This window comes from Schistocerca cancellata, chromosome 3 (genome assembly GCF_023864275.1).
Source record: "Schistocerca cancellata isolate TAMUIC-IGC-003103 chromosome 3, iqSchCanc2.1, whole genome shotgun sequence".
In the NCBI taxonomy this organism is placed as follows: Eukaryota; Metazoa; Arthropoda; class Insecta; order Orthoptera; family Acrididae; genus Schistocerca; species Schistocerca cancellata.
In genome coordinates this window covers 5,758,246-5,902,424 of record NC_064628.1, presented here as the reverse complement: position 1 = coordinate 5,902,424, position 144,179 = coordinate 5,758,246, and the positions used below count along the sequence as shown (strand labels likewise).

Below are 144,179 nucleotides of genomic sequence, written 5' to 3'. Positions count from 1 at the left end.
CTACATCTACATCTACATTTATACTCCGCAAGCCACCCAACGGTGTGTGGCGGAGGGCACTTTACGTGCCACTGTCATTATCTCCCTTTCCTGTTCCAGTCGCGTATGGTTCGCGGGAAGAACGACTGTCTGAAAGCCTCTGTGCGCGCTCTAATCTCTCTAATTTTACATTCGTGATCTCCTCGGGAGGTATAAGTAGGGGGAAGCAATATATTCGATACCTCATCCAGAAACGCACCCTCTCGAAACCTGGCGAGCAAGCTACACCGCGATGCAGAGCGCCTCTCTTGCAGGGTCTGCCACTTGAGTGTGTTAAACATCTCCGTAACGCTATCACGGTTACCAAATAACCCTGTGACGAAACGCGCCGCTCTTCTTTGGATCTTCTCTATCTCCTCCGCCAACCCGATCTGGTACGGATCCCACACTGATGAGCAATACTCAAGTATAGGTCGAACGAGTGTTTTGTAAGCCACCTCCTTTGTTGATGGACTACATTTTCTAAGGACTCTCCCAATGAATCTCAACCTGGTACCCGCCTTACCAACAATTAATTTTATATGATCATTCCACTTCAAATCGTTCCGCACGCATACTCCCTGATATTTTACAGAAGTAACTGCTACCAGTGTTTGTTCCGCTATCATATAATCATACAATAAAGGATCCTTCTTTCTATGTATTCGCAATACATTACATTTGTCTATGTTAAGGGTCAGTTGCCACTCCCTGCACCAAGTGCCTATCCGCTGCAGATCTTCCTGCATTTCGCTACAATTTTCTAATGCTGCAACTTCTCTGTATACTACAGCATCATCCGCGAAAAGCCGCATGGAACTTCCGACACTATCTACTAGGTCATTTATATATATTGTGAAAAGCAATGGTCCCATAACACTCCCCTGTGGCACGCCAGAGGTTACTTTAACGTCTGTAGATGTCTCTCCATTGAGAACAACATGCTGTGTTCTGTTTGCTAAAAACTCTTCAATCCAGCCACACAGCTGGTCTGATATTCCGTAGGCTCTTACTTTGTTTATCAGGCGACAGTGCGGAACTGTATCGAACGCCTTCCGGAAGTCAAGGAAAATGGCATCTACCTGGGAGCCTGTATCTAATATTTTCTGGGTCTCATGAACAAATAAAGCGAGTTGGGTTTCACACGATCGCTGTTTCCGGAATCCATGTTGATTCCTACATAGTAGATTCTGAGTTTCCAAAAACGACATGATACTCGAGCAAAAGACATGTTCTAAAATTCTACAGCAGATCGACGTCAGAGAGATTGGTCTATAGTTTTGCGCATCTGCTCGACGAACCTTCTGCTCGACGACCCTGCAGGTGAGATGACCTCTTCGGGGCTCCCGGCTGCACCAGCCACCAATCATCACAAAAACTCGCACTCGGCAAATGACAGACAGCAGGTTGTCATAGCAGAGTTAAAGCGACCATACGCCACCACCCATATTGTACGAGGGATATTCGGAATGTAAGTTCCGATCGGTCAAGAAATGGAAACCACTGTGAAAATCTAATAAAGATTTGCGCCTATGTGTTCGACAGTGCCTCAAATATGCCTTTCGGTTACATCACTTCGCTCTTTCCAGTTCTGAGCGCATGGTGGGCACATAAAGATGCGTAGGAAATAGCGTCTCCCGCCAAGTATGAGGTTCTGGTGAGAGATTTCGCCTGATGTTATGCAGCCCACATTACAGAACTGTCATAGGGTTCCTGCTTCGTGACAATTCTCGGTCGCAATCTGCAGGGGCAATGGAAATTCTCCTGCAGCGTTTTCGATGGTAAGTGTTTGATCACAGCCCGTAATTGGCTCCCTCTGTGTTTCATCTCTGCTCACATTGGCTACTGGCCATGAAGACAACATTTTCACACAGACAACGAGCTATAGACGAGCGTAGAGAATTGGCGGGAAGCACAGGCGGCTGCCTTGTATGACGAGAGGACAACGCTACGACAGATGTCCTAGCTGGAGCGGCGACTATGTAGGGAAGTAGCTGGAAGGTGGAGCCGACTGTCGCAAATAAAACATTTCTGATATTCATTGTAGTTGCCATTTCGCGATCAATCGTAACTTACTTTCCGGATAGCGCTATTATAATACGGATCCAGCAGCGACAAGAACTGCAACTTGAGGACACAAGATGCACCATGTGTTAAAACAGTCTTATTTTTTTTATTAAATGTCTTTCTAATTGCCTGGAAATATTTCCAGTAATGAGTTGTTATTAGCATTCCACATGCCAATGAAGTTCACCTGTACAGTAATCATGTTTTTGCGCTGACTGTAGTAAACGTATTCTGGGGCATTAGTAATGACAATTATACAATGAGTTAGATCATAGTGACAGCCCGACCATGATTAACAACTGTGATGCAATCATGAAATGTACGCTTTTGTTTATGTATATGGGGATTAAGGAAGGTAGGTGGTGGTAAGTTCCTATGGGACCAAACAGCGATGGTCATCGGTCCCTAGGCTTACGCAGTACTTAATCTAACTTAAGCTAACGTACGCTACACACACACACACACACACACCCATGCCCCAGGAAGGTCTCGAACCTCCGACGTGGGGGAGCCGCGCGATCCGTGGCAAGGCGCCTTGGAGCCCACGGCTACCCCGCGCGGCTAGGTGTGTCTCTTGAACTCTCTCATGACAGTGACACGTATCACGTGACATACTTATGTCACTTTCAGTACACGTCCTCACACTGGTTCCTTGTGTAACTTCTTCCCACCTCTCATTTCCGAACACATGCGCAGACAATTATCAGCTAGTTGGGAGAAGGTGGCTCCCAATTGGGAGCAAAAGTAACCTGTTGCACACGTACCTTTGTAAGTAATGGTAAGCTTACAGCTGTAATTGCTTGGCATTATTTATCAATCATTTGAACGTGCTCATTTTCTCATAATGTCTCGTAACCTGTTGTAGTTTTGCACAACCAGAGAAATTAATTTCCGAAGTCACATCACACCGATCGGTATTTGAAATGTGTTGCCTGTCTAAGTGGCGATAACTAGCATGGTAGTTTTGTTTTTTTGGATACTTTTGGTCCCAATCGGATTATACTGACTAATTCCATCTTGCTGTCACTGAAAGCACTCTGTGACAAACGAATTCAGGAACCCATGTTCTTGGTCTATGGATCGCACTGGACATCCACAGCATATCCTATGTTCGACAAGAAACTGAAATGATACCGAAACTTAGTAGAGGACGAGAAGGATTTCTTATTCTCTGTCAATATGTATTCGCATAATGTCTTGTGTGACAAACGGATGGACACCGTCATATTATACGATAGTGCCTGAACTCAGTCTTAGATGTCTGAAGACCGTCAGCAGTGAATGCTATTTTGTAAAATTCAGCATTACGCCAATTCATGAGGATTGTTTCACTCGTGCGAGGGAAGAGAACCACTCACTCATTGTGTGGCGACTGACATTGGACACTGTTTTGAGGGAAGGGTAAAATATGTAAGGAATATTGTAGGTAAACATCCTGTCTCCGACACCGACGTTGAAGACAAAGCACAAATCAGGTAATAACAGCATATATCTGGCCCATCTGTTGCAGGAACCTATAGGTAAATTCTTTAATAGCAACCTACCTAAGCCTACTCGATATACAGCATCAGACCTGCAGCATAATGATATTTGTGGGACTACCAGCAGCTTAAGGCACTTTTTTCCTCAAGGCCCATGGGATACCAACAATGACCATTTCACTATATCTTCTTCTTATTTCTTGACTCTACAGGTCATGATGTGCCTTGGCCTCTCCTACAATTTCCTTCCACCTCTCTCGGTCCTTTGCCAATACTCTCCAGTTTCTATAGCCCATCTTCCTAAGATCTTCGATTACTCCATCTGGCTCTTGGTCGACCACGTGCTCTCTGCCCTCCTGGCTTTCCTTGTGATATTCTTTTTGGTACTTCTGTACCATTCATGCGAGCCACATGTCTCACCCACCTCAGTCTGGATGATTTCACTATCCTTCTCATGGGTTGGTCTTTGTATATGGTATACAAACCATGGTTGTATCTCCTCCTCCATCTTACTCGTTCACAGATTGGGCCGATAATTCGTCTAAGTACCTATCTTTCAAATGCATCCAGTATTTCAATATCTTTAGTTGTTAATGTCCAGGTTTCAGAGGCATATGTAATCACCTACCGGGGGAACGCCATTTCACTATATGCTGATACAATATACAGGGTGAGTCACCTAACGTTACCGCTGGATGTATTTCGTAAACCACATCAAATACTGACGAACCGATTCCACAGACCGAACGTGAGGACAATGGGTAGTGTAATTGGTTAATGCAAACCATAAAAAAATGCACGGAAGTATGTTTTTTAACACAAACCTACGTTTTTTTAAATGGAACCCCGTTAGTTTTGTTAGCACATCTGAACATATAAGCAAATACGTAATCAGTGCCGTTTGTTGCATTGTAAAATGTTAATTACATCCGGAGATATTGTAACCTAAAACTGACGCTTGAGTACCACTCCTCCGCTGTTCGATCGTGTGTATCGGAGAGCACTGCAACATACATCGCGTTTCTACAGAATGATTTACCAACGTTGCTCGAAAATGTCCCACTGGAAACGCGTCGACGTATGTGGTATCAGCATGATGGTGCACCTGCACATTCCGCAATTAACACTAGGCTGACCCTTGACAGGATGTTCGACTGGCGTTTCATAGGACGTGGAGGACGCATAAATTGGCCAGCCCGTTCTCCTGATCTTACACCTATGGACTTCTTTCTGTGGGGCACGTTAAAGGAGAATGTGTACCTTGATGTGCCTACAACCCCAGAGGATATGAAACAACGTATTGTGGCAGCCTGCGGCGACATTACACCAGATGTACTGCGGCGTGTACGACATTCATTACGCCAGAGATTGCAATTGTGTGCAGCAAATGATGGCCACCACATTGAACATCTATTGGTCTGACATGTCGGGACACACTCTATTCCACTCCGTAATTGAAAACGGAAACCACGTGTGTACTTGTACCTCACCCCTCATGGTAATGTACATGTGCGTCAGTGAAAAAGACCAATAAAAAGGTGTTAGCATGTGGACGTAATGTGCTGTTCCAGTGTCTTCTGTACCTAAGGTCCACCACCGTTTCCTTTGGGTCCCTACGTAATTCGGTGCTCTCCGATACACACGATCGAACAACGGAGGAGTGGTACTCAAGCGTCAACTTTAGGTTACAATATCTCCGGATGTAATTAACATTTTACAATGCAACAAACGGCACTGATTACGTAATTGTTTATACGTTCAGATGTGTTAACAAAACTAACGGGGTTCCATTTAAAAAAACGTAGGTTTGTGTTAAAAAACATACTTCCGTGATTTTTTTATGGTTTATATTAACCAATTACACTAGCCCCTCTCCTCACGTTCGGTCTGTGGAATCGATTCGTCAGTATTTGATGTGGTTTACGAAATATATCCAGCGGTAATGTTAGGTGACTCACCCTGTATATGTAGATGCAGTTGTATGGAAAAGTGGATTCAGTAGATCAAAGTTTGCATTTCTACACGGTATTACTCAGAACAATGAGATTACTGCATTCGTAATTCACATGCGTACAGGACCGTTATTCAGATCCTTTGGGTGAGCATTCATATTATCTGTAGTTTCTCGAGACGTGTGTGTGGCAGAATGTCATCAGTCGAAGAGGTATTTGTCAAGTTGTATATTCTTTAGATGAAGAACTAAATTTCCTTAAGATTCTAGCATCGAAGCTCTGCATGCATCTGGTTCTCCTAAAACATGTAAACATTCTACGTGAGATATTATATTCTTATTACCGATCCCTATAGCTTTCTACCAATAGCGTAACAGAAGACAAATCATTGTTTCACCTTTGTATACATACGATACGTTACATTTATTTACAGCCAGTACTTTCATCAATGATCGATCCTATGTGCAGTTTTTATTCGTAACTTTCTCTGTGTCTTGATGGCGTTGCAACTCCCTGTACATCCAATGGAATATTCTACAAGGTGCTTTGAGTGAATGGCGGAGGGTACAATGTAGCAACAATACCAGTTTTCTTTCCTATTCCACTGCGACGTACTGACTGAGAGAAAATAATTATCTGTATGTCTTCGTACATGCCCGTATCTGTCCTACGATCGCTGCGCCATATGTATGATGGTGTTACAGTCCTCATTGTATACATTTTCCCAGAGCAGTATTTCGCGAGAAATATGTCGCCTTTTTCTGACCTTTTTTCGTTGCATATTGGTGCGTTAAAGTCACACATATATTACATCCTTGTGCAGTACGAGGTGCATTCAAGTTCTAAGGACTCCGATTTTTTTTTTCTCCGGACTGGAATGAGATAGAAACATAAGAGTTGTTTTAAAATGAGGCCGCGTTCATTGTCAATACGTCCCAGAGATGGCAGCACCGTACGGCAGATGGAATTTTACCGTCAGCGGCGAGAATGAGAACTGTTTTAAATACTTAAAATGGCGACGTTTTGCTTACTTGAACAGCTTGCAATCATTCGTTTTCTGAATTTGCGTGGTATGAAACCAATTGAAATTCATCGACAGTTGAAGGAGACATGTGGTGATGGAGTTATGGATGTGTCGAAAGTGCGTTCGTGGGTGCGACAGGGAGAACGTCGTGTGACAACAAACCGAAACAACCTCGGGCTCGCACAAGCCGGTCTGACGACATGATCGAGAAAGTGGAGAGAATTGTTTTGGGGGATCGCCGAATGACTGTTGAACAGATCGCCTCCAGAGTTGGCATTTCTGTGGGTTCTGTGCACACAATCCTGCATGACGACCTGAAAATGCGAAAAGTGTCATCCAGGTGGGTGCCACGAATGCTGACGGACGACCACACGGCTGCCCGTGTGGCACGTTGCCGAGCAATGTTGACGCGCAACGATAGCACGAATGGGACTTTCTTTTCGTCGGTTGTGACAATGGATGAGACGTGGATGCCATTTTTCAATCCAGAAACAAAGCGCCAGTCAGTTCAATGGAAGCACACAGATTCACCGCCACCAAAAAAAATTCGGGTAACCGCCAGTGCTGAAAAAATTATGGTGTCCATGTTCTGGGACAGCGAGGGCGTAATCCTTACCCATTGCGTTCCAAAGGGCACTACGGTAACAGGTGCATCCTACGAAAATGTTTTGAAGAACAAATTCCTTCCTGCACTGCAATAAAAACGCCCGGAAAGGGCTGCGCGTGTGCTGTTTCACCGAGACAACGCACCCGCACATCGAGCTAACGTTACGCAACAGTTTCTTCGTGATAACAATTTTGAAGTGATTCATCATGCTCCTTACTCGCCTGACCTGGCTCCTAGTGACTTTTGGCTTTTTCCAACAATGAAAGACACTCTCCGTGGCCGCACATTCACCAGCCGTGCTGCTATTGCCTCAGCGATTTTCCAATGGTCAAAACAGACTCCTAAAGAAGCCTTCGCCGCTGCCATGGAATCATGGCGTCAGCGTTGTGAAAAATGTGTACGTCTGCAGGGCGATTACGTCGAGAAGTAACGCCAGTTTCATCGATTTCGGGTGAGTAGTTAATTAGAAAAAAAAAAAATCGGAGGCCTTAGAATTTGAATGCACCTCGTAATGCGTTACCTACAACAAAGCCCCATGTATCTGCAATGTTTTTTTTTTTTTAATTTGGTGATCGTGATTTGGTTGTTACATGGTATCCTCACAAAATGCATGGAGCACTTGTGTGTGTGTGTGTGTGTGTGTGTGTGTGCGCGCTAAGATAAGCCATATGCTCCAAGAAGTGCTACCACCTCCTGCGCAACAGTTTCCAACTCATGTGGAAGAGGAAACGAAAGACTGCAAAACAGAAGAAGTACGAATCACTGATATCTTCTAGTCTACTGCTGTGCGGTATGGGATCCTTATCTGTTAGATTAGACAGAGAAGGACACAGCTGATTTAGAAATCCAGCCTTACCTATGTTCATGTTTCCTCTTTAGTAAATGTCCAGAATGAGTTTTTCATACAGGTACACCAAGTGCATGAGATTGTGCAATCGATTTCCAGCTTAAATAATTAAAACTGGGCAGACAGAAAATAGTTTATAACCTTTTCTCAGTGTTGATTGTCTGGAAGGTGTGCTTTTTACATTAGTCAGATTTCGTGTGCCGTTGTTATTCCCCCCCCCCCCCCCAAATCCCAGTAAACATATTGCAAAACAAAATACTTAGAATGGTTGTAGTCTGCTCGACACACTGATGTTTCTAGATATTATCCATCTCAATATTGTATTTCGATGTGTGGTGTGTCGCTTAAACCAACTTTCTCCTTCATAAGCGTGCACTTGCAGCGTTCAGGCCTAATGCTGGTGGATCCACCTCTGATCACTACCCCAACCTACCGCTACTGGATCCACCTCTGAACACTATCAAGGTTATAGCACAGGTGTATCAACCTCTGAATGTAGCACAGATGGATCCATCTCTTAACCCTACCCCTCAATCTATCCTGGATAGGGGTGGGGGGGGGGGGGGAGGCGAATAAATGTTTACAAAAGGATAAAATCAGTTCCTTGAACATTATTGTCATCAGTGACATGCAACCCGGATCTTTAGCGTAAGTGAGAAGCTTTGACAGCTGCAGCTGATCAGAGTTCTGAATGTTACTTGCACCTGTTAGATGCACCTTGTAACTTTGTTGTGTGTATGCAGCTTTGACAGCCATAGTTGAAATGTGTTCTGTGTGATGTTAATATACGAGAAAGCACAAATGGATGTCATCTTCGGTATGTGGTCACTGTGCGATTTTCTGCAGGAATCAGTAGGCATAAAGCTGTATTTAAGATATCTGAAGTCAGTACTCCACCTCATCTGCAAAACCATACGTGTTTCACTGTATATAAGGGTTGATTTTGGTAGTTATAACTGTGTGTTGGCAAAGCTTTTTTCCTGCATTGACGTCTGAATTAAATTATTTAAGTCATTTTTCTGTTGGTATGTTCGGCAGTATTAGTGATAGAAAATTCACTGCTTTCGATAGAAAACTAACCGATTCCAATACAAAATTTATAAAATTCGGCATACAAACGATTTCAGCACAAAATTCGATGCCAGGGTAACTGATTTTGACATAAATACAATTAACTGTTTTTGACACGAAATTGGCTGATTTTGATGGCATACTTGCGTAAAAATGATGGATTTCATGCTGTTTGCTATATACACATTCCTTTACATGATGTGATTCTTGAGTTTCTCCCGGCGTATTTGATAATCAAAATATCCACGGGTGTACTGCCGGTCTACAGTGTCCAGCGGGCACAATATTTCGGCGATCATACATGTCGCCATCATCAGGTGAACTGACGGACTGAGCTCCTGTGAACGTGCCGGCACGGAGATCCGTACGCTGTGGCTGCTCAGGGGGAACTAGGTCCGGTCGTGGCGGCGGCCGATTTAAATACCCTCCGCCCGCGGCGCGCTCCCCCCGCCGTCCGCGCCCCGCGCCGCGGTCGCGCCGTGGAACAGATTGCGACGGCGTCTGAGATGACGTCGGAGTGATGGCTCTGTCCGCCGTGGTCGTCACAACTATACGTTTGCTGCCACCACCCTTCAAAGAGGAATGGGGTACTTAAAATGTACTATCGCACTACCTCTGACGCAGAGAGTCTACCCCAGGAATTGGAACATCTGAGAACTGTATTTCGAAAAAATGGGTACTCAGAGTTGCAGATTCAACGTGCGCTCCGCCCAACTACTACAGCACAACCTATGGAGATGGATGAAATCACGAGGGAGGAGGTAGGCACTGCGTTTATTCCATATACAGGCGCACTCTCGGGGAAAATCGCCCGCATTTTGAAGAAACACCGGGTCGCAACTGTGTTTTGTCCTCCGAATAAAACCCGTGCACTGGTGGGGAGCGCCAAAGATGACCTCGGTTTGAGGAAGGCCGGCGTGTACCAGATTCCGTGTCAGTGTGGCTAGTCGTATATTGGTCAGACGATGCGTACCGTCGAGGATCGATGCCGTGAACACCAGAGGCACACTCGACTGATGTGTCCGAGCAAGTCGGTGGTCGCTGACCATTGTTTGTCGGAAAATCACGCCATGGAGTATGAACGCACGAGGATTCTGGTACAGACGTCGAGATACTGGGACAGCGTTGTTAGAGAGGCCATCGAAATTCGCACCAATGACGACCTCATAAACCGTGAGTGTGGCTATAATCTTAGCAAGGCTTGGGAACCAGCGATTCTGTTAATCGAGAGTAAATCGAGCAAACGTATAGTTGTGACGACCACGGCGGACAGAGCCATCATACCGACGTCATCTCAGACGCCGTCGCAATCTGTTCCACCGCGCGTGCGCGGCGCGGGGCGCGGACGGCGGGGGGAGCGCGCCGCGGGCGGAGGGTATTTAAATCGGACGCCGCCGCGACCGGACCTAGTTCGCCCTGAGCAGCCACAGCGTACGGATCTCCGTGCCGGCACGTTCACAGGAGCTCAGTCCGTCAGTTCACCTGATGATGGCGACATGTATGATCGCCGAAATAGTGTGCCCGTTGGACACTGTAGACCGGACAGCAGTAGATACTTTAATTACTTTACATGATATTTCAGATATAAGCGGTATCAAAGATAAGTTGGTGTTTTTAATTCTGAAGTCGTTTCTACCGACACCTCGCCGCTGTCCTGTGGCTCTTGCAGTCGCCACTGACTCATCAGAGGTGCCCACATCAGGGCAGCTACACGAACAGCCGGCAGATACCTGTTGGCATCCCATGGTTTATTCTTTAACAGCTATCCTAGTGGATTATTTAAACAAACAAATACACTGTAAGTACAAAGTGGTACTGGCTGGATCGACTACCTGAACTATGAACTAGTGCCACAGTTCCATGTCATACGACATAAGTATAGGGTGTCCATAAAGTTCCAGTTTCAAAACACTCTAGAAAGGGAACCACTGCTCAGAAGGTCGTCAGGTTTTGCTGACGTAAGACAAAACGTCGTGGAAAAAAAAACTTAAACAAAATTTCACTAAAATATGCCATTGTAGGTGGCTTAATGTAAGTGGGGTCAGCTATAAAAGACTAACAAATCGCAATATTATGGCAATGGCCTGAGTTGCACCTTATACTATCGATACTGTTCAATGAACATGACTGCACAAGTTTGGTAGTCGACAGTTACTGCACTGTTAGGTAAGCCTATCCGGCACAGCAAAGTCAAACAAAATCCATTGGAAATAAACCTGTTTTTAATTGTCCTGAGTCCAAAAACAAGATAAAAAAACGAAATGACGTCGGTTTTATGTTGTAGTGTGGCCAAAAGACGAAATTACACCGGCTTTTAATTGTTCTGTGGCCAAAAACTGCATAAAAAAGCAAAATGTCATCGGTCTCTAATTGTTGTGAGACTGGCGCAAGACAAGTTCAGTGCTATCCACCGTTTTCTTCCACAATTTGAAATCGAGAAACAGCGTGATCCGTAACAGATGGAAATGTCTCAGGGCTCACTTTCAGAATCCATTGCTCAACGTGTGTGTCCAATTCAGCTACGTTCGTAACTGGAGCAGTTATTGGTTCAAATGGCTCTGAGCATTATGGGACTTAACATCTGAGGTCATCAGTCCCTTAGAACTTAGAACTACTTAAACCTAACAAACCTAAGGACATCACACACATCCATGCCCGAGGCAGGATTCGAACCTGCGACCGTAGCGGCCGCGCGGTTCCAGACTGTAGCGCCTAGAACCGCTCGGCCACTCCGACCGGCGGAGCACTTATTGCAACATCTTTCAGATAAGACTACGGTCAGAAATCACACGGATTGAAGTCAGGTAATCTAGACGGCCAGGCTTTACCTAAATAAAGAATGATAATCCTAGTATTTCTAGAATGCCTTTGCAGCAGCTTAAAAAAATGATCCTACCCACACATCAACACTGTTGAGGAGTTGAATGATGTTGGTGTGAAAAACACTCTCATAGCGTTTGCGAGTGACGATACACGTAAAAGTATCTGCAGGACTCATCTCCTCGAAAAAATACTGCCCTATGATAAAAGATGTACCCAGTGTTACGTTTCACGTATTTCGGCGAACTAACAGCCCGCCCAGTACTGGTACGAGGAAAGATGGTTCCGGCTAGCCTGGTACAGAGACGAGCAGTGTCACCGCATATCGCTATATCCTAACGCTGGAAATCTGGATGGCTGTCAGTCGCATGGCCTTTGTGCAGGAGACAATGCTCCAAAAAATGGCGTAGTTGTCAGACAAGCTGTAAGACGGCTTCTTACAACTCTCTCAGAGTCTACAATAATTTACAGCGAAATATTAATGCGAATCTGAATATATTTGCGATCTCTGACAAATGAGGCGCATCCAGTGACACGATAACATTTCAGTATCTTTAAAAGTACGAAATTAATATTTTACAGCGAATAAAAATTTTCAAAATGAATAATTGAATTCAGAACTTTTAAACTCTTCATGCGGTTTCAGTATTTGATACCTCAGACGATACTATTGTACGATAGCTATCGTTCCTGAAAGCCATTCCTCTGTACCTGTCTTATGTATTGATGTATGACGTCTTTTATAACTTTTTTGTTACGTAAATGTTGTCAGAACATTTTCACAGCCACTGAGTACAGCATGAATACCTCACATATTGTCATACTTCCGTAGTTATTTAATGCACGATTTACTACACTCATAAATTAAGAATAATTGCAGAATGTGGTGCCACAATACGTGGCACTACAGAAAACTGGCGCTAATAGCATAGGCACGTAGGGAACACACACGACACAGATCTGTAAGTCCACAGGATAGGTGATAAGTTGAGAAAACCGTCCCGAAACACATGTGCTACAAAACGCCACTGTTTCCTGCGTATGAACCACGACATCAATATGGGACATGATCACCATGTACACGTACACAGGCCACACAACGGGTTGGCATACTCTGGATCAGGTGGTCGAGCAGCTGCTGGGGTATAGCCTCCCATTCTTGCACCAGTGCCTGTCGGAGCTCCTGAAGTGTCGTAGGGGTTTGAAGACGTGCAGCGTGCGATACATCGACCGAGAACATCTCAGACGTGCTCGATAGGGTTTAGGTCTGGAGAACAGGCAGGCCACTCTATTCACCTGATATCTTCTCTTTCAAGGTACTCCTTGACGATGGCAGCTCGGTGGGGCCGTGCGTTATCATCCATCAGGAGGAAGGTGGGACCCACTGCACCCGTGAAAAGGCGGACATACTGGTGCAAAATGACGTCCCCATACACCTGACCTGTTACAGTTCCTCTTTCAAAGACATGCAGGGGTGTACGTGCACCAATCATAATCCCACCCCACACCATCAAACCACGACCTCCACACAGATCCGTTTCAAGGACATTAAGGGATTGGTATATGGTTCCTGGTTCACGCCAGATAAAAACTCAGCGAGAATCACTGTTCAGACTCTACCTGGACTCGTCCGTGAACATAAACTGGGACCACTGTTCCAATGACCATGTACTGTGTTCTTGACACCAGGCTTTACGGGCTCTCCTGTGAGCGGGGGTCAGTGAAATGCACCTTGTAGGTCTCCGGGCGAAAGAACCATGTCTGTTCAGTTGTCTGTAGACTCTGTGTCTGGAGACAACTGTTCCAGTGACTGCGGTAAGTTCCCGAGTAAGGGTACTTACACTACTCCGTGGCTGTCTGCGGACACTGATGGTGAGATATCGGTCTTCTTGTGGTGTTGTACACTGTGGGTGTCGCGTACTGTAGCGCCTGGACACGTTTCCTGTCTGCTGGAATCTGCCATAATTTTGAGGTTACACTTTGTGTCACACGGAGGGCCCGTGCTACGACGTGATGTGTTTGACCAGCCTCCAGTGGCCCTAGTATTCTACCCGTCATAACGTCACCAATATGTGTTCTTTGAGCCATTTTCAACACACAGTCACCATTAGCACGACTGGAAACGTCTGCACACTTACTCGCTGCACCGTACTCCGACATGCACCAACACACCTCTGCGTATGTGGACTGCTGCCTGCGCCACCGTGCGACGACCGCAGGTCAAATCCACCGCATGGTGATACCCGGAGGTGATTTAAACCCGCAAACCGGCCTCGAGAGCGTTGTTTCACCATGTATCAGGATTATCCTTAATTTGTGAGCATGAGTGTATTTTGTTACTAACTTTATTTAAATGATTATTACAAGCGCTGTTATCAAACTGTGCTAATTTAAAAGTGGCCAGTCACATATGTTACACAGCTGGTAAGAGGAACAAAAGACGGTTCTGTCAAGAAGGCATAAATAATTGTTTAAATAACACAGGGTGGGGCAAATTAAAGCGTCCTGGGTGAATGGCTACGATTGGCGGTGAATGCATACAAATAACGTCAGCCCATAACACGCACACTATGTATACGCCCACCACGTGATCCACACCAGTTCAGAGCGCAGTGTGGATCATACACTCACAGTGCAACAATAGATGTTCATTGTGAAATTACGTGACAACAAAGTCCTGGAAACACTGTGGTCTGTTGTTTGCTGACAAGTTTAATGGTGTCAAAGTGCCAGCAACGAGTGTCATGCAATGCCTGAAAGTGGCGTCAGACAGGATCTGTTTTGTAGAGGTCAAAAAACATTACGAAGCATCCCCACACACCAGAAAATGTGGCTGCAGCTTACCAGAAAGTGATTCTGAGTCCTGCCAAATCAACCTGAGGCCTGTCTCAAGAGACCGGCATATCACATCGATCATGTGGACTGTACACCACCTGGACCTACACATGTATCCTTACCGAATGTCTGTGCCATGCATTAAATCCAGCAAATGTTCATCGGCGCCTCCACATTTGTGAGTGGCTGTTCAATGAGATAACAATGAACGGCTTGGACACGGGTCTGTTCTTTATGTCTGATGAAGCCTGGTTGCATCTGAGTGGTCATGTCTCCTCACAGAATCCAGGATCTGGGCAGCAGAGAATCAACATAACTTACATGAAACACCACTGTATGATTGCAAGGCTAGGTATTGGTGTGGAGTGTCTGGATGCTGCTTAATAATGCGTCACATCTTCTTGTCTCAGAGGCTGACTTCAGCGCGTTACATTGCCACATTTTGAAACCACCTGTGGCAGCATTGACGGTGGAGGAATGACCTACAGTAACCTCTAACAGGATGGAGAAACTGCCCAAACAGCCAGCCTACCCTTGGAACACATTTACGTAATCTCCACGTTTGACAGAGTTGTTAGGAGAGGTCAGTCTGGTTGCGGCCCTAGCTGGCCACCCACGTCACCTGGTCTGTAAGTGTGTGATTGCTTTGTGTGCGGAGTCCTCAAGTCTGAGGTGTATCGCAACAACCCTCGTAGTCTTGGAGAACTACAGCTGAACATTTCAGATGAGACTGCAGCAATTCCAGTAGTGGAGCTTTGATCCGGCTTCAACACTACCACACATTAGGGTCTCGCTGATTATTGTTATACTTAAGAGTATAAACCAAAAATACGCTCCCTCGCCAACTGTGAAAAGGATCCACATTGATCTCCGTCGGTATTTTGAGAAATTCTCAACAAAATTAGGTACTGGGATGATCTCCGTCGATATTTTGAGAAATTCTCAACAAAATTAGGTACTGGGATGAGCCTATCTCATATCGAGATAGTCTACAGATGTTAAAGGCAAAGTTGTCCATTGAAACAAGGAAAAAATTAACAAATGTTCACCGAGCAGGTGGCGCAGTGGTTAGCACACTGGATTCGCACTCGGGAGGACGGCGGTTCAAACCCGCGTCCGACCATCCTGATTCAGGTTTTCCGTGATTTCTCTAAATCATTTCAGGCAAATGCCGGGATGGTTCCTTTGAAAGGGCACAGCAGATTTCGTTCTCCTCTCTTCCCTAATCCGATGGGACCAATAAATGTTCCAGAATCTGACATACGAGATTTTAAGCCAGTATTAGATTTATTATTATATATATGATGGCTGTTCTTTCGGACATGTCCAAAAGAACAGAAACCACGCATATAATAGTAATATCTAAGCCTTTACTGCATTTCACGATACCTTCAGTGTGGATGCAGCCTAGGTCCGACCTCTCGCGGGAATTATGCGAGATGCTGAAAATAGTGAGGAAAATGGACAGGAGGACCCTATGGAAGTAGTGGGTGACAAGTTGGGAACTTGGTTCGGACATAAGCATGCTGGGGTAGCCGAACGGTAAAGGTGACCTCCCAAAAGGAAATCCGGGTTCGAGGCCCGGTTCGTCACGAATTTTCACTCGTCACCACAGAATTAATGGAGCGCCCTCATGCAGCTGACATTCGTATTTCTCTCTCATCACGGTGTTAGAGTTAATTGATGTTGTCCAGGAGGACGCGACGGCAGGAAAGAGTTACTCACGCCACGAATGGACTGAACAAGCACAACAAACAAACAATAGGCACAGGTTTAATAACGGAACAGCTGATAGCAATGGCAGCGATACCCGCAGGTTAAGGGGGTACTGGAGTCACACGAATCTTCCACAGAAGTTATGTCAAAATCGCGTGTCACTCAATGCGATCACGAAAACCTATTGCAGTCAACCCAGCAAGTTGTGACTGACACTAAAACTTCTCCTGTGTTGTATAAGTGAACATTTGGAAATTGCGACAGCAAAAAAAAGAAAAAAGAACAGGTAAATATTTAGGACATACAAGAATATAGTTGTCATTGCTGCTGGTTTCACTTGCGGCAACTGAAGCTGTGCTAACCAGACACTCAGAAATCGCAACATACACTCCTGGAAATTGAAATAAGAACACCGTGAATTCATTGTCCCAGGAAGGGGAAACTTTATTGACACATTCCTGGGGTCAGATACATCACATGATCACACTGACAGAACCACAGGCACACAGACACAGGCAACAGAGCATGCACAATGTCGGCACTAGTACAGTGTATATCCACCTTTCGCAGCAATGCAGGCTGCTATTCTCCCATGGATACGATCGTAGAGATGCTGGATGTAGTCCTGTGGAACGGCTTGCCATGCCATTTCCACCTGGCGCCTCAGTTGGACCAGCGTTCGTGCTGGACGTGCAGACCGCGTGAGACGACGCTTCATCCAGTCCCAAACATGCTCAATGGAGGACAGATCCGGAGATCTTGCTGGCCAGGGTAGTTGACTTACACCTTCTAGAGCACGTTGGGTGGCACGGGATACATGCGGACGTGCATTGTCCTGTTGGAACAGCAAGTTCCCTTGCCGGTCTAGGAATGGTAGAACGATGGGTTCGATGACGGTTTGGATGTACCGTGCACTATTCAGTGTCCCCTCGACGATCACCAGTGGTGTACGGCCAGTATAGGAGATCGCTCCCCACACCATGATGCCGGGTGTTGACCCTGTGTGCCTCGGTCGTATGCAGTCCTGATTGTGGCGCTCACCTGCACGGCGCCAAACACGCATACGACCATCATTGGCACCAAGGCAGAAGCGACTCTCATCGCTGAAGACGACACGTCTCCATTCGTCCCTCCATTCACGCCTGTCGCGACACCACTGGAGGCGGGCTGCACGATGTTGGGGCGTGAGCGGAAGACGACCTAACGGTGTGCGGGACCGTAGCCCAGCTTCTTGGAGACGGTTGCGAATGGTCCTCGCCGATACCCCAGGAGCAACAGTGTCCCCAATTTGCTGGGAAGTGGCGGTGCGGTCCCCTACGGCACTGCGTAGGATTCTACGGTCGTGGCGTGCATCCGTGCGTCGCTGCGGTCCGGTCCCAGGTCGACGGGCACGTGCACCTTCCGCCGACCACTGGCGACAACATCGATGTACTGTGGAGACCTCACGCCCCACGTGTTGAGCAATTCGGCGGTACGTCCACCCGGCCTCCCGCATGCCCACTATACGCCCTCGCTCAAAGTCCGTCAACTGCACATACGGTTCACGTCCACGCTGTCGCGGCATGCTACCAGTGTTAAAGACTGCGATGGAGCTCCGTATGCCACGGCAAACTGGCTGACACTGACGGCGGCGGTGCACAAATGCTGCGCAGCTAGCGCCATTCGACGGCCAACACCGCGGTTCCTGGTGTGTCCGCTGTGCCGTGCGTGTGATCATTGCTTGTACAGCCCTCTCGCAGTGTCCGGAGCAAGTATGGTGGGTCTGACACACCGGTGTCAATGTGTTCTTTTTTCCATTTCCAGGAGTGTATTAGGAAATAAACAGCCAAATATTGTGACAAGCAGCCGTACGAATTCAATCACAGAAATTTCATGTATCGTTTTTTAATTTGACTGAAGTCACAAAATAGAAGAAACTCATTCCTGAGAGAATGCGCTCTTATACACAAATAACATAGAAAACTGCAGAAAATACTTCTATTACAATAATAAGAAAGGCCCCAAATCTGTTGCAAACGTAAAAAAGAAGAATGTAGCGTATGGCAAGACGCGAAGATACTTTCTTCGAAACAGTAACTCCACATCTCTAATCGCAAGACCACAGTGAATACGTAAAACTGTCATCTATATTATAATTCGTCTTAGGATCTCCTGAAAGCTTTTACCGACGATGTGTTATTAAATGACAAAGAGTGACATGTTTGGGATAAATCTTGAAGACGTCATTGCCTTAAAATGGCCCACAGTCATAACACATTAGTTATAACACGAAAACAACGGAATCCAGTATGGATGGCTCCTTGCTCATTTGCCGACTGCTACCGACTTTCGTAGTCGCATCAAATGACACGTCATTTTGACGTCATTTGTGTGAAAGATTGGTATTGCACTAGCTTCTCCCTGCGTCAGACTCCTGGAAGAAGGATCGAAGAGACCAATAGTTTCCCCAATAGACCTTTCCTGAAATAACAAAAGTGGTTTTGTCACTGAAGATTATTGCGAAAGCGTCAAGATGGTTCTGCATATCAATGTAGAACTGCAGACAGCGCACTTTGCCGTCATGGCTTGTGGCTTGCAGGAGGTACAATTCGCGTGGCTTTATTCTTAATCGCTTACGAAGTTTCCACACTGTTGGCTGATGTATGTCACTTCGACACTAGTTCGATGGATAGACTTTGTGGGACTTCGGAACTTCACGTCCCTCACATGGTCCACTGTCTGTTCTGACATGCCTCAAGAGCCCTAACGTTTTTCTTCACACAAACAACCATCTTCTTCGAATTTCTTGTACCACTTTACTGTGCTGTTGTAAGCTGGTGGTGTCTTGTGAAACTTTCCAAGGGAATTTCTTTGCATATTCACTGCCGATTAGAAAGGGAGCAAATACAACCAAACAAAATGCTTTCTCTGCCTTGTTCACCGCCATTTTCTGCATCTGTGGTCGGTGGCGCCGATGTTGGCGGTTTTCCAAACTAACTTGTAGTCACCATGCTCCAAAAAGCATTTGAGAATTTGTCTTTCGTGCACTCTATCATTTGTAACATTATGTTTAGCCATTTACCAATAGAGTACTGTATCTATACAGATGTCCCATAGACTTCACAAATACCCAGCAGTTGTGTCCTATAGTCCGTATAAATGATATTCCTCACTGTAAACCGTCATTAAAATCCTGGCAGATTGTATTCCTGATTGTAAGTTCCTGTAAAATCATAACTAGGGATCAAACAAAATTCATAGAGCTCTTTCTATAAATTGTCAGTATTATTGAATATTCAGACGACTAGCAAGAAGTTAAAGATTCTCTGCTCATCTTTTTGCTGAGTTTTCTCATCAGCCTTCACCGAATGTTGTTGTTATTGTTGTGGTCTTCAGTCCTGAGACTGGTTTGATGCAGCTCTCCATGCTACTCTATCCTGTGCAAGCTCCTCCATCTCCCAGTACCTACTGCAACCTACATCCTTCTGAATCTGCTTAGTGTATTCATCCCTTGGTCTCCCTCTACGATTTTTACCCTCCACACTGCCCTCCAGTACTAAACTGGTGATTCCTTGATGCCTCAGAACATGTCCTGCCAACCGATCCCTTCTTCTGTTCAAGTTGTGCCACAAACTCCTCTTCTCCCCAATTCTATTCAATACCTCCTCATTAGTTATCTGATATACCCATCTAATCTTCAGCATTCTTCTGTAGCACCACATTTCGAAAGATTCTATACTCTTCTTGTCTAAACTATTTATCGTCCATGTTTCACTTCCATTCATTGTTTCACTCCATACAAATATTTTCAGAAACGACTTCCTGACACTTAAATCTATATCGATGTTACCAAATTTCTCTTCTTCAGAAATGCTTTCCTTGACATTACCAGTCTACATTTTATATCCTCTCTACTTCGACCATCATCAGTTATTTTGCTCCCCAAATAGCAAAACTCCTTTACTACATTAAGTGTCTCATTTCCTAATCTAAATCCCTCCACGTCATCTGACGTCATTCGACTACATTCCATTATCCTCGTTTTGCTTTTGTTGATGTTCATCTTATATCCTCCTTTCAAGACACTTTCAATTCTGTTCAACTGCTCTTCCAGGTCCTTTGCTGTCTCTGACAGAATTACAATGTCATCGGCGAACCTCAAAAGTTTTTATTTCTTCTCCATGGATTTTAATACCTACTCCGAATTTTTCTTTTGTTTCCGTTACTGCTTGCTCAATATACAGATTGAATAACATCGGTGATAGGCTACAACCCTGACTCACTCCCTTCCCAACCACTGCTTACCTTTCATGACCCTCGACTCTTATAACTGCCATCTGGTTTCTGTACAAATTGTAAATAGCCTTTCGCTCCCTGTATTTTACCCCTGCCACCTTTAGAATCTGAAAGAGAGTATTCCAGTCAACATTGTCAAAAGCTTTCTCTAAGTCTACAAATGCTAAAAACGTAGGTTTGCCTTTCCTTAATCTTTCTTCTAAGATAAGTCGTAGGGTCAGTATTGCCTCACGTGTTCCAACATTTCTACGGAATCCAAACTGATCTTCCCCGAGATCGGCTTCTACCAATTTTTCCATTCGTCTGTAAAGAATTCGCGTTAGTATTTTGCAGCTGTGACTTATTAAATTTTCACATCTATCGACACCTGATTTCTTTGGGATTGGAATTATTATATTCTTCTTGTAGTCAGAGGGTATTTCGCCTGTCTCATACATCTTGCTCACCAGATGGTAGAGTTTTGTCAGGACTGGCTCTCCCAAGGCCGTCAGTAGTTCCAATGGAATGTTGTCTACTCCGGGGGCCTTGTTTCGACTCAGGTTTTTCAGTGCTCTGTCAAACTCTTCACGCAGTGTCATGTCTCCCATTTCGTCTTCATCTACATCCTCTTCCATTTCCATAATATTGTCCCCAAGTACATCGCTCTTGTATATACCCTCTATATACTCCTTCCACCTTTCTGCTTTCCCTTCTTTGCTTAGAACTGGGTTTCCACCTAAGCTCTTGATATTCATGCAAGTGGTTCTCTTTTCTCCAAAGGTCTCTTTAATTTTCGTGTAGGCAGTTTCTATCTTACCCCTAACGATATATGCCTCTACGTCCTAACATTTGTCCCCTAGCCATCCCTGCTTAGCCATTTTGAACTTCCTGTCGATCTCATTTTTGAGACGTTTGTATTCTTTTTTGCCTGCTTCATTTACTGCATTTTTATATTTTCTCCTTTCATCAACTAAATTCAATATTTCTTCTGTTACACAAGGATTTCTACTAGCCCTCGTCTTTTTACCTACTTGATCCTTTGCTGCCCTCACTACTTCATCCTTCAAAGCTACCCATTCTTCTTCTACTGTATTTCTTTCCCCCATTCTTGTCAGTTGTTCCTTATGCTCTCCCTGAAACTCTGTACAACCTCTGGTTAAGTCAGTTTATCCAGGTCCCATCTCCTTAAATTCCCACCTTTTTGCAGTTATTTCAGTTCTAATTTACAGTTCATAACCAATAGATTGTGGTCAGAGTCCACATCTGCCCCTGGATATGTATTACAATTTAAAACCTGGTTCCCAAATCTCTCTCTTACCATTATATAATCTATCTCATACCTTCTAGTATCTCCAGGCTTCTTCCATGTATACAGTTTTCTTTCATGATTCTTGAACCAAGTGTTAGCGATAATTAATTTATGCTCTGCGCAAAATTCTAACAGGCGGCTTCCTCTTTCATTACCCCCAATCCATATTCACCTACTATGTTTCCTTCTCTCCCTTTTCCTACTATCGAATTCCAGTCACCCTTGACTATTAAATTTTCGTCTTCCTTCGCTACCTGAATAATTTCGTTTATCTCATCATACATTTCATCAATTACTTCAACATGTGCAGAGCTAGTTGGCATATAAAGTTGTACTACTGTAGTAGGCATGGGCTTCGTGTCTATCTTGGCCACAATAATGCGTTCACTATGCCGTTTGTAGTAGCTTACCCGCACTCCTATCTTTTTATTCATTATTAAACTTACTTCTGCATCACTCCTATTTGATTTTGTATTTATAAACCCTCTATTCGCCTGACCATAAGTCTTGTTCCCCCTCCCACCGAACTTCAAAAAAATGAATGAAATGGCTCTGAGCACTATGGGACTTAACTTCTGCGGTCATCAGTCCCCTAGAACGTAGAACTAATGAAACGTAACTAACCTAAGGACATCACACACATCCATTTCCGAGGCAGGATTCGAATCTGCGAACGTTGCGATCTTGCGGTGCCAGATAGTAGCTACCAGAACCGCTCGGCCACTTCGGCCGGCACCGAACTTCACTAATTCCCACTATATCTAACTTTAACCTATCCATTTCCCTTTTTAAATTTTCTAACCTACCTACCCGATTAAGCGATCTGACATTCCACGCTCCGATCCGTAGAACGCCAGTTTTCTTTCTCCTGATAACGACGTCCTCTTGAGTGCTCCCCGCCCACAGATCCGAATGGGGGACTATTTTACCTCCGGAATATTTTACCCAAGAGGACGCCACCATCATTTAATCATACAGTAAAGCTGCATGCCCTTGGGAAAAATTACGGCCGTAGTTTCCCCTTGCTTTCAACCGTTCGCAGTACCAGCACAGCAGGTCCGCTTTGGTTAGTGTTGCAAGGCCAGATCAGTCAATCAAACAGACTGTTGCTCCTGCAGCTACTGAAAAGGCTGCTGCCCCTCTTCAGGAACCACACGCTTGTCTGGCCTCTCAACAGATACCCCTCCGTTATGGTTGCACCTACGGTACGGCCATCTGTATCGCTGAGGCACGCAAGCCTCCCCACCAACGGCAAGGTCCATGTATAAACTGCAACTCAGTTAATTTCTGCCTTATATCATAGGCTAAGAAAGCAGAACAATTTCTTTTCAATTTTGAAAGCGAAATTGGAATTAAAATGACTGTCTGATAAATATAGTTTTAAGTATGGTTTTTAGCCGAAGAATAATTAATTATTACAGGTTACTACCAAAGCAAAAGAATATCTGCAAACACATAAAAGTCAAAGAACTTAATATAGTAAGGCTTTTTAAGAAACACCTTGACTGCAAATTATTATGATAATGGAAATAAAATAATATGAAATATAATCTGGAAGAAAGGAAGTAATTGGGACAAGTGAATAAAACTGAATATTTGCTGCTATATGTGTGTCAATAAAAATGGTTTCCATCATTGGGGACTTCTACAATAACGTCAATGTATACGATATCTATTTACCATGGGTGTAAAAAAAAGGGAGTTGTCATTACGTCACGAACTTGAAGCCGACGTCCGCCATCATAATTTGAGGTTCACCACATTCGTATCTCCGTGGTTCACCGCTGTGATACTTCCCTGTGACGTCATCCCGACGTGCCCGTGGCCAGTTTCGACGTGCTGTGTGCTTTGATTGTGTGGAGACGTAGCTGTTTCATCAAAAATACCAGCTTGCAATGTTTACGGGTGTACTAACCGATCCGGTCGTAGTCTGAAGTTTAGAGGAATCACGTTTCATTCGTAAGTGGAGCCGTTCAAGGAATATTTTCTTTTGTATACATGAATTACGGTTGTACTGTTTACTTTTATCGAACTGATTTTATTTCTGTCATTTGACTTTATATTTGCCTTACTTTGCTCAGTAGCCGTTCTTTATCTCCTTTCCTGTGTTTTTCATTGCCATGCAAATCGCAAACGGTCCGACATCCGAGCCTCACTGTGTCAACGGTCTCGCGCCCGCACTACACACGGCTACCTGACCACGCTGATTGTTGATGCAGCATCTGATGCCCTAAATTCCTCCCACCTATAATTATTCATTGTTCACATTTTCTCCCCCTTTAAAAAAGATTCTGGCTAGAACTGCCGGAGACAGCGGTTATCTGCGTGTGCGTTTTGCGTGTGTGATTGTACGAATGTGTATGTGTGCTTTGCTTCCTTTCTGAAGAAAGCTTTGACTGAAAACATATGAACACTCTATTCGTCGTGCCTTCCTGCTGCTCGGCCTATGAGTAGCAATCTATTCCTTTCGCAGTATAGTTATTTCCCCATGGCGTTTGTTGTAAACATTCCCCTTCACTTCAACAGGAACAATGATGTACATAATCACAAAAATTACATTCATTACGCCACATTAAGATTGTCTATAGCACAAAAAATGGTTTCACAGTGCTGCTACAAAAAGTTTTGGTCACTTACCCAGTGATATCGAGTGCCTGAGACACAGCAAAGTAAAATTTGGAACTAAACTGAAAACGTTTCTGTCTGACAACTCCTCCTGTTTCCCAAAACATTATCTATTACTGTAATGCGTAAATAATTATGGGTAGGAATTACAAACTAACATCTGCCTGTCTTTAATTTAAGAACGAAAAAAACTAATAAACGATCAGCGTTGTGGCATATTTACCCAAAAAATTGATGTTAGTATATAATGACTCGTTTCACATCCCTACGACTTGTCATGCAAATGATAAATTGAATATGAAACTAACGAACTAAGTAACTATTGTTATCTCACAAAGCATGGTATGGGCATTATATACTTTGAAAACCTCAAAACGAAATTCAACAGCAAAATCAAGCAGATGATCAAAGTAGACGTACATTCTAATTGTGCTATGTTTGATTATTCCTGAAAAATTGACAGAGCTACAGGCGTGAAGTATTCTGGGAAAAGAAGCAAATAGGCTGCTGTTGGAAAGGTAGGCCTAGGCTAGGCTATCATTACTAAAAAAAAAAATACGTGCATACTTCTTAAAGCAAAATACCCATTTTATCGGGTCTTAAGCGTCTGAGATCATTAATCACATTTATAGCATTATACAATGCTGGAAGATTAAAAAATTTTAAATTTTTTACGTTGTAAATTGCTATTATTGGCCACACACTGAACAACACATCACAGGTAGGATTTCAAAATGATGTGTAAACACAGTGAAACTAATTTACTGACAGTTTAATAAAAAAAAACAAAAAAGCTATTCTGCATGGAGGTACACGTCTGCATTCTTTGTAGTTCTGTCTCTCTGACATTTCAACAATCTTTCACTTTGTTGATGTGCACAAGATACGATAGCATGCCTTACGTCTTCCTTCATTTCACACATTTATGTGCTAGCAAAGAACACGTAGGTAAGTTTTTGGCAAACGTTAACATTAAAAATGTTGTGCATACGAGCTGAAATTGTGACGAACAAGAAGCAGTACCAGTAAGCAAACAAGCATTTGCTGGTTCCGGAGTTCCAACTTTACTTGCTATCGATACAAATACAGTAAAAGCGGAATTAAATGGATTACGAAAGCAGCCTTTTCACATCACTTCCTTCTCGTCTTGGTTATTCGAAATGTCAACAAAAAGCAAGTTACATTAACGAGGCCAAATGTGTCGTATTACTAGAGCAAAAAGTCGGTTTCTTTCCCGTTACGAACAAAATTATCTTTAAACCGGAATTTAACGTTCTCATTCGACAGAGCGATTCCAAATTATTAGTCTAGTGCGATATTCGTCTTACACGTAAGTATTAACGGGACAGTGAAAGATGAAGAATAACCAGTATTATAGCAGTGACTGAGTAGCACAATGGCCCCCCGCTGAATGCTACCGCTGCTGAGTGCTGGCTATTGTTCACGTTTTCCTTATTCTAGCCGGGTCTGGTTGTAAGAGCAGTAGCTGTTTACTTGCTGCCTGCAGTGGCTTGCCGATGTTGTCGCTTGCGAGTGTATGTTGCTTGCTGTAGGTGGTTATGACGTAGCTACGTGTTTTCCTGTCGCTGTTCGTAGATATCAATAAAATGAATATCGCGCTAGACTAATACGAAACCGTTCGATCGAATAAGAGCATACAATTCCGCTTCAAAAATTATTTCATTCATAACGAGAAACAAACCGACGCCTTCCGACGACGCTGGTCATCACAAAACTTCACGGTCTCAAAATTTACTGTTAAACGCTTTGCAGCAGGAGTCCAAATTCAAGATTCTATCTGAAGTACTAATTCAGATCACTGGATAGGTCTATGTGTGCGTAAAATGGGCCTATCTTTCCCCTAATTACTGACGTGGAAAATTTTATGGCTTTATTAGAAATTGACCTTCCTTTTTAAGAACTTAAATGTCCTCTAAACTGTTGTATACGCGCTGCTGGTCTTCATGCTCTTCTTATCTGCATCTCCAGATGACTGCATCAAAAATTTCTTCGTTAAACTGAACTCACTTTCACTATGTTTAACTCTAAAAACTAAGTTAAGACATGAATCAGATTCCTAAGCGGCAGTGCTGTAGGTTTCCTGAAGTTTCTTTAAGTCACTGCTAGCTAACGGTTGCCGGAAGGATGTATTTATTGCGTTCATGGCCTTTTTTCGTCCCCACTCTCGTTCACCCGAAGTGTTGTTACATCTCTGATAACGTCAACGTAAACCGGACGTTCAGCTCTACCCTTCGTTGCACTAAGTTTGGAAGTGCAACAGCTTAGTTAGCAACGTCATCGTGCAGTAAGAACGCTACAACGTCAGTTGTATCCACCCTGAGCGATCTTGTGCAGTTTGTTGGGAGAAGTTACTTTACCTGATACGTGCTAACGAAACTGGTCAGATTTTTATTGTATATAAATGGGAATGATTCAGTACTTTTTGATAACGGTGAAAAAAAAACTGATCAGAAAAATCTATAACGACAGACACGACTGGTGGAATTGTACAGGGAGGCATCCCCTCATTCGGCTATTTTCATGTAGGCCAGGGCTTAACAGCTGGCCGGTTTTGAGCGCGAGTATTCGCGTCTGCTCAGGCACGTGCTCGCGATCAGCTGCATGGTCACGGAGTAAGGTGGGAGGGGAGGGAGGGGAAATGCGCGCGCACGCTTGAATAGGGCCGCAGCGTGCCTATTGAATTCGCGCCGACTGTGTAACGTTTAAAAGTACTACGATCAGCTCTAACTGTCACTTCGCTGGTTCAGAATCATGTCAAGTCGCCGTTGTGTAACCCCAACCATGCTTTCGCAGTTCAACCCCCATTGGGAGGAATTGTACCTGTTTACTGAAAAAGATGGTGTTGCAAAATGTTTAGTATGTCACAAAACGCTGAATTCTTTTAGGAAATTTATTTTGCAGCGACATTATATGTCGTACCACGCGAAAGACCACGGAAGTGGAAAATGTGATGGACCAGATCGTGCACAGGAAGTTATTAAACTTAAAAGGAAGCTATCCGAAGAAGATCTGGACGACGAAGAAAAATCAACTGAGGCAGCTCTCAGAGTGAGTTATAAAATTGCTTTGCTTTTAGCAAAAAGCTTTTAGCAAAAGCCCTGGCGATTTAATAAAAGAATGTTTGGTAGTTGCAGCGGAACATTTGTGTCCATCTCAACTTGAACAGTTTCGGATTGTGCCATTATCTAACATGACCATTATGTGTCGCATACAGCACATGGCAGACGACGTCCAGAGCCAGCTTGCAAATATCTGTAAAGATTTTATGGCGTGTTCTCTAGCTCTGGACGAAAGTGTTTATATCACTGGAACAGCACAGCTTGCCATATTTATTAGGGGTGTTAATAGAGATCTTCAGGTGAGGGAGGAGCTCCTCGATGTAGTAGCCATGAAGAACACTACAACCGGAGGTGATATTTTAAGTAGTATTGAAGAAAGTGTTGAAAATATAGGATTGTCGTGGAATTCTTTAGTTTCAGTGTCTACAGACGGTGCACCAGCGCTGACAGGGAAAAAATCAGGTTTCGTTGCGCTGTTGAAGGAGAAAATGCAAAAACTGACCATGCCGAATGAAATAAGGGGCGTTCACTGTGTGATCCACCAGGAAAACTTATGTGCAAAGAGTATCGCTCTAAAAAATGTGATGAGTGTTGTTGTTCGTACAACCAATTATATAAGGAAGCATGGGCTACAACACAGGCAATTTAAAAGCTTTCTTGAGGATGTAGAAAGCCAGTATGGTAGCCTGCCTTAATACAGCGAGGTCCGCTGGCTTAGTCGTGGCGAATTATTAAATCGATTTTTTTGCCTATTAGATAAGATAAATTTGTTCATGGAAATAAATAACATGTGTGTTCCTGAATTGAAAGAGCCTTCATGGAAATGTGATCTCGCGTTCTTAGCAGATTTAACTAGCCATCTGAATGCTTTGAACATTTCACTACAAGGTAAAGATTTGCTAATTACTCATTTCATAGATCGAATACGAGCTTTTAAAATGAAATTGACACTTTGGGTGAGTCAGCTGGAAGCAGGAAATCTAGGTCATTTTCCTAAATTATTATCCATGCAAGATGTTCACAAAGACTGTGAACGTTATTCACATAGTTTAGTTGCCCTTAAGGAAGAATTTGGTCAACGCTTTCAAGATCTGACAGCACTAGACAGTGATTTTGAACTGTTCTTCTCTCCATATTCGGCGAATGTTGAAGAGATTCGTCCTGAGCTGCAACTAGAAATTACTGACCTGCAGTGTGACAGAGAATACAGAGACAAATTTCAGAACAAGAAAAACATTTTGGAATTCTACAGACACTTCCCTCAGGATAGATTTCTTCGTTTGCACAAACTGGCAACTACAATTATATCAAAGTTCGGTTCCACGTATGTTTGTGAACAACTGTTCTCTGCAATGAAATGTAACAAGACGCTCCTGAGAAACGCATTGTCTGATCGAAATTTAAACTGCACGCTGCGCCTACAATGCAAAAGAACAATTACTCTGAACGTAGATGCAATTGTAAAGGGCAAAAAGTACAAGATAACCGAGAATCCCACACTTCAGTGACACCTTTCATTGTGTAACAGTTCACAAATTAATACGAATGTAGAGGCATACACTAAGCTAATAAAATTATGTGGCACGTGTACATTCTCCTTTATTTGTTTCATTTGTCGCAGTAATAATTCGTGAGTGATATCCCTGCAGGTGGCCGCGGATTTACATTGACTGGCGGCAGCTGTTGTGTGCCCCACGTGACTCTCCCCACTCTCCGCTCTGGTCCGGTAGTGGGGGTAACGTGCTCGCGCTGCTCCGTGCTCGCGCTGCTCCGTGCTCGCGCCTTGCTGCTCACAGCTTGCTCCGCGAGCACGTATGTTGTGAAGCCCTGATGTAGAAGAAATGCGGATTACTATGTCACAACAGCTGTAACTGCAACAGACTACTAGGATCTATTGTTGCAGGATCACACATCAGTCGTTAGTACCGAGGCAGCTTTGGAAATTTTTTCGAAGCTTACATGTGTACATAAACTCCGCAGTTTCTCTATATGAAAAAATAATTAAGTAGAACGTCTGCAGATCTGCATCAAAATAATGATATACAGGTCGTTTCCGCAAGACCGTGCAAAAATTTTACAGGACATAGAGGGTTATCCACTGAACAATTTCAGATGGGAACCTGGGGTCGGAGAAGACAGTTTAAGGAAATAATACGAATAAATTTATATTACTACGTACTTTTTTATTTACATTAGTTACAGTTAACTGCAAATACCGTCACTGACGCAATGAACGTACTATTTCTACTGTATCTTACAAAATGTTCTGAAACTGACGGCTGTCAACCTCAATGCAAGCACGTCATCGCCGAACAAGTTTCTGATACACCCTGACAAACATCCGTGGCGTGTTTCAAATCACATCACAGGCAGCTACAATTCTGGCAACTAATTCCATCTCCGTATCCAATGGAGTTTCTAACACAAAATGATCAAGGGGATTCTCGTCAGGTGACTTCGCAGGCCTTCGAAAATGGCCTCCCCTTCAAATCCAGCGACCAGCAAATACAGCACTGACATGGTTGCGGACATCCCACTGAAGTGAGTCCATGCACCATGGTGTTGAACGCAAATCCTCTCACGAGCAGCCAATGGTACGTTCTCCAACAACTCAGGTAGAACAGAGCCGCCTTATCGACAAGTAAAGTGAATTGAACCTGCAGCGTGACTTCCTAGTAATCAGGCTGATTGATTTACAATATATTAGGGTATTTTCGTTCTGTGGTTGCAACTACAAGAAAATGCGTGCTTTTTTTCTCCAGACGCATTTCGCTTTATTGAGGTAAAGCATCATCTGTTGTCTGTAATTAAAGATATTTACTATCTGATTTGTCTTTAAGATCGAAAAACAGTTTTTACTTACGGGTGATTTCCTCTTGGTTTCTCCGCTACATCGGTAAATGCCGTCTGCTAGCAAGTCTTTGGTGTTTTTCTTCATCAGACAGAGATACTTGTAATCTAATTTTTAGTTGCTCTGCAGAACTATGCATTTCCTATGCTTTACACAGTTGCAGAGATTGTGAAAATATACATTGGGCCGGCCGCGGTGGCCGAGCGGTTCTGGGCGCTTCAGTCTGGAACCGCGAGACTGCTACGGTCGCAGGTTCGAATCCTGCCTTGGGCATGGATGTGTGTGATGTCCTTAGGTTTAAGTATTTCTAAGTTCTAGGGGACTGATGAACTCAGCAGTTACGTCCCATAGTGCTCAGAGCCATTTGAACCATTTTTGAATATACGTTGGAATGATTGGCAAGACATTCGACACAAGATATAAAGAACATGTCAGAAGATTTAAATATGCTACAAACCGTTCAACATTTGCAGGTCATCTAAAACTAGAATACCATAGACCAAACAATATCGAAAGAAATATGAACGAATCGGTAAACACAGACACCTCCTCTGTTTCCAAGAAAATTTCCAAATGCGCAAATCATTAACACAAATTAAACAGTTGCTCAATGACCAAATAAATATTGGAAACCAGACACTATATAAAATAACTGAAGATACTACATAACAAAGAAATGAGCCTTTTCAATCCTTCACCATCTCCCAATCCACCCCCTCCCCCCATTTCATTTCACTTCTTGCTCCTTACTTTATCCTCCAACTCACACTCCATCACGCTACTATACACTTATGACACTCGTTATGGCTTCCTCATCTCGCACCAAAAAAAGGATCCTTCCATCACTACTTCACTACTCTTACACAGTATTAAACAGAATTACATACATACAACTAACTAAAACAAAAAAGTATAGGTCAGAGACAAACCAGCGCCAATGTTATGTTGACAACACTACAAAACACAAACGACAATACACAGACGTATAAAAATAAACAGAAAACAATGGTGTGCGAAAAAGTGTTCGATTGGTCGACGTAGTGCTCTTGGCTACTCATAATAGATACGTCATATGGCATTTGTACATATTTGGATTTTCACAGGTTTACTGACTGTTGGTGTAAACTTCATCAATTCCACAGTCATCAATTTCTTGTCTGAGCCAACGATAGCGCTACAAACATTTGATATGGTTTTCAAGTACATGATCATAATTTTAAGCGATGTTGAAAGGAAATTTAATCGCACTTTCTTAGAATGGGTGACAATGGAGATATAAAAAACTGGCATCTTTTGCTTACCGTTATTCTTTGCTGTCATACGGTATCACATTTTGCGGTAACTCCACAAACCGACAGGAACTTGCTAGAGAGCAGAAGCATGTAACAAGACTCATTTGTGATGTAAATTCAAGAGAAATCTATTCAAAGAATTGTATACACTAACTACCGCTCCTCTGTATATTTACTCCTTAATACAGTTTATTTAAGTAACATATCTCTTTTTGCAACGATTAGCTTAGTACACAATTTCAGTGCTAGGAATAAAAACAATGGATATAAAGACTTGAATTCACGTACTTTGGTGCAAAAAAGGGCCTAATATTCAGCAACATATATTTTTAATGAGCAGCAAGCGGCTGTGATGAGCTTAGTGTCAGACGAAGCACAGTTTTAACAGTGCTCGAAAGACGTTTTGCTGGCCAGGTCCTGCTCCGTAGATGAATGACTTAACACAAACTGTTAGACGAATTTAGGCAACAATACCTAATAGATTACATTTTTTTATAAAATTTAGTTGCAGTAGTCAGGCAATTAGGTACTTTTGCATGTGATCAATATATTAAGAACGTGTGTTTATGTTTCGTTCTGATAGTATATTAATGATCACCATGCAAAGATAAGGGAAATTAGAGCTCGTACTGAGGCGTTCAGACAGTCGTTTTTCCCACGCCCGATCCGCGAGTGGACAAGAGGGAAGGGGGGAAATATGACTTCGGCGCGAATTGTGCCCTCCGCCACACACAGCTTGGTGGCTAGCGGTGTATATATGTAGATGTAGATGTAGAATTATGTAAATATTAGACATTTGAACTTAACAGCTTCCAACTAAAGATCAGCGAAACGAGTATTAGATAAAATTTCTAAAAGTGTTTGATTATGTTTTCTGACATGTTCCAGGACTACGAGGATCCCTTCATCTTTGGGTCCATGAAAGGCAAAAATACACCTAATCTAATGTAAACAATTGACTCACATTGAGAAATTTAAATAAAATGTAATAAATTTATTTAAACATGTAAGTCTCTATAACCGGCTTTCGCGAGTCCTTGTTATTTCCATGTCTTATGAATATCATAGCTGCTGATCGGTACGAGGAGAGAGCATCCATCCAGTTGATTGTACTGACCCGAGAAACAAGTAAACATTCCTCCACTTCCGGCCCCTTTAGACTTGTAGGCTATGTCATTCTCTCTCCGCGCTTCACATTCCCTTGAAGCAACCTGTCTTCTTTCCGTAGGAGCACGAATAGAAAAAAGACTGTATGTCGGTAATAGTATCGATTACTATACGAAGACTTTTCGAGATACGACGGCCATGGAATTTCAGTTTTCAACAGTGGTCACTGACGAGATATATGGGACAAACAGGCAGTAAAAAGGAAGCTGAAGGGATTTAAAAAAATGCTATAGCATGAGAGTCCCGGAATATACAGGAGAGATGGTCGCCCTAGTGAACGACGTTTGGCAGACCGCTGTCACATCTGCGTTTAACATCATTTTATCACTCAAAGTCCCCAGCCACTCCTTCATTCCAGTTACTGCGACAATTCATGACAAAAACAGCGCCATACGTGCTACGAATGTATGTTGTGTGTGTGCAGGCCTCTTACAGTTTATTGTCTCCTATTTGTGTAGAAGAACGGCCTGCAGCTCTAAGTTTAGACAGATTAATGTCCGCTTCGCCCCATTGAGAAAGCGTCAGCCGGAAGATATGCAATGAGTTTGGTCAATACCTGGAGTACAGCCATGAGACGCGCTGTAGCAACCCATGACCTGGCCAGTGCACTGCGTGGGTGGGGCTCCTCTATTTAGAGTCGGCCGTTGCTGCTCACGGACCACTCAGCCGGCAACACTCGCCCATCAGTAAGACTGCCCGCTATGTACGCCACGCAGCAAGTAGTGTGTTGTTTCAGTAAATGACGACTGCCAATTCAGTCCGAGATAGCAAAGTGAGTCCAGACGGTAGCATTTTTCGTCGAGAAGGTGTCTCAGTCATTCCGCGATTGCGTATCTCCTGCATCCTGACTGAAAATTTGCGGTCGGATTTCCTGCTTTTGGCAATCAGATGCCTTACCATTAGGCTGTCTAAGTACGTCAGCTGGCCTTGAGTCTTACGACTCAAGCGCGCGAAAAGTTTCTCTGGTCAGCTGAGAATGGGGAATCGAGTGTGGAAGAGTGAGCCACTAGGTCACGTTGTGAGGAGACATACGCATAATACCGAGTAAAAGAAAGTCATATTGAATACTGTCAATATTAAAAGTGAAATAAATATCCTCGGGAAGTGAGAAGAAGAACAGGTAGAACATTATTTAAGAACTCAGTTCGGAAGATATTATAAGAAGTTACTGAGAAACAGCGTTCAGATTTAAGTGGCTCAAGTGTTTGTGATTAATAATCGCGTGTGCATGATGAGAAGCGTTCATTGTTCTGTGCGAGGTTTCATTTGTTAGAATCGTCTTTTGTATTATTTATTTCTACACGATTTGCAATTCACCAGCACGTATCAGAGACTATTCACTGTTTCCGGCTGCTAGGGAACTCTCATCTCCAGTTGTATAGTGGTGCATATCTTCACTCAGTACTTCGCCCTGCCAACAATCAGGTGGTTTGATGATTGGGATTTGAGTTCGTATGGTCCACGTGGATGCGGAACAAAGCTTTTACTTCTGTTCGGACGGTGGACTCACATGCTAACTCTTGTCCTGGTTCGTCGTGTGGTAGGCGCGTGCAGCAGTTGACGTGTTCTACGTGTTAAGTATAGACGTTAGTGTATTGTCTATTTTTCCGAAGAGCATTTCCATGCTGCGTTATGTAGGATTTCTGGTGAGAACGTTGCTCGCTACCATTTCACTGGTGTAGTACTATATTACAAGATATTTCAGCTTTGCAGCTGTGTTCTCACTTCTATGCGAGGTTAGAGCTCTTTGTTCTGATATAGGCTTTGTCTAATATACAGGCATCAATATCGCTCTTCCATTAAGTCATCCGTGCCTCACGTTACCTTCCCACTCACTTAATACTATTACTTAACAGTATTACTTAATAGTACTACGAGGTTCTGAGAATAAATGGGGACTTTTTGAGACTATGTGGTAAGGTACTCTCATAGTCTCATAGGGAAAAAAAGTCAACACTGACAAGGAATTGTGCGAGATAAGCGAACCAACACACTGCCATGACTGGCATCGAGGCAGAAACAGTTTCCACCAGAAACTCTCGCTTGACCAACTGAAGTCGCAAATGGTGGTGGTTTGGGAGCAATGGAATGCACGCTACAGGGCGTTTGGCTCGCCGCTGTCCTCGAAGTAACCGATTTGTAAGTTTGTCGTGTCACTTTAGAGCCAAATTCTTCTCAAATTGCTGCCACACATTCCCCAAAAAATCCCCTTTTACTCCCACAAACTCGCAATTCTGTTACATGAGTAGGAGGTCTGTCTGCGTGCTATACACACTGGATCTACACCTGTAGTTATGGTCTGGGATACGATTTAGTACGACAGCAGGAGTACTCTAGCGGCCGTCTCACGGACCATGATTGCAAATGTATTTGTCAGTCTGGTGCTTTGACATGTTGTGCTGCCATTCACGAATAGCACTGTAGGAGGTGTTTTCCAATAGGATAACGCTAGCCCACATACCGCTGTTCTAACCCGACATGCTCTACAGAATGTTGAAATGTTTCCTTGGCCTGCTCGATCACCAGATCATTTTTTTTTTTTGAGCGATTTTTTTTTCCGTCCGTGTATTTCCACGTAGTCACTTGGAGAATATATGTGTCTCTGCTTGTGAACTTCCCATGGTAGCGTATTTAATAATAATGGGAATTAATTTGAAACGGATCCTTCATTATTTTTCCTCCCGTAACCATTTCTACCCTTCACGATATTCATGCTCTATCTATATGAGCTTCTATATCCTTCGTCAATGTTTGTAGGTCATATAAGGAGATAAAATTGCCCAAATGTAAACTGTTTATTGTTTTTTTTTTTTTTTTGTGAAGAAGAAAAGTGACTACTTAGTGTAACAAGTACTTCAGTCTAATTTCTGGTTTTATTGTTTTCCGATAAGAATATCATTTGCTTTATTTAGTGGTTTTGTTTTTTCAATTTCAAATGGACATTAATTAATAAATGCTTCTTGTGTTCATCTTGCACCCTTTTCACATTTTGCGTAAATCGTGGTACTGGTTATTCTGTATAATGCCTAGGAATTGTATCGAATGCCAAAAAAAAAAATGTAACATTTTCCCAATGAAAGAGAATTTTTATAAAACTCTTGTTACGCGCTGTTAAAATGTGCATCCGATTTCGTACGGACATGGAACGTCGAGTGTCTGTCTGGAAGAGAGTGAATGTTGGTAGGCTAGGTATCACATAAAACAGTACCACACAAATATTTCTGAATCTCAGTCCCAGAGACACCCCAAAAGAGACGCCTGCTACCTAACGCTAATAATAAAAATCATAATACCACGAAGAAGGAGAAGAAGAAGAAGAAAAAAGAACAAAATTCCAAGAACCAATTTTCATGGTGGAATATGCGAATATTATTCATACTACTACGTACCACTTCTATTTGGATCTTAACTACGAAATTAGCTGATATCAACGTACACAAAGGTCCGTCAGCCGTGCTAGACCCTCACTGGGTGTAACAGGTTGTTACTTTAATAAAATTTATCACCTGAACGTATGTCGAAGACATCTGTAATCTGTTTTCACCTAGGCAAACAGTGAATAGTAACTGATGAAAGAAACAGCAATGCGTTCTACCAACTTCATTAATTACAGAACTCTTAAATGGAACCATTATATCTTTGTCACCAAAATCGGAGATGTCGATAAGGCGAATTCAAGTGACATGTTAAAAATGTAGAACCGCAGTAAGTCGTATGTAGGTTTCTCTTTATTTTGTCATGGTTCACTCGACCAAAGCGAAAATCTTCAGAAATGTGGAAATACAACGTGTTACACCACCATACAATATGATAAAACAATAGATTCAATTTACAACATGATAAGTTACATTACTTGGGCGAGGAACACTTGTTACAAATGTCGGGCTGAGTGTGGCATCGCCGTTATATATAAAATGGAGTAATTTGGTTGTGTGAAGTCCACGTAAACTGTCTGGTCAGATGCATTCTAAGATTAAACAGCAAGATATACCATTTCCTGTTGATCGAGTCAGAGCCCTGTCGTTATGCTCTTGCGTTGAAACTACTTCATGAAATCTTATGTAAAGCTATGTAATACAGAAAACAGAAATATCACTAAACGATGGCATACATCCGCCGCTTTTTCGGGCGTTCACACATAAAAGTCTAAAAAAAACATACGCAGTTACAAAACTAATTTTAAAGGGACATAATAAATAAAATTACAAGCTATAAATGCCACATAAAGGCGTAATACACATGTCATGTAGATAACAGGTCATTAATAGCATTAAAACTGACCTATGTTAACGTAGATTTAACATACCATTTATTAGTGGTGACACAGTTCCTCTTACATTTACAACTATTAGAGTGCATTGTACAGAGAGGAAGGTGCTTACAACGTACATCTCCATTTACAAAGTTCATATGTGGTACATATACGTATTTTGTACATCGAACTTTTTGTGCCTGAAACCTCTTTTTTCTTATAACAAGGAATAACGGAGTAAAAATGCATTGAATATAGGGATTTTTGTGCTGTTGCTGTGAGTGTTGAATGACCCGCCAGCCGGACATTAATGACAATCCCCTAGGAAATTTGGCCCGCCGGGTTAAGGCAGAACGTCATATTTGTCCATTAGACTTTACAAGGGTTTAAATGTGCTTCGTATCAAAGACCATTGCGTTTTATGTACTTCTAGTAGATACTACAATATTTCAGTGCGTTCTAATTATACTAATGAAACTGACAACAATATGAATGTTTGTTTTGTTTCTAGAGCTGATCATACAAAAATTATGCACTTTTCGTAAATGTTTGCACAAAACGTACTGCTTCACGAAAACAATGCAGAATAGTATACGTTTACAGATATTAAACTGTCGTAGACTTTTGGCTACGATTTTCTTTTGGAATTAATCATGTTTCTCGATAAGTATCGGCGATTTCATTTCAAGTATTTAAGTCTTTGAGAGAGATTAATTGGTCAAATTTGAAGCGCAATTAATTACCAGCAGTTAAGCATCTCGGATAACAGTTGTAGATAATGACAAACGAGTTGCAACAAACGATTTACATAAATTTCAAATTAGAATGACATTAGTTACGACTTGAAATCTTCTTCGACAAGGTGACTATCGTGGTATATTAAAGCCGAAACACGACAGCTAACTTAACTGATAGATAACTGGAGTGTCAGATGCCAGTACGTCATTCATATAAACGGAGTGTGAGGTCGTTATTGGGATGGAAGGGTGTGTAACTGCAAAAGAAATCTACGATCACCTGTTAGAAGGAGGAACGAATTATGTACCCGCAAAACAACGAGATTGGTGGTACGTTTTACAGGGTTCACGCACAGTATTTCCGTCATTTTGTTGAAACTTGCTATAGACTTTGAACATTTTCTTCTGAAAAAAACCTAAAGATTGATCTTGTGGGAAAGTATTATTGTCCTCAGTTGAAGACTAAATGTCCTGCAGAATATTAATTTATTTTAACTTTAATTATGGCACCACATGTGGTGTGCACCAAATATGCTCCTAAATGACGTTTTTACAGTTCACTTGTCATAGGAACCTGATTTGTATATAGCATATATTTGGGTCAAAACGGAAATAAGATTTGATTCATAAGTCACGACCATATTTCGTCCTCCAAATTCGTTGAGGTGGCTTTAGAACACAACAATCTGCATCTGTGTATTAATACCACAATGTGGGCTTATTTTTAATACGTTCAGCATTAACGATAGTGTTCGTGATTGTCTCTCTTTCTCTTTGTCTCTCTCCCTCCCTCCCTCTTTCTGTCTCTCACTCTCTCCCATCGGCCGACAAATTCAAACCTTTTCATCGTCTGCCATGCAACCAAACGTGGTAACATTGTTGCGGGACCTATCTCCCACAGGAAGTGTTGCCATACCTTTCACAGTAGGATATTTGGTTCACATCCGCACATAAATGCTACATCCTGCAGTGATATCGCAGAATCCCACGCTGGAGGATTGAAGCAGAGTGAATTGAGATTGCCTGTAGCAGTGAATTCACGCACAGTCAAATTGATCGTTTGGAGGCAGTCATGTGAATAAGACCTACAAGCATAACCATATTTATAAGGTTCAAGTACTAGGACCAACACATCTTGAATATTGTATCGAATTGGTGAAGTAGGTACTTACTTAGTATGATAACTATGCTACGTTAGTCACAGATGTGATGACGAGGCTTACGTTACGGATGCCACTTATATTAGGAGGCGTTATAGTCAAACGTGAAAACACACGTGGGGTTGCTCTTAGATATCATCAGAAATGGAGTGAAGGTAACCATCCTCTGGGCCATGTACTTGGAACAGCTCCAGTAGCTACAGCAGCTAATAATACGAGGGCAGTTCAATAAGTAATGCAACATATTTTTTTTCTCGGCCAATTTTGGTTGAAAAAACCGGAAATTTCTTGTGGAATATTTTCAAACATTCCCGCTTCGTCTCGTATAGTTTCATTGACTTCCGACGTGTGGCAGCGCTGTACGGAGCTGTTAAAATGGCGTCTGTAACGGATGTGCGTTGCAAACAACGGGCAGTGATCGAGTTTCTTTTGGCGGAAAACCAGGGCATCTCAGATATTCATAGGCGCTTGCAGAATGTCTACGGTGATCTGGCAGTGGACAAAAGCACGGTGAGTCGTTGGGCAAAGCGTGTGTCATCATCGCCGCAAGGTCAAGCAAGACTGTCTGATCTCCCGCGTGCGGGCCGGCCGTGCACAGCTGTGACTCCTGCAATGGCGGAGCGTGCGAACACACTCGTTCGAGATGATCGACGGATCACCATCAAACAACTCAGTGCTCAAGTTGACATCTCTGTTGGTAGTGCTGTCACAATTGTTCACCAGTTGGGATATTCAAAGGTTTGTTCCCGCTGGGTCCCTCGTTGTCTAACCGAACACCATAAAGAGCAAAGGAGAACCATCTGTGCGGAATTGCTTGCTCGTCATGTGGCTGAGGGTGACAATTTCTTGTCAAAGATTGTTACAGGCGATGAAACATGGGTTCATCACTTCGAACCTGAAACAAAACGGCAATCAATGGAGTGGCGCCACACCCACTCCCCTACCAAGAAAAAGTTTAAAGCCATACCCTCAGCCGGTAAAGTCACGGTTACAGTCTTCTGGGACGCTGAAGGGGTTATTCTGTTCGATGTCCTTCCCCATGGTCAAACGATCAACTCTGAAGTGTATTGTGCTACTCTTCAGAAATTGAAGAAACGACTTCAGCGTGTTCGTAGGCACAAAAATCTGAACGAAGTTCTCCTTCTTCGTGACAACGCAAGACCTCACACAAGTCTTCGCACCCGAGAGGAGCTCACAAAACTTCAGTGGAGTGTTCTTCCTCATGCACCCTACAGCCCCGATCTCGCACCGTCGGATTTCCATATGTTTGGCCCAATGAAGGACGCAATCCGTGGGAGGCACTACGCGGATGATGAAGAAGTTATTGATGCAGTACGACGTTGGCTCCGACATCGACCAGTGGAATGGTACCGTGCAGGCATACAGGCCCTCATTTCAAGGTGGCGTAAGGCCGTAGCATTGAATGGAGATTACGTTGAAAAATAGTGTTGTGTAGCTAAAAGATTGGGGAATAACCTGGTGTATTTCAATGCTGAACAAAACAATCCCTGTTTCAGAAAAAAAATGTGTTGCATTACTTATTGAACTGCCCTCGTAAATTCCTCTATACACCATTTATTGAACTGCTGGACGTAGTACCGATTGCTGCACGCTGCAACCACTTGTTACTAGCTAGCTTGGTGGAGTTCCAGTACGACTCAGTGCTGATTTGGTGTAAAGCCCTCTGTCGACTTTGGGGGCACTAGTTAAGGTGAGAAGCGTCTACTGCGTGGCTAACGCATATTCCTGATTTAGCCCCGTTACCCTTTTGCTTTGGGATCGTGTCAGGAGTGTGGCGTACATCACTCCAATTGCCACAACAGCAGACTTGATATTCCGAGTCAACTACGCATTTGACGACGTGGAACCGAAAACTTGCCATGCTTGGCAGAGTGGGACGGTCATTGCTGTGAAGGTTTCAGGTATCTAATGAGACCCCAGGCTGGCTGTTCGAATATCTGTTGCAAATTTATTGAAACAAGCGTGTACTAATATGTGATTTGTTTATAGTTGTTAATCAAATCATGCCACCAGTGTAGCCTGGAGCCCACCTGGAATCTCCCTACCCTTTGGCGCTACCAGCGGTGTTCATCAGAGCTGTCAGCCATCCCATGTAAGGACGAGAGTTGGGTCGTTCGCGAACGAAAGAGTCCAAAGGGATAGTTCACTGAACTGAACGAAAGGACCGAGGTGCCTTCTTAGACATAAGGTCGCTCTTATATTTCAAGTTTGTGGTACACCCTAGTTTGGTTTCTTTGCACAAAAAAACAATTGTGCAAAATTTCGGCTCAGTGTGAAAAGCGGAAGCAGTGCCACTCCATTTAAAAAATCGTAGAATGGCGTAAAATCGTATTCACTTTTTATTTAAAAAAATGTTGTTCAGTTACAGTTTTTTAACAAAATACTTTTTGGGGATTCAACTTAACTATTACCGTATTGGTGCATTAACTTTAGTAATACAACCTATAAACCTACAATTTACTAACCGTGTCAGGCAAATACAATGTGAAAATCACATTTTATTTTAAGCATACTTATTCTTCGATAAAGTCTCTTTGCTCTGAAATCTAGTGGGAATACTCGGATAAAACCTAATATATATATATTAAAAAGGACAGGTATACACTCGCACACACACACATATCCATCCGCACATACACAGACACCTAGTTGATGTGTAGGTGAAGGATTAGGTGGGTGAGGGCAATGGATTGTTCAGTTTGGAACTGGTATAGGGACTGATGGAAAGAAGGGTTGCAACCAGAGATGGAAACTTTAAGTGTGAGGCCTTTGGGGGTGATGCCAAATGTCAGACAAGCCTGAGAAAATAAAATATGGGAGTGTAATCTGGCTAGGGCGAAGGCATGTTTGCGGAGGGAATGTAAATAAAACTTAATGGGGTCGTTGTGGAGGTGTTGTAAGGGTGACATGGTATTAGAAGGTGGAAAGCGTAACATGAGGCTGAAATTAAAATGAAAATAAATATAAAAATATATGGGGAGAGATAAAGGTGAACTAGAAAGCAAATGGAGATCTGGTGTGAAAAAAGGCGAAAAAGTATTGGTTAGAGCTGGGCTATGTTGATCCTGTGGTGAACTTGTGTAGGTAGACAACGATGTGCATAAAGGTTAGGTGGCTGTGTTGCCGCCAAAACACGTTAAAGGGTGGAGAAATTCGGGAAAATTTCGAAAAAACTACGTGTAGATGTATTAAAAGGAGTGGTTTGGTGGTGGCAGATTATGGAAACGAGGCTAACAATTGTCTGATGAAGAAATAATGACGTTAAAACCTGTGGGAAGCGGCTAAAAATGTTCGGTGATGTGAGAAAAACGGAAATAGAAATAAAGCAAAAGTTATTAGAACTAGCCGAAAAGGTTGTTTAATAGATGAAAGGAACTGTTTGTGAACTAGAAACGGTGGATTTTATAGCAGCGGTAGTGTTGAAAGCGCAAAAAAAATTTTTTTTTTGTTATGGTTTGGAAGTGGGTTACGTATTATTACGTATTATTGAGTATATATCGGCGGGATAAAATTGTATAGTAGATTACGGTAAAAAGAAGAAGGTGAATACAAAGTGAAACTACTGGCAAAAACAGGAGGAAATAAGACGACAGAAAAGACTTCGAAATACAACAGTGACAATAACAAACGTAATTGTTGGGTTCAAATTAATGATATGAATATAACAGAGGGAAACGTTCCACGTGGGAAAAATGTATCTAAAAACAAAGATGATGAGACTTACCAAAGAAAAAGGCTGGCAGGTCGATAGACACACAAACAAACACAAACATACACACAAAATTCAAGCTTTCGCAACAAACGGTTGCTTCGTCAGGAAAGTGGGAAGGAGAGGGAAAGACGAAAGGATGTGGGTTTTAAGGGAGAGGGTAAGGAGTCATTTCAATCCCAGGAGCGGAAAGACTTACCTTAGAGGGAAAAAAGGACAGGTATACACTCGCGCACACACACATATCCATCCGCACATACACAGACACCGATACCTGTCCTTTTTTCCCCCTAAGGTAGTGCAAGTGCAGACCACAAAAAAATCACACACACAAGCGCAGACCACAAATATATATATATATATATATATATATATATATATATATATATATATATCACACAAATGCATACATGAACAGATCACAGATACTTCAATAGTTACATTCGAATGTTTGACAATAACATTCGATCTTTGGCAAAAACATTTGACAGTCGGCAATAGAAACCAAAACACCAAGAATGCAACAGGAACGTAATATGTAGGAAATCGTCCACGCACCCTGTTAAGTACACTGCAAAACATTACTACTTAATAGGGAATACCAACCACCAGAACTGTTTATAACCTACAGGAACAGTGACCAATATGTAAATTAAATAGCAAACATATGTACATATTCCAGGTCACTGATTATGCCTTGCAGAAAATAAAGACGAAATGCGTATGGTACTAAAATTGTGTTTTATTCAGTTGCTTTCAGACGGTCCATAAGTAAAAATTATCAATGTACCGTAATAAAATGAACGTTTCCCAAAAAGGAACGATCACCAATGAACTAGTTCCCAAAGGTAGTCCCAGTCTTCAAGAAGGGTCGTCGAGCAGATGCGCAAAACTATAGACCTATATCTCTGACGTCGATCTGTTGTAGAATTTTAGAACATGTTTTTTGCTCGAATATCATGTCATTTTTGGAAACTCAGAATCTACTATGTAGGAATCAACATGGATTCCGGAAACAGCGATCGTGTGAGACCCAACTCGCTTTATTTGTTCATGAGACCCAGAAAATATTAGATACAGGCTCCCAGGTAGATGCTATTTTTCTTGACTTCCGGAAGGCGTTCGATACAGTTCCGCACTGTCGCCTGATAAACAAAGTAACAGCCTACGGAATATCAGACCAGCTGTGTGGCTGGATTGAAGAGTTTTTAGCAAACAGAACACAGCATGTTGTTATCAATGGAGAGACGTCTACAGACGTTAAAGTAACTTCTGGCGTGCCACAGGGGAGTGTTATGGAACCATTGCTTTTCACAATATATATAAATGACCTAGTAGATAGTGTTGGAAGTTCCATGCGGCTTTTCGCGGATTTTGCTGTAATATACAGAGAAGTTGCAGCATTAGAAAATTGTAGCGAAATGCAGGAAGATCTGCAGCGGATAGGCACTTGGCGCAGGGAGTGGCAACTGACCCTTAACATAGACAAATGTAATGTATTGCGAATACATAGAAAGAAGGATCCTTTATTGTATGATTATATGATAGCGGAACAAACACTGGTAGCAGTTTCTTCTGTAAAATATGTGGGAGTATGCGTGCGGAACGATTTGAAGTGGAATGATCATATAAAATTAATTGTTGGTAAGGCGGGTACCAGGTTGAGATTCATTGGGAGAGTCCTTAGAAAATGTAGTCCATCAACAAAGGAGGTGGCTTACAAAACACTCGTTCGACCTATACTTGAGTATTGCTCATCAGCGTGGGATCCGTACCAGATCGGGTTGACGGAGGAGATAGAGAAGATTCAAAGAAGAGCGGCGCGTTTCGTCACAGGGTTATTTGGTAACCGTGATAGCGTTACGGAGATGTTTAACAAACTCAAGTGGCGGACTCTGCAAGAGAGGCGCTCTGCATCGCGGTGTAGCTTGCTCGCCAGGTTTCGAGAGGGTGCGTTTCTGGATGAGGTATCGAATATATTGCTTCCCCCTACTTATACCTCCCGAGGAGATCACGAATGTAAAATTAGAGAGATTAGAGCGCGCACAGAGGCTTTCAGACAGTCGTTCTTCCCGCGAACCATACGCGACTGGAACAGGAAAGGGAGGTAATGACAGTGGCACATAAAGTGCCCTCCGCCACACACCGTTGGGTGGCTTGCGGAGTATAAATGTAGATGTAGATGTAGATGTAGAAAGGTAGACGAGTTTGCCCAGCTCTAGTAAGGACACAGCAACGGTACACAGCAACGGCCCAAGAAACACTCTTTCAACTTTAATATCTGGCTGAGAATGGGCTGTAGATCAGTATCCAAAGACTTAATACCTGAAGTTCGGGTCCCAGATCAATGGTACTATCAGAATCAGTGATAAAGAGCTTTAGAAGGCCATGCATATTAAGTGCATAGCACCGTTTACCTCAAACTGTGACGCCATTTCTGATATCTGGACGAGGGTACGCTTAGCTTTGTTCAAGTGGAGACAGATCTAACCAGTCCTCGCCAGTAAAAAGATGCCCCAACATCTAACAGCAATAATTTTCATAAACAGGGTACACACAGAAGCCACTTACGGTGCAAAATACCGCGAAATGAAGAGCAGACTATTCATACTATAAGGGAGGAATTTTATGTACATTTGAGTGCAGTTAATGCATTGTCTATGTATTTACCATATTTCTTTGTTTTAGCATTTAATTGCATTTGATATATACTATGTTAGTGTAAAATTGCCAACAACTGAGAAATATTATTCTGTATATTGTTTGCATTTGAGTAAATTTCTGTTACAGTTGTATGTAACTTACGATGCAAAAATATCTAAGCAGTGTCTAATATAGAGCGACAGCCTAGTTATGTAAATTAATAACAACATATGTAGGTTTTTGCTAAAGCCGAAGATGACAGTTAAAAAGAAAGACAATGTAGATAGTAGTCATGCTGGCGTGTTGTGGGGTCGTTACCAGATAGGATTAAAGAAGTACATCGAGAAAGTTCAAAGAAGGTCAGCACGTTTTGAATTATCGAGAAGTAGGGGAGAGAATGCCATGGACATGATACAGGATTTGGCTTGGACATCATTTCTCGTTGCGTCGGGATGTTCTCATGAAATTTCAATCACTCCGAGTGGAAAACTATTTTGCTGACGTCGACATACATATGGAGAAACCATCATCATAATAAAATAAGGGAAATCGTAGCTCACATGGAAATATATGGGTGTTCGTTCTTTTCACGCCCTGTACGAGATTGGAATAATAGAGAATTTTGAAGGTGTTTCGATGAAGCCTCTGACAGGCACTTAAACGTGATGTGCAAAGCAGCTGTTGTGATAGGACTACTACTACTAACAGTTTAGCAGATTGTATATTACCCAATCCCCAATACATGTAATGGCCAAAAATTAGAAAGTATGGCTTTCCATAATTTCTGTTACCAAATTGTACTGTATGGTTCATTAAAACATCGAATCAACATCGTTAACATTATTTCAAATCGTTGAACTGTTATTAACAGAAAGTTATAATTAGAAAACCTGATGTTGCGAGTTAACATACTGCCGTAAATTTCAGCAGAATTTGTAATTTCATTCTCGTGCTTGCATTATTACATTCCCATAGGAATGTTACGAGAAATATCTATATTCGTATTAAACCAATAATTCATTAGCAAAATTCGTTAATTCCAACTTAGCTACAAGCAGACTTCTGGAACATTTATCAGTCGCCTGATTTATTTAACGTGACTTGTGTGCCTCATGTATCATATCGTTAACGAAAAATCAATTAGATCAGTTGTAATTTACTTTTTCGTTACCGATTCTCAAATATTGAGATTTTCAGTCATTTTGATACTACGAAATTATTATACACAACTTTAACCTGAAATTCCGTTTTGGCATTTTGCACTGTACCTCTATTAATATCTGTAATACATTTCAAAGTGAAATCAAGATGAAATTAATGATTTTACGACAGCTATCGTCATTGTAACTTCGTTAACAAATTTCCATACGAAAGTCAAAAAGAGCATTATTTAGAAATGCATTCAGAATGAATCATCATTTATTGTCTTTAAATTCCTACTAACAGTGCGTTGAAAATCATTAACATACCATTATAAATCAGTAAATGGAATTGTTTTTAGACAATAGGCCAAAGAACCTACATTGCTGAGGTAGGGTGTATTTTGAGCGGTGCGAAGCACTGGAAGTCAGCCGCAGTTTGGCCAGTCCAATGACGCAGAGTCCGCAACAGTTGCTGTCTTGTCAGTCATGTCGGGTGAAAGCGGTTTATGTGTGAAACACCTTTGTAATTGCTTACGGAAAATACAGGGCTATTACAAATGATTGAAGCGATTTCATAAATTCACTGTAGTTCCATTCAGTGACATATGGTCACTACACACTACAGATACGTAGAAAAACTCATAAAGTTTTGTTCGGCTGAAGCCGCACTTCAGGTTTCTGCCGCCAGAGCGCTCGAGAGCGCAGTGAGACAAAATGGCGACAGGAGCCGAGAAAGCGTATGTCGTGCTTGAAATGCACTCACATCAGTCAGTCATAACAGTGCAACGACACTTCATGACGAAGTTCAACAAAGGTCCACCAACTGCTAACTCCATTCGGCGATGGTATGCGCAGTTTAAAGCTTCTGGATGCCACTGTAAGGGGAAATCAACGGGTCGGCCTGCAGTGAGCGAAGAAACGGTTGAACGCGTGCGGGCAAGTTTCACGCGTAGCCCGCGGAAGTCGACGAATAAAGCAAGCAGGGAGCTAAACGTACCACAGCCGACGGTTTGGAAAATCTTACGGAAAAGGCTAAAGCAGAAGCCTTACCGTTTACAATTGCTACAAGCCCTGACACCAGATGACAAAGTGAAACGCTTTGAATTTTCGGCGCGGTTGCAACAGCTCATGGAAGAGGATGCGTTCAGTGCGAAACTTGTTTTCAGTGATGAAGTGATGGGGTTATGTGAAAGATTCAGTGTTTAAACCTCCTCTACCAAGAAACGTGCCAGTACTGCGAGCTCGCATCAACGATGCTTTCGAACTCAATGGGGACATGCTGCGCCGAGTGTGGGAGGAACTTGATTATCTGCTTGATGTCTGCCGAATCACTAAAGGGGCACATATCGAACATTTGTGAATGCCTAAAAAAACCTTTTGAGTTTTTGTACGTGTGTGCAAAGCATTTTGAAAATATCTCAAATAATAAAGTTATTGTAGAGCTGTGAAATCGCTTCAATCATTTGTAATAACCCTGTACATTTGCTGTTGAAAGGATTCATCAGCGTGTTGGAAAATACTATTTTAACTTCCAAGTTTTCATCACGTCCGAAATCCAGGCAAATCTGCAGTATAAAGACCCTAATGGGCTTCATTGGTGGAGGAGATTCCACAGTTCAAAGCTAATTGTTCCACTGCAAAAACTACATCAGTCTCATACTAGGATGAATCTCTCGCAATGAGAAGTGTTGTAGCCAGAACTGCAGTTGGAGTAATATTGGATCATGTAGGTGTAGATCAGAGCATACAGTATGTTCATGACGCACCGTTGTATTGCCAAAGTTACCTCAGTCACTGCCAGCCGTGATCTGAAGTCATAACCGATGGCTACCCACGGAATGACGCCAGGAGTAACACGCTGTACCCCTCTATAAAAGAATGAAATCTCTCTCCAGGTCGCCGTCATATCGACCGATGATGATCGTCCTGGATAGAGATGGGGGATCCGCTCTTGAACTGATTCATAGAGTTGAATCTTTCAAAGCAGTGAACAATCAGTGATTCAGAAAAAAAGAACGGTAGCTCCAAACGTTTCCCATGGCAGAGAGAGAGAGAGAGAGAGAGAGAAGGAGCATATCAGCAGCGCCTCTGCTGGTCACAGCACAGTGCACGCCACACAACACAGCCGGCGCCGGCCTCTGCCCTGCTTCTACCTTGGCTGCCTGCATTGTGCAGTGCCCCATTGGATTTTGTGTTTCACATATGCCGTGCCGTCTCTGTGCGTCGTCTGCCGCGTGCAGTGTCTGGCGCAGCTTAACTTCGCATCGCACTCTGTCGGCGATCGTTTCAGTCGCACGTCCTGCCCTCTGGGCAGTTGATGCGAGCAACAGGACAGAGAGCCACCTAGCGGATAACATAGGAACTACTTGCAAAAACCTGCTCGCAAGGGAACAGACGATTTGTCTAGGAGCGGGTGAGTGGTGGCCGTTCACCGCTCCCCCCACCCTCGGAACTCGCCCGCTCAATGCTCACCCCACCGTTCTCGACTCTAGCCAGAGCGTTGAGCAAAGCAACTCAGGTGTCACTCTGGTCTCTGCGGTCTCAGCTCATGCAGTAATATAGCTCGCGGCTCGACCTGCTCGACTCAGCGCTTCTGCATCGGAGTTCGTCTCTACTGGATATTGTTCTTCGTAGTAATACCGCTATGTATATTACATTATTATGTTATGTATACATCATTTGTCTTTATTTTATTTTTATTTGTTTAAACTGATCAGATTAGGTTCCTGACGACTCCTCTTACTATAGGATTTTTATTATGGACACTCGAATTTACGCTTTAATTACGAGCGAACTGATAAACGTATCGCAAAATGTGATACACCAATATTTTCCTTGTTTTATTCTGCGTAAGGCTATATGCAGCACTTTCGTTTTACAGTCAAATTTATATTTTTTTTTCTTATTCTGGTACGGATTTTGGGATTTTAGGCGTCTTCGGAAGCAAACGTTCACTTTAAAAATATATGGCTTGCGATGTATTTGTACGAGGTTAATGAAATTTTAATACATTATAGCCAAATATATTGTTAATGTAAATCTCAAGTTACAACATTTTCCGATCACCCAAAAAACCACGATAGTGCAAAATAAATCAATAATCAAAAACTTTGTCATATCGTGGAAATTTCAATAAACAATACAAAATTCCTACTCATTATCTGTGTTACTTCAAAATAGGATCAAATAAGTTCAAAATACAGGTATAGTACTGGAATAAACCAAGTTTAAAGGGCAATGTGCCTTCCGTTTATTTTCTATTGTAAATGAGTGGTGAGTCATGAAAAAGAGCTAATTCATTTCAGGGAGTGAACAGTTCTGATCCGATCTCTGAAAAGAACAGTTTTGCCCATCTCTAGTCCTGGATAGTGCTGAACGGCGAATCAGCGCTGAACACAGTGCGACCTCATTCACCAGCAGTCCATGCTTCTCTGTCATGGCACCAATCCACAAGCAACCGCTCGTCTTGTAGTGTTAACGGCAACATGGGACGGTAATTCCCTAGTCCAGCTGCTGCTTATCTCCTACCGAGGGTGCGAGGTGACAGAGAATGTTGCGGGGATTCCTTTACTCGTTCTCGGACGACAGGCGCAGCTGTGAAATGGCTATGGTGTGCTTGCTTGGTGCACAGCACGGCGATTGTCTCTTGAGGTGGTCAGATGGGGTCGACCGGAAGTCCACCTGCCCTCAAATTTCCCGCGCAGTACAACATCGGACCACTGTCACATCCAGAGGTCCCACAAAACGTCATGCACGTCTCGACCAGTCCTCCAAATCAAGACCAATGCGGCTCCTGTCATATTCTGTCACACAGCATGTCGCAGGTACGTGGACCTGAAAGTCCGACGCTCTCGGCAGTCCTTATATGCCCTACCAGGTTTCATACCAGCGTTAAACAAGAACAACACTAACACATTCAGATCACTGTTCTATGTTTCACAGACAGTTGCAACTCTGATCCTTTATATATAACGCAGATGGAGTGTACATGCAGAAAGTTACACTACTGGCCATTAAAATTGCTACACCACGAAGATGACGTGCTACAGACGCAAAATTTTAACCGACAGGAAGAAGATGCTGTGTTATGCAAATGATTAGCTTTCTTTTCAGAGCATTCTCACAAGGTTGGCGCCGGTCGCGACGCCTACAACGTGCTGACATGAGGAAAGTTTCCAACCGATTTGTCATACACAAAACAGCAGTTGACCCGCGTTGCCTGGTGAAACGTTGTTGTGATGCCTCTTGTAAGGAGGAGAAATGCGTACTATCACGTTTCCGACTTTGATAAAGGTCGGATTGTAGCCTACCGCGATTGCGATTTATGGTATCGCAACATTGCTGCTTGACATCCAATGACTGTCAGCAGAATATGGAATCAGCGGCTTCAGGAGGCTAATACGGAACGCCGTCATGGATCCCAACGGCCTCGTATCACTAGCAGTCGAGATGACAGGCATCTTATCCGTATGGCTGCAACGGATCGTGCAGCCACGTCTCGATCCCTGAGTCAACAGATGGCGATGTTTGCAAGACAACAACCATCTGCACGAACAGTTCGACGACGTTTGCACCAGCATGGACTATCAGCTCGGAGACCATGGCTGCGGTTACCCTTGACGCTGCATCACAGACAGGAGCGCCTGCGATGGTGTACTCGACGACGAACCTAAGTGCACGAATGGCAAAACGTCATTTTTTCGGATAAATCCAGGTTCTGTTTACAGCATCATGATGGTCGCATCCGTGTTTGGCGACATCGCGGTGAACGCACATTGGAAGCGTGTATTCGTCATCGCCATACTGGCGTATCACCCGGCGTGATGGTATGGGGTGCCATTGGTTACACGTCTCGGTCACCTCTTGTTCGCACTGACGGCACTTTGAAGAGTGGGCATTACATTTCGGATGTGTTTACGACCCGTGGCTCTACCCTTCATTCGATCCCTGAGAAACTCTACTTTTCAGCAGGATAATGCACGACAGCATGTTGCAGGTCCTGTACGGGCCTTTCTGGATACAGAAAATGTTCGAGTGCTGCCCTGGCCAGCACATTCTCCAGATCTCTCACCAATTGAAAACGTCTGGTCAATGGTGGCCGAGCAACTGGATCGTCACAATACGCCAGTCACACTGAACTGTGGTATCGTGTTGAAGCTACATGGGCAGGTGCACCTGTACACGCCATCCAAGCTCTGTTTGACTCAATGCATAGGCGTATCAAGGCCGTTATTACAGCCAGAGGTGGTTGTTCTGGGTACTGATTTCTCTGTATTTATGCACCCAAATTGCGTGAAAATGTAATCACATGTCAGTTCTAGTATAATATATTTGTCCAATGAATACTCGTTTATCATCTGCATTTGTTCTTGGTGTAGCAATTTTAATGGCCAGTAGTGTACATTGGCATCCGACCATGTCTTCTGTCTGCTTCACGTTATTTGTCAGGCAATATAATCAGAAAACATCTCTGAATAACCTCCGAAATTTTGTCGGCGGAATTTTGGTTCACCATGTGTATCGTTAACTAGATTACGGTGTTATCCCAGCACACACATGTCCATTTTTTGTCGAGTCCTCCAAATAATCTGCCAGAATTTTTTTTGCAAATAAAAACTGGTGGCAATACCCAAGCCCGAAACTTCACCCAATTTGGTCAAGAAATGAAAACAAGAGCGATTTAAATTTACAAAATTTATTTTAACAATGTTGTGAGTAATACAGCTGTACACCGGGGCACCCTGGTGACCGCAGAAGAGGTAGCTAAGAGGCTCGGATGACGTCCAAAACCAAGTGTTGAGAAGAGGACGGCAGCGACGCGGAGGGGGCCGTGCCACTGGTAGGCGGGGCGGGTCGTGACGTGGCGTGACGTGATTGGCGCTGCCCGCAGCGCCTCCGACACCCCCTACTCTCCGGTCATCACCTCCATGAACTCTGCAACAAGGCACAACAAAACATGAGCAGTAGTGCCGCGCTCGCCACCATAATCCGTTCATCATGAGATTAAACCTCATGTGAACATTGCACTACGTATTCTTCCGCGATTGCTGGAACCTGTAACGGAACATATTTAAGGCTTTACTGTACCGAAGTATGCGATACCCTCCAAATTCAACCAGTTTAACGAGTATTTATGATTATAGCAAAGGTATTGTGTATGTTAACAATGATTGCATAACATGTATCCATAAACAGTCAACCCATTAAATTATACTGAATAACTGACCCACACAAAATTTTATATCACTTGATCACTGATACAGCAAATGTCATCATGTAAAAACACTAAGTTCATCTTAAATAATTAATATGAAGTACGAAAAATAGTGGCCAACTTAGGTATTTTGGATCTCCTTAAATAAAAATCACCCAGTGAAACCTATTTGTTCACTAGGAGCGTTTTCACTCAATATTCACCTAAGCAATCCTATTTTAGACTAAAGCCAATGTAATTCTTAATAATTCATGTTATTTACTGATTTATGCAAATTAGAGAAGTCAATTGACAAACTTCTAAAAAACGGCCTTTTTGTAACAGAGAATTATCCTGTCAAGTCAACAAATCTGTCTGTCATTTTAATAACATGTTAAATTATGTCACTCGATGCAAATTAATAACTTTTCTGCACAAATTATGACAACAGATGTACATGTGACTTGTAAACTATATCTCTTTTTAGTAGTTCTTTGACAAAGTTATAAATACAAGCAGCAAGAACGGTCGGGAGGCAGTCGGAATGTCACTTTGGTAAAGTGTGTTTGTGTGTTATTGTTTGAGGTGGATAAACAATGCAAAGAACATGTAACGGAAGTACTACTTTGTGTTGAGTCATGGTCTTTGGTGGACGGTGGAATCAAGATGGCCACCAGAGTAATAAATATTTGAAGTTTACATATTTGTTGGTTTCGCTCGTTCTTTATCATCAAAAGCACATAAAAAACACGGGACCTCATGTTTTTAACCCTAGACAACCAGATGTAGAGTCAGCATCAGCATCGAGAGACAGCAGCGATCCAGCAAGTAGCAGCGATTACCACAACACAATGCATTTTAATGGCGCCAACCTAACATCAAGTACTAACAAGCTCCGTATGTGGGAGTGAAATAGTGCGATTATAGCAATTAGCAATATCTACGACTAGGGGACCATTACAAACCTCACATGGGTTTCCGTATCACGTGGGGCTGCAGCCAAGCTATCCTAGAGTGCTGTCAAGTAAGATAATAATGGTAATTTTTGTGCTGTGCGTTACGCGCACATCGACTTACGGGACAACTGTTTTACCGGCGCATTTAACTTGGACAGCACTGGCCGATCAGCCAGTGCAGCTCACGGGGGTGAAAGCTATGTGGGAGAAGAGGCAACAAGCCAGGTAGTTCCTTCCAGACCACTAGAGGCGCTATGGGTCAAACGAAGCTGCAATTGACCAATGACAACTGTCCAATGGCGGTTATTGATATTATATCGTCTTGCTCTATACTGAAGTCCACGGTTACAGTCATCTTGGTATATGTTTCATATTTACATACTACTCATCTTCATTATAAACAGGTTTATTACTTTAAATTTCATAAAGTTCACTGTGGAACTGAAGAGATTCCCTGCAGAAAAAATGTCCGCAATTAATCCTAACGTAAGACATTTAATTTTCAGTAAATAATCTCGTAGCCTATAAATGAAATGTATTCTCTTCTGTCGTGAATGAAGCTGTGTGATTTCTGTTGGCTTACTTAAATACACTCCTGGAAATGGAAAAAAGAACACATTGACACCGGTGTGTCAGACCCACCATACTTGCTCCGGACACTGCGAGAGGGCTGTACAAGCAATGATCACACGCACGGCACAGCGGACACACCAGGAACCGCGGTGTAGGCCGTCGAATGGCGCTAGCTGCGCAGCATTTGTGCACCGCCGCCGTCAGTGTCAGCCAGTTTGCCGTGGCATACGGAGCTCCATCGCAGTCTTTAACACTGGTAGCATGCCGCGACAGCGTGGACGTGAACCGTATGTGCAGTTGACGGACTTTGAGCGAGGGCGTATAGTGGGCATGCGGGAGGCCGGGTGGACGTACCGCCGAATTGCTCAACACGTGGGGAGTGAGGTCTCCACAGTACATCGATGTTGTCGCCAGTGGTCGGCGGAAGGTGCACGTGCCCGTCGACCTGGGACCGGACCGCAGCGACGCACGGATGCACGCCAAGACCGTAGGATCCTACGCAGTGCCGTAGGGGACCGCACCGCCACTTCCCAGCAAATTAGGGACACTGTTGCTCCTGGGGTATCGGCGAGGACCATTCGCAACCGTTTCCATGAAGCTGGGCTACGGTCCCGCACACCGTTAGGCCGTCTTCCGCTCACGCCCCAACATCGTGCAGCCCGCCTCCAGTGGTGTCGCGACAGGCGTGAATGGAGGGACGAATGGAGACGTGTCGTCTTCAGCGATGAGAGTTGCTTCTGCCTTGGTGCCAATGATGGTCGTATGCGTGTTTGGCGCCGTGCAGGTGAGCGCCACAATCAGGACTGCATACGACCGAGGCACACAGGGCCAACACCCGGCATCATGGTGTGGGGAGCGATCTCCTACACTGGCCGTACACCACTGGTGATCGTCGAGGGGACACTGAATAGTGCACGGTTCATTCAAACCGTCATCGAACCCATCGTTCTACCATTCCTAGACCGGCAAGGGAACTTGCTGTTCCAACAGGACAATGCACGTTCGCATGTATCCCGTGCCACCCAACGTGCTCTAGAAGGTGTAAGTCAACTACCCTGGCCAGCAAGATCTCCGGATCTGTCCCCCATTGAGCATGTTTGGGACTGGATGAAGCGTCGTCTCACGCGGTCTGCACGTCCAGCACGAACGCTGGTCCAACTGAGGAACCAGGTGGAAATGGCATGGCAAGCCGTTCCACAGGACTACATCCAGCATCTCTACGATCGTCTCCATGGGAGAATAGCAGCCTGCATTGCTGCGAAAGGTGGATATACACTGTACTAGTGCCGACATTGTGCATGCTCTGTTGCCTGTGTCTATGTGCCTGTGGTTCTGTCAGTGTGATCATGTGATGTATCTGACCCCAGGAATGTGTCAATAAAGTTTCCCCTTCCTGGGACAATGAATTCACGGTGTTCTTATTTCAATTTCCAGGAGTGTAACTTTGATATGTCAGTAGTAGTTTTATTTGATGAAGAATTTTATGTTTTTCAGAATATTCAACACAACAAATTGACGTAGAAATACTCCTGTAAATTATGCTTATCCATTACGGATATTTTAGAACCGTGACTGTATATTAATGTAAATAAATTATACACAACTGCAACCAGTCACTTTTTCAATAATAATGCTTTATTACATTAACCGGTTTTCGAACACTTTCAGGTTCATCTTCAGATGATTTCGGCAGAATCCGGCAAGTTACATCATTACTGGTAGTAGCATAATGCTGGGTGCTGGTTCTATGGCAGAAAGATGGGTCACACTTTAATGTATCGCCATAACTATAGCTTATCTGTCGATATGGATGTAAATTTAGTTTTTACTTACTGCGACAGTATAGGCGGCTTTTTTCGTATCTGTCTGCCTCCATTTTGATGTCCAGAACACTTTTACACGAACTATATTAGTTCACACTTTAATGCTGGATGCTGGTAAAGTGTCACTATTAAAGTGTGAACTAATATAGTTCGTGTAAAAGTGTTCTGGACATCAAACTAGAGGCAGACAGATACGAAAAAAGCCGCCTATACTGTCGCAGTAAGTAAAAACTAAATTTACATCCATATCGAAAGATAAGATATAGTCATGGCGATACATTGAAGTGTGACCCATCTTTCTGCCATAGAACCAGCACCCAGCATTATGCTACTACCAGTAATGATGTAACTTGCCGGATTCTGCCGAAATCATCTGAAGATGAACCTGAAAGGGTTCGAAAACCGGTTAATGTAATAAAGCATTATTAATGAAAAAGTGATTGGTTGCAGTTGTGTATAATTTATTTACTCCTGTAAATTCCCTGGCTGTTCACCTGGACATTACGTCGGTTCGACGGAGAAAGTTAGGAACAAGCATTTCAACAGGTTTCCAAAACTATTTCAAGGATTGCTTCTGAAGCGGAAAAGTCTTTGTAAACTGTGACCTGATGTGAATTGTGCTACTTAGTTTGTTTGTTAAGATCATTTTTTCGAGGAAGATTTTATGACTAAAACTAGGCGTAGGCTAAACAGGGGTGAGTTTCCAAAACATGTGGCAGGTGTTCCATGTGAAATTGTTAAAATCAGTAGAGAATCAGGTGAAACTGTTGCTCATAGTGAAATTTTTATTGTGTGCTTAACAAATAAAAAGTAAGTTTTGTTTTCATTTCAGTTTTTATCCACCTTTCCTATTTTTGGTACTTAATATTGATGTCTTCTTTTTTGTGTTGAAGCGTTTACAGTTATAAGATGTAGGAACTTTTTTAAGAAGTTAATGGTCAGTAGTGCACGTTTCCTGGGCAATTACTCAGAAATTACAGTCCTGAAACATAGTTGTAACAAATTTCAGAGTTCTTCATTCATTAACACTGTGACAAAGATTTCTTATTTGAACCTCTTTAACTGCCGATTATTCTCTTAATAATAGTTTTTTTCTTCCATTGACTCCACAGCTTATAAGATGTCAAAGTATGACATTATTCAGGAATATTTGTGGTCCAATTTATATGCAACAATTTTATTTAGCTTCAGCTATTTAAGCTACAAGTTTGTTTCGGCTTACTGTCAGTTTCAGGTCTTGCGTCTAGTTTTTATGAGGCACAAAACATCCTGGAGCTCTTATATGTTGATAGAAATCAATATAAGTGTGTCAGTTTGCAAGTCTATTCTTGACGTTTGCGTCTGACAGACGCTGCTTCTATGGTCTTTTCTTGAGCAGCAACTGTCAGGCGCAAACATCAAGAATAGACTTGCAAACTGACACACTTATATCGATTTCTATCAACATATAAGAGCTCCAGGATGTTTTGTGCCTCATAAAAAGTAGACGCAAGACTTGAAACTGACAGTAAGTCGAAACAAACTTGTAGCTTAAATAGCTGATACTAAATGAAATTGTTGCAGCTAAATTGGACTACAAATATTCGTGAATAATAGGTTGTCACTGCTGTATTGCAGTGTGCTATAGCTGTGTTTAAATTATTTTATTATGATGCTAGCCAAAAAGTCGTTTCTGAAAGTATTTGTATGGAGTGTAGCCATGTATGGAAGTGAGACATGGACGATAACTAGTTTGGACAAGAAGAGAATAGAAGCTTTCGAAATGTGGTGCTACAGAAGAATGCTGAAGATAAGGTGGGTAGATCACGTAACTAATGAGGAGGTATTGAATAGGATTGGGGAGAAGAGAAGTTTGTGGCACAACTTGACCAGAAGAAGGGATCGGTTGGTAGGACATGTTCTGAGGCATCGAGGGATCACAAATTTAGCATTGGAGGGCAGCGTGGAGGGTAAAAATCGTAGAGGGAGACCAAGAGATCAATACACTAAGCAGATTCAGAAGGATGTAGGTTGCAGTAGTTACTGGGAGATGAAGCAGCTTGCACAGGATAGAGTAGCATGGAGAGCTGCATCAAACCAGTCTCAGGACTGAAGACCACAACAACAACAGCCAAAATTAGATAGCAGGGCCAGAAAACTGAGATAAGAAAATTAAAAAAAAAAAAAAGAGCAGCGTACATAAGCTAGGAGGGATGCAACCCGCAATGTTTATCCTTTTTTAGTTCATCTCCATACCACCGTAGGCGCTGCTATCGGTCAGTGTTGCCCTCTTTTAACACGGGAGTTGCGCTATTCTTTTCTTGTTGTTCTGTGGTACAGCTAGCCTGCAGTGACGTGGCCAGCTGCAGCTCACAAGTAAAAAGAGATGAGCAGAGTAGCAATACAAAAATGAAATAATACACTACAAATCTCCCACAATACGCTCCTTAGAAGAAAACCGCAACACGTTATCGTTTTTAGCTAATGTACTATTGTAATTAAAAACAAGACTGATGAAAATTCCTTACTTAACCACAGGGTAATTTTTATGCATAAGCTGTGTGTAACATAAGAGAGTATTGAAGGATTTCACCGTATAGTTAAATATTGAAACCACTGAAGGTATTACTTACAGTCAGTCGTCTGGTAATCTCATAGCTCCTTACTTATTCGAATCCGAGAAATACATTTCAGTTCTGGAAGTGTCACCTACTACGCTGCTAACGAGCGTATCAACAATAGAATCCACGAAGCCAACCAGGCGCAGCATTTTCTACTCTTCTTTTATGACGAGCCGTTCTGTAGCCCACCAGCATTCGGCAGTGACATATGAGAAAGCTGCGTGCGTTAGTTCCAGTACGTGTGCCAGCTTAACACGGTCTTGTTACTTCACGGGCCAAATCTCGCAAGTTGGCTCCAGATCAGGTCTGTTGGGTTCATACTGTAATGGTACAGTGGCAAACGTAAAAATGCTGCATTTGTATGATGTGCTCGATGCTGTGAAAATGATTGCTTTTCATGTTTCTACGATACTTATCTACCTCTCTGGTATAAAATGATGGACATAGCCCAAATAAAGAGGATTTGGTTTTTCATTTTTGCCTTAAAAATGAAATTGTTACGTTTCCCTAATATAAACAACTTTTATGAACAGCCTTTCATAAAAATCGATAATTAAGAATTTGTATTTGAAATGGAAACAAGAATTTCGCGCCAATTTGTAATTAGATACAAGAAGACGTGCTTAATTCATAAAAAATGATGAGGTTTTATAATTACGAGATGTAGGTATTTCGAATTGAACAAGAAAAAAGTTGATTTTAGAGAGATTTAAACAAACGAATGAAAACGGTGTATTTTTCGCATATCAGTACGCTACCGACTGCGCTACACGTTCCATCTCGATTTCTTAAGAACTGCGTTGGTTACATACTGTATAACGCTGAGGAAAACGTCAAAGCCGATTATCTCCGTATATTTATGTAAAAACGTTAAGAATAGCATGGTTCTCGGCACTCTTCAACCGTGTTCCACGCATGTATTTCCCTACGGAATAGAAAGCAGCCTCAGCCATTTTCATACTGCGCATTAACAGAGCGACGATCAGCACAACGCTGTAGACAATTTTTGAAATAAAAACTACGTAGCTAAAACGTGATTAAGAAAAATGTTGATTGCTATTAATACATTTGAATATCTTAAACTTTGATTTAACGTAACTTAGTAATAAGATATCTAATACATAAGTAGGACCTACTTCCAAGAGCGTAACAACACCAGAGTACATCTGCTGCGGCTTCTGACCAATCATCGCGTTTGTGTTTGTCTACATCAGGTTTATTCTTATGATGAACGAATTATAGTATTACTCGACAAAGACAGCTGTAGACCTGAGTGTAGCAAGAATCAACTTGGTCAAGGGACTGTTTACAGCCACGCGTCAGTTCAAAATAGTGCGCGTTGTCCTCTTGCACAGGAAACCCATCGCGGAAAATGCTTTTACTCGTACCCAAGACGACTTCGTGTCAACATCGTTAAATTTATTGGTCATGAGACACAGAAAGGGGAAACAGTGCTAAGGGAAAATGGGACAGAATACACTGAGGTGAGAAAAATCATGGGACAGCGATATGCACATATACAGATAGCGATAGTATCGCGTGCACAATGTATAAAAGAGCAATGCACTGGCGAAGTTGTCATTTGTACTCGGGTGATTCGTGTGAAACCGTTTCCGACGCGATTATGACCGCACACAGGAATTAACAGAATTTGAACGCGAAATGGTAGTTGGAGCTAAGCGCATGGTGAAATACGTCAATAGAAAATCAAACAGGCCATGAAAAATATTTATAAGCTAAGAAATATGTAAATAACAATTATAGTGTGTAAGAAAAATGTTTTGTAAAATTTATTTAAGTTCTTTGCATATCGATGGTGACAGTGAAGTATCCGTAGCAAGCTCTTTGTTACGGGAGAGCCCGCGCATTGATACATAGGGAGCGTGGAGAGAAGCGCGCAGCATTGTCGATAGAACACTCTTGAGTCAACCTTTGTGCAGTGAAGGTGTGTGTAGAGAGAGAGCGGTGTGCCTGTTCGCGACCACCTATATATTACTTGAAGAATACTATAATTATATAATGTGTAATTATTCATGAACTACTAAAAATTGACGTCATGAAGACATCAAATGTATCGGGTCATCAAAAAGTCAGTATAAATGTGAAAACTGAATAAATCACGGACGAATGTAGATAGAGAGGTACAAATTGACACACATGCTTGGAATGACATGGGGTTTTATTAGAACCAAAAAAATTACAAAATTTCAAAAAATGTCCGACAGATGGCGCTTCATCTATCAGAATAGCAATAATTAGCATAACAAAGTAAGACAAAGCAAAGATGATGTTCTTTACTGGAAATGCTCAATATGTCCACCATCATTCCTCAACAATAGCTGTAGTCGAGGAATAATGCTGTGAACAGCACTGTAAAGCATGTCTGGAGTTATGATGAGGCATTGGAGTCGGATGTTGTCTTTCAGCATCCGTAGAGATGTCGGACGATCACGATACACTTGCCGACTTCAGGTAACCCCAAAGCCAATAATCGCACGGACCGAGGTCTAGGGACCTGGGAGGCCAAGCATGACGAAAATGGCGGCTGAGCACACGATCATCACCAAACGACGCGCGCAAGAGATCTTTCACGCGTCCAGGAATATGGGGTGGAGCGCCGTCCTGCATAAACATCGTACGTTCCAGCAGGTGTTTATCATCCTATCATCCAGGCTGGGAATGATGCGATTCTGTTAACATTTCGGCGTACCTCTCACCCGTCACGGTAGCAGTTACAAAACACGAATCACGTATTTCCTCGAAGAAAACAGGCTCGATAACGGTAGATGTGGTAAATCCAACCCATACCGTGACTTTATCGTCGTGCAATGGAGTTTCCAGAACAGTTCTAGGATTTTCGGTAGCCCAAATTCTGCAGTTGTGGGCGTTGACGGACTCTCGGAGAGTGAAATGAGCTTCGGCGGTCGACAACACGTTACTCAACCAATCGTCATCTTCCACCATCTTTTGAAACGCCCACATCGCAAATGCCCTCCGCTTCACTGAATCGCCAGGTAACAGTTCATGATGCCGATGGATTTTGTACAGATAGCATCGGAGGGTGCGCCTAAGTGCCAACCAAACAATAGTGTGTGATGATGATGATGTTTAGTTTGCGGGGCGCTCAACTGCGTGGTTATCAGCGCCCGTACAATTATCCAATCTTTGCTCAGTCCAATTTCGCCACTTTCCTGGATGATGATGAAATGATGAGGACAACACAAACACCCAGTCATCTCGAGGCAGGTGAAAATTCCTGACCCCGCCGGGAATCGAACCCGGGACCCCGTGCTCGGGAAGCGAGAACGCTACCGCGAGACCACGAGCGGCGGACACACACAATAGTGTGTGGAATGCCGGTGCGACGTGCGACTGCACGAGCGCTGACTTCCCCGGGTGCATAGACGAACCCGCTACAGTCTCCATTTCCTCCTGAATTGTGTCAGCAGCATTACGACCACTACGGGGTCTATCGTCTAAACAACCCGTGGATTCGAACTTCGAAATCTTTCTCGCCACAGCTGCATTTGTTCGAATCCCCTTCCTATGGCGATAGGATCGTAACGCTGAACTAGCACATTCCCCATTCTGATAATACAGCTTGACTAAAAGCGCCTTTCCGGGTAACTTCAACATGCTGTGACTGCTGGCGCATCTGATTCTCTCTCTCTTTTTTTTTTCCTTTATTGTGTTTCAGTTCCCCATCGGGGCAGGCTGGCAGCAGCATAGGCGCTGCTCTTCAGCCAAAAGACAGAACAAAACAATAGAAGACATTGAAAAACAGCAAAGGAGAGAATAAGGTGAACATAGATATAAAAAAAGGGGAACAGCATGAAAGACAAAAAAAAAAAAAACGGGGTGACTGTAAAATGGAGATAACAAAAAAACTGTTTAAAAGTAGCACATATAAAAAGCCACACACTGCGACGGTTAAAAGAACACAAGGCACAGTATGACTGGAGCATAAAAGTAGCGACGGATGGCATAGCATTAACGTAACACTGACGGCGAACCTCAAGGCGGGACACAATTAAAATCACATCTCTTGACGCACACGAGTAACAGCACTAAACACAACACTGATGTGGCACAATGATGATGAGCAATACAGAGGATCTGCCAGGCGCTAGGAGATGAGGGAGACCTGAAGAAGGGAGGGAGTGGAAGAGATGGGGGAGGTGAGCAGGGGGCGCACGGGAGAGGGCCAGGTAGGGTGGGAAGGAGAGAGGCAAGTATGGGGTGCAGGGTCTCAGGGGAGGGGGGACAGAGGGAAATCCGCTCTGGGAGAAGGAGGAAAGAGGAAAGGGGGCCCTGGGGAGGGGGGGGGGAACAAGGCCAGGTTATAGTTGGAAGGAAGGGTAGATGTCACGGCGAAGTTCGTCATCCGGGAGGGGGAGGCGTTGGAAATTGCCCTGATGAAGGAGATGGAGGGTGTGGAGGTGGAGAGAGGGAGGGATACAGCGATAGAGGCGCGGCAACGGGCGGGGGGTGGAGAGGAAGGAGGAAACCAGAGGGTGGGGGGGATCAAGCCTGCGAACAATGTAAAGGATGCGGAGATGTTGGAGGAACAGGAGGAGGTGGGGGAAGGGGATCAGTTCATACAGGAGCCGTGTGGGGGAAGGAAGGCGGATACGGAAGGCAAGGCGGAGCGCATGGCGTTCTAGGATTTGGAGGGCCTTGTAAAAGCGGGTGGGGGCGGAGATCCAGGCAATGCTGGCATAACAGAGGATAGGACGGATGAGGGATTTGTAGGTGTGGAGGATGGTAGAAGGATGCAATCCGCAGGTCCGGCCAGACAGGAGTTTCAGAAGACGGAGGCGGGAATGGGCTTTCTGCTGAATGGTCTGGAGATGAGGGGTCCAGGTGAGGTGTCGGTCTAGGGTGAGGCCAAGGTATTTCAGGGTGGCGGTGAGTTGGATAGGACGACCATAAAGGGTGAGGTAGAAATCATGGAGGCGAAAGGAGCGAGTGGTGCGGCCTAGGACGATCGCCTGGGTTTTGGAGGGGTTGAGACGGAGGAACCACTGGTTACACCAAGTGGTGAACTGGTTAAGGTGGGTTCGGAGGGTACGTTGAGACGGTTGAAGGGTAGGATAGAGAGCAAGGAAGGCGGTGTCATCAGCATACTGGAGAAGGTGGACTGGTGGGGGTGGCTTGGGCATATCAGCTGTATACAAGAGATAAAGGAGAGGGGAGAGGACAGAACCCTGGGGGACACCAGCCGTGGGATAAAAGATACGGGAATTGGTGTTGTGGAGGGTGACATAGGAAGGACGGTGCGAGAGGAAGGAAGCGACCAGACGGACAAAATTGATGGGCAGGGCGTAGGTTTGGAGTTTAAAGAGGAGACCGGGATGCCATACACAGTCATAGGCATTTTGGAGGTCAAGGGAAACAAAAATGGCGGAGCGGCGGGAGTTGAGCTGGAGGGACAGAAGGTGAACAAGGTTGAGGAGTTGGTCGTCAGCAGAGAAGGAGGATCGGAAGCCACACTGGGTAAGGGGGAGGAGGTGGTGTTGAGAAAGGTGCTGATGGATACGGCGGGAGAGGATGGATTCAAGGACCTTACTGAAGACGGAGGTGAGGCAGATGGGACGATAGGAAGAGGCGGCAGAAGGGGGTTTGTTGGGTTTGAGGAATAAGAGGATGCGGGAGGTCTTCCACAGGTCAGGGTAGAAGCCAGTAGAGAGGACGACATTATAGAGATGGGCGAGGACAGTCAGGAAGGAATAGGGGCTTTCTCGAAGGTGATGGTAGGTGACACAGTCATGACCAGGGGCTGTGTTGCGTTGGGACCGGAGGATAAGTTTAATGTCTTGTGCCGTGATGGGAGTGTTTATGGTGGAGGGGGGCAACTGCCCCAAGTACTGGAGACTAGGAGCAAGTAGAGCGACCAAGGTATCGGCACGTTCCATGACGGTGGGGAAAAGAAAATAATCAAAGTGGGGACCATCGGGGATGGAGAAGACCTCGGAAAGGTGGGAAGCGAAGTGGTTGGCCTTACTGAGGTTGTCAGGAAGGGGGCGATCATTATGGAGGAGGGGGTAGTGGGGCGCAGAAAGGGAACCAGTAAGACGATGGAAGGTGGAGATTCTCTCTCTCACTACAGCTCCTTTTATACACGATTGTCATGCACAGTCACTGACGTTTTGCTGTCCAGCGTCATCTGTCGGACATTTTGTGAACTTTATCTTTTTGTTCTAATAAAACCCCATGTCATTCCAAGCATGTGTGTCAATTTTTACCTCTCCATCTACATTATTCCGTGGTTTATTAAGTTTTCAAATTTATACTCACTTTTTGGTCACCCGGTATTTGAGCGGAAACTGCATATTGTAAGTTCGTTGTTACATTTTTAATCAGTTTTATGTAAACGATCCCCAAACTAAAATTTTATAAATTGAATCATTATAAAGAGCTAAAAATTTATATTCAATCATTTTCAGAATAGGTCAGTTTATCTCAGTCAATATCGTATTATTTTTCATTGAACCCAGTGACCACAACATTTAACTTTTCTTGGGTTTTCTCAATTTTTTAATTTAATAATGACATTGAATTTTTCTCCAGTAACTTCAATAAAAAAAAGCAAATGAATAATAAGTACAGTTTTAACTAGCATATTTGCAATCCCAGTAAATGAATGCCAACCCGAAAAATTATCAACAATAGATCAGAGTGAGTGTATTCAGACATGCAGTCAGATAACGTTATCCAGAGGAAACCCAGTAAAATAAAAGGAAAATTTATATGTATGTTTTCAGGTTCACTGCATAGATAACCAGTACTGAGGGTCACGGAGTAAGCTTATGTGTTCACGTCGAAATAATCTTCTTTTGATCAGTCACATGAATATTGTTACCAGTAAAGGCACAAGGCATACAACATTGTGTACGCTAATGATTATCAGATCAGACACGTTGTGAAAAGCAGGTCCAGACAGAAAAGCTGCAAGGCACAAAAAGTTCAATTCTCTTTCTTTCTTTCATTAGACGGAAAGTAAGTTAAATTATTTTATTCTAGACGGGAAATTTATCGTCTAAACACATTAAGTTCAATCATTATTTCTTTTATTTTATTCGACGGGAAGGTTTCAATGGGACATTCCATTTCGGAAATCGTTAGGGAATCCAATATTTCGAGACACACTGTGTTAAAGAGTACGCTGAAAATACCAAATCTGAGGCACTGCCTGTTACCATGGCTAACGCAGTGGCCAACGGCCTTCACTTATCCACTGAGAGCAGCGGCGTTTGCGTCGAGTTGTCAGTGCTCATAGACAAACAACACTGAGTGGAATAATCACAGAAGTGAGTGTGCAATGTACGACGAACGATCCTTTAGTACAGTGCGACGAAATGTGGCATTAATGGGCTAGGGCGGCAAACGACCGACGCTGGTGCCTTTGCTAAAAGCACATCGCCTGCAGAGCCTCTCGGGGGCTGGCGTCCATATCGAATGGATTCTAGACGAGTGGAAAACCGTGGGCTGGTCAGATAAGAGCCTATTTCAGTTGGGAAAGCCGGCCGGTGTGGCCGTGCGGATCTAGGCGCTTCAGGCTGGAACCGCGTGACCGCTACGGTCGCAGGTTCGAATCCTGCCTCGGGCATGGATGTGTGTCATGTCCTTAGGTTAGTTAGGTTGAAATAGTTCTATGTTCTAGGGGACTGATGACCTCAGATGTCAAGTCCCATAGTGCTCAGACCCATTTTTCAGTTGGTGAGAGCTGGTGGTAGGATTCGAGTGTGGCGCATATCCAACAAAGCCATGGACCCAAGTCACTGTGCAAGCTGTTGGTGGCTCTATAATGGTGTGGGCTGTTTTTTACATGGAATGGAGAGGGTCTTTTCATCCAACCGAACCGATGATTACTGGAAATGGTTTCGTTAGGCTACTTGGAGAGCATTTCCAGCCATTCATGATCTTCATATTCCCAAATAATGATGGAATTTTTATGGGTGATGATGTGCCATGCCAACGGGTCATTGTTGATCGCGATTGCTTTGAAGAACATTCCGGAAAGTTGGAGCGAATGATTTGGCCACTCTTATTGCCAGGTATGAGTTCCATCCAACATCTTTGGGTTGTAATCGAATGGTCAGTTCGTGTACAAAATCCTGCACCGGTGTTTCGCAATTATGGACGGCTATCGAAATAAGTGTCCAAGGAATAGAAAAGCAACTGGAATCACTCAACAGAGGAAAGTCCACTGGACCTGACGGGATACCAATTCGATTCTACACAGAGCACGCGAAAGAACTTGCCCCCCTTCTAACAGCCGTGTACCGCATGTCTCTAGAGGAACGGAAGGTTCCAAATGATTGGAAAAGAGCACAGGTAGTCCCAGCCTTCAAGAAGGGTCGTCGAGCAGATGAGCAAAACTATAGACCTATATCTCTGACGTCGATCTGTTGTAGAATTGTAGAACATGTTTTTTGCTCGAGTATCATGTCGTTTTTGGAAACCCAGAATCTACTATGTAGGAATCAACATGGATTCCGGAAACAGCGATCGTGTGAGACCCAACTCGCTTTATTTGTTCATGAGACCCAGAAAATATTAGATACAGGCTCCCAGGTAGATGCTACACTCCTGGAAATTGAAATAAGAACACCGTGAATTCATTGTCCCAGGAAGGGGAAACTTTATTGACACATTCCTGGGGTCAGATACATCACATGATCACACTGACAGAACCACAGGCACATAGACACAGGCAACAGAGCATGCACAATGTCGGCACTAGTACAGTGTATATCCACCTTTCGCAGCAATGTAGGCTGCTATTCTCCCATGGAGACGATCGTAGAGATGCTGGATGTAGTCCTGTGGAACGGCTTGCCATGCCATTTCCACCTGGCGCCTCAGTTGGACCAGCGTTCGTGCTGGACGTGCAGACCGCGTGAGACGACGCTTCATCCAGTCCCAAACATGCTCAATGGGGGACAGATCCGGAGATCTTGCTGGCCAGGGTAGTTGACTTACACTTTCTAGAGCACGTTGGGTGGCACGGGATACATGCGGACGTGCATTGTCCTGTTGGAACAGCAAGTTCCCTTGCCGGTCTAGGAATGGTAGAACGATGGGTTCGATGACGGTTTGGATGTACCGTGCACTATTCTGTGTCCCCTCGACGATCACCAGTGGTGTACGGCCAGTGTAGGAGATCGCTCCCCACACCATGATGCCGGGTGTTGGCCCTGTGTGCCTCGATCGAATGCAGTCCTGATTGTGGCGCTCACCTGCACGGCGCCAAACACGCATACGACCATCATTGGCACCAAGGCAGAAGCGACTCTCATCGCTGAAGACGACACGTCTCCATACGTCCCTCCATTCACGCCTGTCGCGACACCACTGGAGGCGGGCTGCACGATGTTGGGGCGTGAGCGGAAGACGGCCTAACGGTGTGCGGGACCGTAGCCCAGCTTCATGGAGACGGTTGCGAATGGTACTCGCCGATACCCCAGGAGCAACAGTGTCCCTAATTTGCTGGGAAGTGGCGGTGCGGTCCCCTACGGCACTGCGTAGGATCCTACGGTCTTGGCGTGCATCCGTGCGTCGCTGCGGTCCGGTCCCAGGTCGACGGGCACGTGCACCTTCCGCCGACCACTGGCGACAACATCGATGTACTGTGGAGACCTCACGCCCCACGTGTTGAGCAATTCGGCGGTACGCCCACCCGGCCTCCCGCATGCCCACTATACGCCCTAGCTCAAAGTCCGTCAACTGCACATACGGTTCATGTCCACGCTGTCGCGGCATGCTACCAGTGTTAAAGACTGCGATGGAGCTCCGTATGCCACGGCAAACTGGCTGACACTGACGGCGGCGGTGCACAAATGCTGCGCAGCTAGCGCCATTCGACGGCCAACACCGCGGTTCCTGGTGTGTCCGCTGTGCCGTGCGTGTGATCATTGCTTGTACAGCCCTCTCGCAGTGTCCGGAGCAAGTATGGTGGGTCTGACACACCGGTGTCAATGTGTTCTTTTTTCCATTTCCAGGAGTGTATTTGTCTTGACTTCCGGAAGGCGTTCGATACATTTCCGCACTGTCGCCTGATAAACAAAGTAACAGCCTACGGAATATCAGACCAGCTGTGTGGCTGGATTGAAGAGTTTTTAGCAAACAGAACACAACATGTTGTTATCAATGGAGAGACGTCTACAGACGTTAAGGTAACCTCTGGCGTGCCACAGGGGAGTGTTATGGAACCACTGCTTTTCACAATATATATAAATGACCTAGTAGATAGTGTCGGAAGTTCCATGCGGCTTTTCGCGGATGATGCTGTAGTATACAGAGAAGTTGCAGCATTAGAAAATTTTAGCGATATGCAGGAAGATTTGCAGCGGATAGGCACTTGGTGCAGGGAGTGGCAACTGACCCTCAACATAGACAAATGTAATGTATTGCGAATACATAGAAAGAAAGATCCTTTATTGTATGATTATATGATAGCGGAACAAACACTGGTAGCAGTTACTTCTGTAAAATATCTGGGAGTATGCGTGCGGAACGATTTGAAGTGGAATGATCGTATAAAATTAATTGTTGGTAAGGCGGGTACCACGTTGAGATTCATTGGGAGAGTCCTTAGAAAATGTAGTCCATCAAGAAAGGAGGTGGCTTACAAAACACTCGTTCGACCTATACGTGAGTATTGCTCATCAGTGTTGGATCCGTACCAGATCGGGTTGACGGAGGAGATAGAGAAGATCCAAAGAAGAGCGGCGCGTTTCGTCACAGGGTTATTTGGTAACCGTGATAGCGTTACGGAGATGTTTAGCAAACCCAAGTGGCAGACTCTGCAAGAGAGGCGCTCTGCATCGCGGTGTAACTTGCTCGCCAGGTTTCGAGAGGGTGCGTTTCTGGATGAGGTATCGAATATATTGCTTCCCCCCACTTATACCTCCCGAGGAGATCACGAATGTAAAATCAGAGAGATTAGAGCGCGGACAGAGGCTTTCAGACAGTCGTTCTTCCCGCGAACCATACGCGACTGGAACAGGAAAGGGAGGTAATGACAGTGGCACGTAAAGTGCCCTCCGCCACACACCGTTGGGTGGCTTGCGGAGTATAAATGTAGATGTAGATGTAGATATATAGAGGCATCATAGCACAGTATTTCGGCAGGAGACTTCTAACGACTTTTTGAGTCCATGCCAAGTCGGGCGCCGAACTACGCAGCGCAAAAGGCACGGTATTAGGCGGCATCCCATGACTTGTGTCTCCTCAGTGCATGCAAGCAAAATCTAGAAGTGTACACCAGGGTCACTCTGACCCTGGAGTTTTTTGTTTGTTACTGTGCATACTCCACTGCACATACACAGCCCTCTGCCACTAATGTAAATCCAGCACTGGGTGAGACGCAGCAGAGGAGAGGCGTTCGAAGCTACGAGTCATTGTTTAATTAATCTGACAGAAACATCTTTTGAAGGGTCAGTGTGACCCTGGGATACACATTGTGTAACTGGTCTGCCGACGAGTGTGTAGTTCATCTATGTGGAAACATCGCGTAGGAATGACGTTTTGCTACCTGAAGATGCTGTACGCAAAGCATTATTAGAAGAACTCAGTCGTAAGAGTGAGGGAAGTAACTTCAGCGATGAAAGTTATTCTGAGGCTGATGCTCCTGGACCAGTATAGACAATGGCGAAACTGATCAGTCTGCCGGTTCTTGAGATAGCGATGAAGAAAATACTGTCGCCCACAGTGAGAATGGACATTGCTGGAACAGAGCCGTCTGCAACAGAACAATCCTGGCACCTGGCGATAAACTTCCATGCTCTCCATACTCCAAAAGTGTGGAAATAATGAATGAAAGGATTTGTGAGTATGGCTCAAATGGCTCTGAGCACTAGGGGACTTAACATCTGTGGCCATCAGTCCCCTAGAACTTAGAACTACTTAAACCTAACTAACCTAAGGACATCACAAACATCCATGCCCCAGGCAGGATTCGAACCTGCGACCGTAGCAGTCGCGCGGTTCCGGACTGAGCGCCTAGAACCACTAGACCACCGCGGCAGGCATTTGTGAGTAACTGAGAACACCTCAGAATATTCGTGTAATACGTGCATTTCATCAAATGAATAGCATCTTCATCTAATTAAACTGCAAGTAAATTCTTTAGATCTGGATCACTTTCAAGTTTCTTCATTGAAAGGCTTTAGTGACAGTTTTTACTTACTCTCGAAGTGTACATGCGTTCATCGTTATTAAATGATTGAAAAAGTACTTGCGAGGGGTGAAATAAACATAGTTTACTACATGAGAGTCCAGTTCCAATAAAACGTTATGTCTTCAGGCATTTTCTCCAGCAAATAATTCAGGGTCACTGTGAGCTTGGTGTGCACACACTGGGATGATGATGTTTGGTTTGTGGGGCGCTCAACTGCGTGGTTATCAGCGCCCGTACAATTACCCAACCTTTGCTCAGTCCAATTTCGCCACTTTCCTGGATGATGATGAAATGATGAGGACAACACAAACACCCAGTCACCTCGAGGCAGGTGAAAATCCCTGACCCCGCAGGGAATCGAACCCGGGACCCCGTGCTCGGGAAGCGAGAACGCTACCGCGAGACCACGAGCGGCATGTGTGTGCACACACTGTCACAATGTCAGAGGTGTACGCTACTGGGGTTAAAGTTCAGTAAGACAACGGAGTGCAAACGAAGCAATGAGGGGACGATGCTTTTCATTCGAATATCTGCCCCAAAGAAGAAGACACAGTACGCACAGTAAATAAGCCATTGACGCTGAGGACAAATGTGACCGCCGGCCGTGGTGGCCAAGCGGTTCTAGGCGCTACAGTCTGGAACCGCGCGACCGCTACGGTCGCAGATTCGAATCCTGCCTCGTGCATGGATGTGTGTGATGTCCTTTGGTTAGTTAGGTTTAAGTAGTTCTAAGTTCTAGGGGACTGATGACCTAAGAAGTTAAGTCCCGTAGTGCTGAGAGCCATTTTTGACAAATGTGACCGGGCAAGAATTTTGAAGAAATTATGAGCAATAGAAAGGAACACGAACTTCCGTTGCACGCAGTGGCGTCAACGCGATTAACGAAATTCTAAAATAATTGTTCTCTGTCTGTGGGATATGATTTTCAGAGGTGCCAGAAGAAACAAATCATCATGTTCTGAACGTGACAATACAATATCAAAGAAGGTGCGTTTAATTTCCGGCGAAAAACGTAAGTATCAGACGTGGCCTGCCTTTTATCCAAACACACTGTATTGTGAATAAATGTTGTACAGTAATTAGTATCCCAGGAACATTTTCAAATAAATGTGTCGGTCGATATTTAATTGTAGTACTAACAAGGGAACCTCCCCACCGCATCCCCCCTCAGATTTAGTTATAAGTCGGTACAGTGGATAGGCCTTGAAAAACTGAACACAGACCAATCGAGAAAACAGGAAGAAGTTGTGTGGAACTATGAAAAAATAAGTAAAATATACAAACTGAGTAGTCAATGGGAAACATATGCAACATCAAGGAGAATAACAGCTCAAGAGCGCCGTGGTCCCGTGGTTAGCGTGTGCAGCTGCGGAACGAGAGGTCCTTGGTTCAAGTCTTCCCTTGAGTGGAAAGTTTACTTTTTTTATTTTCGCAAAGTTATGATATGTCCGTTCGTTCATTGACGTCTCTGTTCACTGTAAAAGTTTAGTGTTTATGTTTTGCGACTGCACCTCAAAACCGTGCGATTAGTAGATGAAAGGACCTGCCTGTCCAATGGGAACCGAAAATATTTGATCGCAAGGTCATAGGTCAACCGATTCCTCCACAGCAAAACACGTCTGATATATTCTATACGACACTGGTGACGGAATGTGCGTCATATGACAGGAATATGTTGTCGACCCACCTAACTTGTACACTTGGCGAATGGGTAAAAAGATTCTTCTACCTTGCCCGATTTAGGTTTTCTAGTGGATGTGATAATCACTCCCAAAAAAGTGATGAAAACATAAGAGTTTGTCACATAAACTGCAAAAAATGAATGCAACAATTTCACAGTCGCACAGTTTTCCCTGTGCTCTGTCAAAACAGGTATTTTTAACGTTTTCAAATTTTTCGGTTTAGGTGTAGCGTCCCCATACTACGGCGCAGTTACCTCACATCGGACGGACGGACGGACAGATAATAATTGTCTGAAAATAAAAAAATTAAACTTATCACACGAAGGTGGTCTTGAACCAAGGACCTCTCATGCGGCAACCGCTCACGCTAACCACGGGACCACGGCATTCCTGAGCTCAAATGTCCTTGATATTGCCTATCATGCACATGGACTACTCAGTTTGTATATTTTGCTTACTTTTTTCATAGTTCCACACAACTTCTTCCTGTTTTCTCGATTGATCTGTGTTCAGTTTTTCAAGGCCTATCCACTGTGCCAACTTATAACTAAATCTGAGGGGGGTGCGATGGGGAGGTTCCCTTGTAAGCACGGCATTTGTATATGGACATGGGTGTGGCAAGACTACAACTGTAAGAATACTCGAGTCTACACTATAAGATTTACTATACGTAAGGTCCGTCTCAGCTGCTATTAAGAAATTAAATTAAAGTATATCTTCACAGCCGAACGAGGTGTTGTTTACACATAATTTAAACTATCAACGGCTGCGGCAGAACAGTATAGAACACACACAAAGTTATTTGGAGTGTGAGGAAGAGTTGGCCAATTGTGCCCACACTGTTCCTGAATAGTTTACTTTAGAAATTCTATTATTCAATAGAAACCATCTATAAAAACCAACTGAAGACGCTATAACTTCAGCGAAACACGGCTGGGTATAAAAGAGGAAAAACTGTGTTTGCTCAGGGGGAAAATTGTTCCAAAACGCCCGCATCTCGTGGTCGTGCAAGAGCGTTCTCGCTTCCTACGCCCGGGTTCCCGGGTTCGATTCCCGGCGGGGTCAGGGATTTTCTCTGCTTCGGGATGGCTGGGTGTTGTGTGCTGTCCTTAGGTTAGTTAGGTTTAAGTAGTTCTAAGTTCTAGGGGACTGATGACCTCAGATGTTAAGTCCCATAGTGGTCAGAGCCATTTGAACCATTTTGCTCCAAAACAAAACTATTTCATCGCACTTTGTCAGCCGGGAACCAGACATTTGTATAGAACGCAGTCATAAGCTTTGTCTTGGTGTTTGGTTACTGGTGTACTACCACGAGTAGAGGAACACATAGTCTCAAAATTCGCATAAGCAAACACCAAAGTAACAGTCTTAAAAGAGGCCTCATCGGAACATTTGAGCTAATCTTCTGAACAAATACTATTAAACAAGGTAGCAAATTCATGTTTCTTGGGCGCTAAACATATCATTTACCCAGAAAGTAGTTGTAAGTTGCTAACGTGGACTAAATACGTTGAAATATTTTTTTAAATATAGAAAAGTAAGTAATAAAATTTATAAAATAATAGCTGTGATTGACTGCCTTTGAGCCAGTGAACAACGAGCAGTGAGAAAGTACATAAAGGGCTCAATGTACTTTTACTTCTTCAGGTTATCAACTCAGTATCATAAAATATCCTAGAATACAGAAAGTCGTAATAGGGACGCGCACTTTACTTAAAATATTATTCCGTCACCACGCAGAGAGAAGAAACGCTGAAAGACCACACGGAACATGCATCAAACAATTATAGATCTGAAGAACCAAAAAACCATATGATCTACTGTTTGATGAAACTAAAAGATTTCAGCTGCACGAAACGAGCCACATTTACGGAAGAGTTTTAACTGTTGGGCGTTTATAAGACTAACCAGAAATATCAAAACGAATGATCAAGGCTGTCAAAAAGCGCGCTCCGACCATCCATTTGACGAAGTCGCAACAAACACCGATGTTTCATCTCAGAACTGCAATAACCGTAACTTCCTTGGCTCCATCAACATTATTCCTAATGCCATCAATGTCATGGCTGGTTCAACTGTAATCAAAATGAATGTAACGACGCAAAAATTCAAATGATATTGCCGTAAATTGCTCTGCCGTCACGTGTCCAGTTTCGACGGGCAACCTGTTTCCAACGCGATCATCACCTCCGTGTGTGGGTCCGGAAAGGTAGCACATTCGAGTAAATCCATCTGTTCGTCGTCTTTCTCACGAGTAATGCGTTCGCAAAACCTTCCAGACCACGAAATGGGCGCTCTGTCTGCCAGAACTAGCTGTTTTATTGCCCCACAGAAATACAAGCTATAAACGGCAATACAAAACGTGAAGGAAGTAAATTTTTACTGCTTTTTGTTTTGTTTTTTAAACATCGTTCACATTTGTGTCAGAGAGTAACTAAATCTGTGAACACCAACATTAACGCAAACAGTTACATGCCTTATGTTAGAGGAAATGTAAAGTTTTCCCTGGCGTAGATGTTAGTCATTATATACCACAACATACCACAACGTTAGTAATGTTCCTAACAGATTGAAAGTCATCAGCTTCCTTCCTCGTCTGTATCTGAAAACAGTGTCATGCATTATAGCTACTGATTCCTACAGTTTTTCTTGTGTGTACAGGTGTCTATGGAAAAAACAGGCAGAAATTTACATTCAGACTTCAGTTGTAGACTCATGGTGCCAAAGACAAGCGTGGATAGAGTAATTAATTAGGACGACGCTGTTTGGTATAAAATAAAAGTCCGTTATTTGCGCGCTGGTTTACCTTGTGCCTTGTGACACTCTTCACCAGATGTGACTTACTCTTAGAATTACCGGGTCTCCCAGAAGTCTCTCCCTGATAACAAACTTTCGTAAGACACAAAATATGATGCACGGACACATAATTCTTATCTTGAATTGCTTGTCACATATTCAAGTATTTTGTGTTCATACATACAGCACAGCCGGCCGACCACTGGCGACAACATCGATGTACTGTGGAGACCTCACGCCCCACGTGTTGAGCAATTCGGCGGTACGCCCACCCGGCCTCCCGCATGCCCACTATACGCCCTAGCTCAAAGTCCGTCAACTGCACATACGGTTCATGTCCACGCTGTCGCGGCATGCTACCAGTGTTAAAGACTGCGATGGAGCTCCGTATGCCACGGCAAACTGGCTGACACTGACGGCGGCGGTGCACAAATGCTGCGCAGCTAGCGCCATTCGACGGCCAACACCGCGGTTCCTGGTGTGTCCGCTGTGCCGTGCGTGTGATCATTGCTTGTACAGCCCTCTCGCAGTGTCCGGAGCAAGTATGGTGGGTCTGACACACCGGTGTCAATGTGTTCTTTTTTCCATTTCCAGGAGTGTATAAATAAGTAGATTACGATTTTATATTATATATTTCGCATTGCGGTATGTCTTCTGGTAAGAAATAAATATTAATAAACATGTGATTCAACTAAATTTGTTAAGAAAAAGACTCTATGAGTGAAATATAAAATTAAAAACAACTACTTTTCCCCTAAAATTTAAATCTGTCAGAATAATTTTCTGATTCACTTGCATTTTGTGTGTAACGATTGTTTCTTGCATTAAAATCTTCCTTTGACGAATGTTGGTGAAGTAATAAATGTTTTAATTTTGGTATGTTAAGTAATTCAGTTGTAATTAAAATTTAGGTTTTTACTCGCACTGGATCATATGAACATCTAGCATCGTCAGTAATAATGCAACATCATTGATATGTGATATAATAACAATGATTTCAATACAAACTACGCAAATCACTGCACGTCAGGTGTGATCGATCAGTTTAATTGAGCAGTCCCCGACAAAGCGCATTATGTCACTATCTGCTGCTGTGTTAAAATAAATGTCAGTATATGTTTAACAGGTATCCACATAACTAAATGTTTTTCTTGTGTTTGGTATGAAAACAAGGCAGAATATTACAAAGACGATCAAAGTGTTGACAGAATTTATGTAGTGTGAAACAGAAATGTAACCGAAACGTTGCGTGAACGCAAATTATGAGCTAAAGGCATCCAGTCTGCAGGAATCAATTAGTTAATGATCTAGTACCTGCAACCGACATGTCACGCACGAAAGTCAGCAGATAAATGGAATCGTATCTCTGGCTCTTAAAGAAAATACGTTCTTATCAATTCGTGAGAGACATAATGAGACATTGTTTCGAATCTCAGTTTAGACGGACGTATCGCCTTGATGTCTCATAAAGTACAGGGTTTTTCAAAATGAATATGCGAGTTCTAAGGCTATCTCCGCAGGTGACGAAGACATTGATGAAATGTATGACGAGATAAAAGAAATTATTCAGATAGTGAAGGGAGACGAAAATTTAATAGTCATGGGTGACTGGATTTCGATAGCAGGAAAACGCAGAGACGGAAACGTAAGAGGTGAATAAGGAATGGGGGAAAGGAATGAAAGAGGAAGCCGCCTGGTAGAATTTTGCATAGAGCATAACTTAATCATAGGTTCACTTGGTTCAAGAATCATGAAAGAAGGTTGTATACACGGAAAAGGAATCGAGATACTGGAAGGTTTCAGACTGATTATATAATAGTAAGAAAGAGATTTAGGAACCAGGTTTTAACTTGTAAGACATTTCCAGGGGCAGGTGTGGAATCTGACCTCAATCTATTGGTTATGAACTGTAGATTAAAACAGAAGAAACTGCAAAAGGGTGGCAATGTAAGGTGATGGGACCTGGATAAACTGACTGAACCAGAGGGTGTAGAGAGTTTCAGGGAGAACATTAGATAACGATTAACAAGAATGGGGGAAAGAAATACAGTAGAAGGAGAATGGGCAGCTTTGAGAGATGAAATAGTGAAGGCATCAGAAGATCAAGTAAGTATAAGACGAGGGCTTGTAGAAACCCTTGGGTAACAGAAGATATATTCATTTTAATTGATGAAAGTCGAAAAAACAAAAATTCAGTAAATCAAGCAGGCAAAAAGGAATACAAACGGGCCGGCCGGAGTGGCCGAGCGGTACTAGGCGCTACAGTCTGGAACCGCGCGACCGCTACGGTCGCAGGTTCGAATCCTGCCTCGGGCATGGATGTGTGTGATGTCCTTAGGTTAGTTAGGTTTAAGTTGTTCTAAGTTCTAGGGGACTGATGACCTCAGCAGTTAAGTCCCATAGTGCTCAGAGCCATTTGAACCATTTTTTGAATACAAACGTCTCAAAAATGAGATCGACATAAAGTGCAAAATGGCTAAGCAGGGATGGCTAGAGGACAAATGTAAGGATGTAGAGTCGTATATCACTAGGGGTAAGTTAGATACTGTCTACAGGAAAATGAAAGAGACCTTTGGAAAAAAGAGAATCACTTGTTTGAATACGAAGAGCTCAGATGGTAACCAAGTCCTAAGCAAAGAAGGGAAACGAGAAAGTTGGAAAAGAGTATATAGAGGGTCTATACAAGGGCGATGTACTGGTGGACAATATTATGGAAATGGAAGAGGATGTAGATGAAGATGAAATGGGATATATGATACTGCGCGAAGAGTTTGACAAAGCACTGAAAGACCTAAGTCGAAACAAGTCCCTGGGAGTAGACAACATTCCATTAGAACTACTGATAGCCTTGCGAGAGCCAGCGTTGGCAAAACTCTACCATCTGGTGAGCAAGATGTATGAGACAGGCGAAATACCTCAGACTTCAAGAAGGATATAATAATTCGAATCCCAAAGAAAGCAGGTGTTAACAGATGTGAAAATTACCGAACTATCAGTTTAATAAGTCACGGCTGCAAAATACTAACACGAATTATTTACAGACGAATGGAAAAACTGGTAGAAGCCGACCTCTGGGTAGATCTGTTTGGATTCCGTAGAAATATTGGAACACGTGAGGCAATACTGACCCTTATCTTAGAAGCTAGATAAGGAAAGGCAAACCTACGTTTCTAGCATTTGTAGACTTAGAGAAAGCTTTTGACAAAGTTGGCTGGGATATTCTCTTTCAAATTCTGAAGGTGTCAGGGGTAAAATACATGGAGCGAAAGGCTATTTACAATTCTTAGAGAAACCAGATGGCAGTTATAAGAGTCGAGGGGCATGAAAGGTAAGCAGTTTTTGGGAAGGGAATGAGACAGGGTTGTAGTCTCTCGCCAATGTTATTCAATCTGTATATTGAGCAAGCAGTGAAGGAAACAAAAGAAAAATTCGGAGTAGGTATTAAAATCCATGGAGAAGAAATAAAAACTTTGAGGTTCGCCGATGACATTGTAATTCCGTCAGAGACAGCAAAGGACTTAGAAAAGCAGTTGAACGGAACGGATAGTGTCTTGAAAGGAGAGTATAAGATGAACAACAACAAAAGCAAAACGAGGATAATGGAATGTAGTCGAATTAAGTCGGTTGATGCTGAGGGAATTAGATTAGGAAATGGGACACTTAAAGTAGTAAATGAGTTTTTCTATTTGGGGAGCAAAATAACTGATGATGGTCGAAGTAGAGAGGATATAAAATGTAGACTGCCAATGGCAAGGAAAGCGTTTCTGAAGAATAGAAATTTATTAACATCGAGTATAGATTTAAGTGTCAGGAAGTCGTGTCTGAAAGTGTTTGTATGGAGTGTAGCCGTGTATGAAAGTGAAACGTGGACGATAAATAGTTTAGACAAGAAGAGAACAGAAGCTTTCGGAATGAGGTGCTAAAGAAAAATGCTGAAGATTAGATGAGTGGATCAAATAACTAATGAGGAGGTATTGAATAGAATTGGGGAGAAGAGGAATTTGTGGCACTCCTTGACTGTACACATACAAATTATTGCCGTCAGCCCGTGGTGGAGAATCTAGAAACCAAATTTCTAGGATCTGTGTGACATATAATGGAATTCATCACAAACCATGAAATCTCAAAAGTTGATTTCGTAAAATTTCCGTATTAGGTGTACACATCTGTAAGGAAATCATAATGTACTCTCGACATTATGTATCACAGAGACATAAATTAGTGTAGTATTTGAAGAAAAACATGGAAACGATGTTAGAAATGCATGCTTCAACATAAACACAGATGCTAGACTAGCCTGCAGGTTGAACTGTTCCATTTGACGACGAACGGCACCTGTGTGATGTCCTCAATATTCACAAGTGTCAGTCGGGTTCAGAACAGTATTCTGTGTAGTTGTGAGTGCATTATGTCGGAGATGAGTGAATTCAAACGTGAGCAAATTGCTGCTGCTCCTATGGTGGATACTTCCGTAACCAAGTTGTTTGGTGTTTCAAGGGACACCGTACTGAATTTGTGTACCACGTACAGGGAAAGCGGGGAAAAATCATCTGCTAAGTGTCAACGAGTAAGGAAAGTGTGTGTTGGATGATCGAGACTGACGGTCGTTGAAGAAGACTGGACCTGACGGGATACCAATTCGATTCTACACAGAGTACGCGAAAGAACTTGCCCCCCTTCTAACAGCCGTGTACCGCAAGTCTCTAGAGGAACAGAAGGTTCCAAATGATTGGAAAAGAGCACAGGTAGTCCCAGTCTTCAAGAAGGGTCGTCGAGCAGATGCGCAAAACTATAGACCTATATCTCTGACGTCGATCTGTTGTAGAATTTTAGAACATGTCTTTTGCTCGAGTATCATGTCGTTTTTGGAAACTCAGAATCTACTATGTAGGAATCAACATGGATTCCGGAAACAGCGATCGTGTGAAACCCAACTCGCTTTATTTGTTCATGAGACCCAGAAAATATTAGATACAGGCTCCCAGGTAGATGCTATTTTTCTTGACTTCCGGAAGGCGTTCGATACAGTTCCGCACTGTCGCCTGATAAACAAAGTAAGAGCCTACGGAATATCAGACCAGCTGTGTGGCTGGATTGAAGAGTTTTTAGCAAACAGAACACAGCATGTTGTTATCAACGGAGAGACGTCTACAGACATTAAAGTAACCTCTGGCGTGCCACAGGGGAGTGTTATGGGGCCATTGCTTTTCACAATATATATAAATGACCTAGTAGATAGTGTCGGAAGTTCCATGCGGCTTTTCGCGGATGATGCTGTAGTATACAGAGAAGTTGCAGCATTAGAAAATTGTAGCGAAATGCAGGAAGATCTGCAGCGGATAGGCACTTGGTGCAGGGAGTGGCAACTGACCCTTAATATAGACAAATGTAATGTATTGCGAATACATAGAAAGAAGGATCCTTTATTGTATGATTATATGATAGCGGAACAAACACTGGTAGCAGTTACTTCTGTAAAATATCTGGGAGTATGCGTGCGGAACGATTTGAAGTGGAATGATCATATAAAATTAATTGTTGGTAAGGCGGGTACTAGGTTGAGATTCATTGGGAGAGTCCTTAGAAAATGTAGTCCATCAACAAAGGAGGTGGCTTACAAAACACTCGTTCGACCTATACTTGAGTATTGCTCATCAGTGTGGGATCCGTACCAGATCGGGTTGACGGAGGAGATAGAGAAGATCCAAAGAAGAGCGGCGCGTTTCGTCACAGGGTTATTTGGTAACCGTGATAGCGTTACGGAGATGTTTAACAAACTCAAGTGGCAGACTCTGCAAGAGAGGCGCTCTGCATCGCGGTGTAGCTTGCTCGCCAGGTTTCGAGAGGGTGCGTTTCTGGATGAGGTATCGAATATATTGCTTCCCCCTACTTATACCTCCCGAGGAGATCACGAATGTAAAATTAGAGAGATTAGAGCGCGCACAGAGGCTTTCAGACAGTCGTTCTTCCCGCGAACAATACGCGACTGGAACAGGAAAGGGAGATAATGACAGTGGCACGTAAAGTGCCCTCCGCCACACACCGTTGGGTGGCTTGCGGAGTATAAATTTAGATGAATGTAGATGTAGACGAAAAATAAGAGAATGACAGCCGCGAAAGTCACTGCAGAGCTGAACGTCGTACCCCGTCAGCAGTAAAACAACACGAACCGAGCTTCATAAGCTGGGAACTGCAGGGTGCGTTTGAATTCCAAACCACACATCAGAGGTACAAATTCCCGTAACAGGAAAACGTGGTGCCGAAGACTGAAAACCAATACTATGGAGAAATGGAAGAAAATCGGATGAGTCTCGTTTGACACCGTTTCTAATTTCTGGCCGAGTTTACGTCTGACGTACGCCGCTCCAAGCCTACAATGCAGGCCTCTCACTGCCAAGAGTGGAACCATGGTGGGGAATCCGGTGAGGATTTGGGCAGCCATATCGCACTATTCCACGGGCCCCATGTTTGCTCGGTTATTCTGCAAGGCCGCAATACTGCCAAGGATTGTGTGAGCAATTTGGGTGATCAGCTCCATCCCGTGGTACAGTGTTCGTTCCCCACTGATGATGCTGTGTTCGAACACATCAGAGTCCTTGTTCACACAACTCACTTCGTCCCGGACCGGTTTTGTAAGCTCGAGGATGAATTTTCGCACTTCCCCTGGCCACGACAGTCACCAGACCTCAATATTATTGAGCTTTTGTGTCTACATTGGAAAGAAGGCTGTGTGGTCACTACACACCTCCCACATCTCTACCTAAATATGTCATTATTTTTCAGCAAGAATGCTGTAAGATTCACTTCAAAACTATACAGGACCTTATTTATCCATTCGGAGACTACTGAAAGATTTCTGATAGCCAACTGTTTGCCTGCACGGAATTAGGAACGACCTTTGTTTGCACGAGGTGCATTCAAGTTCTAAGGCCTCCGATTTTTTTTTTCTAATTAACTACTCACCCGAAATCGATGAAACTGGCGTTACTTCTCGACGTAATCGCCCTGCAGACCTACACATTTTTCACAACGCTGACGCCATGATTCCATGGCAGCGGCGAAGGCTTCTTTAGGAGTCTGTTTTGACCACTGGAAAATCGCTGAGGCAATAGCAGCACGGCTCGTGAATGTGCGGCCTCGGAGAGTGTCTTTCATTGTTGGAAAAAGCCAAAAGTCACTAGGAGCCAGGTCAGGTGAGTAGGGAGCATGAGGAATCACTTCAAAGTTGTTATCACGAAGAAACTGTTGCGTAACGTTAGCTCGATGTGCGGGTGCGTTGTCTCGGTGAAACAGCACACGCGTAGCCCTTCCCGGACGTTTTTGTTGCAGTGCAGGAAGGAATTTGTTCTTCAAAACATTTTCGTAGGGTGTACCTGTTACCGTAGTGCCCTTTGGAACGCAATGGGTAAGGATTACGCCCTCGCTGTCCCAGAACATGGATACCATCATTTTTTCAGCATTGGCGGTTACGCGAAATTTTTTTGGTGGCGGTGAATGTGTGTGCCTCCATTGAGCTGACTGGCGCTTTGTTTCTGGATTGAAAAATGGCATCCACGTCTCATCCATTGTCACAACCGACGAAAAGAAAGTCTCATTCGTGCTGTCGTTGCGCGTCAACATTGCTCGGCAACACGCCACACGGGCAGCCGTGTGATCGCCCGTCAGCATTCGTGGCACCCACCTGGATGATACTTTTCGCATTTTCAGGTCGTCATGCAGGATTGTGTGCACAGAACCCACAGAAACGCCAACTCTGGAGGCGATCTGTTCAACAATCATTCGGCGATCCCCCAAAACAATTCTCTCCACTTTCTCGATCGTGTCGTCAGACCGGCTTGTGCGAGCCCGAGGTTGTTTCGGTTTGTTGTCACACGATGTTCTGCCTTCATTAAATTGTCACACCCACGAACGCACTTTCGACACACCCATAACTCCATCACCACATGTCTCCTTCAACTGTCGATGAATTTCAATTGGTTTCACACCACGCAAATTCAGAAAACGAATGATTGCACGCTGTTCAAGTAAGGAAAACGTCGCCATTTTAAGTATTTAAAACAGTTCTCATTCTCGCCGCTGGCGGTAAAATTCCATCTGCCGTACGGTGCTGCCATCTCTGGGACGTATTGACAATGAACGCGGCCTCATTTTAAAACAATGCGCGTGTTTCTATCTCTTTCCAGTCCAGAGAAAAAAAATCGGAGGCCTTAGAACTTGAATGCACCTCGTATTTTTGACTTCTCCATATTTTTGTCCACCCTCTGTATAAGCTCAGTTATGTGGCATGACTGTCCCACAAACGACAGTGGAACCGAAAGAGGGGGGGACGATGAAATGCAAGATACGATCTTGTTGTATTACGTGTAATATCCTGGCTTATTCAGTACGACAAGTTATCGCAATTGGCTACAAGGAAATGATCCGACTTACCATCAAAGTCGACGGTCCCGGAGCCGTCCGAGTCGATCTCCTCGATCATCATGTCGAGCTCCTCCTCCGTGATCTTGTCGTCCAGCTCCCGCAGGATCTCCCTCAGGACTCCGGTCGTGATGTACCCGTTACCTGGAACGGACATACCCTGTGACATGTGCGCTCCAATACATGGTTGGCGGTTTCTGTAGCGTTACGCGACACAGGCAATGACTGACTACCGACACACTCGTGCTGTGGTCTGAGAGAGGGGAAAACAGAAGTTTCAGAAAAGCCTTAATCACGCTATAAATACTGATAACACTGATAATGACAACACTTACTGTGACAAAGGCGTTAATAATAACACGAAGATCCTTACATGTAAATAATTTTAGGTATAATATATCTGATTGAAGTGTACATTTTTGAAGTACCTCCATTCTTATAGTCGCTGTGAATGCAAAAAGTAGTGTTCAAAAATCACAACTGTGACTGTCATTTAATTGTTTGTATTTTTCACAACAGAAAATCTCATACATATTTCTGACATCTAGGGCTGAGTTACAGCCGATCTGAACTCTTACTACGACTGCAGTAGAAGGCATAAAAGCCGCCTATGTATAGGGTGACAGTTATTGAACTATATGAAAAGAACGTAAATTACTTACAAACTACGGCCTGCACACACTTTATTCAGTATTTAAACGTCACTACAGATATTCGGATTCAGGTGTTCGATATGCCTGCCATCATTGGCGATGATGTGACGCACACGAATAGCGAAGTTCTGCGTGACCCGCTGAAGTGCCGGAAAATCTGTAGATGTCCCTCTGAATGGCTGTTTTCAGCTCAGCAATGGTCTCGGCGTTGTTGTTGTACACATTGTTTAAAAAAGAGTTCCACAAAAAGGAGTCGCATGTGTTCAGATCCGGAGAATATGGCGGCCAATCCAAGCCTATGCCAGTGGCCTCTGGGTACTCCAGAGCCAGGATGCGGTTCCCAAAGTGCTCCTCCATGACATCAAAAACTCTCCTGCTTCGATGGGGTCGAGATCTGTCTTGTGTGAACACATCTTGTCGAAACCAGGGTCACTTTGGATAATGGGGATGAAAACATGTTCCAAAACCTTCACACACCGTTCTGTAGTCACCGAGCCATCAAGGAACATCGCACAGATTATTCCGTGACTGGACATTTCGCAGCACTCAGTCACCCGTTGAGGGTGAAGAGACTTCTCGATCACGAAATGCGGATTCACAGTCCCCTAAATACGACAATTTTACTTATTGACGAACCCATCCAATTGCAAACGGCCGACAACAACAAGGCTCGTGCGCATGCGCATAGTAATTCCGATTATGCCCCGCACCCAACCATGCAGTGTGGACGTGTTAACGCAAACCGTTCAGAAGTTATGACGACTTTATTTCATATAGTTCAAGAATTGTCACCCTGTATGTAATCTGTCAAAGTCCATGCATTCACTGATTCACTGTTGTTGTTGTTGTGGTCTTCAGACCTGAGACTGGTTTGATGCAGCTCTCCGTGCTGCTCTATCCTGTGCAAGCTTCTTCATCTCCCAGTACCTACTGCAACCTACATCCTTCTGAATCTGCTTAGTGTATTCATCTCTTGCTCTCCCTCTACGATTTTTACCCTCCACGCTGCCCTCCAATACCAAATTGGTGATCCCTTGATGCCTCAGAACATATCCCACCAACCGATCCCTTCTTCTAGCCAAGTTGTGCCACAAACTCCTCTTCTCCCTAATCCTATTCAATACCTCGTCATTAGTTATAAGATCTACTCATCTAATCTTCAGCATTCTTCTGTAGCACCACATTTCGAAAGCTTCTATTCTCTTCTTGTCCAAACTAGTTATCGTCCATGTTTCACTTCCATACATGGGTACACTCCATACAAATACTTTCAGAAACAACTTCCTGACACTTAAATCTCTTCTTCAGAAACGCTTTCCTTGCCATTGCCAGTATACATTTTATATCCTCTCAACTTCGACCATCATCAGTTATTTTGCTCCTCAAATAGCAAAACTCCTTTACTACTTTAAGTGTCTCATTTCCTAATCTAATTCCCTCAGCAGCACCCGACTTAATTCGACTAAATTCCATTATCTTCGTTTTGCTTTTGTTGATGTTCATCTGACAGAATTCTCTGACAGAATTACAATGTCAACTGGTTCACTAAATTAGCTAAAATAACGCTTTCTTCTTATACGACCAGCATGATCTTTCGATAAATGCATTTATGAAATTAATTAGCAGTTTAATTTTTCGAATAACATGAAAAACTGAATTAGAAATTTATTTTACCATCGGAAAATATTTTAATTGTTATGTACAAATTACTACAATTACGCTACTGTACAGTCTGTGACAAGGTCTGCAACAGAGTGAAGACGTGGACTCACCATACAGTTACGCGATAGCCTCAGTAAAGCACCGTTACCGAATTACGTGTTTAGAATACATGCGCAGTCAATTTAATATTATTGTGGCAGTGATTCCCTAGTTGCGTAAGACAGTGCAACACTGTTAACTGCGCCTCGGTGCAGGAAGCGCTGTTAACACCCTCCGCCTCTCACCTTCCTTGTCGTACAAACGGAAGGCCTCGCGGAGCTCCTGCTGCATCGCCTCAGCATCCTCCTCAACCAGGAACCTGGAGGCCAGGATCACGAACTCCTCAAACTCCAGCTGACCGGAACCTGAAACAGACCAACGTCTTGCTGACAAACGCAAGTAATTGCAGTCATGCGAAACCGTACGTCCGGACGCAATCGAGTATATATGCTATACGTTATATAGGGTCGATATTAACAAATATCCGTAAGAAGACACCCACTTTAATATTCGGAAATAAAAACTTTGGTATCTGTGACGTTTTTACGTCTAGAGTAGTAGCCAACGAGACAAAAGAGTCAATACAATTAGTCAAGACATCTCACAAGAAATTTTTATCTAAAACTGAGCTCGTAATGTCTATCACCTGAATAGTGCGCCACGCAGTTGCTTCGCCGAGTTCGCACTGTTGACATCATGAATGATGGTAGAATAGATTTATCAGATGACCAGCTGTTATAACTAGAAAGAGGATAGTAGACAAAGCAGAATATAACACTGTTTCCCAGGATTTTAGGTTTTTATTTCCTGTGTAGAATTTTAAATACATTTTTCACCGTAACAGAGCAGTATAGGGTCAGTTCGGAGCAATTTTTCGTTAGCTGTTGACTGTCGTTGAGAAAGCATACAGAGTATAAATACGTATTTCACACATTGCGAGGTAAAAACATTATACGTGTTGGTCGGAAACAATCTGAAAAAGTGGTAAGGGTGCTACAGGGTAGGTTGTGCTGAGAAATAATTTTTAAGAAAAAGATTCGATACATTGCACCGTTTCCAAGTTAATTGGAGTGAAGCTAGCCAATCAGGCCGTTGTACGCGCAAATTCAACTGGCCATCAGATACAAATAGTGTGAGTTGTTCTCATGGCGTAGATGATAGTGCAGGAGACTGCGCACATTTTGGCTCGGTTTCGACCCTTTCTACCGCCCCACCTCCAATTTTTTTTATCTCTCTCTTGTTTGGTTTTAGGAAACCAACCGAAGAACACGTTTGGCGACACCGTGTCTGGCGTGTCGCTTGAGTTTGCTCGCGCTACGAACTGTCTATCTTCAATGTTAATTAAATCGGAAAAGACGCAACGTATCGAATTGTTTTTGTTAATACACTGAAGAGCCAAAGAAACTGGCACACCTGCCCAACATCGATAGGGCCCCAGTGAGCCCGCAGAAGTTCCGCAACACGACGCAGCATGGACTAAGCTAATGTCTGAAGTAGTTCTGGATGCAATTGACACCATGAATCCTGCAGGCCTGTCCATAAATCCGCAAGAGTACGAGATGGATGAGATCTCTTCTGAACAGCACGTTGCAAGGATTTCCAGATGCAATAATGCTCATGTCTGGGGAGTTTGGTGGCTAGTGGAATTGTTTAAAATCAGAAGAGTGTTCCTGGAGCCACTCTGTAGTAATTCTGGACGTGTGGGGTGTCGCACTGTCCTGCTGGAATTGCCCAAGTCCATCGGATTGCACAATGGACGCGAATGGATGCAGGTGATCAGAAAGGATGCTTACGTACGTGTCACCTGTCAGAGTCGTATCTAGACGTATCATGGGTCTCATATCACTCCAACTGCAGACATCCCACACCATTACAGACCCTACACTAGCTTGAACAGTCCCCTGCTGGCATGCAGGGTCCATGGATTCATGAGGTCATCTCCATATCCGTACATGTCCATGCGCTCGATACAATTTGAAGCAAAACTCGTCCGACCACGCAACATGTTTTCAGTCATCAACAGTCCAACGTCGGTTCTGACGGGCCCAGGGGAGGCGTAAACCTTCGTGTCGTGCAGTCATCCAAGGTACACGAGTGGGCCTTCGGTTCCGAAAGCCCATATCGACGATGTTTCGTTGAATGGTTCGCACATTGACACTTGTTGATGGCCCAGGACTGAAATCTGCAGCAATTTGCCGAATGGTAGCACTTCTGTCACGTTGAACGATTCTCTTCAGTCGTTGTTGGTCCCGTTCTTGCAGGATCTTTTTCTTACCGCAGCGACGTCAGAAATTTGTTTCACTGGTACAGACGTGAAAGGGTCATACGGGAAAATCCCCACTTCATCGCTACCTCGGAGATGCTGTGTCCCATCGCTCATGTGCCGACTATAACACCACGTTCAAACTCACTTAAACCTCGATAACCTGCCATTGTAGCAGCAGTAACCGATCTGCCAACTGCAGCAGACAATTGTTGTCTTATACAGGCGTTGCGGACCGCAGCCCCCTATTCTGCCTGTTTACATATCTCTGTATTTGAATACGCATGCCTATACCAGTTTCTTTGTCGCTTCCGTGCAGTTATTTCTAGCATAACCCACCCGGCAACACCTTTACCAGCTTTTCGAACTGTTTCCGACCACCCTGTATATTCAAATCACCATTTACATCACGTCTGTTCCTTTAGTTTCCACATAAACTGCAACGCTTTATTAAGAGAACGTAAATGAACATGATTGCGAGGGATATTGTAAACTATATTTGTTGAAAACTGAAAAATCTGAAATGTGTTGTCTTTTTGTTTCAGTATTGTGTTCGATGATGGGGTAAACGTGCCACTGAAGAGGACCATTGAAGTCTCTTCAATGACAAAAAAAATTGTTGCGATCTCGTATTGAGACCTGTCAGAAGAAGTGTTCTTGAGCATCAGACGAATCATCTATAAATATCGTTATCTTCAGAGACTTCATTTGTTTATAAGACTCCCCGCCATATCAGATTACCTAGTGCTTCGTTAAATTGAAACAATCAACTTGCTTATTTCAGGCTTCTTTTGGGAAGATGACCCTGCCCACATTTAATAGCGCAGTTTACAAAGTACTAGGTCAAGATCCCAAGAGAGCTACAATGACAGTTCATTGAAACTCCGCTGGGTTTAATTTGTGTGCCTGGTCTACAACTGAAAATGCCAATCTCCAATTCTATAGTGTCTCGATAAATTGTGCTAAAACTCAGAAACAAGGTGGCTGGAATCGCCTATTGCGACGTAAACTGCTCTCGTGCCAACCTCCGTTGTCAGATGAAGGATGAAGACAGACCTACAGTATTACGTAAAACGTATTCCCTTTTGACCCTACTTTATACGACGTAAGTGCGGATGTAACTACAAGTGTAGTAAATAGGACTAAGGGTTTGGACAAAATTATAGGAAGACAACGAGAAATGTGTGTTTGAATATAGACTTAATCCAAAGCTGTCCCGGCAACTTCGATTACCACAAAAGGACTCTTGATGCCAAGCGCCTTAACAATACTGGCCATTAAAGTTGCTACACCAAGAAGAAATGCAGATGATAAAAGGGTATTCATTGGACAAATATATTATACTAGAGCTGAGATGTGATTACATTTTCACGCAATTTGGGTGCATAGATCCTGAGAAATCAGTAGCCAGAACAACCACCTCTGGCCTTAATAACGGCCTTGATACGCCTGGGCATTGAGTCCAACAGAGCTTGGATGGCGTGCGTGTACAGGTACAGCTGCCCATGCAGCTTCAACACGATACCGCAGTTCATCAAGAGTAGTGACTGGCGTATTGTGACGAGCCAGTTGCTCGGCCACCACTGACCAGACGTTTTCAATTGGTGGGAGATCTGGAGAATGTGCTGGCCAGGGCAGCAGTCGAACATTTTCTGTATCCAGAAAGGCCCGTACAGGACCTGCAACATGCGGTGGTGCATTATCCTGCTGAAATGTAGGATTTCGCAGGGATCGAATGAAGGGTAGAGTCACGGGTCGTAACACATCTGAAATGTAACGTCCACTGTTCAGAGTGCCGACACTGCGAACAACCATCATGCCGGGTGATACGCCAGTATGGCGATAACGAATACACGCTTCCAATGTGCGTTCACCGCGATGTCGCCAAACACGGATGCGACCATCATGATGCTGTAAACAGAACCTGGATTCATCCGAAAAAATGACGTTTTGCCACTCGTGCACCCAGGTCCGTTGTCGAGTACACCATCGCAGGCGCTCCTGTCTGTGATGCAGCGTCAAGGGTAACCGCGGCCATGGTCTCCGAGCTGATAGTCCATGCTGCTGAAAACGTCGTCGAACTGTTCGTGCAGATGGTTGTTGTCTTGCAAACGTCCCCATCTGTGAGACTCAGGGATCGGGGCGTGGCTGCACGATCCGTTACAGCCATGAGGATAAGATGCCTGTCATTTCGACTGCTAGTGATACGAGGCCGTTCGGATCCAGAACGGCGTTCCGTATTACCCTCCCGAACTCACCGATTCCATATTCTGCCAACAGTCATTGGATGTCGACCAACGCGAGCAGCAATGTCGCGATACGATAAACCGCAATCGCGATAGTCTACAATCCGACCTTTATCGAAGTCGGAAACGTGATGGTGCGCATTTCTCCTCCTTACACGAGGCATCACAACAACGTTTCACCAGGCAACGCCGGGCATGACAAAGACGTTTCACCAGGCAACGTCGGTCAACTGCTGTTTGTGTATGAGAAATCGGTTGGAAACTTTCCTCATGTCAGCACGTTGTAGGTGTCGCCAGCGGCGCCAACCTTGTATGAATGCTCTGAAAAGCTAATCATTTGCATATCACAGCATCTTCTTCCTGTCGGTTAAATTTCGCGTCTGTAGCACGTCATCTTCGTGGTGTAGCAGTTTTAATGGCCAGTAGTGTATAATACTGTCCCCTCCGGCCTGCGTCCGTGGCGTGGCACATGTTTCGAGCAGCCGATCGAATCGACGATGCTCAATCCGGTCACGGTCATCGACCTACTGAGGCAGGAAACGTGATTCATCCGACGAAGTGTCACGCTTCCACTCTCGGTCCAGTCTCGATAGTCCTGTGCCCACTGCAATGGTTATTCACGACGTCATTGGCCTAACGCAGAAGTACATAAGGGGTTGTCTGCTGCGGAGACCCATCTTCAGCGAGCCTCCGACCTCCACGTTAAGAGACGAGGAGCAGACGTCCAGCCCCCGTCAACTACTCGTGGCTCAACCGCCCTTCATCCACTTTCCATAGATGCTCATGACAGTACCACGTCGACAGCCGACAAAAATCGACTTTTCCGAGATGCTTGTTCTCGTGTGCACCACAGGAATCTGCTCAATGTTAAAGTCAGTTACGTCAATGGATTTCCCCACATCGTCGGTAAAACGATTCGGTATTCGTCTCTAGTCGACTTATACACTTTCTCTAAAACGTCACGTTTTATGAACTCTCAACATGTTTTCAGCCAGTTATTAGCCACTAATTATTCGGCCATTTTTTACATGCCACGTGTGATGATGACTCGATTTGTCATTTTCTGCTGATGCTACGATCAAAGCGCGTTGGTAATAACGTTAATTACACTTTACGTCACTTGCATACTGGTATCCTTTGGGCCACGAGTCAGTTGTTCCAAATGACGTCGTGATAAGCCGAAAACCTATTGGTAATAAGCAAAGGTTAGTGGAACAAAATACAGTCCATTTGCTTTTGAATCTTTTACACATCGTTGCTACAATGGCGGGTATTACTAGAACTTGTTACTGAGCCATGAATTTAGTATTGCTCCATAGTGTTGCAGTCAGTGTGTAGTAGGACTCAAAAAATTAGGCATACCGGAGAAAAAAAATACTATCTGCCAATTGTAAATACACTATGTGATCAAAAGTATCCGGACACTCCTAAAAACATACGTTTTGTTCATATTAGGTGCATTGTGCTGCCACCTACTGCCAGGCACTCCATATCAGCGACCTCAGTAGTCATTAGACATTGTGAGAAAGCAGAATGGGGCGCTCCGCGGAACTCACAGGCTTCGAACGTTGTCAGGTGATTGGGTATCACTTGTGTCATACGTCTGTACGCGAGATCTCCACACTCCTAAACACCGCTAGGTCCACTGCTTCCGATATGATAGGGAAGTGAGAACGTGAAGAGACACGTATAGCACAAAAGCGTACAGGCCGACCTCATCTATTGACTAACAGAGATCGCCGACAGCTGAAGAGGGTCGTAATGTGTAACAGGCAGACATCTATCCAGACCATCGCAGAGGAATTCCAAACTGCATCAGGATCCACTGCAAGTACTATGACGGTTAGGCGGAAGGTGAGAAAACTTGGATTTCATGGTCAAGCGGCTGCTGATAGCCACACGTCACACCGGTAAATGCCAAGCGACGCCTCGTTTGGTGTAAGGAGCGTAAACATTGGACGATTGAGCAGTGGGAAAACGTTGTGTGGAGTGACGAATCACGGTACACAATCTGGTGATCCGATGCCAGGCTGTGGGTATGGCGAATGCCCGGTGAACGTCATCTGCCAGCGTGTGTAGTGCCAACAGTAAAATTTGGAGGCGGTGGTGTTATGGTGTGGTCGTGTTTTTCATGGAGGGAGCTTGCACCTCTTGTTGTTTTGCGTGGCACTATCACAGCACAGGCCGGCATTGATGTTTTAAGCAGCTTCTTGCTTCCCACTGTCGACGAGCAATTCGGGGATGGTGACAGTATCTTTGAACATGATCGAATACCTGTTCATAATGCACGGCCTGTGGCGGAGTGGTTTCACGACAATAACATCCCTGTAATGGACTGAGCTGCACAGAGTCCTGACCTGAATCCTACGGAACACCTTTGGGATGTTTTGGAAGGCCGACTTCGTGCCAGGCCTCACCGACCGACATCGATACTTCTCCTCAGTGCAGCACTCCGTGAAGAATGGGCTGCCATTCCCCAAGAAACCTTCCAGCACCTGATTGAACGTATGCCTGCGAGGCTAACGGTAGTCCAACCCCATATTAAATTCCAGCATTAACAATGGAGGGCGCCACCAACTTGTAAGCCATTTTCAGCCAAGTGTACGTATACTTTTGATCACATAGTAATACTGCCAGTTTTAGAACTGTATATTCAAGTATTGATTTATTATTAGATATTCTGTACATGAGACTCACATCTGTGCTTATCCCCCTTAGGGCAAGAATTGAAAACAAAACGATGTATGTTGACACCTCGCGATAACCACTTTGCTAACAATCCTAACAGCATGTTAAGTGGCACAATAACAGGTGTCCGATGGGTCCGTCGTTCGATTTCGTCTTACACAGGATTTGTCCGGAACACTTCGTGTCGACTCCCTTCTTTCTTTTTCTTATTTTTTATTTGTGCCAACGCCAGCGACCTAGCAGCCGCAAAACTGCGCGGTGGGGTTAAACGTCGAAGTTTCTGTTGGTAGCGCCGAGCGGAGATTACGTCAGCATTTCCGCTCACAAGTCTCCGCCGACCGCAAAGACCAGTGGACTTTTTTCCATCAATTTCAGTAACTGTTTTTGAAGAACGTCGATGTGAAGAAATGGTACACACGTTGCGTTAAAAATTATTTTTTTACTGGTGTGTTATTTCTTCACATCGGATATCTTGTTATTCCATTCACACCACCACCCCCAGTACAATCTTCTTCTTTCTATACTTCCTTCACATAGTCAAAGAGAAAGAATGACCTTGATGAAAGCTCAAAAAGTAGTAAGACTCCTTCACACAGTGAAAGTGAAAGTAAAATTATGTTGCTCTACAATTTTTTTTTAAAAAAGTAAAAGGTCAAATATTTACCGAAATTCGCGAAAAAAATGTAAGACAAAATAAAAATATCGGTACTCGATATTTCCATTTCGGCATCGATCCTGTGGGAGTAATGACGCCAATATAGATCGATGTTTTTTTGTAAAGAAATATCGGCGTCTCGATGTATCGATATGTTGTCAATAGCCCAAGTGTGTCGGTGATGACTCACCGTCGACGTCGACCTCATCGATGATGTCCTTGAGCGTGTCCGCGTCCAGCTTGAGCCCCAGCATGTCCAGGATGGTGCGCACGATGTCGGTGGTGATGTAGCCCTTCTTGTCATGGTCGAAGGCGTCGAAAGCCTTCTTCAGCACTAGCGCAAAAAAATAACACAAGTTATCTCACTTTTCCTTTCTCATCGCAAGGTCAACCAGGTATAACTGCAATGTAAAGAGGATTATTTACACTGGCCTTAAGTAAACATCTCCAGTACTTCAAGGACTGGATAAGAAGGGGCACTGAAATAACTATTATTAGTTACTATTGCATTTAGGGGAATGATTTTACGAGATAAAAAACTCTAATTGACAGGTTTCAATTTTGTGGGTGGCAATTCCTCCCATTCTCCTCGCTTACTGACATCATGACAACACATTACCGCCGTTTCAGCTCCATCAGCTGTCACTTGCACATTGTTGAGCTGAATATATACACTCCTGGAAACTGAAATAAGAACACCGTGAATTCATTGTCCCAGGAAGGGGACACTTTATTGACACATTCCTGGGGTCAGATACATCACATGATCACACTGACAGAACCACAGGCACATAGACACAGGCAACAGAGCATGCACAATGTCGGCACTAGTACAGTGTATATCCACCTTTCGCAGCAATGCAGGCTGCTATTCTCCCATGGAGACGATCGTAGAGATGCTGGATGTAGTCCTGTGGAACGGCTTGCCATGCCATTTCCACCTGGCGCCTCAGTTGGACCAGCGTTCGTGCTGGACGTGCAGACCGCGTGAGATGACGCTTCATCCAGTCCCAAACATGCTCAATGGGGGACAGATCCGGAGATCTTGCTGGCCAGGGTAGTTGACTTACACCTTCTAGAGCACGTTGGGTGGCACGGGATACATGCGGACGTGCATTGTCCTGTTGGAACAGCAAGTTCCCTTGCCGGTCTAGGAATGGTAGAACGATGGGTTCGATGACGGTTTGGATGTACCGTGCACTATTCAGTGTCCCCTCGACGATCACCAGTGGTGTACGGCCAGTGTAGGAGATCGCTCCCCACACCATGATGCCGGGTGTTGGCCCTGTGTGCCTCGGTCGTATGCAGTCCTGATTGTGGCGCTCACCTGCACGGCGCCAAACACGCATACGACCATCATTGGCACCAAGGCAGAAGCGACTCTCATCGCTGAAGACGACACGTCTCCATTCGTCCCTCCATTCACGCCTGTCGCGACACCACTGGAGGCGGACTGCACGATGTTGGGGCGTGAGCGGAAGACGGCCTAACGGTGTGCGGGACCGTAGCCCAGCTTCATGGAGACGGTTGCGAATGGTCCTCGCCGATACGCCAGGAGCAACAGTGTCCCTAATTTGCTGGGAAGTGGCGGTGCGGTCCCCTACGGCACTGCGTAGGATCCTACGGTCTTGGCGTGCATCCGTGCGTCGCTGCGGTCCGGTCCCAGGTCGACGGGCACGTGCACCTTCCGCCGACCACTGGCGACAACATCGATGTACTGTGGAGACCTCACGGCCCACGTGTTGAGCAATTCGGCGGTACGTCCACCCGGCCTCCCGCATGCCCACTATACGCCCTCGCTCAAAGTCCGTCAACTGCACATACGGTTCACGTCCACGCTGTCGCGGCATGCTACCAGTGTTAAAGACTGCGATGGAGCTCCGTATGCCACGGCAAACTGGCTGACACTGACGGCGGCGGTGCACAAATGCTGCGCAGCTAGCGCTATTCGACGGCCAACACCGCGGTTTCTGGTGTGTCCGCTGTGCCGTGCGTGTGATCATTGCTTGTACAGCCCTCTCGCAGTGTCCGGAGCAAGTATGGTGGGTCTGACACACCGGTGTCAATGTGTTCTTTTTTCCATTTCCGGGAGTGTATTTCCACCGTTAGAGATGACACATGTGGAAAAGTCAAAAACCAATCTACATTACGAGGACAATTTTTGTTGGTTCCCGAAAGGCAACAGGTATTTTGTTTCACAATGTGCACTTTTAAGTTATTCGGCTTTTATTGGATATAGGTCCGCCTTTTATGCAAAAACAGTGTTTTTTCTTGTTACCTAAACGTGTATCGCCACCCCTGTCCTTCCATCAGTGGGTTTTGTTTATTGAAAACTTTTAAACGTGAACGTACAGTATTTTAGGTTGTAACTGGTCTAACAAAGTGAGGCCTAAAGAAAGTTTTTGTTCGTATCTCTTCTTACCGTGATTTTACATTATATTGTTTTGCAGGACCATCTGTATGGCGTTATTCACTGATAGCTTGCCATCTGCAAACTAAACCACACAAATGTAAATTTAATCTCCATCAGTTTCTTAATTTTTTTTAAAAAAAGTCACGTGATTTTGATATGGCAAAACCCAACGCTGACGGGTTTAGGAAACACAACAACATACTGTTCAACGCGTTTTACGAAGTTAAAAGGCATTTTTAAAAACGAAATTACACAAATGATGTTAATATGTTTGTGTACTTCCCTCACAACGCAAAAGAAGAAGGATCAATCACAACAAAACGTGAGCAGTAACAAATGTATACGCAAAACATTTTGCCACACTAAAATCACATGTTTGCTAAAAATCAAGGGATGTGTTAACTTGCCGATGAAATTCATATTTACATCGTTTGGTTTGCAGGTTACGAGCTACCTGTAATGTAAAATCACGGTAAGAAGAAAAACGGACAAAAACTTACTTTAGGCGTCACTTTGTTGGATCAGTTACAACCTAAAATATGTTTGCTTTTCACAGTTTTTAATAAACAAAGACAACTGAGAATGGCACAGAGATATCGAAACATGTTTGAGTAACAAGAAAAAAAACACAGTTTTTGCATGGAAGGCGGACCTATATCCAATAACTTAACGACAAATACGGAAAGAAAGACAAGAACTGCAGATCCAAAAGATCAATTATTCACCGTTGTCGTAATGTCTTTACGTGTAGCGTACAAGTGTCTTTGTTGAAAATAAAACAGCCCAATGATGAAATACCTTTTTCAATGAGACATGCTAATTCTTGAGATTTTTAGTGTGTTGAGTCCTAAGATGACAAGAAAAGTCCCTCACCGCCACCTTTTTTTACACTTAATATAATATTTAAAAATTATATTTTTAGCGATTTTAATGACAGTTATTTCATATATTGTTTCAGTTAGGAATAATATGGAATATTTCAATGACACAGGTTAGAAATGTTAGTATACTTGAAAATTCCTAAGAGGAGCACTTTGCGTCCTCTTTTTGGGCTAGAATCTTGTGGATCCGAAAAAGAAATTCTATTAACACATCTATACATTAAGCTGCTCCTAATGAAACAGTTCGCGGAAGTCTTACCGAAAGACACAGAATGTTTCAAGTACGTCTTCGAGGAGTTACCTCACGTAGGAGAAACGAAACTGAAAGAAAGAGTGTTTGTTGTACCCGGAGTTCGTAAAATGATGTTCAATTCCAACTTTGAGAAAAAGTGAGTGAGAGGGAGGTTTCAGTATCAGTCTTAGACAATAAAAAGGATACACAGTATATTTCTGCTGTAGCCAACACCCTGGAAACATTCAACAAACTAGGCTGATGCGCCTCACTTTTCCCTTTTTCAACAGCCACCTTGCCCTTGTCCCTGAAACCTCGGAATCTAGATGAGCGCTTTCTTCAAGACGTCAGAGTAATGGAAAGATGGTACCAGGGCCGCTGGAATATCAGTACAATGTGATGGTGGATCATTGTTGGTCACTTCACCGATACATGCAACGGGCCATTCATCGGAGAAAAAGCTGTGTTAGGGGCTTTAACAAGAAGAGAGAAAGGAAATACAGGGCTATTACAAATGATTGAAGCGATTTCATAAATTCACTGTAGCTCCATTCATTGACATATGGTACGACACACTACAGAAACGTAGAAAAACTCATAAAGTTTTGTTCGGCTGAAGCCGCACTCCAGGTTTCTGCCGCCAGAGCGCTCGAGAGCGCAGTGAGACAAAATGGCGACAGAGGCCGAGAAAGCGTATGTCGTGCTTGAAATGCACTCACATCAGTCAGTCATAACAGTGCAACGACACTTCAGGACGAAGTTCAACAAAGATCCACCAACTGCTAACTCCATTCGGCGATGGAATGCGCAGTTTAAAGCTTCTGAATGCCTCTGTAAGAGGAAATCAACGGGTCGGCCTGCAGTGAGCGAAGAAACGGTTGAACGCGTGCGGGCAAGTTTCACGCGTAGCCCGCGGAAGTCGACGAATAAAGCAAGCAGGGAGCTAAACGTACCACAGCCGACGGTTTGGAAAATCTTACGGAAAAGGCTAAAGCAGAAGCCTTACCGTTTACAATTGCTACAAGCCCTGACACCCGATGACAAAGTCAAACGCTTTGAATTTTCGGCGCAGTTGCAACAGCTCATGGAAGAGGATGCGTTCAGTGCGAAACTTGTTTTCAGTGATGAAGCAACATTTTTTCTTAATGGTGAAGTGAACAGACACAATGTGCGAATCTGGGCGGTAGAGAATCCTCACGCATTCGTGCAGCAAATTCGCAATTCACCAAAAGTTAACGTGTTTTGTGCAATCTCACGATTTAAAGCTTACGGCCCCTTTTTCTTCTGCGAAAAAAACGTTACAGGACACGTGCATCTGGACATGCTGAAAAATTGGCTCATGCCACAACTGGAGACCGACAGCGTCGACTTCATCTTTCAACAGGATGGTGATCCATCGCACTTCCATCATGATGTTCGGCATTTCTTAAACAGGAGATTGGAAAACCGATAGATCGGTCGTGGTGGAGATCATGATCAGCAATTCATGTCATGGGCTCCACGCTCTCCCGACTTAACCCTATGCGATTTCTTTCTGTGGGGTTATGTGAAAGATTCAGTGTTTAAACCTTCTCTAGCAAGAAACGTGCCAGAACTGCGAGCTCGCATCAACGATGCTTTCGAACTCATTGATGGGGACATGCTGCGCCGAGTGTGGGAGGAACTTGATTATCGGCTTGATGTCTGCCATATCACTAAAGGGGCACATATCGAACATTTGTGAATGCCTAAAAAAACTTTTTGAGTTTTTGTATGTGTGTGCAAAGCATTGTGAAAATATCTCAAATAATAAAGTTATTGTAGAGCTGTGAAATCGCTTCAATCATTTGTAATAAGCCGATGGACACAAAATTCCCATGTAATGAAGAGCGTTTTTCCTGTTTTTATTCCAAATTACATATCATTTCTGTTACGTGTGTTTTACTATCTTCCTAGTTTATAAGGGAGCTACGCTCTAACAAAACTGTTCGGAAAGAGAAAAAGAAAGGAAGAGTTCATATATGGATTCAGTCCCCAAAACACCATATTATTAAGATATTACCTAACAAAAAGAAATCAAAGAAATAGCGTTTGTTAGGCTGTGTTACTGAATTAGTTTGGTGAACTAAGTTGCCTGCATATGAAGACGAAAATGAAAAATATCTTACGGAGAAATTGTTTTAGATGCATTGAAATGAATTAAATTGGGATGATGACCTACAGACGTACTATGATGGAAAAAGTACGAGCTGGAAATTGTGCTCTGTTAGAAGTACATCTCAATATTGGTTAGCGTCGTAGTGCAGCGTTGTGCAAATTTCGTCGGACACCGTTCGGATATAGGGAGATACACATGTGCTTTAGATATCAGTATCAATTTCAGGCGAGTGTGACCGGGTCACAAATGAGACATTATCTTTAACCTTACACATCTTAATAAATCAAAAAATGTGTTTGCTGGTTTCAGCTGTTATAACATCATTGTTGGAGCTCTCCTTTTTTCTGGTATATTTCCCAGGGGTTTACTGAATTTAGATTTGTAACTTCCCATGAAGTGACGAATGCATCATTTAAACAACACCGATATTTTTTCAGTGTTTGAATTAAACCAGAAGAAGACAAGTACTGACCCGCAACTCAGTCGCTGTAAACCTTTGTGCATCACTGAACTACCAATTATTTAAAATATGGGGAAGTGTGATGGTAACAAAGATTATCATGTTTACATAAAGTAACTAGAAACGCTCCATAAACATAATGTCTGCAAAAGGCGCAAATAACTATTTGGTGCAGTTTCGTATCGGTATGTTTGCAGACCAGTTTGTTTACAACTTACAAAGTGGACGTGATAAGTGAGAACACTAGTTTCTTAGTCTAAAACAAGTGAAGGAGGCCAACCTCGTTAACGTAGAGCCAGGTAACAGGCCAAACAGCTAAATGTTTTTATGTAAAAACATCAAGAATTTTTCAGTAAAAGGTCAACAGTTAAATGAAATTCGAAATTTTTGTTTAAGTAATACATTGGTTAACGTTCCTGAGATTCATCAGGTGCATCAATTTTAACAGGTTTTTTGTTGCTTCAATGTGCAGATGAAGTCATTGCAAACAAACACCGTTCATTTGAAGGGTTTCGCTGGAAAGAAGAACTATAAAGACGGGAAGAACACGGACAGAAGAACAAAGGTAACAGCACAGAGACCGTATGAAGGACTACTGGAAACAGGGAAATCCGTACAAAGAGGGCAAAATGAAGTTGTAGTTTGTGAGCTCCACAAATTGTCCAACAGTACGTCGCTGTGACTGAGAAATTACCCCTCCTCTAAAGATCCAGCGTCGACGAAACTGTTGGTTAAGTGAAGTTTGGAGTTTCAGTCTTCATTACGCACCCGACAGAGCGGTAAACTGAGACGATTTTCTTGTAAACAGCTGTTGCGTGCGTAAATAGCTTTTGGGCATCAGCTGCTACGGGGGACGATATGGTATGAGCAGGTCAGTCCACTCTACACGAGCGCTTCACAATAATCAAGGACAAATTCGGTTACGTTGCTTGGTTGACCCGTAAAGTTCCCTGTGCTTGTGAAAATTATCCTTCTTATGTAACTTTTCGTAGACGAATTTTGTACGTTTGCAATCTCCCCCTGCTACCGTAACAATTGATTTAGAAATACCAAGATGCAAACTACGGCAGCTACAGCTTTAGTGGTACTTTTCTTACACGTCACTTTGACGGTATCCGCCCAATCGACTCTCAATCACAATTTTATATTGTTCATTATTACTATGAATATAAACTTCATAAACACCCAGGGTTACATGAAAACACACAAGTTCCTACGTCTATCGAAAAAACGTTACTGCATTTGTCATTCTTTCACGAAAGCACTTTTAAACAGTAGTAAAAATTTTATGCAAGCCTAAAAATGTCAACGGAAAGAACTGGGGACAATAGTGATTGTTCAAATGTATGTTACGAAAATAGTTTATTTTCCGGCACAGTCACAAACAGTTTCAAAAAATATATTGATATGTGGTTTTCTCTAAAGATAGCAGTAACCTACTCATAAAAGTTAACCTAAATGGTATAGACCAGAGATATAAATAAAATAAAATAAAATATACTTCAGTGAGATAAATCAAATTGAATAATCTACTTACGCTGTATCTGTTCCGCTGGAAGATCGTCCTGAAAAGTAAGAAAAGTGTTGAGTTAGACAACGGTTTATAGCAGAAAAAACAGGTTTTAACATGACAATTAACTGTTTCCTGCAGGGTACATGTAGTTGATTTAAACACAGGTGTCCTCTTCCGACTGTTTGGTGTTTCTCTATCGCCAGCAATTGGCTAAATCTACTAACGAAGTTAGTAAGTTGTGGTGGTAGATCTCTATACTGGGTACTGACGCCAGTGAAATGCCAGACAAGCGAAGGTACATTCGTTCGCCTAAATCGAAAATAAAAAACTATTGTCTGTATTTATCAGCCTAGACAGCCCAAATAGTCTCGGCGCGTTAAGAATTGTGTAATTAACGAAATTTAGTTTTGTTGTAACAGAGAAATGTAAATATTCTAAAGTACGTTAGCACCAGATAAATAGCAAATGTATTGCTGATTTCACAGCTGTGCCGTCTCCGAAGTATGCGTAACGATAGAAACGTTGTTCGCTCTTTCCACATTGTTCGATTTCGTTCTTTCATTTCTGCCGGGACATTGTGCGGGTCATTCAATGATGTGACGGCTATAAACGGGGCTATAAGCTGCTATTATTATTTAGCGACACCATTAGGACCAGTCACTGAAACAGATCTTGTCTCGCAGGCTGTTTGATAGTTTACAGCCAGAAGATCCTGAAGAAGATCGCAGCAGAGGAATCGTGAGAAATAACTGAAGGGGAACATTACGCGGTCTAACAATCTATAAGATTTTACTTTCAGTTTGACAGCAAATTATTCATGCGTAGGGCCCACGTATTACACATATAGTAGCTTCTTAAAATAATCCTATACGTGCCCAGCAATACTCTTACCCTCATTGCGATCTCTATTTTATTTTTTTTTTTTTATTTTATCTGCGCAGTTAACACCCGAGAATAAGTGAAATTTTAATCCATTGCAACTTTCGGGTTATAGTCAAACTTACAGGTTATGTCTTGTCATGTTTATACCGAATATATTGTTCGAAATACGTTATAGTCTATTTCGAGGACAAACATCCTTGTCCGGGAGCAGGAACGAACTCAGGACCTCAGTTTTACAAAGCAACAACACTGTTCCGAAATCACGGAGAATTACGATGTTATCATCACCGCTTCTAAGCTGAAATTCTAGGCTCCAGTAATGAGCGTCAGGTCAGTCTTTAAGTCAACAGGAATGTGCACACAAAAGTACGGAAGGTGTTCTTAACACGGAGGCAAAATCTCTCGAAAGGGGAAACGAAATGAAATAACTTACGTGTGTCAGAAGACATCGGTTTATTTCTATAAAATCCATCAATGTGTTATAAATGCCGGAACTCATATACGCCTGATATCACATAACAGTTGACGAATGTCATCGTATGTTTGTACACAGCCAACCAAGCCTGCTTGTTTGGTTGTTTATTTTTATTTTGCACGGAACGGTATTAAGCTACATGCCAGTCTTCAGTTTTCCTATAATTTACTATTGTGTCCTCATAGAATTTCCGTAGACTTTTTAAAAATTTACTTCAACTTTTTTTACCACTTCCTCGTCGTGTCACAGACGAAGGAGCGTGCTTTACATAGAAGTATGTACAGGGCTATTACAAATGATTGAAGCGATTTCATAAATTCACTGTAGCTCCATTCATTGACATATGGTCACGAAACACTACAGATACGTAGAAAAACTCATAAAGTTTTTTTCGGCTGAAGCCGCACTTCAGGTTTCTGCCGCCAGAGCGCTCGAGAGCGCAGTGAGACAAAATGGCGACAGGAGCCGAGAAAGCGTATGTCGTGCTTGAAATGCACTCACATCAGTCAGTCATAACAGTGCAACGACACTTCAGGACGAAGTTCGACAAAGATCCACCAACTGCTAACTCCATTCGGCGATGGTATGCGCAGTTTAAAGCTTCTGGATGCCTCTGTAAGGGGAAATTAACGGGTCGGCCTGCAGTGAGCGAAGAAACGGTTGAACGCATGCGGGCAAGTTTCACGCGTAGCCCGCGGAAGTCGACGAATAAAGCAAGCATGGAGCTAAACGTACCACAGCCGACGGTTTGGAAAATCTTAACGGAAAAGGCTAAAGCAGAAGTCTTACCGTTTACAATTGCTACAACCCCTGACACCCGATGACAAAGTCAAACACTTTGAATTTTCGGCGCGGTTGCAACAACTCATGGAAGAGGATGCGTTCAGTGCGAAACTTGTTTTCAGTGATGAAGCAACATTTTTCCTTAATGGTGAAGTGAACGGACACAATGTGCGAATCTGGGCGGTAGAGAACCCTCACGCATTCGTGCAGCAAATTCGCAATTCACCAAAAGTTAACGTGTTTTGTGCAATCTCACGATTTAAGGTTTACGGCCCCTTTTTCTTCTGCGAAAAAAACGTTACAGGACACGTGTATCTGGACATGCTGGAAAATTGGCTCATGCCACAACTGGAGACCGACAGCGCCGACTTCATCTTTCAACAGGATGGTGCTCCACCGCACTTCCATCATGATGTTTGGCATTTCTTAAACAGGAGATTGGAAAACCGATGGATCGGTCGTGGTGGAGATCATGATCAGCAATTCATGTCATGGCCTCCACGCTCTCCCGACTTAACCCCATGCGATTTCTTTCTGTGGGGTTATGTGAAAGATTCAGTGTTTAAACCTCCTCTACCAAGAAACGTGCCAGAACTGCGAGCTCGCATCAACGATGCTTTCGAACTCATTGATGAGGACATGCTGCGCCGAGTGTGGGAGGAACTTGATTATCGGCTTGATGTTTGCCGAATCACTAAAGGGGCACATATCGAACATTTGTGAATGCCTAAAAAACTTTTTGAGTTTTTGTATGTGTGTACAAAGCATTTTGAAATTATCTCAAATAATAAAGTTATTGTAGAGCTGTGAAATCGCTTCAATCATTTGTAATAACCCTGTATATACATGAAGTATCCTGCATCAACCTCATACAAGGTAAATCCAAACGAGCGAGGTGTCGCAGTGGTTGCCACACGGGGCTTGCATTCGGGAGGAAGACGGTTCAAACCCGCGTCCGGCCATCCTGGTTTATCTTTTCCGTGTTTTCCCTAAACCGCTTCAGGCAAATACCGGGATGGTTCCCTTGAAAGGGCACGTCCGCCATCCTTCCCCACCCTTCCCTAATGTGACGTAATTGACGATCTCGCTGTCTGGTCTCTTCCCGCAAATGAACCAACCAACCATCTACATCTACGTGATTACTCTGCTATTCACAATAAAGTGCCTGGGAGAGGGTTCAATGAACCACCTTCAAACTGTGTCTCTACAGTCCCACTCTCGAACGGCACGCGAGAAAAACGAGCACTTAAATTTTTCTGTGCGAATCCTGATTTCTCTTATTTCATCGAGATGTTCATTTCTCCCTAAAAGGTGGGTGCCAACAGAATGTTTTCGCAATCGGAGGAGAAAACTAGTGATTGAAATTTCATGAGAAGAACCCGTCGCAATGAAAAACGCCTTTGTTTTAATGATTGCCACTCCAATTCACGTATCATGTATGTGGCACTCTCTCCCCTACTTCGCGACAATACAAAGCGAGCTGCCCTTCTTTGTACTTTTTCTATGTCATCCCTCAGTCCCACCTGACGCGGACCCCACACCGGACAGCAATACTCCAGAATAGGGCGGACAAGCGTGGTGTAAGCAGTTGTCCCTCCTAAGTGCCGGCCGCTGTGGCCGAGCGGTTCTAGTCGCTACAGTCTGCAACCGCGCGACCGCTGCAGTCGCAGGTTCGAATCCTGCCTCGGGAATGGATGTGTGTGATGTCCTCAGGTTAGTTAGGTTTAAGTAGTTCTACGTTCTAGGGGACTGATGACCTCAGACGTTAAGTCCCATAGTGACCAGAGCCATTTTTTTGCACCTTCTAAGTGTTCTGCCAATGAATCGCAGTCTTTGGTTTGGTCTACCCACAAGAAAATCTATGTGATCGTTCCAACTTAGGTTATTTGTAATTGTAATCCCTAAGTATTTAGTTGAATTTACAGCCTTCAGATTTGTGTGACTTATCGCGTAATCGAAATTTAGCTGTCTTCTTTTAGTACTCATGTGAATAACTTCACACTTTTCCTTATTCAGGGCTAATGGCAACTTTTCGCACCATACAGATATTTTATATAAATCATTTTGCAAGTCGTTTTGATCATCTGATGACTTTACAAGACGGTGAATGACAGCATCACCTGCAAACAATCTAAGAGGGCTACTCAGATTGTCTCCTATGTCGTTAATATAGATCACGGACAATAGAGGGCCTATAACAATCGTTTTGACATCCCCTGTCAAAAAAATGGCTCCGAGCACTACGGGACCCAACATCTGAGGTCATCAGTCCCCTAGACTTAGAACTACTTAAACCTAAAGACATCACACACATCCATGCCCGAGGCAGGATTCGAACCTGCGACCGTAGCAGTCGCGCGGTTCCGAACTGAAGTGCTTAGAACCGCTCGGCCACCGCGGCCGGCCATCCCCTGTCGATAGCACTCATTACTTCATGAGTATGAAGAGCTAGTGTTTCACAAAAACAAAAATTGCTGAATCCGAGCTGACTACGCGTCAATGAATCGTTTTCTTGGAGGTACTTCATAACGTTCGAATACAATGTAAGTTCCAAAAGCCTACTGCAAATCAATATGGGCTTTTAATTCAACGGATTAGTCCTACTTCCCTTTTTGCGTATTGGTGTGACTTGAGCAATTTTCCAAACTTTAGGTAGGGATCTTACTGTGAGCGATCTGTTGTATGCAATTGCTAAATATGGAGCTATTGTATCAGTATACTCTGAGAGGAACCTGACAGGTATACAATCTGAACTGGAAGCCTTGCTTTTATTACGTGATTTAAGCTGCTTTGGGACACCAAGGATATCTATTTCTATGTTTCGGATGCCACCGACAAAATTTCGGTGGTCGTTCAGGGACATTTCCCGAGTAGTTTGGTATAAGGGTCTTGTGGTTTGCAGTGGCTTGTTACAAAGTAACTGCATTTAATTTTATTTATTAACCCCCATTTATCTTTACACCTGTAATGCACTGAAAATACCCTCACAATAGTGCACGTGCCGACGCTGTACGCTATACACTGTGTGCCATGTTTGGAAACTAATCCAGCCGCGGTACTGTCTGTTGACAACAGCACGGCCACCGTACCCTTCGCCCATAAGCTTACATTCAGTACTGCATGGTTGAGTCTCAGATATGTTTCTCCGGCAGTGTATGTCGTACGTCAACAGTGATACACAGCGGTACGAATAGGTCTCCCGAGGAAGAGTTGGCCATTACGAACTTAGTGTATGGATTGACTGAGTGCAGTGGAAGAGCGTCACAATGATATCACGGCAAGTTGTTCCCGCAGCTACGACAACAACAACACAGTGCTTTTGCTTCTGAGAGTTGTTGTTCTACACTGTGTTTTGTGTTGCACCTGTTGGTCATCGCATGTTATCGGCTATTTCGCTCTAGTGAAGGTTCAAAAAATGGTTAAAATGGCTCTGAGCGCTATGGGACGTTACATCTGAGGTCATCAGTCCCCTAGGGCTTAGAACTACTTAAACCTAAGTAACCTAAGGACATCACACACATCCATGCCCGAAGCAGCATTCGAACCTGCGACCGTAGCGGTAGCGCGGTTTCAGACTGAAGTGCCTAGAACCTCTCGGTCATTCTAGTCAACATCTATATCTACATACATACTCCGCAATCCACTATACGGTGCGTGGCGGAGGGTACCTCGTACCACAACTAGCATCTTCTCTCCCTGTTCCACTCCCAAACAGAACGAGGGAAAAATGACTGCCTATATGCCTCTGTACGAGCCCTAATCTCTCTTATCTTATCTTTGTGGTCTTTCCTCGAAATATAAATTGGCGGCAGTAAAACTGTACTGCAGTCAGCTTTAAATGCTGGTTCTCTAAATTTCCTCATTAGCGATTCACGAAAAGAACGCCTCCTTTCCTCCAGAGACTCCCACCCGAGTTCCTGAAGCATTTCCGTAAGACTCGCGTGATGATCAAACCCACCAGTAACAAATCTAGCAGCCCGCCTCTGAATTGCTTCTATGTCCTCCCTCAATCCGACCTGATAGGAATCCCGAACGCTCGAGGAGTACTCAAGAATAAGTCGTATTAGTGTTTTATAAGCGGTCTCCTTTACAGATGAACCACATCTTCCCAAAATTCTACCAACGAACCGAAGACGACTATCCGCCTTCCCCACAACTGCCATTACATGCTTGTCATACTTCATATCGCTCTGCAATGTTACTCCCAAATATTTAATCGACGTGACTGTGTCAAGCGCTATACTACTAATGGAGTACTCAAATATTATGGGATTCTTTTTCCTATTCATCTGCATTAATTTACTTTTATCAATATTTGGAGTTAGCTGCCATTCTTTACACCAATCACAAATCCTGTCCAAGTCATCTTGTATCCTCCTACAGTCACTCAACGACGACACCGTCCCTTACGCCATAGCATCACCAGCAAACAGCCGCACATTGGTATCCACCCTATCCAAAAGATCATTTATGTAGATGGAAAACAACAGCGGACCTACCACACTTTCCTGGGGCTTTCCAGATGATACCCCCATCTCCGATGAACAATCACCATCGGGGACAACGTACTGGGTTCTATTACTTAAGAAGTCTTCGAGCCACTCACATACTTGGGAACCAATCCCATTTGCTCGTACCTTAGTTAGGAGTCTGCAGTGGGGCACCTAGTCAAACGCTTTCCGGAAGTCAAGGAATATGACATCCGTCTGATACCCTTCAGCCATGGTTCGCAAGATATCATGTGAAAAAAGGGCGAGTTGCGTTTCGCAGGAGCGATGCTTTCTAAAGCCGTGCTGATGCATGGACAGCAACTTCTCTGTCTCAAGTAAATTCATTATATTCAAACTGAGAATATGTTCTAGAATCCTGCAACAATCCGACGTTAAGGGTATTGTTCTGTAATTTTGAGGATCCGTCCTTCTACCCTTCTTATATAGAGGCGTCACCTGCGCTTTTTTCCAGTCTCTCCGAACTTTACGTTGGGCAAGAGATTCGCGATAAATGCAAGCTAAGTAAGGAGCCAATGCAGTAGAGTGCTCTCTGTAAAACCGAATTGGAATCCCATCAGGACCTGGCGATTTATTTATTTTCAACCCATTCAGCTGCTTCACAACCCCAGGGATGTCTATCACTATGTCCTCCATACGGGAATCTGTTCGAGACTCAAACGGCGGTATGTTTGTACCATCCTCCTGCGTGAAAGATTTCTCAAATGCTAAATTTAAAATCTCAGCTTTCGTTTTGCTGTCTTCCGTTGCTAGTAAATAAGGTAAATGAGACAACACATTACACGAATCTTCTGTGAAGGGTCACTGGTGACCTCGGATCCCTTATACCAAAATGCTCAGAAAATATTCCTGAAAAACATCCAAAATTTTGTAGGTGGGGTTCTGGTTTACTCTGTAGACATGCAGTAATACACAGCCTTCTTTTTTATTAGAGAACGAAGTCACGTATTACGGTGAGTGGTCATTAGACACAGGTGCATTTACAATAAGGTGTAGCGCAATGCCATCGACTAGCCACAAATCCACATACACACCCGAGTGGCCGCTAACTGTGGATCACCCCAAAAGGCGCCACAGCCGCGGCAGGCACTCCCGCCTGCAGACGTACCATGGTGGCGGCTGCGGGGGCGGCTGCGGGGGCGGCGGCGGCGGCGGCAGTGGTCCTGGTGCCTCCTGCGGCGTCCTGTCACTACTGAGGGGCGGCGCGGGCGGCTCCTCAACACTCCAATTTAGCGGGAGAGAACCGGCAGTAAGGGTCCGCGTGCGCTGCAATGGGCTGCATTGTACCTCTGACCTGTCCTTCGCCCGAATTAGCGGCCGGCAGACTGACATTTGACGGCGGCGAAAGTGGCCAACGGCGCGTCGCGGGCGCTCCCAACAAGTCCCTCCCGCCGGCCGCCCCACCTGCTGTGTGCAGACGGCGCGAAGGCGCCGCTACACACCGTCCACTTCTGCTCTCTGAACTGAAATTTCCCTGAGCGTTCCTCATTTCGCATATCTAGCCTTGCTATCGCCCACGAAGTCGTGCACATGCAAGTAAGCAGTTTTCAAATGGTTCAAATGGCTCTGAGCACTACGGGACTTAACTTCTAAGGTCATCAGTCCACTAGAACTTAGAACTACTTAAACCTAACTAACCTAAGAACATCACACACATCCGTGCCCGAGGCAGGATTCGAACCTGCGACCGCAGCGTTCGCGCGGTTCCAGACTCTACCGCCTAGAACCGCTCGGCCGCAGTTTTCCTGTATCGAAAGTTATTTTAACAACCACTCAGAATACCTCCGTTCTCTACTGTCACAACACAGTTGAAATGTATAGAAAAAGACTATCGAACGGGATTTAAATAACAAGACCAGATGTTGTTGCTATTGTCTCAGTCTGAAGACTGGTTCGTTACAAACCTCCAATTAGGGATGAGAAAAACCGGTTGGTTAAAACCGATACAGGTATTTCAGTTCATAATAACCGATATTTTTCGGTACTTGTTTGGTCTCGGTTATAACAGGTATTTTTTTATTTTTTATTGATAACGGGGTAAAACAAACCAAAATTCAATAAGCCATAGCAGCAGTGCAAACATTTTTGGTTTTTAAATGATACCTTTTTTTTAAAGTAATTTTGATGAACATAAACAAAAGTAAAAACTGGACTGTTCTCAAATCGGGTGATGCTGCGGGAATTAGATTAGGAAATGAGACGCTTAAAGTAGTCAATGAATTTTGCTATTTCGGGAGCAAAATAACTGATGATCGTCGAAGTAGAGAGGATATAAAATGTAGACTGGCAATCGCAAGGAAAGCGTTTCTGATGAAGAGAAATTTGTTAACATCGAGTATTGATTTAAGTGTCAGGAAGTCGTTTCTGAAAGTATTTGTATGGAGTATAGCCATGTATGGAAGTGAACCGTGGACGATAAATAGTTTAGACAAGAAGAGAATAGAAGATTTCGAAATGTGGTGCTACGGAAGAATGCTGAAGATTAGATGGGTAGATCACATAACTAATGACGAGGTATTGAACAGAATTGGAGAGAAGAGATATTTGTGGCGCATCTTGACTAGAAGAAGGGATCGGTTGGTAGGGCATATTCTGAGGCATCAAGGGATCGCCAGTTTAGTATTGGAGGGCAGCGCGGAGGGTAAAAACAGTAGAGGGAGACCAAGAGATGAATACACTGAGCAGATGAAGAAGGTTGCACAGGAGAGAGTAGCATGGAGAGCTTCATCAAACCAGTGTCTGGACTGAAGACCACAACAACAACAATTTTTATTCGTAAAATTTTTACTGTTTTGAAATACTGCGTTATTACAGTAAGTCGGAAAAGCAATCAGTGCTATTTTAATAACAACGTAGACAGAAAAGAGCAACAAACGAATGGCATAAGAATTGGTTCAGCACTGCTGAAGGAGGATACAAGATGACTTGGACAGGATTTGTGATTGGTGTAAAGAATGGCAGCTAACTCTAAATATAGATAAATGTAAATTAATGCAGATGAATAGGAACAAGAATCCCGTAATGTTTGAATACTCCATTAGTAGTGTAGCGCTTGACACAGTCACGTGATTAAATATTTGGGTGTAATATTGCAGAGCGATATGAAGTGGGACAAGCATGTAATGGCAGTTGTAGGGAAGGCGGATAGTCGTCTTCGGTTCATTGGTAGAATTTTGGGAAGATGTGGTTCGTCTGTAAAGGAGACCGGTTATAAAACACTAATACGGCCTATTCTTGAGTACTGCTCGAGCGTTTGGGATCCCTATCAGGTCGGATTGAGGGAGGACATAGAAGCAATTCAGAGGCGGGCTGCTAGATTTGTTACTGGTAGGTTTGATCATCACGCGAGTGTTACCGAAATGCTTCAGGAACTCGGGTGGGAGTCTCTAGAGGAAAGGAGGCGTTCTTTTCGTGAATCGCTACTGAGGAAATTTAGAGAACCAACATTTGAGGCTGACTGCAGTACAATTTTACTGCCGCCAACTTATATTTCGCGGAAAGACCACAAAGATAGGAGAGATTAGGGCTCGTACAGAGGCATATAGGCAGTCATTTTTCCCTCGTTCTGTTTGGGAGTGGAACAGGGAGAGAAGATGCTAGTTGTGGTATGAGGTACCCTTCGCCACGCACCGTATGGTGGATTGCGGAGTATATATGTAGATGTAGATGTAGAAAAATAACGTACCTTTTACCATGTGGCGTTGCCTATTGGATGGTGCGTGACATAGTCCTTTACATAGGAGTATTTTACGAAGTACAATGCTCCATTTGCTTTAAAAGATTAAAAACGGGAGCAGCTACAACAAACTTGAGTGGTTATATAAGCAGAAAACTTAAAATTTTACAATTTTTGATTCTAATTCATAATTTACAATAAGAACGGAAAGTAACTGACATACTGACCGTGCCTACATCATGTAAGCTTCATCTGCTTGTAGTCCTTGAAAACGGACACATTAACACAAATAAACGGAGTTCTACAAGCTCAGTTTTCACACTTTAGCACTCTCAATTTTTAATAGCTAAAAAGCGGCGTGGGCCCCTATGACAGCATGATTTTTGAGCAGAGTTACAAAAAGTTAGAATCAATAGGAGAATACTAGGAGAATACTGCTGATTTTTTTGTAGTATACGACCACTTACCACTTTTCAAGAAAAGCAACGAACGGCGAACGAACTATTTTTCTCTTATTTGTCTATTTAATCTAGTATTTTGATTCTGTGTATCTTGAAACTGAGGTAGCTAAAACTTTTCAGTATTTGTTCGATTTGTCCGTTTATTGCAGGAAATAATGAGAACAAGAATCCTAGAATTGTTTATTTCAGAAACCAGTTATTTTGAGCGGTTTTATCAGTCAGGTTAAAGTGGCGCTAAAAAAATCGATGTAAGCGAAAACCGTTGTTCCAACGATAACAGCCATCCCTGCCTTCCATGCTAGCTTATCCTGTATGAGACTCTTCACCTCTTGATAGCTTCTATGATCGACGTTGATTTGAACCAGCTTACTGTAATCAAGCCTTGGGCCACTTTTTGATATTTTTATCCCGAACCCTTACCTCTGTTACCAAACTGACTGTTCCCTTATGGCGCAGGAAGCGTTCTATCAACAGATTGCTTCTTTTGGTCAAGTTAGACCATGCATTTCTCTTACCACCCATTCGATTCAGTTTCACTTCATTAATTATACGATCTACCCATCTAATATTCAGCATTCTTCTGCAACACCACATTTCAAAAGATCCTATTCTCTTCTGGTCTGAACACTCTCTCTTCCACGTTTCACTTCCGTACAATGCAGATAAATACTTTCGAAAATACTTCCTAACTCTTTTTATTCGATGTTAAAAAAATTCTCTTTTTCAGAAACGATTTTCTTGCTATTCTAAGTATGCATGTTTTTCCTCTCTGATTCGGCCATCGTCATATGTTTTGCTCCAGAAATACAGATGTCTATCATTCCGTAACCTTATTCCTGATGATCGCTTCATTTAATTCAGCTACATTCCATTTTCTTTGTTTTATTCACCTTATAAACTCTTTTCCCGACAATACCGACTCCGCTGAAGTGTTCTTTTAAAATCCGTTGCCTTGCCTGACAGAATTACGATGTCACTGGCGAATGTCAAAGTCTTCGTTTCTCGTTTCCTAAAGTGGATAAATGACATAAAACTAACCAACAAAAAACTGATGTTCAGCCGAGATTCATCGGAAGAATATTAAGAAAATTTACTCGACACTCGAAATAGGTAACTTACAAAACTCTCGTTCTATCGATAATTGGGTACGTTTCCTTATTATGGAACCCTTGTTAGGTAGGAATGACAGAGAAAATACAGATCGTCCACCTGCATAGCTGGATAATAACGTGCTTGCCTCCAGTGCAACCGGCCCGGGTTCGTTTCCCGGTCGGGTTGGAGATTTTCTCCGCCCGTGGACAGGGTGTTGTGTTGTCCTCATCATCATTTAATCCTCATCACCGGCACACAAGTCGCCCAATGTGGCGTCGACTGAAATAAGACTTGTACTCGGCGGACGAACTTCCCGGCCAACAATGCCACACGCTCATTTCATTTCTCGTCATTTTTATCTGTTTTCCGTCATTCATTTCATTTACAGAAGATCGAAAGAAGAGCAGAGCGTTTCGTCACTTATTCTTTTAGTGTGTGTGGAAGTATCACAGAGATGTCCACCCATCTCCAGCGGCAGGGCACTAGGATACAAAGCAAATCTTGCCCAAAACAGACAGCACCCGTATGAAAACCGTTGGCAGAGTAATAATAATTACAGGGAAAGATCACCTCTCCGCGGTAATGACTATGACAAGAGACAATCAGAGAAACAGACATTATGGGAACCGAAATAATTATTATCAAGGGAGACAGAATAACTTCTGACGCAACCATCCACCACACAGTTACGATTCCGGGAGAAATTATCCACCATGTGACCGACAAGAAAGAAATTATGGAAACTACAGACAAGACGATAGACGATATAATCTTAACAACAGATCAGAATATAATCAGAACTGGCGGGATTCAAACAGGGCATAACCCTCTCACCATGTCGAAATTGTAGAATTTAGGTCTCCAAACCCCAACAGCGACGTGCGGCAACAAAGAGACAGTAGACAATGACTCACACCGTTAACAGCCACAAAACGTACTTATGAAGCTGACGACATAGCTGCGTGACTATTAATTACGTAAAAATGGAAGACATTAGGGACATCTTACTCCAGAACAACATTGCATATCCTGTAATTCACATTACAGTACATGATGTAAAATTTACGGCAGTACTTGACTCTGGCAGTCCCATTTCATAATTAGTGAAACAGGTTGTAGCAAATGCAACAAATCGGACGATTGCCCCATACATCCGTTACGTAAGATTAAATTACAAGGTGCAACCTTTCGAAAAAGTGTAGATGTACGCCAACAAACCAACTTAAAATTCTTTTGTCAAAGCCACTGATTCACTATGAGCTTTCTTATCGTCCCATTATTGTCGACAGAAATTATATTGGGAGTAGACTTTTTGCATGAATACAAAGCAATCTTAAACTTTCACGATGCTGAAATAGGTTTAGAGAAAGAAGGTTAGTCAATAGATTTGAAATTTGAAGATTCGCTCTCAAACCATGACAAGGAAATTAATTGGCTTTACCTTTTATTAGATAACAGTTTGGTAATTTCGTCGGAACTTCACACTAACAATCACTCTGCAAGTATTGACAGGGATGATATCGACGGCGTATTTGATACTAATGAGTTAATTCAGAATAAAATTCAAACAATTGAGAAATGTAATGACACTGATAGGCAGGACATTTTTGTATTTTTACAAGCACACTCCACAGTTTTTACTCACAAAACAGCAACAATCAAGGGATTTCAATACCAATTTCGTGTTCGTGAGCATACTAAATTTTGTGTTAGACCATACGTAATTCCAGCACAATATAGGGACTGTGTTGAAACAGAAATACAATCTATGCTTGACTAGGGCATTATTGAGCCTGCAGTAAGCTCATACAACAATCCATTACATGTTGTTGAGAAGAAAAATGGATCGATTGGGCTTGTCTTAGATTCGAGACAAATCAATACTATCATCATTCCTGACAGACCGCAGAACGTCTTCAAAATTTTAATGGTTTAAAAGTGTTGTCTTCTATTGATCTCACATCCAGCTTTTATCAGATCGAACTTCATCCAGAATGTGGAAAATACACAGCTTTTCTTTGTTTCGATGTTTGTTATCAATTTCGGAAACTTCCTTTTGATTTCAACATTTCTTCGGCAGCATTCATTCTTCGGCTAAATTCCATATCACCTTATATGTGGATGATATTCTAATAGCAGAAGCCTCATGGGAACAACACAATCGCATTCTGAACAATGTGTAACGTATTTTTGCAGAATCTACAATTACAGTTAGCCTGGAAAAGTCTGAATTCGGTAGGTCAAAGGTGAAGTTTTTGGGACACATTATTTCTTCTGAAGGCATTTAGCCAGATCCTGAAATGTTAGAATCAACCAGAGCCATTCCAGTTCCATCCACGAAAAAACGAGTCCACAGTTTTATAGGTCTCGTAAATTTTTACCGTCGTTTTCTGAATATGCAAATTCTAGTTACACCAAAACTTTGTTCTCTCACTGGAAAAAATACTATTTGGAACTGGGACAGACAGCCACAGTTGGAATTCGATTATTTGAAAGAAACGCTACTTAACGCGCCAATACTAGCTCATCCTGTTCTGTCACAAGATTTCTGCCTTGGCACGGATTCTTCTGAAGTTGGTCTTGGTGGCCATTTATTTCCAGAAGCCATAGAAAATGACACTGCTGTTCAGAAAACCATTGCTTCTGCTAGCCGCTTGCTAACAAAACCTGAAAAAAATAATTCCGTTACTGAATTAGAAGCCTTAGCTTGGGCATTTTAGAAATTCCGTTTCTTTCTTTTTGGCAAGCACGTAATAGCATGCAGTGACCATCGTGCATTACAATTTCTTATGTCTTCAAAATTAAATCACGACAGGTTAAAACGTTGGGCATTGTTTCTGCAAGAATTCCACTTCACAATAGTCTACATTCCCGGCAAGGAGAACATTGTTGCGGACGCACTGTCACGCACACCGGCTGGGCTTGAGAAAAGTAACACAGAAGGCAACCTCGAGAAAAATTTCAGTATTCTTTACATTCAGAAAGTCGCCTTTGAGAACTTCATCACTACATCTTTAAAGGACATTGCTCATGAACAAGATAAAGATACGATTTGGAAAGACATCAAAAGTAAATGGCATGAAAAGACACACAGATTCGGCATTATTATCTGATTAGAAACAACATACTCTTCAAACGTTGCACTGTTGATGACAATCTATGGATACTTTGCATTCCTGAAGATTTTGTTCATAAGCTCATCTGGTACATTCATTTCAGCTACACACATTTCGGTCCACGAAAATGTTATCATATTTTTCGGACGACTTGTTATTTTAACAATATGGAAAAGAGAATTCGGAGAGTCTTGTCTATTTGTAAACTTTGTCAAAAAGGTAAACCATCTAGCATCTGACATCGTGCTCCGTTGTTTCCTATCATTCCTTCTAAATTAAAAGAATTTGCTGCTGTGACTTCTGAAATTTTCCCGGCGTATTTCTTCTTCTAATAATTTCCGGGTATGCAGCCGGATCCCGTCGACATTCTGCCACGATATTTCGGCCCAGAGACGTCCGGCCATCATCAGGTGAGTACACAACTACTGAAGAGCCCAGGTGCAGTCGCGGTATTTATGCCGAATCTCGCGCATGTGAAATGTACTGGCATCCTACAGCGCATGCGTCAGGTGTTGACATGCGCAGCATAGCCGAGTTGTACGTGCTGCCCTCGGTGGTGGAAATAAAGGTTCATCTAGTCATTGAGTATCGAATGACACTGTCGATTCCGCTGTGATTGTATAATTTTAATAACAAGATTCCAATTTTTATCCAGCTGAAAGCCGTTGTCACGATTTATAAGATTATTGGCAAGACGTATTTCCACTGATTCCTTGATTACGGAATCCCAAAAACCGGAAACCGGGGATAAAATTTTTCTTACATTGTATTCCATTGAATGTCCCAAGGAAATACAGTGCTCTGCTACTGCCGATTTTGACGGTTGCCGCAGACGGGTGTATCTTTCATGTTCTATACATCGTTCATGGACAGTTCTTGTCGTCTGGCCAATATATGCAGCGCCACATTCACAGGGAATTTTGTAGACGCCTGCCTTCTTCAGTTGTAAATCGTCTTTAACGGATCCAACCAGGGCCCGGTTCTTTGCTGGTGGACGAAAGATAACCTTGATTTTATTTTTCTTCAGTAATCGGCCTATTTTCGACGACACATTCCCGGCGTATGGAAGGAACGCAGTTGATTTAAAGTCATCATCTGCGTCCTCAGTGCGTTGCTTCTTGTTATGATAGTTGCGCATGGCCTTCCTTATTTGGCGAGAAGTGTAGCCATTCTCTTTGAAAACCTTCTCCAAGTGTTCTAATTCTGCGTGGAGGTTTTCATCATCCGATATTATATGCGCTCGATGTATTAAGGTACTGAGAACACCGGCTGTTTGTGCTGGGTGATGGCAGCTTGACGCCTGGAGATACAGATCTGTGTGAGTCGCTTTCCTGTACACAGAATGTCCTAATGACCCATCATTTTTACGGCGTACTAGCACGTCTAGAAATGGTAAAGTGCCCTCTTTTTCAATCTCCATCGTAAATTTGATGTTCTCATGTAATGAGTTTAAGTGATGAAGGAATTTCTCCAGTTCCTGTCTGCCATGAGGCCATACAGCAAAAGTAATCAAGGAATCAGTGGAAATACGTCTTGCCAATAATCTTATAAATCGTGACAACGGCTTTCAGCTGGATAAAAATTGGAATCCTGTTATTAAAATTATACAATCACAGCGGAATCGACAGTGTCATTCGATACTCAATGACTAGATGAACCTTTATTTCCACCACCGAGGGCAGCACGTACAACTCGGCTATGCTGCGCATGTCAACACCTGACGCATGCGCTGTAGGATGCCAGTACATTTCACATGCGCGAGATTCGGCATAAATACCGCGACTGCACCTGGGCTCTTCAGTAGTTGTGTACTCACCTGATGATGGCCGGACGTCTCTGGGCCGAAATATCGTGGCAGAATGTCGACGGGATCCGGCTGCATACCCGGAAATTATTAGAAGAATTTGCTGCTGTTGATCTCTTGGGACCCCTTGTCAGAACATCGAATGGATTTTCATTCGTTCTAGTAGCTGCTGAACTTACTTCAAAATTTGTTTCTGTCACTCCGTTACGTAAAGCCACTGGACAGTCTGTATTCAACTCCTTTGTTAAAAATTTCTTACGTGAAGTTGGACACGTTAGTAAAGTCATTTCAGGTAACGGACCGCAATTCAGATCTGCTGTTTGGTCACACATGCTTCAAACCTGTTTTTATTTCATTGTACTCACCACATTGTAACCCATCTGAACGGATTATGAAAGATATCAATACGTTTTGCAGACTTTATTGTTACATAAAGCATCAGTATTGGGACAGATATTTACACTTATTTCAAAACGTGCTGAATGAAATGCCTCATTACTCCATTGCCTTACAACCTATTCTTGTACTGAAGAATGAAGAACTACCAAACAGAATCAAAGAGCTTGTACCTCTTCCGAATGCACGTAAACTTCGACACCAAGACATAATTGATTTGGCTATTAAAAATATAAATTCTGCTGCAGACAAAAGGAGAAAACTACACGGTAAAGCAAATGCAAAGAAATTATATATTGATCAGAAAGCTCTCATTAAAGCTAATTCATTGTCACATAAGAAGAAACACTTGAGTCAAAAATTCTTTCTGATTTACAATGGACCTTACGGAATCCGACGTATACCACATGATAATTGCGTTGAAGTTGAAACTCTGCGTACTAGGAAGAGTAAAAGTTGACATCACATTTCACATCTAAAACCGTTTATTGAGAGATAATCTGCTTTTTAACTTTGTCTTTGCCATAAAATTTTTCACTTCACGTTACTAGTATGCTTTATCACGCTAAGAAACTGTTAACATGCAGCAATGTTTTGAAGTCAACTATCCAGGCAAGAACCTAGGGAACTTACTTAGACAGTAACTACGAATGCATTGTTATAGTGAACAGACGACACAGTGTTACTGTGTGTACATTCTTGCTTGTTCATTCCACGATTATGTAATGACTATAAGGCTTATATATTTGGAACATATACTGCTAATGAAACTTTAATGCAACATTTTGGTTTACTTGAAAAGACATTGTGGATTTAAATTACTTTCGGAGAGATACCAGATGACACAGTGGTTAGTTTATTTGACAGCTACGCGATTATATCAAGACGCTACTAATGAGTGACACGGTTTATATTATTTCTTTATCGCTGTATCTATTTTATATATGCACAGTTTTTCTGTATCATTCTGGAAAGTGGAACATGTTTTGGTGGTAACTTTTATGATACAGTTACAATGAGACAGCCTTTTCCGTAGCACGACAATATGTTACAGTATAGCACTTTCTTGGTCACAGCAATAAGCGTAATAACTATGATATCTGTACGCATAGCATTTCACTTTTACTTATGTTGAGGTAAGTACATTTACTTCTGAAGAACTTTGCTTACGGAGGATGATAACTACGACACTTGGCACATTTCTACCGTCAAGTAATGATAGAAATTATTTTACAGCAAGATGCACAGTTTAGCACTACAGGAAACGCATTTGAGTGATTAAATTTTTGTACTTCGAACATTTTTAGAAAGATTCTTGAATTACAAAGATACAAAGAAGGTTTTCGGTGAGACGTTTCACTCTGTTGCTGTAATTTGTAACACCTGAGGGTATAATTGCATTAATCCTCAGGAGATACATACCTACTTTGTGTACTAAGTGTGTGGCAAGCGCTAGGAGCCCTAGCTAATATCGTATTTACTTATACAACTTAACACATCGGTACCATATTTCTCTAACACAGAATTATACAGCTATCTATCATTTAGATGAGGCACTTTTTTTTACTACGCCAGTGAATTCACACTTACGAAATTGTATTTTGTCCATACTTTGTGAACGTTTCATATTTTTTCGGAACCATTGTAATACTATGAGAGCTTTGAATGATGTATTTGGTATGGGATTATGATTTTTGAAGTACATTTGAGGTAGATGGCTTTATTGAAACGAGCAGAGAGCATTTTTAAAGGTTTTGAGATTATAAAAGGAAACTACGAAGATTTTGAGATTTCATTGATGTACTATGATGATATTATTATTACGATGATGTGTATTATGCTGTTGAGGTATGTTTATGATCAATGAGATGATTCTATATGAGGAATTTGATTTTTATGCTACGTAGTTATTATGATGAAATATTGAAAAAGTGTCAATGAATATGTATATGTGTAATAAGGTAAGGAATCATGACTAGTGGTTAGGGACTCTGATTTGTGAAAAGGATGTTAGAAACCAAGAACTGTACTTTAAGAGTTGTGACATGCGTGTACATGTGTGAATGTATCACAACACTGCTATTCATGAGATTTCGTTTCTACATATCTCTACTGTAATTTTTCGACCTGTGAAATTTTTTTTTGTTTGAGACTGTCACTGTAGCAGAAACTGCTGTCATAAATATTTTGGTAAGGAAGGTAAGTGACCTTGACGTAATGCGCTGTAGGCGACCAGCTGCAGCAGCACGACAGTCGCCTGAAAAAAAAGGGCCATTAGTGTACTCCTTTCTGAGGCACAGGTGGAGAAAAAAGAGGCCATTAACCTGTCTATTGACATTTCTTTGTAGAAAGCACCGCAAATACGACACGCTCATACTTGCAGACATATAATTACACTTTGGAGCTCGTAATTGCTGATATTTACTGAAATGCCATATGGCTAGTGAATGATGTTTCATGCTTTGCTTTATACATATTTTCGCTCATTTTATTTACTATCTAGTTTCTAGTTGCACTGCAGCATTGGTTAAAATAAAATTTAATAGATGTACTAATATCACTATTTTCTGTCTACAGATGCATTAAATAAAAATTTTACGATCTACTTTGCTAAAAAAAAAGGGGGAACGCAAATAGACATTTCTCTTCACATGAATTGCATACATCATTTTTTCAAAGATTTTGTAACTTGTTTGGTAGAGTAAGTTATTGTGATACATCACTCTACTGTAATATTTTTTCTGTTTGAGCTTTATCATGTTTAGGTATAGGTTAATGCATTTGCTGCTGCTGTTTTCAAGGCATAGTGCTACTGAATTTCACTTTGTATTACTCTGTTAAGCCAGCTTTACTACTGATTTATTTTTCTTGTTGCTGCACGTTGCCTTATATTAGTTGTAATGTTGCATTTGCTCTGCTAATTTGGATATACTGCTGCTTGCTTTGCCAATTTACATTTTTTGTCATGGCTATTGGTGTTAATTGTTTTTTTGGTGCTGCATTGCCTCGTTCTCTAGTATATGTATATCTGAGCTCAGTAGATTTAAGTTAGCTTAAGAGGGTGTAGGCTATATAAGAGAATGAGTTCTGACGAATTGGAAGAAATGCATTGAGAAGCTATGAGAAAAAGGTTTGGCCAAAAAATAGTGTACAATGAATAATTAATTTGAAAGAGGATATGAACAAAAAAGTAGGGTTTAGGAACAACAGGTTTAGGTAGACTTTTCTTGGAAACAAATGATGAGGTAAGATAATGGAAAATAAATAATGGGGCAAGAAATATGTGAACATATAAATACAGAAAGCATGCTTGACACTGAAAACAAACCCTATCCTTTACTTTTGTGTTATTCCACTATGCTTGTTTACCCTTGTGTATTTGTGTTGTTCCTGTCTTTATCTGATAAGACCTATGTTGTAGACTTTTTCTAATACTAAGCTACATTCACTTTTATGAGGAATACTGTTATCCTCAAACAAAAAAATGCAAATTGGAAAGCAAGCAGCATTATATCTAAATTAGCAAAGCAATTGCAATATTACAACTAATATAAAGCAATGTGTAGCAAACAAGAAAAATAAATCAGTAGTAAAATTAGCTTAACAGAGTAATACAAAGTGAAATTCAGTAGCACTATACCTGGCAAACAGCAGCAGCAAATGCAATAACTTATATCTAAACATGACAAACCCACAAGCAGAAAAAATAGTACACTAAAGACAACAATGCAGATAAGGGTAATTTCTATTCACATCTTAATGTCTATGTCATTAAAGTGGTGCACCACAACAACTTATTCTACAAAAAAAATATACCAAGTACTTGAAAAGAAAATTAGGTATGCAGTTACTGTTATTAGTCCCTTCTTATTGATCCTTCCTTTCAAGTGCTCCTTTTTTGAAGAATGTGGATCATAAAACTATTATTTAACAGATCTGTTGACAGATGCATTTAATTTTATTTTATAAAACCAATGCTGCAAAACAGCTGGAAACCAGATATCAAATGAAATAAGCAACTATGTACAAAGCAAAGCGTAAAAACATCATTAAATAGCCATGTGGCATTTCGTAAGTCAGTAGAATTTCTCTCAACTCCCATAGAAAGACACTTGTCATAATCAGGTGTGCGGATGTAAGAATATTTCCCATCAATTTATAACCATTTCAGTAAGTAGAACAAAGTACGAGCTCCACAATATAATCATGTTTCCAAGTAATAGCATGTCATATTTGCGATGCTTTCTACAAAGGAATGTGAATAGCGAGGTTAATGGCCTCTTTTTTCTTCACATAATGGCTTTTTCTCCAGGCGACTGGTGCAGCTGGGCACCCACAATGCATTACTTGAAGGTCACTTAACTTTCTTACCGAAATATTTCCGGCAGCAGTTTCCGTTACAGTGGCAGTCTCATATAAAAATAATTTGACAGGTCGAAAAATTATAGTAGAAATGCGTAGAAACGAAATCTCATGAATAGCATTATTGTGATACATTCGCACATGGACACACAAGTCATAACTCTTAAAGTACGATTCTTGGCTTCCAACATCCTTTTTCACAAACCAGAGTCATTAACCAATACTCATTACTCCTTACCTTATTACACATATACATATTCGTCGACACTTCTTCAATATTTCATCATAATAAATTAGTGGCATAATCAAAGTCCTCATATAGCATCAGCTTATTGATCATAAACATATCTCAACCGCATAATACACATCGTCGTGGTAATAATAACATCAAAGCACATCAATCAAATCTCAAAATCGTCGTAGCTTCCTCCAATAATTTCAAAACCTTAAAACATTGTCTTCCCATTTCAATAGTATCATCTACCTCAAACGTACTTTAAAAATCGTGATCCCATACCAAATACATCATTCAATGTTGTCATAGTATCACAATGGTTCCGAAAAAATATGAAGGGTACAGACAAAATACAGTTTCATAAGTGTGAAGTTATCCAACTGTGTAATTGTGTAAACATGTGTCACTGACGTATTAAAAAAAATGTTTTGTCTCTCTCAGTTAAATGATCAGATAGCTGTGTAATTCTGTGTTAGAGAAATATGGTACCGATGTGTAAAGTTTTATAAGCAAATAGCATGTTAGCTAGGGCTCCTTGTGCTTGCCACACACGTGGTACCCAAAGTAAGTGTGTACCCCCCTGAGGATTAATGTAATTATACCCTCAGGTGTTACAGATTGCAGCAATGGAATTGTATGTATCACAGAAAACCTTTATATCTTTGTAATTCAAAAATCTTTAAAAATAAATGTTTTAAGTACAAAGTTAATCACTCAAATACGTGTACTGCAACGCTAAACTGTGCGTCTTGTTGTAAGATAATCTCTGTCACTACTTAAGGGTAAAAAATGTGCAGAGTGTCGTAGTTATTGTCGTCCGTAAGCTAAGTTCTGCAGAAGTCAATGTACTTGCCTCATCATAAACAAAAGTGAAATGCTTTGCGTATAGGTATCGTAGTTATTACGCTAATTGCCTTGATGAAGTAAGTACTGTACTGTAACGTATTGTTGTGCTACAGAAAAGGCTGTCTCATTGTAGCTATACCACAAAAGTTACTACTAAAACATGTTTTACTTTCCAGAAGAATTCAGAAAAACTGTGCAGATATAAAACAGATACACCGCAAAAGCAACAATGTAAATTGTGTCACACACTAGTAGCGTCGTGATATAATCGTGTAGCTGTCAAATAAACTAACCACTGTGTCATCTGGTATCTCTCAGAAAGTACTTTAAATCCAGACTATATTTTCAAGTAAACCAAAACGTTGCATTACAATTTCATTAGCAGTACCAGTATATGTTTTAAGTATGTAGGGCTTATAGTCGTTACATAAGCGTGCAACGAACAAGGAAGAATGTACACACAATAACACCATGTCGTCTGTTCGCCATAACATTGCATTCGTAATTACTGTCTAAATATGTTCCCTATGTTCTAGACTGGATAGTTAATTTGAAAGCATTGTTGCATGTTAACAGTTTCTGAGTGTGACAAAGCGTACTAGTGATGTGAAGTGAAAAATTGTATGGCAAAGACTAAGTTAAAAAGCAGATTATCTCTCAATAAACGGTTTTACATGTGAAATGTGGTGCAATCCTTTACTCTTTCTAGTACTCAGAGTTTCAACTTGAACGCAATTATCGTGCAGTATACATCGGTAAAGATACTGGAATTTTTCTCAAGGTTGGCTTATGTTATTTTTGTCAAGCTCAGCCGGCACACGTGGCGGCCTGCGGTGCCAGTCATTGTCTGTCTCTTTGTTGTCACGCGTCATTACTGGGATTAGGAGATCTAACTTCTACAAATTCACCTTGTCGAGAGGTCTCTGCCTTGTTTGAATCCCGCCAGTTCTGATGAAATTCAGGTCTATCGTTACGATTATATCGCCTGTCGTCATGTCGGTAGAATCCATAGTTTCTCTCTTGTCGGTCACATGGTGGAGAATTTCTCAGTGAGTCGTAACTGCGCGGTGGACCGTTGTGTCTGAAGTTATTCTGTCTCCCTTGATAATAATTGTTTTGGTTCCGATATTGTCTGTTTCTCTGAATGTCTCTGTCGTAGTCATTACCACGGAGAGGTGATCTTTCCCTGTGATTATTATGATTCTGCCAGTGGTTGTCATATGGGTGGTGTCTGTTTTGGTCACGATTTTCGTTGTAATAATATCCTTGTCATGTCCCGTTATTGTTTCTTTCATCGCGGAAATGTGACCTGTAATTGTTGTGTTCCTGTTTTCGCGTTCGGCGATTGTCAGTGTCAATTTCCAATTCTTGTAACAGTCCCTGAAAAGCTTCAATGTCGTCTTTGCAACGTCCTGCCAAAATAATATGTCGTTATTGTGCAGGCAATTTGATTAAGCAAATGCAGATGATAGGTTTGTTTATAAATAAATAAATCTTCTGCTACCAGTCACGATTTTCTTTATTTTACTATTCGCACGACGCGTTTCGAGAAATAATTCCCATTTTCAAGTGCGTTTTTTTATGTGTGTTAAGCCATTTCTTTTGATGTTGTCAGTGTGTGTGAGTCTTCTTCATTTTGTTGACTTCATCATCATCATAAAATCACTATAAGTAATTCATGAGCCAAATTGTAAAGATAAATTAACCTCTGTACAAAAGCATATCATAATCTGTGGAAGACCTATAATGTTATCTCTGTGAACTACCTATAAGAAGATCTTTGTAACTGTTTTGTTTATATAAGACATTTTCGATGTGTAAAATGTACAAGTTGTGTGTGATGTTAAGTGTGTGTGACTTTCTACACAAATGGACCATTAGAAAACTGTAAGTACAGATTGTTCTCAAACTTTATCCACTAACCTCACAGGAAGAATTGATACCCAACTAAAAATCGCGTTTCTTATGTATTACAGTAAAAGTCAGCAAAATGAAGCAGACTCACACACACTGACATCAACAAAAGAAATGGCTTAACACACATCAAAAAAACGCACTTGAAAATGGGAATTATTTCTCGAAACGCGTCGTGCGAATAGTAAAATAAAGAAAATCGTGACTTGTAGCAGAAGATTTATTTATTTATAAACAAACCTATTGTATCTACAGTCGCAGGCTTTCAAAAACCGTTTATAATGGATCAAATCAAATGCAAAAATGGTTCAAATGGCTCTGAGCACTATGGGACTCAACATCTGTGGTAATAAGTCCCCTAGAACTTAGAACTACTTAAACCTAACTAACCTAAGGACATCACACACATCGATGCCTGAGGCAGGATTCGAACCTGCGACCGTAGCAGTCGCGCGGTTCCTGACTGGGCGCCTAGAACCGCTAGACCACCGTGGCCGGCTATATCAAATGTAGATGAGTTCTGAGGGGCTGTATGGGTTTCACAGATACTGATTTTTAAGTAACATGTCTTCAAAATATTTCACAAGACTGGAGAATTCAGATTGTTCGAAATGTTTCATCATTATGATGGTATGTTTTACTCGGTCTTGTGTAGCTTGAGACCAATATGCTGAGAGGAAGGCATGATAAAATTCTCCTTCACTGTGACAATCGTTAACGATCGATCGCATTCTTACAGCTGGTTCATTCTCTAAGTAGCCACACATAAATTCTAATCTGTGCTCCAATGACCTGTTGGGAGGAAAACAATGAGAGAATTGATGAAGCAACGCTTGTGGATGAATGTCGTTGCCAGAGTTCTTAAATGTTTTGAATTTACGTGTAGTAATGAACAGCTTATAGCCAAAGTCATCGTGACGGCGAGTCGCATATCGGTCATTGTTACGTCGTGTCGGCAGTTCCATCTCAAAATGCGGTGCACCTTGCCAATTTCTTTCATAATTTCCGAAATACCCTGTGTTACTATTCTGTGGCTTTTCCGTATTTCTAAGTCCCTCTTCCCGTGCTGGAGCGCGAGTCTCCTCTGAAATATGTTAACTCTTGTATTACTTGTGCCAACTGATCTTGTACTTTCTGGATTTCTCTTTTGTGTTGCGTATTAATTTGATTCTTGCTTTGTTTGAATTTCCTAATTTTTTCGTACTCTTCTGTGTCATTAAAGACTATCGGTCTTGTGTCATTCAGATTATCATCTACCTTTGTAGATAAATTATTTAGCTGATCCGAAAGTTTGACTACTTTCTCTGCTAATGAACTAATTTCCTCCATGTGTCTTTCTGAACCAATTTTCGGAGTATCTACTGTGTCCTTTAAGTTCCCTTGATTTTTTGCAAGTTGCGTAACCGAATTGGTAGATGCAACTGAGTCAATTTTAGCCCGCTAGGTCTCGTGATTTTCATGAACAACAGTTTGCAGTTATTTTATGGCTACTTTGTGATTCTGTAATGTATTTTCATACCGCGAAATAATAGGTTGAAAATGCTCCCAAATTTGTGTTTTTACTTCATTACAGACTTTTTGACATTCTCTTTTAAGTAACTCAGCAGTTAAACCTTCACATATTTGTTGAAGTGTTTCTTTAATTTGTTTCTGATTTTGTTCCATTTGTTGCTGTGAGCGTTTTTGATTTTGTTCCATTTGTTGCAATAATTGCAATAATAATTTGTTAGTGTCTGGAACATGTTCCTTTGTGCCTATCGGCAGTGGATTTGCACCGGCAGCATTCGTATTTTGAAAAGCAGAAAATGTGTTTTGACTTAATTGAGAAAAAGGTGAGGACGCAAAACCTGAATCTACAGTATTTGCAAAATTTTGTCCTGTCATTTCGGATTCCTGAGGTGAGCTGTTGCTGATCCATCTACAATGCTTCCCTGTTCACTAATTATTTCACTGTCTTACACCATTATTTACTGCCTGATCCATTTCCCTATGCACAGTTATCAAATTACTATTCTGAATATTTGTTAATTCATTACACGGTGGCGCTGACACAGTACTCTCGTCTTCCCTGTAATTTATCAATTTACTTTGGAGCCTAGTGTTAAGTTTTTCACACGCCATAATTATCACAATATTTCACACGATGACACATAAAAAGCACAATTTGAAGAGTAAAATAAGAAAACACATTAACATAGCACTGAAAATAGTATCTAGTTAATTGCAAGCGCAGCTGCGAAATATTTGGTGCGAGTCTACATGCATACCATAACTGTTTTACTGTAAATCAATGAAAAACTACAACTACAAAGGAAATTCTCTCTACAATTATGCGCTAGCAAGAAACAATAATTGCACTAATTACTCAAACTACACGAAAAAAATCAGAAGATTCCAGTTAGGTATCCTCGGCTAAGGGTCGGCATATGAAACGTCCCCTTAGAAAAATTAATGAATTACTGTGCTGATAAACCTCTTACGTTATTTGATTTTCAAACAGCTGAGCAGAACTGAACGTACTCAGACATGTCTCTCTTTACTTATTCTGATCATCACTAAACTGACACACAATATTTTTAGCACAAACCCAACTGACTTTCAACAATCCCTACAAAAGAATGGCCCTGACTAACAATAACCTATAAATTTCATGAATCACGTACCTCACAAAAATCTTCGTTACTCGAACTACTGCAGTACAGCGAGCGCCAATACTGCCATCTAAATAAAAGACTCTAACTACTGAAGGCACTAACTACTGATAGGCATAGTTAGCAAATGAAAGATTTTGATGGAGAACAAACAATGTATTTACCTTAATAATGTTCAAAAGTCATCATATATATACCAGTTCATGATATCCAATATTACAAATTTACTATTTCTGGCGGACACACGTCCAGAAAAACTCAGCCATCTCTCTCCCCACATCCACCACTGCTGGCGGCTCACCTCCAACTACGCAACGCTACGCGCTGTTCACATCCAACTGCGCAACACTATAATAGTAAATATTTCAACAATGTAAACCAGCCACAGACTTCACACAGCACAGTCAGTGATTTTCATATAGAGCGCTACGCGGTGTTACCAACATAAAAACCTAAACAGCCTACTTACAAATGTATTTTGTACCTTTTTAATTGTAATGGTATGTTGTAAATTTATAATTGTATAGACACCAGTTCTTCAAATTAAGTTTCATTTCACTGCACATGTTTCTGTTTTGTCATAGTATATGCACAATACGTGAGAAGTTAAAAAAAGAGGACTGTTAGTGCTAGCACTGAGTTGATAATTCTGCAAGGGACTGGTTAACAGCACTGCTGGTTCTAAGGACATTCCAAAAAGTTTGTGAGTGCACAAGTGGTGGTTTATGGATTTGCTATATTATCCGCAAGACTCTTCGATAGTGATTGTGCAGCCGCACAGTCGTAGCAGATGGCTGCTGGCCATCTCTACGAGGACTACAGTCAGTCTGCACCTTTGGTGGCCCACCAATACCATTACCTTTACAAGGACTACAATCGGTCTGCATCTTTGATGGCCCACCAATACTATAATCTCTACCAGGACTACAATAGGTCTGCTCTATGGTGACCTACCTACCTATATTCTTCAAAGCTTCGACTGATTCTGTTGTAGGTTTGCTCTGTTGTGGCCCATTACCTGTCTACATGTCAAGAATTAGCAGTCTTTCCGTTGGAAAGACAACACTATTTCTTCACGACTGCATGGAAATCCACTACTTCTGTGTGCATTTTCATTTACTGCTCAGACTTCGCACTGTGATGAATGATCAGGACTGTCTTTATGCACTGTGAGGACGATTCTTGCTTTTGTCCAACAGTGCATCAATAAGTGTGTGCATTTGATATATTTGTTATCGTTAATATAAAAAAATAGCAAATAATTATTGCTTCTTGCCCAAAACAATTTGTAAAATTTTTCTGGGACCATGGGGGCTATGTAAGTAGGCTGTTTAGGTTTTTATGTTGGTAACTCCACGTAGAGCACTGTATAAAATCACTGACTGTGCTGTGAGCAGTCTGTGGCTGGTTAGACTCATTGTTGGAATATTCGCTTGTATAGTATTCGGCAGTTGGATGTGAACAGCGTTTAGCGTTGGGCAGTTGGTGGTGAGCCGCCAACAGTGGTGGATGTGGAGAGACATATGCCAGAGTTTTGAGAAGTTACTATAAGCGGACGATCTGGACGGGTGTCCGCCAGAAAAAGGAAATTTGTAAAGATGGATGTCATGAATTGGTAGATCTATATATATGATGACTTTTGAACGTTATTAAGGTAAAGACATTGTTTATTCTCTATCAAAATCTTTCATTTCTTAACTGTGCCTATCAGTAGTTAGTGACTTCAGTAGTTTGAATCTTTTATTTAGCTGGCAGTATTGGCGCTCGCTGTATTGCAGTAGTTCGAGTAACGAAGATTTTTGTGAGGTAAGTGATTCATGAAAGGTACAGGTTATTGTTAGTCAGGGCCATAAAGATTATTGAAAGTCAGATTGCGTTGCGCTAAAAATGCTGTGTGTTAGTTTAGTGATGGCCAGAGTAAGTTAAGAGAGAACTGTCTGAGTACGTTCAGTTTTACTCGGCTGTCTTTGTATCAAATAACGTAGAAGTTTACCAGCACAGTCATTCATAATTTTTCTAAGGGGACGTTACAATAGTATTAGTGATTCTGAACAGAAATCTTGATATGGACATGAGCCCAGTTACGAGAAAGAACATTTAATATAACTTTTGTATGTTTTTCTTGAATAATGTTACGTCCATTTGTTACGTTATTTTATTTTTATTCTATTTTTAATTTATCAAATTAATTTTTCTTTTGTTAGAATCTACTATGTAGGAATCAACATGGATTCCGGAAACAGCGATCGTGTGAGACCCAACTCACTTTATTTGTTCATGAGACCCAGAAAATATTAGATACTGGCTCCCAGGTAGATGCTATTTTTCTTGACTTCCGGAAGGCGTTCGATACAGTTCCGCACTGTCGCCTGATAAACAAAGTAAGAGCCTACGGAATATCAGACGAGCTGTGTGGCTGGATTGAAGAGTTTTTAGCAAACAGAACACAGCATGTTGTTATCAATGGAGAGACGTCTAGAGACGTTAAAGTAACCTCTGGCGTGCCACAGGGGAGTGTTATGGGACCATTGCTTTTCACAATATATATAAATGACCTAGTAGATAGTGTCGGAAGTTCCATGCGGCTTTTCGCTGATGATGCTGTAGTATACAGAGAAGTTGCAGCATTAGAAAATTGTAGCGAAATGCAGGAAGATCTGCAGCGGATAGGCACTTGGTGCAGGGAGTGGCAACTGACCCTTAACATAGACAAATGTAATGTATTGCGAATACATAGAAAGAAGGATCCTTTGTTGTATGATTATATGATAGGGGAACAAACACTGGTAGCAGTTACTTCTGTAAAATATCTGGGAGTATGCGTGCGGAACGATTTGAAGTGGAATGATCATATAAAATTAATTGTTGGTAAGGCGGGTACCAGGTTGAGATTCATTGGGAGAGTCCTTAGAAAATGTAGTCCATCAACAAAGGAGGTGGCTTACAAAACACTCTTTCGACCTATACTTGAGTATTGCTCATCAGTGTGGGATCCGTACCAGATCGGGTTGACGGAGGAGATAGAGAAGATCCAAAGAAGAGCGGCGCGTTTCGTCACAGGGTTATTTGGTAACCGTGATAGCGTTACGGAGATGTTTAACAAACTCGAGTGGCAGACTCTGCAAGAGAGACGCTCTGCACCGCGGTGTAGTTTGCTCGCCAGGTTTCGAGAGGGTGCGTTTCTGGATGAGGTATCGAATATATTGCTTCCCCCTACTTATACCCCTCGAGGAGATCACGAATGTAAAATTAGAGAGATTAGAGCGCGCACGGAGGCTTTCAGACCGTCGTTATTCCCGCGAACCATACGCGACTGGAACAGGAAAGGGAGGTAATGACAATGGCACGTAAAGTGCCCTCCGCCACACACCGTTGGGTGGCTTGCGGAGTATAAATGTAGATGTAGATGTAGATGATTCTTTCTCTCAGGGTTATTATCTTTTCTTGTCACTTTTACTTACGTGCATAATATGGAACGGGTTCTTGAAGGACCACTGTTATTCATGTACCAACTTTAGATTTTGAACGTGATGACTAAAATATAGTTGCCGTTGACTGAATTGAATGTAATTTTGTTAATTTCTATTTATTGATTGCAAAGCAAGACTCGAGAGAATTTCGATTGTTACCGCAGAGCGGCCAAGATAAAACGTATTGAACTCATGGAATCTGTATACTTTAAAGAATGAACTTTAACGTAAGTTAATTATCTGTTGAAATTTAGAAAGGTTCCTACAACGAAATCTCTCTCATTTACAGTTACTCTTAACACTTTGAAAAATAAATTAATACTTCGGCGCAGTAATGGCCGACCAGAGGCTGCATCGGAAGATGAGATGAGCTTCCCGCAGCGCAAATTACTGAAAAAATGCTTATTAAGAATAATTAGCCGCTGCGACCATTTGAGGTGACAACTATTACAAAGAAATTCATTTTGTGATAACAATAATTACTTTATTTTAGCAGAATACCGAATAACTCAGATAAAATATGTGTAGCCACTCAATGACTGCCTTCTGTATCGCGAAACAAAACAGTGTGTGTACCACAAAGTACGTCCTTCCTCCTCGGCCGTACAATAGCGTCTCTTACCGATCCTTTTTTATTTTCATAGACATGTTTTAAATAAAGATGCTTCTTTTAAATTATCGCTGCATATCAATTGTTTCAAGAACATTAACTGTACCTTTTATACTAATTATATTCATAAAAATCTAAATACATAAAATACAAATAATTTTTGGTTCATTCTTAACAATATTGTTCACTGTTTACAGCCGATAAAAAGTCAATATTTATGTGACGTACCGTCACAATAACTCGAAAACTCCAGAGAATATGTACCACAGTTAATCTAAGTTAAGTTTCCTGCATATTCATTTCTTCTCAAGGACCAATAGTTTGAATGAAGAGAGCACGAGAATGTTGAAAATCAAGCGCGATGCACATGCGCTGTCTAGCTTATGTAAATTTTGCAGGCCAGTTTTATTTAGTTTCATATCTTGATACACCACAAGTGTCTTGCAGCAAATTGTTCATGTCTACTTCCTCTACACTACTGTGGGACATTGTAAGCAATGACAATGTTTGAATAATACAGAAAATAAATAATACTGCACGTTAAATGTGTTCTATCTTGGAGACCATTTGGAACATAGCATACATCAATATGAAGATTTTTGTTCAGACTCACTATTAATCATCCCCAAAATCATGTAACTTTCCTCCTGACTCACCCAGCATACTGTCTGCCAAAAAAGCGAAGCACCCAGAAACGGAGGAGGAAACCAAGCGAACCTTCACGGTTTGAGGTATATGTTGTGTTACTGCAGTGATTAATAAGTCGAGAAAAACTTACAAAGAATTTGGCAGTGTGAGCCCAGTTATTGGTACGATGTTGTACCCCCTATGATCTGGGAGCATGCACTGATCCAGTTGGGAAAGTCTAACAATACTACCACGTGCAAAGTAGGTTAGAAATCAGATTAATAATGTTGCTCACGCAGCGTATGTTCGCTTTATCGGGCAACAATACAGTTATTATCTGTGGATGGTATCGTCAGAATGGAAATAATGAAGTCACTGTAAAAAAGCCATTAATTTTGGCACTTATCTAGAATGGATTCCCACGTAGATTTCGTCGAAGTTGTTATGGCTCATCCTGTTGATTTTAGGGTGATTCCACTTTGACTGCTAGAAGGTCCAGATCTGTATTTTAGCAATATTTGAAGACCTGACAAATGCGTTTTTCAGGAAATTCTTAATGATCAAACAATCCCAGATCAGAACAATGGTATGGTAGAAATAATTTTTGACTTGGTGTTCACGTTCCACATTCTTATTAAACTTCTTGTAAATTCACATATACTTCTTCTTAATTGTCACATCATCAAGAAAACAGTTTTGTATTATTCTTCATATATTTAATTTCCACTTTAACCAAACACAAGACTTGACTATTCTTTTACAAAGCGAAATAACAAATTAACTTCTGCAAAGTGAAACAAAGACTGCTCTGTGCGCATTCGCGCCAGAACGGTTACAAGTAAGTCAAAGATTATGACAGTCTCCCAGAAATGAATACACACAAGAACCATATCACTGTAATATATCGATACATCGGAGTACCTATACATTAATAAAACCAAATGTGAATATTGCCACAAAAATATGTCTGTTACTTCGCAGAAAAGTAGTACGATATTACTGGTATCGAGAACTGGGGTTGGAATGCCGTCCGTAATGGTCACGTAAATAAGGAACAGTTACAGAGGGCATCATAAAACTGTTGTATCCGGTTGTAAACTCCCCACAAAATAAAAAAAATAATATGAATCCCCACAAAATAAAAAAATTATATGAATAATATTCACAAAAAGTGTAACCTCCCAAAGAATAAATTGCTTAACCTATCAATAATAAAATGTGACTGATCTCTCAATAAAAAATTGTCACTCACTTATAAACTTTCAATAATGACTGTGAATTTAAACTGGTGAATTTTGGACGTCAGCAGTGCTGTGTCATGGCCCTGAAAGATCATTCCGAAAAATATGAAAATTCTTACCTCAATAAGGTCGCCGGATAACGCATATATATCTGCTCCTATAAGAAATTATTCTGGCACAGCCCTGTGCAATGCTGGGCGATGGATTTGTCATTTATAAAAGGAAACAATTGATTTTTCTTTTCAATAATCGGGATGACCAAGGATTCGAGAAATTAGTAAATTCTTTAAATCGAGATGATTGATTGTCAAAAGTTACTTTTTTATAAGAAAGATTATTATTAAGAGATTTTTTTAGACACATTTACATGGGACTTGATATAACAATACTACATATGTGCGAGGCTGCTTTTACCTACATTATATCGCTCAGGCTCCGCCATCGCTCCCCACGACCAGCCCAGCCAACTCCATACACACGACAGCTCGTTAGCAACTACTTACTCCAACTGCTACGCAGTTCCTACTGCTGACAACACTGCTCTCTGGTCTGAGATTCTCTTATAGCTAACATATCGCAGGCAGCGCGTGAGCAACCCATCGAAATTACATCTGCTCGAGTGCGCTAGCAACAAATTCTTTAATCATGGACCTCTTACATAACCCTCCACTTGGGGGGGGGGGGAGGAGTGGCAAAAATTTGGCAGTTATGGTGAGTCAATTGGAATTGCCATGAGCAACAAATTTTTCTATAATCTATTTAGTTAACTAAGTCTACAGTCACAGAATATATACATTATTGATAAGTGTGGAACATAATAAAAAATGAAATAGAGTGCACAAGCATTGAGTTCAGAACATGACAAAATGTATATGCAGTGAGTACAAAATATATTAACAAATGACATAAAGTGTACACACATTATAAAAGTCTTAAGCATATTTGGGAAAACTAATCATATTAACAAATGAAATGAAGTGCACATGCACTGTATAAGTCTTTAGCATTTTTTTACAAGAACTAAATAAGTAAAGTGCACACACACTGTAAAAGTCTTTAGCATTTTTACATGAATTAGACATATGAAGGAGTGAAATAAAGTGCACACGCACTGAGTACAAAATATATTAACAAATGACATAAAGTGCACACGCACTGTAAAAGTCTTTAGCATATTTAGGAACTAGGAAAGGAATGGGAAGGATTATATCATGGTTGTAGCACAGTAGGTTGCACATAGTTGCACCGAAATTCCATATCTTTCTACAGAAGCACAACACCAAGTGAGACAATCTGAAGTTCTCTTCCCTGAAGTATTTATCAGTGTAGCCAGGACACTGAAATGTTGTATTAATATTGTATGTTATCATTTTGGTAGTACATTAGGTACACCAAACAGGAGGACGATAATGACATCTCCATCGTTCAAGGTGGTGGACAGCTTGATATGTCAACACCACATTCTTGTAGAATCCATGCTCTCACATCAACGTAGAATTAGTGCAAAAACCAAATATAGTACTCCATGATCATGAGGATGGACAGGACAAACGGATATTGCAGTAATTTCTGGTAATTAGGTCAGAAGGTGAAGGACATTAAGTCTTATGCTAGTCATCATTGAGAATTACACTAGTCTATCAACCGATTTGAGTAATTATTGGCATTCATTGGCTATTTACACAGCATCTAAGTAGTATGTATGGAGTATTACAGAACATTATTCATAAGTCATCTCAATATAGTAATTATTGGCACTCATTGGCCAATTACAAACCATTGTTTTATGCATTATTCAGAAGTCATCATTCAAAATGAGTTAATTATTGGCTTAGCATTTATACATAATTCATCTAATTATAGTAATCATTGGCATTCATTGGCCAGTTACTAAACATGTAGCAAGTATTGAATATTACAAAACACTATTCATAACTCATCTGATTGCGGTAATTATTGGCACTCATTGGCCAGTTACAAACTATTCATATAGTTTTACAAAACATTATTCAGTATTATTCAGAACTCATCATTCAAGTGACATAGGGCATATTTAAAATGTAACACACTGTAACTATTACTCAAGGTCTGTGGTCCACTAATACATAGATATAATGGATTCAATACATCTGAGAAATTTGCATTATATTTAGGACTAGAAATGTATCTTAAACTGGTAGCATTATTTGGTTGTATACTGGTAATAGTTGGGACTGGTAAGAATTTTTTTTTGTGTTAGCAATGCATTGCGTTGGGATCGATAATTGCTGGGGCATGAAAATATATGCTTTTGACTTATTGCTGGAAATAAGGATTAATAACGTCACTCATCATGAGTCACCTGTAGCAAGGTTATGAAACAAGTAGAGTATATGTGATCACATTCATGAATGATACACACAAATGGATAAAAAAATGCAAGTACTAGAACAGGTTTAATGACTAACTGCTTATAGCACATTAATTTCATGAATAGCTTCTCCTGGAAAAAATACAAAATGGATTATTGAGCTGAAAGAAGAAACGCATATTATGCTGAAAAGTAGTAAACTTCGAATTAACAGGTAATGAAACATGTACTTAATACGTATGTACTCTAGCTGTCTTTTCCAAAACATTCAGTCATTATACCATGCGACATAAGACATACTCTCAAAAGGAACTGCAACAAATACTTAAATAACTACATAGTTTTTCTTAACTAATAGTAAATATATAAACTTCATCATTATTCTCATCTGCAAAGAAAAACTTCATTATTCATATTACCATAACTTCATCACTATCATCACCTGCAAAGAAAAACTTCATTATTCATATTACCATATTCTTCATATAACTATTCATAATCATTTATTATCATCTGCAAAAAAGGAGACTTCATTATTCATTATTCATTTTTCCATTTACTTCATACAACTGTTCATACTATAGAGTTTCTTATTTCTAGCATATTTCATCACTAAAACTAAGATGTGTAGTTCTGTCTGACAGCTTGCATCAATCGCCTCATATTCTGAAAGAAAAATAATTAGTCAAGACTGCTATCATACGATGTGTATAGTATATTCTGGTTCATGCTTGTTAATTCTGATCCATTTACTCTTCATGACAAGATATTGCATTTTCTTTCATTCATTCCGATGGTAAAATTTCCATTTCAGAGTAAACCACTGTGGCTTGTTTAATTTATTTCTTGTACACGTTATTGCTTTCTGAAAATGATGAATAAGGATTAATATCTTGCATTTAAATCACATACTCATTAAATGAAAACTTGTTTCTAGTGATATAATTAAGTATACAGCATAGCATGACAGAAAACGTATTAGGTCAAAAACATAGACAGTTTTCAAGTGCAAAAAAATGTACACACAGTATCATAATGTAGTAGCAAAAATGTAAAATAGTCAAGATGTTGAGATATCATAAGGCAAAATGTCAAAGTCAACTGGTGTTTGTTATATCTTAAAGATTACATAGTGCATACAGACAAAAATTCTACTTTCGATAGGAAAACAAACATACATACACAAAAAATCGAAAATGTGCACGGTCTGATGTCTAACGACAAGAAAAGCGACCTGCTAACCTTACCTTGCCGGGCACTTGCCAAGAAAAATATAATCATCATCAGTAAGTGGTCATATAAATATAATTGCATAAGTGGTCATATATATATCAGTAAATGGCATTACACTGTGATAAATCAAAGTATGTTCATTCAATAAAGGGTTTAATATTGGAGACATGATGATTGCCCTTGCTTTTTCTGGTTCTCAAAGTTTCAACATGTACTACATTGGGGTGAGGAATGCTGCGAATTCTATATGGACCAGTGTATAGAAGCTCAAATGTACTCCATCTGCTCTTTCCTCTGTTGGATAAATAGTGTGTGCGTACTAATATCTTGTGTCCAATGTGAAAGTCACGGTGTGTACAAACCTGTTTTTGCTGTCTCTTCCAGCTCTCTGCGGCACGCTTGATGATAACTTTGAAACCTCCCTTAGAAAAATTAACGAATTACTGTGCTTATAAACCCATTACGTTATTTGATTTTGAAACAGCTGAGCAGAACTGAACGTACCCAGACATTTCTCTCTTTACTTTTTCTGATCAACACTAAACTGACACACAATATTTTTTGGCGCAACGCAGTCTCACTTTCCATAACCCCTACAAAAGAATGACCCTGACTAACAATAACCTATACCTTTTATAAATCACTTACCTCACAAAAATCTTCGTTACTCGAACTACTGCAATACAGCGAGCGCCAATACTGCCAGTTAAATAAAGAATTCTAACTACTCGAGGCACTAATGACTGATAGGCATAGTTAGCAAATGAGAGATTTTGATAGAGAACAAACAATGTATTTACCTTAATGATATTCAAAAGTCATCATATATATATCAGTTCAAGACGTACAGTATTACAAATTTACTCTTTCTGATGGACGCATGTCCAGATCGTCCGCTCTCAAAATTCTGCCATTTCTCTCCCCACATCCACTTCTGCTGGCGACTCACCTCCAACTGCGCAACGCTACGTGCTGCTCACATCCAACTGCCCAACACTACAATAGCGAATATTCCAACAATGCCACCTAGCCACAGACTGTACACAGCACAGCCAGTGATTTTCATACAGAACGCTACATGACGTTACCAACATAAAAACCCAAACAGCCTACTTACAACTTTATGAAGACGGTTTCTTGCTATAACAGCAAACTAGAAACTCATGGTTGTCTTGCAACGTATGTTAGTCGACCACAGTGCTCGTATTATTGCGCCTGTGAGTGAGAGCGCTTCGGTCGACTTATCGTGAGTTTTTATCGTGATATTTCATGGGGACACGTTGAACCATTTGATGGAACATGCAAAACTGCCTTGAAATCATTCACAGTGCAATGCATTCTCGTTAGTCACGATGGTACTTGGTTACGTATTTCCGATAACGGCCACATCATGCCAAGTGCAGTAATATTGTGGTCGGTTAACAAACATATTAACTCTGCAGTAAGTGGAATGTTGATTTCATTCAATGGTCTTCATGCAACAGATGAAACACGAAACCTGCAGCGAGAGGTATCTTGTTAACATTCGACGTAACCTGTACACTAAATCAACCACATTTTGTACCTGTTCTTTGTCGCTGATACTTCATGACTAACGAACCCTCAAATGTAATGAAACCTAACAAAACCTAATGCATTATACGTGTTTTCAAACGTATTATTAAAAGATAAATAATGTGCCAAAGCATATAAAATAACAAAGTTGACTATCATATCTCCTCTACACTTCCACCTAACAAAAATTTATGAAAACCACACTTTGTCCCCGTTTAAACTAAGTATCTTGTGTTTAAAAGATTTTCTTCTATCGGTAAAAGTGACTGAGCTATTCAGATGGTCTGTCATAATTGCGTCAACCTGTACACACCAATAGGCCTGGCAGAAACGCTACACACGAACAACGCTAATGCAATCTGGTCGCTGGTCTACCCGTCACAGAGAATTGTAGCGCTGACTCATTTACGTAGCCGCAGATGGTGTATACGTGCATGAAGTTATGTTGATATCTGACCCTGTGTCCTGAACGCTTCACTTTTTTTGTCAGCCAGCGTATACAAAACTATTTTTGCTTTGTGAAATCCTTGATATTAATTCTTTCCTGCATCTCCCTTCTGTGTCTATTCTGCTTCCAAGGTAGCAAAATTCGTCCACCTCTTCGACATTCTCTTGCCCAGTTTTAACGTTTAGCATTCCTGCATGTCTGCCTGCGGTGCACACGATTAGCTCAATTTTCTTTTGTGTGTGACTGAAACAATAGCAGGGCACCTGTAATATCTACGAGGATAATTATACTGTACGGCAGCACAAGACACGTACAATGGCGTCTGCTACACCATTTAACACTTTGGAATGCACCTTAATCTCCCTTATTTTACCTAATGCATTTCTACTTAAGAGTTCATATTTCTTCAAGACATGCGTATTTTCAGATTTTCATGGTGTAATAACAACCCATTAAATTTGAGGCATGTAGCCGTAAAAATTACACGTTTCAGGCACGGAATTTATCCTTGTCCACTGAGTCAGAAGGGACTTCCATATACCTTTATCATGGCCTGTCTACAAAGTCGTTTCTTCCCTTATATTAATATTCGTAGCCTCTTTATTTTGAAACGTCCCCTTAGAAAAATTTATGAATGATTGTGCTTAAACTGACACACAATATTTTTAGCGCAACGCAATCTGACTTTCAATAATCCCTACAAAAGAATGGCCCTGACTAACATTAACCTAACCTATCACAAATCACTTACCTCACAAAAATCTTCGTTACTCCTTAACTACTGCAATACAGCGAGCGCCACTACTGCCAGCTAAATAAAAGATTCGAACTACTGAAGGCACTAACTACTGATAGGCATAGTTAGCAAATGAAAGATTTTGATAGAGAACAAACAATGTATTTACCTTAAAAGTGTTCAAAAGTCATAATATATATAGCAGATCATGGCATCCAGTCTTACAAATTTACTGTCTCTGATGGACACACATCCAGATCATCCTCTCTCAAAACTCCGCCATCTCACTCCCCACATCCACCACTGCTGGCGGCAACGCTACGCGCTGTTAACAGCTAACTGCCCAACACTACAATAGCAAATATTCCAACAATGCCATCCAGCCACAGGCTGCACACAGCACAGCCAGTGATTTTCATACAGAGCGCTACGTGGCGGTGGCGTTACCAATATAAGAACCTAAACAGCCTACTTACAATTTATTTTTAGAAAAATTCCAGCATACTTGGAGTGAAGAAAACAAGTTCCAACTCAGCAAAGCTGGAAGGTGATTACAATTGCCAGTATCTCTGTTGTATTTCTTTACGGCCATTAAAAAATGTTTTTGCGAAGAATTGGTATTGATGGAGAATGACATGTCCTTGAACCTCTAGCATAGAACATAGCATTTGCCTGAAAGTTTGCACTGGAGAATACGTGATATTTGTGTTCATCCACATCCCGACAACGTGTCTGACACCTATGGAACGACAGAACGTCCGTTAACCCTATTCCACACCAAGCTAAAAAGTACTTTACATAGCAGCTAGCGGGACGTCTTAAGTAATAAAACCCAGTACGTTGTCCTCGATGGTGAGGGTTCATCGGTGGTGAGGGTATCATCTGGAAAGCCCCAGGAAAGTGTGGTAGGTCCGCTGTTGTTTTCTGTCTACATAAATAATCTTTTGGATAGGGTGGATATCAATGTGCGGCTGTTTGCTGGTGATGCTGTGGTGTACGGGAAGGTGTCGTTGACTGACTGTAGGAGGATACAAGATGACTTGGACAGGATTTGTGATTGGTGTAAAGAATGGCAGCTAACTCTAAATATAGATAAATGTAAATTAATGCAGATGAATAGGAACAAGAATCCCGAATGTTTGAATACTCCATTAGTAGTGTAGCGCTTGACACAGTCACGTCGATTAAATATTTGGGCGTAACACAGCAGAGCGATATGAAGTGGGACAAGCATGTAATGGCAGTTGTGGGGAAGGTAGATAGTCGTCTTCGGTTCATTGGTAGAATGTTGGGAAGATGTGGTTCATCTGTAAAGGATACCGCTTATAAAACACTAATACGACCTATTCTTGAGTACTGCTGGAGCGTCTGGGATCCCTATCAGGTCGGATTGAGGGAGGACATAGAAAAAATTCAGAGGTGGGCTGCTAGATTTGTTACTGGCAGGTTTCATCATCACGCGTGTGTTACGGAAATGCTTCAGGAACTCGGGTGGGAGTCTCTAGAGGAAAGGAGGCGTTCTTTTCGTGAATCGCTACTGAGGAAATTTAGAGAACCAGCATTTGAGGCTGAATGCAGTACGATTTTACTGCCGCCAACTTTCATTTCGCGGAAAGACCACAAAGATAAGATAAGATAAGAGAGATTAGGGCTCGTACAGAGGCATATAGGCAGTCATTTTTCCCTCGTTCAGTTTGGAAGTGGAACAAGAAGAGAAGATGCTATTTGTGGTACGAGGTACCCTCCGCGACGCATCGTATGGTGGATTGCGGAGTATGTACGTAGATGTAGATGTAGATTAGTCGTACCGCAATGATGTGGAAGGATTCGGTTAACAGAATAAGCTACATGATATCCATTAACTAGCAAAGTTCTTATAACAAAAAAATAATATTAAGTTTAATAACAGAAGGAAGTTTGTAATACATCTGCACCAGATGTAGTTCCAAATTTCTAACTAAGAATTATTCTATGAAATACAGCTAGTATCCCAGAAAATCGATAAACAATGGAATATTTTTGTATAGCATCATTCACCCGTTTCCTACCTAAAGTTGATTTCAACTGTTTCTTCAACTGTTGTGACTGCCAACGTCATTATTCCTCCTGACCTGCAAAGGATTCGATGCAAATTACTCAAGAGAGAAAATTTGTAATAAGATGCTGTAGAGCATATTATTCATATGGCACGGTTTTTCTCCAGTAATGATGAGTTATCCTGAATGTAACTGCGTATGATATTACTGAATCAAAATAATAAAGTATTTGACTTACTGATAGCAGTGACACCAACTGCAAAAGTGGCCGAACAAAGGTTTTTGACAAGCTCTAACTGTCTTTTTTTCTGCATTACCAATGCTTTAAATTTATCACTGCTGAAGTATCCTTTAATATGCAGACCTGAGTGTGGTGGTTCTTTTTATTGAGAGGAAAATTATTTGCAGAAAACCAGTCAACGTTTTTTTAAAGACATTATTTGCGATTTACTTTTTACTGTGCCACATGTCGGACTGATTGAAATACTGATATCGTCTGTAAGACTAATTCCAAATTCATTGTTATAAATCAGATTTGCGTCAGGTGTGGACACGAATCCGAAACTGACACAAATTTTCAGGTTTTACCACATATTCCGTACATGACGCGTGCAGCACATGACAACGATTCGGCGTAGTATCAGTTCATGTCATAGCATCTTCACTGAATTCAGACAGCTCGATTTATTCATTACACTTCACTGCCCTTAATTAATTCCAAATCTAATTCTGCTGATATGTGTTCGGGGTGAAATATCGAGGTCTACTATCTTTCGTGGGCGCGCGACGAAACTGTCTGACGAAACAGTATGTGCCAAGACCGTAATTCTCATGTTCGAACAAAATTAACTCTGTACTGTCGTTGAATCCGCGGAGAGATTTGATCTGACAACTACATCAACTACACTGAAGCGCCAAAGAAACTG

At 42.3% G+C, this 144,179-nt stretch overlaps 1 protein-coding gene across 1 annotated transcript; it reads right to left on the bottom strand.

Annotated features, from left to right (window-relative positions):
• Positions 1 to 52,359: 52,359 nt before the first annotated feature.
• On the bottom strand, positions 52,360 to 109,633 carry LOC126176773 (troponin C, isoallergen Bla g 6.0101-like). Its single transcript, XM_049923942.1, has 6 exons — positions 109,504 to 109,633; positions 101,772 to 101,799; positions 94,302 to 94,445; positions 86,505 to 86,624; positions 83,918 to 84,049; positions 52,360 to 52,614 (listed from the first exon to the last, which is right to left on the bottom strand). The coding sequence occupies exons 1-6, from the start codon at positions 109,504 to 109,506 to the stop codon at positions 52,586 to 52,588; spliced, it is 456 nt and encodes a 151-aa protein (XP_049779899.1). The 5' UTR covers positions 109,507 to 109,633; the 3' UTR covers positions 52,360 to 52,585.
• Between the last annotated feature and the right edge of the window lie 34,546 nt (positions 109,634 to 144,179).

Excerpts from the sequence above, each read along its gene's own strand:
- LOC126176773 (XM_049923942.1), bottom strand. Across the intron at positions 94,446-101,771 it reads TCCAGCGGAACAGATACAGC|TGCTGAAGAAGGCTTTCGAC; the intron begins GTAAGTAGATTA and ends TTTTTGCGCTAG. Across the intron at positions 86,625-94,301 it reads CGATGAGGTCGACGTCGACG|GTTCCGGTCAGCTGGAGTTT; the intron begins GTGAGTCATCAC and ends GGTCTGTTTCAG.